General features: G+C 38.4%; 5 protein-coding genes across 6 annotated transcripts; 4 read left to right on the top strand and 1 right to left on the bottom strand.

The window, feature by feature from the left end:
- Positions 1–9351: 9351 nt before the first annotated feature.
- Positions 9352–19241, top strand: LOC134000875 (GTPase IMAP family member 9-like). Its single transcript, XM_062440378.1, has 2 exons — positions 9352–9377; positions 18308–19241. The coding sequence occupies exons 1-2, from the start codon at positions 9352–9354 to the stop codon at positions 19239–19241; spliced, it is 960 nt and encodes a 319-aa protein (XP_062296362.1).
- Positions 19242–21309: 2068 nt separating this feature from the next.
- On the top strand, positions 21310–22119 carry LOC134000473 (GTPase IMAP family member 9-like). The gene has a single exon (XM_062439814.1). It carries the CDS (start codon positions 21310–21312, stop codon positions 22117–22119), a length of 810 nt encoding a protein of 269 aa, XP_062295798.1.
- Positions 22120–24839: 2720 nt separating this feature from the next.
- galcb (galactosylceramidase b) lies at positions 24840–38743 on the top strand. Of its 2 annotated transcripts, none has more exons than XM_062439868.1 (17): positions 24840–24995; positions 25120–25188; positions 25274–25337; positions 26452–26565; positions 27613–27752; positions 28800–28838; positions 30774–30904; positions 32655–32810; positions 33115–33239; positions 34444–34571; positions 34679–34768; positions 34853–34942; positions 35022–35166; positions 35311–35491; positions 37005–37168; positions 37259–37335; positions 38328–38743. In XM_062439868.1, the coding sequence occupies exons 1-17, from the start codon at positions 24855–24857 to the stop codon at positions 38478–38480; spliced, it is 2007 nt and encodes a 668-aa protein (XP_062295852.1). In that variant the 5' UTR covers positions 24840–24854; the 3' UTR covers positions 38481–38743. The 2 variants fall into 2 exon arrangements, with proteins under 2 accessions (XP_062295852.1, XP_062295853.1); XM_062439869.1 differs by lacking the exon at positions 30774–30904 and adding an exon at positions 29029–29156.
- An 8545-nt stretch (positions 38744–47288) lies between these two features.
- Positions 47289–58541, top strand: ak7b (adenylate kinase 7b). The gene is made up of 18 exons (XM_062439813.1): positions 47289–47366; positions 47504–47653; positions 47767–47878; positions 48971–49065; positions 49317–49427; positions 49516–49599; positions 50099–50187; positions 50705–50795; positions 51457–51534; positions 51978–52127; positions 52238–52366; positions 52708–52813; positions 53458–53586; positions 53679–53735; positions 53821–54018; positions 57230–57450; positions 58249–58407; positions 58503–58541. Exons 1-18 carry the CDS (start codon positions 47289–47291, stop codon positions 58539–58541), a joined length of 2076 nt encoding a protein of 691 aa, XP_062295797.1.
- Positions 58542–75708: 17167 nt separating this feature from the next.
- On the bottom strand, positions 75709–141143 carry si:dkey-288a3.2 (protein phosphatase 1 regulatory subunit 37). The gene is made up of 11 exons (XM_062439812.1): positions 140978–141143; positions 138951–139051; positions 124207–124252; positions 119808–119908; positions 119492–119611; positions 115951–116098; positions 112608–112763; positions 111241–111353; positions 107973–108114; positions 107523–107683; positions 75709–75861 (listed from the first exon to the last, which is right to left on the bottom strand). Exons 1-11 carry the CDS (start codon positions 141141–141143, stop codon positions 75709–75711), a joined length of 1407 nt encoding a protein of 468 aa, XP_062295796.1.
- Positions 141144–144179: the final 3036 nt, after the last annotated feature.

Raw genomic sequence — 144179 nt, 5'->3', positions numbered from 1 at the left:
TCCAATATGTATTTTAGTGCAAAAAATGGGAAGAGTGAATAGACATTCATAGAAATATATCAGCGCATGATTTATCAGAGACATGGCCGTAGCTACCAGTGAGGACACCGAGGTCGTGTCCTCGGTATTTTTTTCTTGAAGTTTCGTTTCATTGTGAAAATAGCCGACGAGACAATTATCCTTACATCAACGGACCTTCACGTGACACGTACTTGCAGATACCGCTGCCATGTCAAAAAAGTTTTTCACCGGCCCCGTTTTATGTCCCAACTGGTTTCCAATTTAACTGGTTTCCTTACCGAACAGCTCCAGCTGTGTTGCGCTTCCGTCAGCAGATTTGTCACAAATTCACAAATATACACAGCGTATTACTGGAGATTTTTAAGTAGCAGTTATATAGTGCTCACTTCCAGAAAAAATATTTGCTGCAGTAGATTTTAAAATCGCCAGAAATATGTTGTCTACATTTTTGTGAATTGGACTTGACCCAATTTTGCAAACTGTTCATTCATTGGCCGAGCCCTTTTCTCCCTTTCCCAGCAGGCCGTGCTCCATTCCACATTTTAAGAACAAACAAAGAAAATAATATATTGCAGTTATAATTTTTAAAAGTACAACCATGGAAGTTGTAGAATACTGAAATATGAGTTGATTTAAGTTGCAAAATTGGAAGTGATAAGAAAGAACCGGACCACAAGAGTGACCATGACTGAGAAATACACAGCAAGAAAGTGGTATAAATACATCATGGATTACAGTTAATTAAAATATGTGTTTTGTCTTATTTTTGACCTCGGTACCTGGCTACGGCTTTGGTCAGATACTAAACACTGCTGCAAGACAGGAGAGTAAAAGTTAAAGTGCATATTAATCCAAAGCCTCAAGTTTGATTTTTTTTTTTTTTTTTTAAACCAGCTGTAAACGGAAAAGTCTTGATTTAAAAGAACTGAGAGTTACAGCAGACCTGCAGTTTTATGGGAGTTAGTTCAGATATGTTGAGCATAAAAACACAATGCTGCTTCTTCATGTTTAGTTTTGACTCTGGGGGCTGAAAGCAGACCTGTCCCAGACCACCTGAGAGAGTTGGAAGGTTCTAGAAGCACAGTCGAAGTTCCTGGTAGAACTTCACCTACTTCTACGATGCATAGAGAAGTCACAGCTCCAGCAACACTTGTAGTATTAATAATAACACATTTCAGCTTGCACCCTTCATCAACACATTACAAGCAGTATGACATCACATGATCATATACCCAACCCATTTTGGTAGATCCCCCATTGGCTGATACATGTCTGGATGCACATAATTGGTTATTGTTTGTATATTTTTTTACTTTTTGATACTGTCTTTGAACTATTCTATTTAAATACTGCTTGTAATGTGTTTTATGAAGACCCTGATGAAGGCTGCAAGCTGAAACGTGTTGGTCTATTCATGAAGTTGTTCTATACTACAAGTGTTGCTGGAGCTTTGACTTCTTTAGACTTTCTTCCCTTCTCCATGCCCCTTGGTAGTAGGTGAAGTTGTGCCAGGAACCTCTACTCTGCTTTTAGAACCTTCCAGACTTCCCAGGTTGACCTCAAGTGTTGTTGAAGCTTTGACTTCTTTAGATTTGGAAGGTTCATAACGTAGCAGAAGATCAGAAATGTATAATGGCCCTGAAGCATTCAGTGCTTAATAAACCAACAGCAGTATTTTAAAAGGATTGAAGTGGGGGAAGAATATGATCCACTTTCTTTGCCTGAGAAAAGTGAGGACTCAATCAGCAGCATTCTGAATGAGCTGTCTGATCGATTTCTTAGAGAGATCTGTAAAGTTTTTTCCAAATCCTGCTGAGACAGTCCTTCAATCCTTGATATATTCTTCAGGTGATAGTAGGCTGACTTTGTAATTGTTAATGTTAATGTGTTAATGTGGCTGCAGAGGAAATGAAATTTTTCTGATAGCAATGAGAGACAGACTGTGGAACCAATGTACATTCAAGCTTTTTATTTAAGTGCTGTCAAGTTCATAACCAGAGAACATTGCTTCAGAATCGTATTTCTTACCTATTTTATTCCCTGTTTACTGTGACCTCAGAGTGACAGAGAAGTAACAAACTGTCCTGTCCTGTTTGTCTGTGGTGGACATACACTGATGCTGACTGTACCGGGCTCTTTAACACATCACAGAGGTGACATTTAGTGGCTTTCTCTTTAAATTGCGTATCCATTGAAGTGACGGAGCACTTAGAACATGCAGTCAATGAAGCTGAAAGCCTCTGAAATATTTGCCAATTACAGTAGATAGAGGCACGAGGAGAAATTTAACTGTTTCAGGGAAATGACTGAACTGCTGTTTGAGGTTCTGCCTTTGAAATTACACCGGCAATGAAATGTGTCCCTCTCGTTCTGAATGCTGCTGGCTGCGGTGTCAAACTCTGGCCAAATCCCAGAAGTCAGATATACTTATGCTCCTCATCTGTGCTGCATGTGCATGTGCGGGTGCTGCCGTCTGTTTTTTTTTTTACCAGCACAGCAAAAGAGACATTTGCTTTGCATTTCTAATGAGAGTCCACAAAGTCATTCTCACCTTGTCTTAAAGTTAGCGTTCAACCATTTCATCAAAACTCAGTGTAATTTGGGAGTTTTGTTAAATCACTCAAAGATGCCAGAATGACATTCACACAGTTCGATATCATGCATATTCATGAAACTTGAAGGAAGATTCATATTTCACTTTAATATGAGCTTCAGAGTAACGTCTGCCTGGAGCAGCAACAAAATCTATTCAGTTTACTTTCTTAAACTGACTCCCATGAACATGAATCATCAAGACTGGAGACTTTTAAGCTTAAGCTCTTGTTTTCGTGTTGAGTAGTTCCAAGTAGAAAAGTCGTTTACAGCACTTGTGCTTTGTGATATTTATCATTTTATATATATAAATATATATATATGCATACCACAGTTTACTGATGTTACTTTATATTCAGCACCATGGACAGCTACGGAGGCCCATGTGCAAAATACATCAAGCGCTTAAAATATTATTGCATTTGCATGAGATATAATTAATTCCCACATTTGTATTCATTTTTAGGCAGATAGTACATGATTCCACGTTTTGGTTAATGCATGTGTATGAGATAAGTGTATAGAGAGTGTATACAGAGAACCAGTGCACCTCTCATTCCACAGCTGATTCCTGCTGCTACCTTGGTGACTAATTTAGTCTTGGGAAGTGAGAGAACATTTCACTTCATGATACACATGCGATTACTGTGGTGTTTATAAAAATAGATACTTAATATAATCAGAAACTAATGGAGGGGTTCTAAAATAGGTGGTCTCTTTTACTAGTTTCAATGTATTTATTAAACTTTTATATTTGTCTGTTGAAGTTCATGAGTTCATTAGTTTCCAGATAAGCGCAAAACAATATAAAATGTTTGTGAGTATAGATACTGTGACGTGGTGAAGTTTGGCTCTCTGCCTCTATGTTTGTAGCACTTAGTCATATGGAACACATTTATAAGAGAAAGACAGTAAATGTCCCCTTTGAAAGAAGTGATTTCCTGAATCTAGTCAGTATCACTGCATATTCACTATCACACTGATGTCATAGTGATGTACAGCTCCACGGAGAGCATAATAGAACGCATGAAAAAGTGATTTCCAGGTGATGAAGAAACATTTTACAGAAGGAAATGAGCACTGAGCTATAATAAAAAAAGCTCATTTGAATGTATTGTAGTTCCAGAGCTCTGCCCTTCATCCTGTCCTTTGGCTTTGGGTTTGTGACTCTTTGTAGAACTCACAATGTTTTCCCAATTGGCCAAAGTTACCTGTAAATGTTGTAAATGATGGTTGTGGTACCACATTTGAACTGTCAGTGACAAAAAATTTGCATTGATTAATATTGATCAGATGCCATCTGTCCTGATAATACGGTAGTCATGAATATGAATATCTCCTGGATTTTTAGCACTAACTGGTTGTTCTTGCTTCAAGGCTTATCAGTGCTTACTTTCACCATTTTCATTTAGAGGTAAAGTTTTAGAAGCAGACATTTCTTCATTTTATACAATTTGCCCTGTTATGCCCATGCCCGCTTAGCCCACTTACATCCCTTATGGGGCTCATACAGTCATCCCGCATGGGCTTCACATGTGGGGCCCATGTTACTGAAACCATGTGGGACCTGCAAAATTTGTCCAGATTAAGCCCATGCCCACTCAGTATCTACATAGCCCGCATTTAACCCATGTAGAGCCCACATGGACATGCTGGCTTGGATCTTATCTTATCTTATCTTATCTTATCTTATCTCATCTTATCTTATCTTATCTTATCATGAGGTAAACAGTTGAATACAGCATTCAAATTACACCAGGAATGTGCACTTGCATGTATGTGATTGACCACCGCGGTGTGATGGTAGTTGCATTTTTGGAAAAGTTGAGTCCAGGTCAACCTCTTCTCACTGTGTTTCAGCTTGTCCACAGTCTGCTGATGCTGCTGTGTCAGAACCTCCACCTTCCTCAGTGTCCTTACGAAGCTCTGCCTTTAGCGTGACCTCTCTAGAGATACATTCCATCACCTCTGCCCCCTGCTCTGTAACAGCAGCCACCATGTTCTTCTCACAAACCCTAAAAAGTTCCCCTTGCAGCTGCAGAGCATCTTCTTTCCCATTATAATTTCCTTGTAACCTCCACAGAACCAGCGCACTGTCAGTAGCCACTTGAATATGGAAACTAGTCTTAAGGAGGTTGTTTTCTGCGTCCAGGTCTTAATTGTTATGCTTCATCTGTCCTGACAATTCCCACTCAAAGACAGGGCCAATTGCCTGCTTTCACAGTCGGGCACGATGCAGTAATTATTCAAATGGGGACGATGTAGCACACAATTTCAGGCAGTCTTAACTCATGGTGTTGCACTTGGCTCTACACACAAAAAGTAATGGAGGTAGTTTAGTTTAGTTTAGCTTATTAGGAACTCCATTAGCTGTTACAAATGGTAATAGCTATTCTTCCTGGGGTCCACAACAAGTAGTTGTGTGATGAATAAAAAACAGAGCTTGAGAGAGAAGTCCAAGCTCTGCTTAGTTTCCCAACTCTACACACCTGGATCACTGCTTGAAGAGATTGTCGGTTTGCAAAACATAGAAAAATTGTCAGGTACTAGACCCTGTTCCACAATACAACGAGAAGTCTATTAAGTGGATATCTGACACATTTACAGCCTTTTTAGCGACAATTTTTAATACATTTTTACACAGAAGGAGGACTGTAGATTTAGTCCTCCATCACTTCCATTGTAAGTGCATTATGAAGGGATCTTCTAATGGTCAGTATGAACAGGAGTATTGATTACAGCACGAGAAAATTTCAGTTCATTTGGGCACCGTCCTTTAAACCTTAATAAAATACATATATTTTAGACTTTTTATTAACATTACCCTTAACACAGTATTAAACAAACCCCCTTTAATCAGAGGTACTTTCTTAGAATGATCTAGATGTTTTGCTAGGTTCTCTGATGCTACAGAAGTCACTTATCCTTCTTCTCTTAAATCCATTTAGTGCAACAGATGTTTAATATTAAGGGGGGAATTGTTTCAAATAAATAAAATACAAGCAAATTGAGAAACGTCTTCACTAATTTGACACATAACACTCATGGTCCATACAGCTATAGAATTCTGAAATATCTATGAGAAGAAAAACCTCAACGATATATTGTGCTGCTTCCGTATACTCAGCTGTGGACTTCTTAGTGTATTGAACTTTTTTTTTTTTTTAAAGTACAGTACTTAGCACTTCTCCTCACGCTCACAGTCAACATTTAAAGCGGGAAACTTTCTGGCAGCGTGTTCCCAAAGTCAGATTGATAAACCATGAAGCCTGAGAGCATTTTCCTGCTGAGCTATTAATCTGCTCACCCGCTCCCTCACCCTGATTGGAAAAGCTTTTCCACTGAAAGGCCTTGTGGGTGCTTGTCAAGAATAAAAGGAAAGTCTTTAATGAAATAAATAGTAATTTGCGGGGAAACCAAATGGCAGGCAGGGGGGGCGTTCATTTACTAGAATAAAGCAGAAGAGATGTCAGCAGGATATGATTGCTGAATGAAATGCATCTCAAAGAGAAGGGGGACTGGCTTTCAGAGGGGTTTTATTCAGCTGACCTTATGCAAACAAATATAGAAAGTGCCTCAAGGAATAAATAAAAACATAAATACTTTATTTGAAGTTGTGAAATAGTAGTAATCTGGTAAGTGCACAAAAACTGTTATGTGAATATCTGAATTTATTCACATTGTGCGAAAGGACATACCACTTTGAGACAACTCCGTGGTTCATATGTCTGCTGCTTTGTTGTGCATGGTGTGCAAATCAAGATCATTGAAGTAGTCATGGGGCGACATCCCAACTTTTACACAAACAAAAATGTAAAAACTGTCATTAGTGCTTTAACTATTTCTTGGTGAACAGCCGTGACTTCATGGAGTCTTGTCCTCACAGTGATGTTGCCAGGTCTGTTACAGGACAGATTAATGAACTGTTTGTCAAGATATAGTTTCAGCATGCAGCTCCCTCATTACCCAACCAAGATATATATATATGTAGCGGAGGGTAAGCCACTGCTGTGTAGGTGTATAATTAACCTTTTGTCTACTCTGAACAACTAGAACGATACAAGGATCGAAGTCTACACCCCCCAGTAGGACTAGTCTCACGACTTACATCTGGCTTCATACCCTAATCAGCATGGATATGGTGAATATCTCTAACGATGGCTACCTGAAGTGCTGTGTGTGCCCATTAGGGTTGGGCGATGTCTATGAAATTGGTACATAATAATGTCCACAGTTAAACATCGTGATGGACGTTGATATCCTTGTTTGGGGGCATGGATATCTTATTTAAGCCCATCCTCACCCACTCACCTGGTCTTTCCTTACTTTACCTCTCTATAACCCATTCTTACGCTACCGAATTAAGCAGGTCTTCTGATTTCCAAAACTTTTCCACCAGTTGGTACATCCACTTAACTCTTACATACCGTTCAGGTCAAATTTGACCCGTTTTGACATGTGACAGCTGTAAAAACACCCCAAATGTCTTTGTTATATTTTCATGTCTTAGGTAAAATAGGACATGATATTGTGTGATAGTATATTGTTTTTGGTGTAAAAGCTAAAAAATACACTCTCTCTGCTCTCTGAAACATGAATCAAGGTTTAATCACATTTATTGATCAGTCAGATCCACTATTGATGCTTTCTAAACAAATCTGTGGTCAACATTTGGTATAAACACTTTTTATGAGGAGATTCTTAGACCAGGTCAAAACTGACCCAGAACATACTGCAGGGGTGTAGAATATGAACAGTATGTAAGGGTTAATAGCAGTGGCATGCACAGACATTTTGGGGGGCAGGTGCTCAGTGAAAAAGTATTTAAGGTAAATACAAGATTACTGCAAGTCTTGTAACATAGAAATAACTTATGGTTGGTACAAAATAATATAATTAGCTAATATAGCTTCATGCCTGATTTAGTACCATCAAACCACTTTGTGTAGTTAAAATAAAATGTGGACAGTTTTTAAAATATTTCAATAGAATTAGAGGAAAAGTTCAACTTTAATAGCATTATTATCACACGCTTTTAATCGTCGAGTATTTATGGATGATCATGTCAACATGGGCAAAATACAGTAGGGGGGCTACACTGTAAAAAAAAAAAAAAAAAAAAAAAAAAAGAATGTTCAAAAGGGCACTTGCTTGGTCCAGAGGGCAAAGGGCAGGTGCTATAGCACCACCTAGTGTCTATCTGTGCACGCCACTGGTTAAAAGAGAAGAAGCTTACAGGAGTTAGGTGGAGTTAACAGAAGGTAACAGGAGATGAGGCCACTTTAAGCTATTAAATATCTTCAGGAGCTCACACAAGGACTTAATGAACAAACAAACTAATGACTGGACAGATGTTGACTTAAATGTTCCTCACCATTTTATAACTGGTCTGCTTTTACAGTGCAGATGGTTTCTATAAATCTGCTAGCACTTGACTTCTATTGACTATTGACTTCTATTGTTATTTTTCTTTTTTTTAATTCCTTCATCGTTTTTGTTCCTTATCTTTATGTTGTCCTTTGTCTACACTTCTGTCTTATTATCAGCTTGTTGATGAACTGTGAAGCATTTTGAACTACGTTAATCTGTATGAAAGAGGGTATATAAATAAAGTTTGATATATTGACTGACTGCACTACTGTGTGATGAAAAAAGATTTTTCTATCTCCTTCTTTCCCACAACCTAATTTTAGTTAAGCCCGACTCAGCACATTAACCACAGATCCCGATAGGCCACCCTGATTGCTCAATTCTGACCTCTATAGGGCAATACTCCTATGTTGAAATGACAGAATGGAGATATAATTATGATGACAATAATTTGTAACCCTTACATACTGCATCCTGAATTCCTGTTTAATTTCAGGAGTTATACGGACCATCTTCTTTTCCATGAGCGATACAAAAATGTTCTACAAAAAAAGTAATATTTATTTGTTCACCTGAAAGAAGAACTTTTCACCACCAGGAGGCAGCAGGTGATTTAATAACAAATGACAGACCTTTGATTGTGTTAATCAACAAAACCAGAAGTCAGTAAAAGCATGATGTACAACATATATAGTTCTGTTAAATTAAATCATTAGAGAGTAAAAGAAATAGCACAACATGATCCAGCACAGAAAGAAAGAGCAATTACCTCTCTTGGAGTTTGACACACAGTAACTTTAGCTAGATTTACCTCAGCATGCAGAAGATAAAAGAAAGCTAGAGCGCATTAAAATTCAAAGTGGAGGCAGTAAAGAAACATGAGAGCCAAACAAGAATTAAGGCTCCTCTGACGATTTAAAGAGAGGGAAGATACAAGCCTTGAGCTGTGGCTTAGCAAATGGATTCACAACAACTGAGTTCATTTAGACGGCCCTTTAGCTATGACTCCATCATCCATCTATCCGCTGCTGCATATAGCTTTATATATTCACTCTTCACTCAGTAAATGGAAAAGTGATCGCAGGCTTTATATACATATATATCTATATATCCATTCCTGCTTTACTTTCTTTCAGCCTGTTAAATCCATCTCACAAACCTGCAGTCAAACAAAGGTCAGAAACGTACTTTCATTGAAGCACAGAACATACTGCTCTGATAGCATTGAGAGAACAAAGAATTCCACTTTCCTCTGATGGAAGTCAGCACACTGCTGCGGTTTATATTAATGTTCTGATTTAATGTTCAAACTGTCGTCAAATCTGTAAAAAGTCAGCAACAGTCCCACCTATATAGATATAAACTCTGATGGATAGTACTACTTCTGTTGATCAGTATGTTCAGTATGTACCAAACAACTGTCACTTTGCCAAACCACTACTTTTAGTGTAATACTTTAACATCAAGCTCATAATACTTATGTACTTTTAATGTAATACTTTAACTAAATCAAGCTTATAATACTCAATTATGTACTTTTACTTAAGTAAGATTTTTCATACAGGTCTACTTGTAATGGAGCATTTTTGTATTGCTGTGTTGGTATGTTGTGATGATAGGATTTGCATCAGCATGGTGTAACATATTTTGCAGTGATATAGACTAGACCTCAAACCTTGATTATTTTTTTCCTGATGGAAACCCAACATGGATGTGGACACTTATCTTACAAATCAACATGACAAGCAAGTACTTCTAATAAATGTAATCTGCACTTTGAACGAATAGTGATCTGGGATTGAGCGATACTCGCAATGCAGGCAAAAAAAAAATCAGGACCTTAAATAACAGTGTGCATCAAAACAGCATTGAACAGAGCAATCTTAGTTTCCTACAATGAACATCTGTGTTTGAATGCTTTCCAGACTCTTCTGCACTGCCAAGTCTGATGCATTGAAGCTTTCAGGAAAATCCATATTCCCTGGTTGTATTTACCATTTGGATATAGATGGGAACTGCATTTGCAAGTCAAAAAATTGTAAAGAAGCAACTCCTAAATGAGCCCAAATCACTGTCTTTGCCATCTACCTGTCTTGTCCTTTCATGAGGCCTAATGGTTTTTCGTTTAGCTGAGGCATTCAGGCTATCATTAGGCTGCAGGTTATTTCCTCAGACTTTACAATAGCTGCAGAGAAGTCCCTAAGTGAATCTCATCATGTGCACAACACATCGCAGTGCAGTGGGAAAACTGGTGCACCAAACAGGCTTTTCACTTTCCTTACACCCTCCCAGAGGGAACAAAAGAACAGTCCCCAGCGAACCTGCTCTTCCCCAGGGAGCCCAGGTAGACACAGCCTTCCACAGCTCCCCAGAGGACAGCAGAGCAGCTACTCTGTCATTCCTCTCCACAGGACTTCCCTCTTATTATAGGTTATGCTATTTCAAGAATATAGTCATCACACTGTATATGGGACTCACCTTGCAGGTGAAGTGACATATTCCCACATGGTTGTGTCAGTCACACAATGGCCTTTCATTTATCACTGACATCAGGAATGTACCACCGGACACTTTCCTATCAGCCAGTAATAATGTGCAGCAGAATCATCCGGAACTCTATAAGGTACAGGAGGACTGATGGTATCAGTAAATGAGAAATACAGTATCTATGTGGTGTTCGGAGCTCAGGATGGTTTAAATGAAAAAATGAGAAGTAAATGAAGCGTTTAAATGTTACTTTGACGTAATGACCAGTTTCAACACCACATAATGGGTTTATTGTGTTATATTATTAGTATACATAATGTAACATTTGAATAAAGGCAATTATATCTGACCTGCACAACTTAGAAAGTGTAGCCCTGCACTCAGTTGTTTAGTCCACCAATCTAAACTTATACAACAGCTTTACAGGGAATCATAGCATTATGAAGGTTATCATGTCAACTTCTTATAGGGGTGGATAGGGGCAGATAAAGGTGTTAGTGTTAGTGTGTGTGTGTGTGTCTGTGTCAGGCTCTCCTTGTCTTTACATATGTCCACAGTTTACTTTGACCATTGTGATTTTGTTGTAAAGGAGAGTGTATCCTGTTTGCTCATTGGCTAATAACTCAATATATATTTTTTGAGCCAGTTATCCAAACTGCAAAAGTACTTTTTTTGTATTTTCCAGTTCATTAACTCAATTTTTCTGCCAGAAATGCAGATGTTACAAGGCTCTGTGTTTGCCTTTGTTGGACATTCTTTCTCAGGTCTTTGCCAAGTAAACATGCGGCTGGACAATAAAGAACCTTGATGACAAATAATCAGTTCCTTACTTCCAGAACTTCTTCACATCAGGGCCAAACCACTGCATGTGCATGGTTGGTCTCACCACAGCCATGCCAGCACATTTCTCATGTAGTTTGATCCATTTTTCTTCATCTGCAGGGGTTAAAATAAACTCTATATCAAATCCATCCATCCAATCCTGTGCTGTGGTTAGATGCACACCCATGCCGTGTTCCCGACACATTGTAAGTGAGCTTGTGGGAGTTGAAGGGCTACTATATCATCCAAATGTTGCAGATTTTCCCTCCCTGACACTGCTTATCTCATATTCATGCCTTTGCCAACATGTGTTTTAAGAACAGATTTAGGTTGTAAATATTGTAAAAATGCAGCATTGGTCAATGCATGCTGTTTTTTTAAACTCATCATATATCTTTATTGTGCCCTCATTTACATTCCATTCTACATTTAATCCATAGCTTTTATTAAGTGTCTTACTCCCTGACATTAACAATGAATTGGTCGAAATTGGACACGAGGGAAGTACCAGTCCATGAATTGCCATTTGTTTGTGTACTTGCTCAACTATTTCCCTTAAGGTCTTAGTGAAAGGATTAACTGGGTTGTTTTTTTTTGTTGGTAAAACCATATTGAGGACACTGGAAGATTTATGTTATGTTTAAATACAAATGCTTCAAGTCATTCCAAACTGCCCACATTTTCCTGTGCTGTATAAGCCAAAAACAGTAGATCTTACACTTTGTGATAAGTAGTACTGGAGCATATCTGGAATACCCAAACCACCTTTTTTTTTTTTTTGAAGGTATTAGGAGTTGATAAAATATTAAAAGATTTGTGAGTATAATGCATTACAACACCTCTAAACACATTCATACTGATAATGAACTGGCAAGTAGTTGTGCAGGTAAGGTGTAATTAATGCATTTAGATTTTGTGTTAACTCATTATATAAAAATGTGAACCTGTTGTATGTTGTCAAAGCAAACCACATCAAAGCAGCATTTATCACATTTCATGTCATGTATTTAGAAGGAATATAAAGACATGTTTGCCTTGTTTCATTCATGGTAATTTGACCAGCCTTGTGCTAGTTTTCTGCTTGTGTGCACACATGAAAAAGCCTTTAAAAGTATATTTTTCAGGTCCATGGAGGATTAAGTCCTAACATATTATGTTGTAATGACAACTATGACTTGTTAGTTAGTTAATTAGTTAGCATTTCTCTAATAAGAATGAATTTGCACATTCCTGTGATCTTTTTGTGTTCCTGGAAAATCACTGGAATGATGTTTTTTTCTTGCTGAAGAAAAATGTTTGAACAACCTCTGTGACTTGTAAAGATCCACTCGTTGTACTTCATCAGTATTTTCCAAAACCATTCAAATGTTTTAATTCCCATCATTGGCTGTCACACCAGTATAAGATCTCATTGAAAACTGACAGAAGCAACAAAAGAAATAAACTAAACCCAGGCTGCACAGCTCAGCCCAGTTTGCTCTGTGAATAAAACTTCAGTACTTACCTCATCAAATGTTTGACAGGACAGACTGAATAAGACTTTAAATGTCCCAGTTTTGACAAATAACTGCAGAAAGAACCAGCCGATAACGCCAAAAGTGAAGATGTGGAGACAAAGGCGCAACATTTCTTGACAGGTTGCCATGAAGGCTGCAGCCTCCCTACACAGACTTTGCCAGTGCTTAAATGTCACAGTATGCAAATGCTCCATAATTTAACTGCTTTTACACTTTCATCCAATTTAAATATTCAAACGAGTTTCCAATCTAGCAAGAAAAATATTTCTTATGTGCTATATGTTTTTGAGGGGCCTTCAGATTAAAATCCTCAGCTCTTTGAGTGACAGCTAATGGTCCCAAGTGCTCTCCATATTAAATGTGTTTTAAATTTGAGGCTGCCATTCGTAGTGTGTGCACATATGCACAGTCACAGACTAAATAATTCAGCAATCAATGGGTCTGAAAATTAATTTGGGATGCAGTGAGCATGACTTGTTATAACACAGACCGGCTGGAGAGCCAATCGGCTTCACAGAAACGTAAATAGAGGACATTTGACACTTGAATGGGCACCGTATAAGCGTGTGTGTGTGTGTGTGTGTGTGTGTTTGTGTGTGTGTGTGTGTGTGTGTGTGTGTGTTTGTGTGTGTGTTTGTGTGTGTGTGTGTGTGTGTGTGTGTGTGTGTGTGTGTGTGTGTGTGTGTGTGTGTGTGTGAGTGTGTGTGTGTGTGTGTGTGTGTGTGTGTGTGTGTGTTTATGTGTGAATGAAAAAACAAACCAGTGGCTGATGCCTTTTTTTGCAGACAATACTGACACCAAGTGGCTGCTTGTAGGAATCGCACCATGTCAGAGCTAAACTTCCTTGTGTATTCAGATGAATGGCTCATTAGTCATTGTGGGGCTTTTATAGCGTCCATTATCTTCAGCATGTTATCAATTACAGTAAGTAGACTTGTGAACAACTGTTTGCAGTTGGTATTGTCAGTTCCATGCACAAGAGTAAGAGGTTAACAGAGTGAAAAGTTGCCTCACATACCAGTTCATACCATTCATATCTTTGTTGTGGTTTGTTTCGCTGCCAAACATTCAGTGCAGATATATCAGTTATATTAGGATATTTCCATGGTGACAACAAATGTGTGCCACTCATTGTTAAAACAAGAGAAAATGCTTGTAATGTTAATGTTGACACAATGCTAAAGACTTCACGTAAATTGATTTGAACTTCCAAGAACCAGATCGAGAAGGGGAGAGGAAAGAACAAACATCTGATGCCAATCTCTGTCAAGTCATTGAGACAAGTTGGACAAGTTTTCCTCGCATGGTTTCATAAGCTTTTCCAGACTCTTACCAGTAAGCACTGGCCAGGAGTAACCTTCCCAATGACAGGAAAAGATACATGATACAGACCAACACACTGAAAGATTAGTCACATGGAAAATACTGTAAGTGGACAAATGAACATTTCATCTACGGGTATCAATCAATTCATCAATCAAGTTTATTTGTGACATGTAATCATATAAATAACTGAGGGGGGGGGGGGGGGGGGGGGGGTGCAGTTTTAGGTAGTGACCTCATTTAAGATCCTAGTGGTCTGAGGGTAGAAAGGAACAGCCTCCACTTGTCTGGGAGGGCCCTCTTTAAGATATCGGTGGAACACTAGTGAGGTGGACCTGGCTGGCAATCAGTGTTCATCCCAAAGTTGTAGCACGTGGTTGAGGTCAGGCCAATAAAGTTCTACACCAAACTGGGAACACCATTTCTTCTTCATGTTTAAACAGAAATAAAAACAACACAAACTTTTGACACAGAGCTGGAAGAACATTGTTGTCTAAGATGTCATTAAGGCATTTCATACACCTACATCATCTTACTGAACCAGATGAGTTTGGTTATGTTATTCGATGTCAGATTTCAGATTACGTAAATTCACTCATTGCTAAGATGTGTCAGTTCTTTTTCTGTGTTGATACCTTTCATATGCACTCAGTTTGCTTGTGGTGGCTTCAGCCATCCAAATGAGTCAAATCAAGTAGGCACCTGTCAACGTTACAGTCTTTTTAGTGCCAGCTCAACAGGGAGACACTGTCCGAGGAAACAGAAAGACGGAATTTGATACTAAAAAAAGACTGTGAATGTGTCAGATATCAACTTGTTATGACTAACTCAGAGTGCTGAAGCTGAATAGAAGCTTCACATCTACTTTTAAATGACTGAGTGAACACACTGTGGATTTGGCCCCAATCACTTCCATTGAAAGCTCATTTAAAGGGGATCTTTTTATAGTTAGTATGAACAGGAGGAATGATTACAGTGAAAAAAGATCTGTCAGTGTTATGTGGTCACCTGATGCACATGTTATTTAAAGACGCACTTACAGTAACAACATATCTTAACTTCCTGCATGCTAAAATGCTGCTGGCACAAAAACCTGTCAGACCTGGTCATTTACTGTATGTTGAGCATGCAGGTGTTATCTGCACTATCTAACATGTGAATCATGGTACATGTTACAGTCTCCCAACCATGCAGCCCTGTGACATGAAAGGTTGGGTGAATCAGACTTTTAAGGAACATGAGTGTGATGAGCTCCAGCTTTCTCATAAAGAAGTGAAAAAAAGACCAACTATCTTTTCTCTCAAAATATACGAATATAACGGATATCTGCTTATATTTGGTTTGATTATAGAGCATGAAAGGACACGTATCACTGGGTTTTTCATGTTTTTAGGTGGATATGAGCTGTTTCCCACACATGAAACATACATGTGGCTGTTTAACTTCCTCATGCCTGAAAATTCCAATTATGCAGAGAGCAGAGGGAACGCCCATGCAGAGATAAGGAAGGTGAAGCAATGAGAGGCAGGTAAAGTCACAAGAAGAGGAATTCATACAGGACAAGACACACTACTGTAGGATCCTTTTGGCTTTTCAACATGAGCATGGAATACCATCAATACTACAATGAAGGTAAGAGTCAGGTGTTTTTCTGTGAATAAGACTGTGTACTTATTTATTCTCACCTTGTTATATTCTAGCCACATATCTCACTTCAGTAACACATTCCACTGGATCATCACTACTGTCCTGTCACTCCACAGACATGCCAAATAGAATAAGATAAATTCAAGTTTTCAGTATTTCGTCTTTATATCTATGAAATATTAATATTTAATTGATGGAGCTTAACTATGCTAAATGACACAGAGTTTGCACAGAGAATTTCAGTGATGGAAGTGAAGTTTTGGGGTTAAAAGGAGAAGAAGATTAAGAATATGCAGCCAGCGGGCATTAGAAGCTGTATTGATGCACGGTGGTGCAGTGTTTGAATTAGAGCTAAGATGAGTTTAACTCCTTGAAAGGAGATCTGAGCTCCCCCAAGAGGCAACTAAAGTCTTATTATAACCACTGGTATTTTTAATGGTACAATGAATGATATAACAAAAATACATACAATATAATTCAAATATAATGTCCACTCATCTGTGTGTGCCCTGATCAGTGCAGTTGACTTTATATTCTGTCTATAATTTGTGTTACATGATTGTTGATGGACATGCTCAGGGTGTTTTTATGTGTATCATGTTTGCGCTGGATTTGGGGTCGGATCAGAGATTCTCAATGGCTTGTCCATGTAGTGTTTGTTACTGGAGTACCTCCTGCCAGCTTATACATTTCAGCAGCTTCTTCTTACATCTGCTGTGCTTTAAAGCTGAACATATATGGTATAAATGATGGCATATATGGTGGAAGTATAGTATTTGAATAAAATGTCTCTCTCATTTATGGGGATATCATTAGTTTTGTCATTAGCATTTAGTTATAAACCAAAGTATCTGTCACCTAATGATGGCACATGATGTAAAGATATTACAATTTCATCCCAAGTCAAATGAATGTGTTTACAAAATGTCATCCATCCAATGGTTGTCAAGACATCTCCCTGAAAGGCGCAAATGTAAACTTCATAGAGCCACTAAAGGAAAAGTCCAATATTTGAGATATTTTAGTCTGGTCCATGTGGTGGAGTCTTAACAGCAGTTGCTTATCCTGACATAATGTATATTTATTTTTTAATAACAATAACAATAACAATAATAATAATAATCAAATCAGGTAAGATTGGGCATTAACATGAAAATAATTTTCTTGTTGATTCACAGGACAGACTATATCATAGAATGACTATCACTGAATGACTCATCAATAGCTACGGTTTAATATTGATACTGGTATTGGTGTTTTCAGGAGTATAATTTGGGCATAACAAGACTGTGTTTAAGTCTTATTCAAATTTTGTTTAAAAGTGATTTATTGATTTTCAAAAAAAAACAAACACGAACCATGAAACTGCTTGTAAAGTCTTTTACTTTATCAGAATCTTATCTTTGTTTAGCAAATCATAATTAAGTCATGAATTGTAATTTTTTATAAATAACTCAAAATACTGTTGAATGTTTTCTTTTTAATGTAATAAATGCATTTTTGTAGTCCTGGTAACAACAGGAAGTGACTCAGCAAATGCACATGTTCTAGTGAAACAGGTGATACAAGCAGCTTAGTGATATTATTGTTATTCTCAAATGGCTAGTTGATGAACTGCTGTAGCCTATGAACTATCTGCTGACATGCAAGTTGGTAGCAACATGCTAGTGCGACATGCTTTCCAGACGAGTTGACTAGGTGACATTTGCTCAACAAGGGCAAAAATGTACGTTTATTTAAGACATACTTAAATTTAGGACAAAACATTTAACACTATTTCGTAATAGCTGTGTGATTTAATGTTAATATTGCCTACGACTGAATTTGGACACTGCTTAAACTTTGCATTCCTTGTACGTAATGATATATAATTTTAAGTTATTACTCAAAGCAAGTTTTACAACTTTTAAGCAGTTAAGAAAAACAACTTTAAGGGGATTTTATGACTTAACTAGCTGACTTTAGGGGGATGATAAGTCCCTGCCTGGAACCAAATAAGGAACATTGTGGCTCATAGTTGGTGCCTTAACTCTGAGACTTTTTTTTTTAGCAATCCTAACCCCTAATCTCCTATTTTAATATAATTTAAACTAGAGGCAGCAATTGGCTTCCATACATAAAACCAAAGACAGAGAGGACTAAAGAATAAAGTCAGACAATAAAAGCCAAAACATACTATTAGAGAAAATGATTTTTTTATAGTTTCTAATTGATTTACATGTGCATAATATTCTCAGTTAAGAAACTGCAATTTGTTCTTATAAGAGTTTTTCCAAATTGTTGGATAGCGTCAAAAATGCATTGTGATCAGGATGAATAAGGGCTGTTTGGTCAGGCTTGACAGGTTGGAAAGATGGCTCGAAAGATAGGTGCACACTGATATCATCTCGTGGCATGTGACTCCTTTGTTATCAAAAATGTAGTCATCTAAGATCTGTTTTTCCATCAGGAGTGTGGACATAGCCTGTTTGACGAAAGGTGTATTTCTGTCCAACAGGGTTTGGAAGTTACATAGATCCAAATGAGAGGAGGATTGTTCTAGTCGGGAAGACTGGAGTCGGGAAGAGCGCAGCAGGAAACACCATCCTAGGGAGGGAAGCATTCGAGTCCGAACTGTCTCCATCTTCCCTGACTGCTGAATGCCAGAAAGCCAAGGGAGACATTAATGGTCGAAAGCTCGCAATTATTGACACTCCAGGGCTGTTTGACACAAATTTTACCCAAGAAGAAGTGTTGAAGAGGATCAAGATGTGCATCTCTCTTTCCGCTCCTGGTCCTCACGCCTTCCTGGTGGTTCTTCAGCTGGGCAGGTTCACCAAGGAGGAGCAGGACACCATGAAGATGATTCAGACCACCTTTGGGGAAGATGCTGATAAATACACAATGGTGTTGTTCACACATGGAGACCAACTGAGGAACCAGACCATCCAAGAGTATCTTTCACATAGTCCAGACCTGAGGGCCTTTATTAAGAATTGCAATGATCGATATCATGTTTTCAACAACGAAGTGAAAGACCCCGTCCAAACAAATAAACTCCTGGATAAAATTGAAGAGATGACTGCGGATAATGGCGGAACCTTCTACACCAACGAAATGTTCCTGAAAGCAGAGGCAGCCATAGAAAAGGAGAAGGAGCGACTCCTGAAGGAGATGGAACAACAGAAGCAAAGAGAGCTGGCTGAGATGCGAACCAAGTATGAAGAAACAGTCTACCGTAGAGAGGAGAAAAGGATGCACATCAGATATGAGTATGAAGCCAGAGCTCGAGCTGAAAGATCAAATGAGTTCACTTCCGCACCCATAGCTGTAGCAACGGCCTGTGGTGCTGCCGTCGGAGGTATACTTGGAATTGCAGCGGGCCCAGTCGGTTTGGTAATTGGAGTCGCAGCTGGAGCGGTTGTTGGAGCTGGCATCGGCGCTCTATCGGTCAAAGTCTCAGAGCGATGCCATGTGCAATAAGACCAGTAGAGCACAGAGTTGAATACTGATAATTATATTTGATGTTTTACTAAAATCCAGTTGCTGCAGCTTGAAACTGTTCTTAAAGATCCCTTCCAGATATGTTTTTTAAAAAAGATTTCAACTGTTTTTACCTCATTGAAAAATCCAGAATAAATGAAAACAAGTTAAAATGCTGGAGATAAGATGTCTCCTACCTCACTGAAGACTTTCATTCTCAGTGTTTGTGCACTGAAGACGTTTTCACATGACTGTTCATCAGTTGGCTCCAAACTATTTGTGATGTCACAGATTATGCTCAGGTACATGCCTTCACTGGGAAAGATGAATGTGAAAACAAACTGCACATACATGATTCTGCACAGTGAAGAAAACAACATCCAACTGAAGGAACAAGAAGAAAACATGAATTTGACTGGACAGGGACTTTAAACTTCTACTTTAACTATAATAATTTTCTACCTGACCAAACAAATCAATTTGTATTATGCTGCACCTTTAACAGCATCTTCAATGTATCAACTGTAGTAATAAAATCATGCTTGTGCTTCACATGACAGATTGTGACTGAATGATTACATACAGACATGTAATTATGTCTATGTGAATAGTGTATATTACATTCCTTTAATAAACGAGGTGAAAAAAATATTTAGTTCAGTCTTTTATTTTTTTATATTATAACAGAAAACTGTGTATTAAAGATAAGATAGCCTGAGGGTGGAAAGAGGGGAGTGGTGGAGTCCAGGTATGTAGGTATGTATGCACACTGTATCTACACTATCCATCATATAGAGTTTATATACAGATATGTGTGGAGTGCAATGTGTATGCTTGTGTATATGTAAATGTGTATTGCTCTGTAGGTTTCTGAGTATATTTATACATACTAATTCTCCTTCCATTTTTTTTGTTAAAAAACAACATTCTATGCTGTACTTATCAACTAATCTTATGCAGACACCACAATCACCAATATGTTCACCTGTCTCTCAGCACAAAAGCCTCGGAAGTTTACTCAAACAGCTGGACTTTGTAGTTTACAAACGTCAAATAGAAAAGCAGTACATTTATTGGACTACCTTCGGTGGTGGAGTAATACACATTTGGATAAACTTTTTTTCTTTAATTTTAATGTTGTTACTGGTATTTGTTATCAGTGTTTGAATTATTTGTTGTCACTCAATCAGTCCAAACCTAAAGATATTGAGTTTGAAATGACGAGTCGTCACTTGAGAAACTGGTTTGGGCTTTTCTTTTCCATTGCTGCCAGCCTGTGCTTTAAGGCTAAAGACGAAAGTGGGACGTCACAGCATTCCAACCATTGCAACACAAGGCTGGGATTGACCTATTTTGACCTGTTTCCTGCCTTAATATTGTATTCCTTAGTTTGCTTTTATTGTGTTGATTTTACCTGTATGTTTAGCTATGCTTTTTGTCTTTTTAAGAGTATTCTACACCTCGTACACAAGAGTTGTGCTCAACATTGGTAAACGGACTGTACTTATATAGAGCTTTTTCTAGTCTTTTTGACCACTCAAAGCACTTTTACACTACATGTCCCATTCACACACATTCATACACTGATGACAGGAGCTACCACACAGGGTGCCAACCTGCTCATCAAGAGGAAACTAACCATTCACACACCATCGACACAGCCATCATTGGGGGTTAAGTATCTTGCTCAAGGACACATCGACATGTGGACTGGAGGTTGTCCTGAGCCACAGCCGCCCCAAGATTCTGGGAAGACAAAACCCAAACTGCACCACTCAACCATGACTTACATTATTTTATCTTACTTTTTAATTATTTTAACTATTTATCAAATCACCTTCCCTACTTAGAAAGTTTTAGAGTGTTTAACATACAGTAACTGTATTTTATTTTAGATTTGAATTATAATTTTTCTATCAAATTGCTTTCAGAATGTTTTAATGGCTTTTGTAACTGACTCCAGTTTAAATAAAGGTAGAATGAATAAATGAATGAACACATACAGTACAAAGCTGTATTGTGGCTTTATATTTCATACAGTGTCAGCAGCCCAACACTAAAAACAAATATGTTGCTGTATTTTCTCTCAGCAGGGTCTGAGAAGCAGCAGAAGAAGAAGAAGAAGAAGAAGAAGAGTGACGAAGTACGCATCATACTGGTCGGCAAGACAGGTGCAGGGAAGAGCGCAGCAGGAAACACCATCATAGGAAGAGAGGAGTTTGAGTCAGAACTCTCTTCTGCTTCATGGACATTTCAATGCAAGAAAGCTGAGGTAGAGGTCAGAGGCCGAAACGTTGCCGTCATCGACACTCCAGGTCTGTTTGACACCAATGATACCCAAGAAGAAGTGTTGAAAAAGATAAAGATGTGTATTAATCTGTCTGCTCCTGGTCCTCACATCTTCCTGGTGGTTCTCAAACTGGGTAGGTTCACCAAGGAGGAGGAAGACACTGTGAGAATGATTCAAAGCATTTTTGGCAAAGACGCAGCTAAATACTCGATAGTTTTGTTCACACACGGAGACAAACTTAAGAGACAAACTATCGAGGACTTTATCGAAAAGAGTGACAAACTCAAAGAATTCATTCAGTCTTTCAGCGGGCAATATCACGTCTTCAACAACCAAGTGAGGGATCAGGAACAGACCCATAGGCTCCTGGAGAAAATTGACGAAATTACTCTTGAGAATGGAGGGAAGCATTACACCGTAAAGATGTTCAGAAGAGCAAAGAAGGCCTCAAAGAAGGAGGAACGAAGACTTTCAAAGGAGATGGAGGCAGAAGAGAAGCGAAGGAGGAGAGACCTGAGGGCTGAAGTTGAAAGAGAAATGGGAGGGCCAATGCCATATGACAGAGACAGTAAATGTGTTCTGCAGTAGGAAATGGAGATATTATGGCTATTCAGAAGCTGTTTAACTTGGTGTGTGGCTAGAGGTTGTTATATGAATTTAAGGCGGTTCAATGGAGGTTCAATGAATGAATACATTGATTAGTTGACTGACTGATTAATTCCCAGCTTCTTTAAAGTGAATATTTTCTGGTTTCTTTAGTCCTCTATGACAGTAAACAGAATATCTTTAGGTTGTGGACTGATGGCCAGGACAGAACAAGACATGTGAGGTTGCATCTTGGGATTTAGGAAACATTGTTCAACATTTTGTGACATTTTATGGACCAAACAACTAATTGATTAATCAAGAAAATCAACAGATATGAAGAATTGATCATGAAAATCATCACTATTATTACATTACAAGTGATTGAGGAACCTATGCATTACAAATACTAACTCTTGCCTGTTGTATATTTCTCCTCTTGCTATTTTATTTAGTCTTAAGGAAAAAATAACTGTTGTATGCTCTGTTATGATGAGAATTAGTTACTCTACGAAGCATTATTTGATAACCATTTTTAATGACTTATTCATATGATATAATACAATATATATTGTGTAATTTGACATATTTTACAAGTGTGTCCCTTTGCAGGCCTGCAGTATACTGTATAACCTTCAGGAGATATGTCAACGTGGATGTTGGGAGTGTTTTTGGCTCTTACTGTTATTATATACTGGTGATTATGTTGACTAGGATTTTGATGCATTGTTTATGTGTAAAGAGCGTGTGTTGGCTGATTTGGACAAAGATGGTGTTAGCTTTGTAAAAACATTACATATTCATAATGTGTTGGGCGGTTTTTTGCTCATTTGCTGATGGTCTTTATGAAGTGGTAGCACAGAGTACTCTTCCTCTCACACAGTGCTCACTGAGATACATTCCACCCTCCTGTGGTTCAGAAGGATCAAGAGCAGAAAGCAGAGAATCAGAGTAAACTGCTGGATGGATTGATGCAAAAAGGCAAAATGGTGCAAATCTATCAAATCAGACAACATGCATTTGTAAATACGTATAGGCTATGTACAGAATGCATTTTGTATTTGATGTTTGACATGGAATTATGTTGTTTTAATGACTTACTGTGGGCTCTGGGCACATTAATATACAAAGTTCACAAAAACAAATTGTAGGTTAAATTTAGGTATAACATGATACAATTAATCAAATGTGAATAATGCAAATGTAGCCCCTCAAGTGAAACCTATACCAACACAATAATTCAAGTCATATGACACATTAACTTCTAAAAGTTCTGTTCTGTATTTATTCAAGGTTCAAACTGACATTTGTCTTCAAAGAGATCAGTTAACATAGTACATTAAAAAAACCTATCTAGCTACACATAAATGCTCTGAATGATTGTAATCAGTGTTCTGTGCTCATCATTTCAAAGCAGAGTTTACTGAGATGATCTGTCTGCTGGTCCATCGGCAGCCAAACCTTGTTAAATTGGACAACAGTGACACCCTGTGACAACACAATGTATTGCACCTCTAGGATATTAAATAAATCAAGAGCAACAAGTAAAAATCCTAGTAAAGATACAATGTGTGTGAATATTTATTTGTTGTAAGCAGTGGTGGAAGATGTACTTAGAGCCTATATTTAAGTAAAAGTACCAACACAGCAATATACAAATGCTTCAAGTATTACAAGTGAAAATCATACATAAAAAATTAAATAAATAAAAAAAAATTAAAAATAAAACAGTCTCTCTCTCTCTCTCTCTCTCTCTCTCTCTCTCTCTCTCTCTCTCTCTCTCTCTCTCTCTCTCTCTCTCTCTCTCTCTCTCTCTCTCTCTCTCTCTCTCTCTTTTGGAGAGGACATATGGGATGGTTGTGGGGATTGTTTATTGTTTTTGGTGGTTTGTGGCAACAGACAAATATCAAAGCATGTACAGTATTCAATGATATGTACATTTTGACTTTATTGACTACATTATTTATGTTTGTTGTAAGTGTAATGTCTGGTTGCCTTGTGTTGTAGTCTCCACTTGGAACATTAAGTAATAATACAAAAAATTAAATAAAGAAAATGGTCACAAAGAAAGAAAGAAATAAAATAGTTAGCTAGTTTAGTCCAGTGGTTCCCAACCTAGGGGTGGGGCCCCTCCAAAGGGTCAGCAGATAAATGTGAGGGGTGGTGAGATGATTAATGGGAAAGGAAAGCAGAAAAAACTAAGTTCTGATAAACAAATGGTATGTAAGGTTTTCCCATCTTGTATAGATAGAGATAGATAGATAGATAGATAGATAGATAGATAGATAGATAGATAGATAGATAGATAGATAGATAGATAGATAGATAGATAGATAGATAGATAGATAGATAGATAGATAGATAGATAGCCTTTATTGTCCCATGGGGAAATTCGTTTTCACAATCTGTCAACATCATGCCCAAACACCACCAAACATTGAACAATATACACACACACACACACACACACACTGTACAAACACCACCAAACATTGAGAAACATATGAATACACACACACTGTACACACACCAGATCCTTTATTGTCTAACTGTAGCCTATTTCTTTTTAAAAGTCAGTTTTAAAATGTGTAATATATTTGTGTTATATTGTAAATGTTCAGAGTTTTGTGAAATGTTATTGTCATTGGTTCCTGCTAGAGATCACGTGACCTCTAGCAGCGCTGTCATGTGACATACCATGTGACGTTCAGGGAAAGCGGAGAGAGCAGTCGAGCAGTATGGCGCAAAGAGCGACTGCGGTGTTTGTGCTGTTTTTAAGTTTGTTTTTAGATTTTTCCTCTTCACAGAATTATGTCCTGAACGATAAAGACGGACTGGGGAGAGTTTTTGACGGAATTGGCGGTTTGAGCGGCGGAGGGGTGAGTTTATCTTCAATTAGTCACTTACTTCCTGGTACGATACTTCCCACAGGAGGACGTAAAGTATGAATAATGTACTTATTCATTTACTAATGTATCTTTATTTATGTCCTGGTTTGTTTAGGCGACGTCTCGTTTACTGGTCAACTACGCAGAGCCTTACCGTAGCCAGATATTAGACTATCTATTCAAGGTAGACTATAACGTTGATCATTCATTCACTTTACTGTGGCTGCTACTTTGAAAACTTATTTATGAATTTTTTATGATGTTTTCAGCCAAATTTTGGGGCGTCTCTGCACATACTGAAGGTAGAGATTGGAGGAGATGCCCAAACTACTGGTGAGTGATAGTTAGTAACATTAAAAGTAATGGTTAATGTTTATCCAGGAAGCTCTTGGTGACACCTTCAAAGTATTTTTTATATTCCAACAACAGATATTCAATTTACAATGACCACCAATTTAACATGAGCACAATGTGCTGTGATCATTTCAATCTGTACTGTATATATTGTCATTGGTTTATTTTATTTGCTATATTAAGTAATTGTATCACTGGGTGACACATCTAAATGAGTCAAAAGAAAATGTAGTACCGATATTTTGCTCATGGATTGATTGATTTTTCTAAGTTTTACAGCAAAATAGCAAAACATTTGCTGGTTCCATCTTTCCATTCTTGTCTTACACTATATTATATTGTAAACTTGACATTTTTTGATTTTTGACTGCTGGTTGGACCCAAAAAGCAGTGAGGAGTGTAACAACTTTGTATAGCAGCATTCATAAAAGAAATGTAGTTCCAAGTGCTTTACAACAGAAGAATATACATACACCAAGTACTTTGCATGAAAAGGACCCAAAAGGAGCTTAAAGCAATTTTAAATAGAAAGAGGAAAGAAATGGAAACATTAATGTAATATAAGATGAAGAAAATGATTGGAAATATAGTAAAAAATAGCACATAGTAAAAGTAGCCAAAACATAAGACGATAGATAACAAGATAGAATAAAAATACAGTATATAAAATCAAGTTAAATACAACATATTAAAAGAAGTTCAGTAGTGCTTCAGTGTGAAGATGACTGTCAGAAAAGCTTATAAAAGGCTAAAATGAAGACTTTAATACTATTTATTCATTTTCTGTAGATCACCTAATTTAGATATTTGTAATTGTAATATGTGTCCAAAAATATGTCATATTCTTGAGTGTCAGACTGATAGACGTCCATATTCACACATGTTGTTTCCTCCTGTGCTGACTAATCTGATGACTTGTAGATCAGTGATGTAGGAGTGAAAAGGTCCACAGAACACCACACTTGTGACCGTAGAACAAATGTAGGACAGTATCATGAGGTTGTTTAAATATTCTAGAATGTCAGGGTCACTTCCTTTTGAGTCGTGTTATTTCCTGGTTTTGATGTCTCATTGGACTGTGATATTTGTATAGATGGGACAGAGCCGTCACACATGCACTATGAGAATGATCAGAACTACTTCCGAGGCTACGAGTGGTGGCTTATGAAAGAGGCCAAGAAGAGGAACCCAAACATCACACTCATAGGTAAGAAAGCACTGACATTTCTTGTGCCCCAAACTAACTAATCTTTTACACTAAACCAATTTTTCATTCAGCCCTGAAATATGTCTTCAGTACCTCTGTTAATGAATATGAAATTCCTAATTGGATGTATCAGGTTTTTTTTGGAATGTCTACATATATGCTAGTAACATACACTATAAAATACAGATACAGACAGCTTGCTCACCCTTCCCCCCCAACACTCAGCTGTAATTCAAAAGAACTCGATACAAGAAATAACCCGAAAATCAGATAAGTTTCATCAGTACACAGAGCACTTCAATCAGCTTATCTTCTTATTGCAAAATACACACAAAAGCATGAACAGGCTGTCATAAGATGACAGATTAAAGAAGTCCCGAAGCAGCAGAAAGAGGTGATAGATCCAAAGAAAAAGTTGGCTTGAGCTTTTTATCGAAAAGACCTGCGTCCAACTTCTTTAAACATTCTAGGGACAAGAAAAAAAGGGATACTGGACAAGTCTGATTGATTATGGAGATCTGTATGGAACCAAAAACTGTTTTATTCATATAAAGCTGGTGAAACTACCTTCTAGCTTTAGGCTGCAACCAATTAAATGATTCCTACATTAAGCAGTGATGAGTTCTGTATGGGCATCTCTAAATAAATCCACACAGAGAGTTATATAACCACATTTAGATGTCTGAGATAAGTATAAGATGTTATGATAATCAATTCTAGGTAAAAATAGCTGAGATATATGATTCTTTTTCTGACATCGAATGAAAAACATTTAATTAAGCCATGGATTGAGCTCAGATAACCAGATGTTGGATATTATAATGAAGTCAATGTTGGGCTGAAAGCAGAGTTCAGGGTCAGTCTGAAGTGTAGGACATTTGATGTCTACTGTCTCGAGGGGAGGTGGCATATCAAGCCTCGTGGAACTTCTACCTCTTTGATATATCAAAGATTTGCTAGACTTGAGTTTAAGTTTAATTTATCATTATTACTGTGAACTGGTGGTATAAAGTATCTTCAGCTGTGTTTGTGTGTGTGTTCATGCAGGTTTACCCTGGGCGTTCCCTGGTTGGGTGGGTAATGGTAAGAACTGGCCCTATGACTTTCCAGACATCACTGCAGCATACGTAGTGAACTGGATCCTTGGAGCTAAACAGTACCATGATCTGGACATTGAATATGTTGGGGTGTGTACTCATTTACTCTGATTCTCATTTTTGTTCACGCTCCATGTTATAAATTATAGAATTACCCTTTATAGCAGAACTTTTCCTTCAACAATGGACATAGAACTACGTCTAGAAGGTATACATGCAACTTCTTTCATGGTAGATGTTCATTTCTAAACCTGTCGTTTAGTCATGAAGGAATTAAAGACAAAGTTGCTTTTCATAATATCTTTATGAGTTAAAGTAAGTTAGAGTCACAAGATTATTACCATGCAGTTCAAAAGTACAAATTTACAGAAGAAAAAGTGCTGACGCCTCCCACACTCGACTTCCTGTTGGCAAATCGGTCAGGCTGTTCATCAAATGCAGTTTACTTTACTGTTGCTGTTTCAGCTTCCAGTGATACAGATCGATGAGGGAGCTCCATCAGATCAGATGGTCATTTTTAGGAGGGAATAGTACAATTCTAACTACATTTATTTATGATAAATACATGATAGACATCAGGTGTGATTAGGTTACCTTGTAGCGTAGGGGCCTTCCCATTCCTTCTGGGCTGTACTGCTCTTTTTGCCTCAACCTTCATCCTTTCCAAGTCACCAAGTTCATTTATGTACATGAACTTTGCCCTCCGTACTAACTTTCTGTACCTACCTGCTGCTTCCTCTACAAACTGAATGGTAGCCAGCATGTCTTGTTTGTGAGTTTCTGCCCTTATTTCCAGTTTTTTGGTGATTAAAACAGAAAGTCTCAACTGCAACTATGGTTGTCACAAAGTTTTGGGTAATTGTGAGTAGAGCCCGACTGATAATATAATATGTACAGAACATATTCACCAATACCGATTAGCTGTGATAGGTCAATATCGACCGATAATATTGGCTGACTGATATATCGGTTATAGGTCGGGCTCTAATGGTGAGAGCCGTAACAAAAAGCAACTATAAAATTCAGTTAACCAGGCTGAAAAAGATGCGTGTGTAATGATGGATGTAGGGTTTACTGTTAACTGTCAGCTGATTACAAATGAACCTGTGTAATCGAAACTCACTCTCATCAATTTAGATCTGGAACGAGCGAAGCTACAACAGCAAGTACATCAAGGTAATTCTAACCTTTTGTACGTCATTGATTTGACAGTCGAGTCTTTGTGTATTATGTAGTAGCTCAGCCTTAAGTTTAAGGAGAAAAACAGCCACCGACATTAATGAGAAATCCAGGATTGACTCTCGACGGATGAGATGGTTTTTAAAGTCTAGCTGGGTTCCTCTGAGAGCATGTCTTTGTTGCTAAGGTGCTCCGGAACACGCTGGATAAAGTCGGTCTTACTGACGTTGGCATCATCGCAGCTGATGGTGATTGGAGCATCGCCAATTCTATTGTTGTTGACCCGTACCTTAATGACGCTGTTGACGTGATCGGGTAAGTACAGTCGGCGGTGACTCGAAATGAAATGCTTAAAACTCTTATTGCATAATCACTAAATTGACCAACTGCAGAGGCGTGTGTTTCACCATGTGGTTCAGGCTCAATAAAGGGAAATTTGATCCCTAATAACTGATTGACTAAACTTGTGATGAGCAGATGGTGAAACGTCCACTGCATCTGGGTGTGGCTTTGCTTTCAAAGCGCTTGTTGAGTCGGGCTTGTGTTCCTCATCCGTCGAATCCTTCCTCTCTATAAATGTTTGTGGCTGTTTTTCTATTGCATCTGAGAGTCAGAAGTGACAGTTCAATCATAAACTAACTGCATCATCTGCATATATGCATGTCCATATGCATGGAGTAGTATTTTCCAGTGAAGCGTGACACTTTCACCACTCAACATAACTCACCAATTTCAATGTAGAAAGCTGGACAGTATATTGCTGCCGTCATGTTAAAACATAAATATGTTATTCTAAAGCTGCACTAATCAATATTATCATTATTATGACACACCATATTATTATTATGGTGTGTTTTTTGTGGGTATCTGTACCTGTACTTGTCAGTTTAAAGTACTGTAGTCAATTCAGTGTCTTCTTGCCAGTCTGGTAGCTAGTGCTAACTGCTAGCTGTGCACAGATATCAGGCTAATCTCTTGTAAGGACGACTAGTTAGCTCTGGCTATCAGAGAGGTGGCAGTCAAGTGAACTGTGTGTGTATTCAATTTTGTTCAGAGGCTTCCTTCCTGTGTGGTAGCTTGTGCTAACTGGCTAGCTGCGAGTAGATATCAGGCTAATCTGTTGTGAGGACAGCTAGTTAGCTGTGGCTATCAGAGAGGTGGCAGTCCAGTGAACTGTGTGTGGGTTCTGCTTTTTTAAGCGAGTTCTTGCCAGTCTGGTAGCTAGTGCTAGGTGGCTAGCTGTGTGCAGATATCAGAGTATTTAGCCTATTCTGCAATTCTGTATCCAAAAGTATATAAAAAGGCTTACATGAGGTGGAATAATAATAGGCCTACACAGTGCTAGCTGACATACAGTGTTGCTTTTAATTTGACATAATAGAATCAAATCAGTTGAATTGAAATTAATATAAAAAATCAAATCAGGACATTATTTATTAAAATGTAATAGTGACAGGTGATAAGTGACAATATCCAGTTTTAATAATCACTCAGCGCTGCTCATATAAACTCACTGTTCACTACCTGCTCAGCACTGAACAGCAGGAAGACTGTTAGCAACTAGCTGGTGAACATAGCGTAGCGTTTAGCAGCTAAAGAGCTAGATATATTGTTCAGAAGTTGGTGGAGAACAAACCAGAGCTGAAAGGAGAGTGAATATTGGATTTATTTTCATCTGAATGGCGCAAAAAAAAAAAAAAATATGAATGCAGCTTTAAAGTTGACACAATAATTGATATTAAATTTTGTTACAAGGTTGTCAGTTTGATTCCATATTGGCTTTATTTCCCCAAAAAGCTCTTACAGGTATTTGAGTTTAACACGGTTGCAGCAAATACTGTAAAGCCACACGCAGTCAGAATTGTCACAGCTGTCTGTCCCTCTTCTTCCTCTGCTCTTCCTCCTCACTGTCACTGTGACCGGCTGTACCAGCTGCTGCGGTACACTCTGGATAAGAGCGGCCTGGAGAGGGTCAGGATCATAGCCAGTGACAACCTGTGGGAGCCCATTACCCTGTCTCTGATGTTAGACCCCGAGCTCAACAGAGCCGTAGACGTGATAGGGTAGGACCATCCTCTGTCTCCTGTCAATCAAAGCTTGCATGCTATGGCTTCTTTTTTGCCAGTCTGGACACTTTAACATCAGCCGGCTGATTTGTGAGTCCGTCACTTAACTTGATACTTGTTACTGAAAATTTCTAGTTTGTGCGTGTGCGTGTGCATGTGCATGAGTATCTTCCTGTATTCTGACATGTGCATTGTAGTTTTAAACTCAGGGGGCTGATTCAAATATATTTGATGTGTGTCCACAGTGATGCAGGTATGTGACATACAGTGGGCTTTTTCTGTTGTCTGTCTGTCGAGGCACACACAATTACACAAGAACAATACAATAGAGTAACTTCATAGCACAGGTTGGAGAGAGGAATATCTAAATACATTTTGTCCAGCTGTAAATATAATGAGAAAAACTGGATTTGCCAAACTTCAAATTAAAACTCAAATGTCATATTTTGTGGAAAAAACTTAAAGATATTTTCAAATTAATCTAATAATTAGCAGAACTGCCTGTTTGCTGACTGTTACATTTGAATGTTTTGAAGTACAGTAAATAAAGTTATCTTAAAGTATAGCTCATCACACTGCAGTTTAAAGAAAATGTAGCAATGTGCTGCAAACAAATAAAAACTCCAAGTCATATGCAACAACAGAGCTGAGTTACAACACAGAGTAAGTATCCTGGGGACATCAAAAACGGAACGCTAGCAATTAGTATAAGGCCAGCATTGTTAGTGTGAGGGTGTAGCTGTAGCCAGTGTCAATAGACAATATATGCAGTAATGTGTGAATCATGCAACCTGCATGAAACTATGTAAGTGGTGCAAAACACCACTTACATAGCTTCCCTGTTTTGTTGCTAAATTGGTGATTTTTTTCTTCTTCATTTGCCTGTATTTTGTTAATGTGCATGTTTGTGTGTGCATTTTTTTTTTTAACTAAATGCAGCAGATGTATTCATGTTTTATTGTTGTTGGGCTTTTTTTTCATTTGCTTGTGTTTTGTGTGTTTATATGGGTTTAAAAGGTACCCAGTAGAGTTTGAACATTAGTATCATTTTAATATTTAACATGTTACTAAATACATAATGCCTTTTTAATGCTTTGAAATCAATTTTCTTTAAAACATTTTTTAAATATTTAGTAAATAAATCATGATGTGGGCTTATTTGGAGCACACATGGGCTTAAATGGTGCCACAGTACCAAATAAGCTCATGCCAGACTTTTGACTTTTTTCATCAAATATCCTTATTTTATATTCGTAAATCTACATAAACTAATGAATACATTTTCAAATGAGAGATAAATGTTGCTTTATAAGAAATGATCTCTCTTATAAGTCATGTCAGTATCCATGAAAAACAGCTGAAAACATTGGTTAGAAAATTAGAAAAGTCATCAAAAAGTCATCAAATATAATAAGTTACATTACTTTGATGAAGTTATTGAAAGGTGGTTGCCTTAACACACTCAGTAGCAATAATGTCCTGCTAGAAGAGGAAACATAGATGCATAGGGATGTTACACATTCAAATATCAGTTCAGCAGATGTTTAATGAGGAAGGAAATGTACTCAACATATCTGACTTCTAGAATGCACACAGTGTGTTTGGTGAGACGGAATATACAAAACTCCTCAACCTGACATCCTGTGACTCTGGCCTTTGTCACAACTTAAATGAAAAGTAGATGATTTTTTTATCATGTGACCTTTGACCTTGTGTGACATATGTGTAACCCCCCCCCCCTTCTCAGGGCCCACTACCCAGGCACCAACACAGTGATGGAGGCCCTGAAGACACAGAAGAAGCTGTGGTCCTCAGAGGACTACAGCACCTTCAACGATGAGGTTGGAGGAGGCTGCTGGGCTCGCATCCTCAACCAGAACTACGTCAACGGACTCATGACTGCGTAAGCATACACAACAACAACTCTGTGTTTTTATTTCAGCACAATTTCTACAGTCTCATCAAATGCCTTTTAACGTGATCTACATTCATTCATCACTTTAACTTTGTATAGAAGAAACAAAAACTGACCTTACAAGTTATTTCTAGCATTTGATTCTAATAAAAAACAGATTACATCTTTGAGGTTTAAAAAAAGTAAAATCAGAAACCCCAGTGAAGCTGAAATGAAGTGTGTGAATTGAAGTAGATGACTAAAATATATTTCAAATCAATCAAGTGTAAACAGCCCCTGACTCTTCCTGCAGCACCATCTCCTGGAACCTGGTGGCCAGCTACTACGAGGAGCTGCCGTTCGGCCGAGACGGGCTGATGACAGCCGAGGAGCCCTGGAGCGGCAACTATGTGGTGGAGTCTCCTATCTGGATCACAGGTTCGCATGTGGACACAGATATCATGACATACTGAGGACATGTGACACTAGTTTCTGTTGATATTTAACCGCACATGAGGATGGCAAATAGAAAGAGTTGATCATTCACTACATTGTTCACATGTTGACACAGGGGCTGTATTTCAGTGTTCAGCAGGATAGTTTCACAAGCCAAGCTGATACTGACCACAATGCAACAGGATGTTAAAACAGTTAACATCACACTAACATGGCACTGAGACACATTAGCTTATTACTGAAAGCAGTTATTACACAGAGGTCAAGGTGCATGAGCTCCCGCAGTAATAATATTATACAAAGCACTTCAAAGAATGAACTATATGTATGTAGATCATACATACATATAGTATGTATGATCTACATTATTATACTATTATATTATCATTATATCAGTGGTATAAAATGATCTTCAAATGACAATAATATTGTTAATCGTGATTATTTCTAAGACAATATATCGTCCAATAAAAGTAGTTATCATGACAGGTCTGATATTACATTATTATAATGCACTCTAAAAATGCTCAGTTTCACCAGAAGCCAGTGTAAAGAGGCTCAGAAAGGTTAATTAAGTTATTAGATACTGTAGTTTGATAAGTTAGATTCACTTAAGAACTCTTATCTACCACAAGTCAGTGAGCACATGTTGGTGTTATCTTGTAGTTGATCTTTAAGAGGTTGTTATTGGAGTGGAACATCTAACCTCAACTTTAACAGACCTCTTAATAACAGAAGAGAAGAAGTGGGTGATTGGTGATCACACAGTCAACTGGAGGAAGAGCCTAAATATAGTAACTGCTTTATTGGTTTATTGAATCAAGAAGTGAATCTGAATCCAATCATATTTAGGCATTATACATGATGCAGTGCAGAATTTAAAGGGTCACTCCACCAATTTAATACAAGACGTTCAGTTTACTCTTCACAGAGAGTACTATTCAACTTGTGAAAGTGTCTTCTGTGATTGCAAATGTTATGCATTGTGGGAAATGTAGGATCTGGAAAAAGTACATGACTGCAGTAACCCTTTCATTCTGATATTGAACAGTATTAGCATCAGTAAGAAGAACAGCAGATTACTCCAGTGTGCCCTCTAAATATAATAAATCACACAATGCATTGTTTATTTTTAATGAGCTAATAGGACATGATACAGTTTAGCAGTGACTTGTGTTCCTTGCAGCTCACACCACACAGTTCAGTCAGCCTGGATGGAGCTACCTGCAGACTGTTGGACATCTGGCACAAGGCGGAAGTTACGTAGCCCTGACTGACGGAAAAGGAAACCTCACCGTTGTCATAGAAACCATGGTAAGTTCAGCTTTCAGTTCTGGAGGCTCTTGTGTTGTTGTTACATATACATACAGTGTTACAGTGTGACAAAAACATTACAAGGTATTCCTCTGTTTCCTCTACAGACTCACGATCATTCAGTGTGCATCAGACCTCCACTCCTTCCCTTTAATGTAACGGCACAGAATGCAACATTCCAGCTGAAGGGATCTTTTGTAAGTTCCTCTGGAGTCTTCACCAAACCATTAAAAGATACCGATTGATACTTCTGTCTTACACTAACTTATTTAATATTCCAGGTATCCATCAAGGAGCTCCAAGTATGGCGGTCGCAGTTTAACTTCAAGACTAAAAAGCCCTCCTTCTTCGAGAAACTGACTCCACTGAAGGTAAAGGGACAGTTCCCAAAATAGATTTTAACACATTTTATCTAACTGTCTCTCACAAATACGTTGATGATGATTTCAGCTTTCAGATGGAACGTTCACCTTGAATCTGGCAGAAGACGAGGTTTACACCTTAACCACCGTTAAAACAGGACAGAAAGGCAGCTACCCCGACCCTCCTCCCTCTGCTCGCTTCCCCAAAGCCTACAAGGATGACTTTAATGTCCGTAAGTAACACACACAGAGACCAGGTTATTTACTGGTGTTCTACAGGTCATTCAGTTATTGTCGTAGTTTTTCACACAATTGTGAGATGGTAAAAAAACTGGCCTTCACAGTGCTTCTGCCTGTATTTATGTGCTCTCCTGTAGGAACCCCCCCCTTCTCTGAAGCTCCAGACTTTGCAGACCAAACCGGGGTGTTTGAGTACTACGTCAACCTGACCGACCCCGGACCTCACGTCTTCACCCTGCGCCAAGTTCTGACCCAGAGACCCGTCACCTGGGCGACGGACGCTGACCAGACCATTAGCGTCATAGGAGACTATCAGTGGTGAGATGATGCTTCAGTGAACATGCTCAGTAACTGAAGGTCTTGAAGGTTTCCTCACAAAAAAAGTAAAAAAAGTCCATAGAAGGTTTTTAAATGTCTTAAATCTCATTAAATATATTGAGAGCCTAACCCTAACCCTAACCCATCATAGGCAGTAATGTTAGTAATGTATGGAAAATCTCAGATTTTATTGTTCTCTGACTTTGAATTAATTATTATAATATAAAACTATTATTTCTTTTAAAGATAAAGATTAAATATTACTTTATTGTCATTGTACATAATACAACAAAATTCAGGTGCGCTCAAGACCGGACTCGTTTATCAAATAAATAAATAAATAAAAATATTCTATTATTACTATTCATTTTTAATTGGTTAATCTATGCATGCATTCCTTTTCTGCTGCTTATCCACATCCAGGTCACGATTCATGAGTCATTACTTATATTAGTGAGAATGATTGTTATCTATAGCCAGAAAGTATGTGTGGGAGTTGAATCTCATCAATTGCTTTAATAGCTTGACTTGTGTACATTCACTTGAGCAGGAACAAACTTCCACAGGACTCGGGATCTAAAAAAAGATAAAGCAAAGTATATTTATTCCACAGTTTTGCAGTATCTTCTTACAGGAGTGTTCAAAATTAAGCTTTCCTAATCAGCAAAAAGTATTACGGTAAGAAAACTGTGTGGCTCGGTCCTTAATTGAACCTCAACTGCCTGATATATCTCTGTGTGCTGGAGACCTACTCTCTTAAAGTGACAGTAACATAAATGACTCTCCTAAAAGAAAGCTTAAAATACTGTTTGCCTATACAAAACATCATTCTTATCTAAACATGAATTAAATCAAATGAGTTTAGCTGACCTTTTACATATTTATCATGAACGTATTATTCAGTGAAATTAATTATTTATTTCCATCCACATGAACAAAATACAGACTGCACTCATTTATTGAACTGAAACATATAAGACATCATTTGGTACACAGTATGACATGACAAACATGTTATACATTTAAATACAATGACATTTATTTCATGTTGCACTTCATGCTCGGCCTTATTATTCCTAGTGATTTTTATTGATATATATTTTTCATAGTGTACTGATCTGTTTACACCACTGGGTCTGTCTCTCTCATCTGCTTCGCTCTGCTCTCCGTCTCTGTGTCACGGATGTATAAAGAGCAGCAGGTGTGTGCGGGGCTGAGCTACACACACACACACACACACACACACACACACAGAGCAGAGAGGATAAAGCTCTGCATTCACACTAAATCTGGCAAGGCTGCACCTTCCCGCAGGTTTGTGCAAAAGTGTGGGTGTGTTTATTTGAGTTTTAGAACATAACCACCTTTAATCTCACCAATGCTGTTTGTTCTATTTATTCAGTCTAGCTCGCTCGACCACCACTTCTCTCTCAACTATGAACGATATGTTCACAAACACCAACTAAACCATCATAGTATACCTTTTAATGTGTTTTTTTTTTTTACTTTCCAGGCAGAACGTGACTGTCACATGTGACGTCTTCATGGAGAAAGTGAAGACTGGTGGTGTTTTCATAGCAGCCAGGGTGGATAAAGGAGGGCAGTCAGTCCGCAGCGCTAAAGGAGTCTTCTTCTGGGTGTTTGCAGACGGCACGTACAAAGTCACCAATGATCTCGGTCAGTATTACACATTATATCATAAAGGTAAAAGTGTAGTCAGACTTTAAAGCATGTAAAGGGAATGATGTTCTATTGTTCTGTCCACAGCTGGTCAGACAGTACTGGCTGAGGGACAGTCTGGTACTCGAGCGTATGGTTGGCACACCTTATCGCTCACTGTACAAGTAAGTGTCTTCATTTGTTGAGCTGCTGTCAGGCTTCACTGGGATTAGCTCAGCTGTTTCAGTGTCATAAAACAAGTGATGTGATTGGCTGATTACTCCCCACACCCTGATATTTGTTATTCCTGTCCACACAAATCATTCTCCTTTGCTTTGTTGCATACATGCATCAGTGTATCAGGTGGAGAAGCCTACACACAATTTAGAATAGTAGATTAGTCATTAAAGGAGAAAAAAAGAAGCAAAAAACCCAGATAGTGAATATTTTTTGACTTGGGCTATCGGTTGAACATAGAAAGACATTTGAATATATCAGTTGGTATTCAGTCCCATTAATATTGAAACATAAAACCTGTTTTTGAGCAGTCCATCTTACTTCAATTACTAACATCGGCTCTGCCCTTTGCTCTTATTAGTTTACTTTTTAATAAACGTTATCTCTTTTATTTCATTCTTACTTTTGTTTTGTCTTTTTCTTATCTATTTTAACCTCATTTTTTTCCTCTAATATTTAATTTTCTCTTTATTATTTATGTTTTTTTTTATTTTCTCTTATTTATTTTACTTTATTTAATAATTTTTTTTATTTTAAAAACGCTTTTATCATTCTTATTTTCTCATCGTATGGCAGTGAATTGGTCTCAACTTGTTTCTCTTTTTTAATTCCTTTTCTTTATGTTGTTCTCAGTCTACTACTTTGAAGCACTTTGAACTACATTAACCTGTATGAAAGCTGCTATATACATAAAGTTTGATTGATTGATTTAGTAAATGACTGCAGTGACTGGTTGTTAATGTCAGTCAAAGTGTAATCACATGGTAACTGAACCTCTCAGCCACCATCTGCAGGGTTTATTGTCACATCCATGTGACTGACTGTCTGGAAGCCTGTAAACAGTCATACTGTAACGAGTAAAACAGGTAAATGTGCTGTATGTGGTTAAACTTGTCTCCCCCCCTCTCTCTCTCTCTCTCTCTCTCTCTCTCTGCTGCAGGGTCAGTATGCGTCTGGGAAGCTGAATGGATATCCACTGTGGAAAAAAGCTGTGATACTGACACCAAAGAACGGCTGGGCTGCTATAGGAACACACTCATATGAACTGGCTCAGTTTGATAACTTTGCCGTGGAGGCAGAAAAATTATTCTGAACACTGTGAAATCATGATTCATGTGAATGTTGTGATTAATTTATTGACTTGATCAATGTGATGATTTTAACACTTCAGAGTTCTATCTCTGGCTTCAAGCTATATAGATTTTAAAATAATGATTTCACACAAGCATTGAGGATACATAAGGGCACATGATGAAACATGAAGCACTGCTCCCTTGAAATCTGCTGTCTAAGATTAATGTACATTATTTTGCACTATGTGGTTTTTATGGAATAAAAACATTTTATATTTTATGATTTTGTTATATTTGTTTTAATGATTTGAAACGTTGCCTACCTCGCTGGGATGAAAAGCCTATTCTACAGACCATAATCTTACAACTGAAGACCATCTATCATGTTCGTCATGAATCCTCACAGCACACTTAGTACATAGTCATTCCTATTGGTAACCATGACGCAGGCACTATCATGTTGTAACAGATGCTTTATCTCAGCAGACATTTTCACCTGTTACACACAGGCAGGTTGAGGTGTGATTTTTGCTACTAGTACAGCACACTGAAACACTTAAATGTATTGAAGAAAAAATACTTATAAGGCATGAACTTTATTAATTTCTGTGTATTATTGGCACACACATGTATAACTACCTGTTCTGTTCAGCAATTAAAATAATGAGTACTTATGTCAACAATAAATGAACTATGTTAAACTTTAGGTGAAAAAAAGCCCCATGATTCTTTAAGGAAGCACAGTTCATTCTTTGTGGATTTGGCTCTAAGTGTGATGGGCTTTGTTCTATAATTGTGTGACAGAGATTGAAATCATTCTCCACTTCAATTTACATTTTATTGTCAGACAGTACAATAACTATGTTTGGATCATATGATTTCAAATGATGAGGCAAATGATGTGTTTGATGCACTTTTGCCGACCACAGCAAAGGTTTTACCCAAAAAACACCAATTACTACTTTACGTATCATATAAGGCAGTAAAGTGAATGAGGCACACAACACATCTACTGTTATTTTCTCATTCAATACAATACATTACATTACAATACATTACTTAACATTGTAATATATTATAATACATTATAATATATTGCAAAACATTACAGTAAGTCAACTACAATACATTACATTATGTTGCCATGTGTTACATGAAATTACAGTACATTACATTGCATTAGAATACAATACATTACATTACTTGACAATACAATACAGTGCATTACAATACGTTGCATTGCAATAATTTACAGTACATTACATTACATTACAATACATTATATTACATTACAATACAAGACATTACATTACAGTACATTACTTAACATTACAGCATAAAACATTAGATTACAATACATTATATTATATTGCATTACATTAAAATACAATTCATTACAATACATTACAGTACATTACAATACAATATATTACAGTACATTACATTGCAATACAATATATAACATTACAGTACATTACATTGCAAAACATGACATTACAATATATTACAATACATTACAATAAATAGCATTACATTACATCATAAAACATTAGATTGCAATACATTACAGTACATTACATTGCAAAACATGACATTACATTACAGCATAAAACATTTGATTACAGTACATTACATTACAATACAAGACAGTAAAGTACATTACATTGCAATACATTGGATTATATGACAATACATTACAGTACAATACAAGGCATTGCATGACATTACAATACATTACATTACTACACATTACATTACAATACATTACATTATATTACAATACATTACAGTACATTACATTGCAAAACATGACATTACATTACAGCATAAAACATTTGATTACAGTACATTACATTACAATACAAGACAGTAAATTACATTACATTACAATGCATTACATTATATTACATTACAACACATTACAATACATTACAGAACATTACATTACATTACTGTACATTACACAACATTACAGCACAATACATTACATACATACATTAGATTACTATACATTACAGAACAATATATTACATTACATTAAAATACATTACATTCCAGCACAATACATTACATTACAAAACAAAACATCAAAATACATTACATTACAATACAACATATTACATTACATTACAATAAATTATATTATATTGCATTACATTACATTACAATACCATACATTACATTACATTACAATACCATACATTACAGTACATTACATTACATTACAATACAACATATTACTATACATTACATTACATTACAATACCATACATTACATTACATTACATTACATTACAATACCGTACATTACAGTACATTACATTACAATACAACATATTACATTACATTACAATACATTACATTCCAGCACAAAACATTAAATTACAATACATTACAATATATTACATTACATTACGGAACAATACATTACATTACATTACAGCACATTAAAATACATTATATTAAAGTGCATTACACAACATTACAGCACAATACATTGCATTGCAATATATTACAGTACATCATAAGGGGATTATATTACATATCAATACATTACAGTGCATTACAATACATTACAGAACAATACATTACATTGTATTACAATACAAACATTACATTACAATACAATACATTACAGTACATTACAATACAATATATTACATTACAGTACATTACATTGCAAAACATGACATTACATTATATTACAATACATTACAATAAATAGCATTACATTACATCATAAAACATTAGATTGCAATACATTACAGTACATTACATTGCAAAACATGACATTACATTACAGCATAAAACATTTGATTACAGTACATTACATTACAATACAAGACAGTAAAGTACATTACATTGCAATACATTGGATTATATTACAATACATTACAGTACAATACAAGGCATTGCATTACATTACAATACATTACATTACTACACATTACATTACAATACATGACATTATATTACAATACATTACAGTACATTACATTGCAAAACATGACATTACATTACAGCATAAAACATTTGATTACAGTACATTACATTACAATTCATTACATGATATTACATTACAACACATTACAGAACATTACATTACATTACTGTACATTACACAACATTACAGCACAATACATTACATTACAATATATTATTCTACATTATAATACAATACATTGTAGCACATTACATTACAATAAATTACGTTACAATACATTACAGGACAATACATTCCATTCCAGTACATTACATAACATTACAGCATAAAACATTAGATTACAATACATTACAGAACAATACATTATATTACAATTAAATACGTTACATTCCAGCACAATACATTACATTACTATACAATGCATCAAAATACATTACATTACTATGCAATGCATCAAAATACATTACATTACAATACAATACATTATATTAAATTACATTACAATACATTATATTATAATACAATACATTACATTACATTACATTACAATACCATATGTTACATTACAGTACATTACATTACAACACAATGCATTGGATTACATTACAATACATTACAGTATATTACATAACATTACAATTACATTACATTAAAGTACATTACACAACATTAGAGCAGAATACATTGCATTGCAATATATTACAGTACATTATAAGTAGATTATATTACATTACAATACATTACATTACAATACAGTACATTACATTGCAAAACATAACATTACATTACATTACAGCATAACATTTGAATACAATACATTACAGTGCATTACATTGCAATACATTACAATACAATACATTACAGTACATAACATAACATAACAATACATCACATTACATTACAATACATTACATAATAGTACATTGCATAACATTACATCATAAAACATTAGATTGCAATACATTACAATACACTACATAACAATACAATATATTACATTCCAGCACAATACAATACAATACAATACAATACAATACAATACAATACAATACAATACAAAACAATACAATACATCAAAATACATTATATACAATACATTACAGTATATTACATTAAAATGTATTAAGATACATTATGTTACAATACATTACAGTACATTATAAGTACATTATATTACATTACAATACATTATAGCACATTACAAAACATTACATTACATTACTGTACATTACACAACATTACAATACATTACTTTACATTACAATACAATACATTATGTTACAATACATTACATTACAATACAGAACATTACTTAACATTACAGCATAAAACATTAGATTACTATACATTACAGTACAATATATAACATTACATTACAATACATTACATTCCAGCACAATACATTACATTACAAAACAAAACATCAACATTCATTATTACAATACATTACATTAAATTACATTATAATACATTATTTTATATTGCATTACATTACAATACAATACCGTACATTACAGTATATTACATTACAATACAACATATTACATTACATTACAGCACATTAAAATACATTATATTAAAGTACATTACACAACATTACAGCACAATACATTGCATTACAATATATTACAGTACATCATAAGGGGATTATATTACATATCAATACATTACAGTACATTACAATACATTACAGAACAATACATTACATTGTATTACAATACAAACATTACATTACAATACAATACATTACAGTACATTAAAGCACATTACATAACATTACAAAACAATACATTATATTACTATACAAGACATTACAATAAAATACATTGTATTACAATACAAACATTACATTACATTAAATTACAATGCATTACAAAACATTACATTACAAAACATTACATTACATTACATTACATCACAATACAGTACATTACATAACATTACAGCGCAATACATCTTACAGATTGCAGCTGTCTTGAATATGAGCAATATTATTCATTATTTATTGATCCACACTTCATGTGTGTCCAGAAATTAATTATTTTAAATATTTATTTGTTACTATTTCAATTCATCTTCTGTGATTTTGACAAAGCTTTGCTCTTAATTTTGTTTTGTTTGCATTTTGGATGCTATACTGAATGACAATTAAAATGAATCTGGAATCTTGAATCTTGATCTTGAAATACATTACATTGCATTACATTACAATACATTACATGATAATACAATACATTACAGTACATTACATTACAATATTACATGATAATACAATACATTACAGTACATTACATTACACTACATTACATGATAATACAATACATTACAGTACATTACATTGCAATACATTGCATGGAATTTCATTATATTACAATATCACAGCAGAATACATTACATTACAATACAATACATTACATTCCAGCACAATACATTACATTACTATGCAATGCATCAAAATACATTACATTACAATACAATACATTACATTAAATTACATTACAATACATGATATTATAATACAATACATTACATTACAATACAATACATTAACATTACATTACATTAAAATACAATATATTTCTTTGCATGACATTAAAATACATTACATTGTAATACAATACATTACAGTACATTACATTACAATAGAATACATTGAATTATATGACATTATATTACAATACAATACATTACAACACATTACAGTACAACACATTATGATATAATACAGTAAAATACATTGCAGCACATTATTACATTACAATAAAGTATATTACAGTACAATACAAGGCATTGCATTACATTGCCATACAATACAATAAAAGACAATACATTAGATTACATTACATTACATTTCTGTACATTACACAACATTACATGACAATACATTACATAACATTAGGGCATAAAACATTAGATTACAATACATTCCAGCACAACACATTACATTACAATACAATACGTCAAAATGTATTACATTACAATACAATGCATTACATTCCAGCACAATACACACATTACAATAAAATACGTCAAAATACATTACATTACAATACATTACATTGCATTACAGTACATTATATTATATTGCATTACACTACAAAACATTACATTACAATACAAAACATTACAGTACATTACATTACAACACAATACATTGGATTATATTACAATATACTACAGTATATTGCATAACATTACAGAACAATACATTACATTACAACACATTACAATACATTACATTACAATAAATCACATGACAATGCATTACATTACGATACATTACAATACATTACAGTAGTTCACATTACAATACATTACAATGCACAACATTACATAACATTACAAGACAATACATTACATTACTTTACAGTAAATTACATAACCTTACACCGCAATACATTACATGACAATACATTATATGATAATACATTACAGTACATTACATTACTATACAATACATTACATTACTATACAATTCACTACAATACAAAACATTACAATACATTACATTACATTACAATAAATCACATGACAATGCATTACATTACAATACATTACAATGCATAACATTATATAACATTGCATTACTTTACAGTACATTACATAACCTTACAATGAAATACATTACATGACAATACATTATATGATAATACATTACAGTACATTACATTACTATACAATACATTACATTACATTACAGCACAATACATGGCAGGACATCACATTACTATACATTTCATAGAATTACATTGTATTACAACACAATACATTACATTACAGCATGATACATTACAGCACAATACAATACCTTACAACACAATACATTACAAAACAATAGATAAAATCCATTAAATCTTTCTCCAGGTTGATTTCATTGCTGCAAACCTTAAATAAACTGTTGTCCAAAGAATATACTTTAACATGTACTTTACTTTTTTATCTTAATATCCATGTCATCACATGTTGGTACTGCAAACATTTTTGAGGGGGATAATAACCCAAACTTTTAATTGTAAAATAAACACAGTGAAGTAACAACTTTCCACTACTGTTTATTTCCTCAAACATTATCAGCTTTAGCTTTTCAATTATTTTAAATAAATATTAAAATCACCATTTTATTAAATAGTTTGTTATATTTTGGTACAAATCATTTACTTCTTTTTTTTTCAAAAATAACTTTTTGCTGACAAATTAATCTCATACAAGGTCAATCATATCAAGACAGATAGACAGTAAAAAGCTACCTCTGAATTATTCCAACTGCATTTTTTTAAACTAAAAAAATCACCCATTCATCATTTATATATTTACTTGGCATTGGTATTGATAAAACAATACACAGCTCCTGAAACATTGTTATTGTAACAGTAAAATAACTTTAGTTCAAGTCAAAATGTAAAGTCTCTTGTTTAAACATTTTATCAATATTATTTCACCACATAAATTTGAGCTATTTTCACATATGTACATAACTTAGGATGTTTCTGTGTTTCTTAGTTGTTCAAAGTTTAAGATATATGACTTTTTTTGTTCTCCACTCTCAGCTTACCTGACATATCGCTTGATGCCGTGGACATTTTTGAAGCAAATTGCAATGGAAATGTAGAAATATGAACAAATATAGAAATACTAATGTAAAGAACAAGAAGAAGAAAAGTTTCTCTGAGTAGATTTCTGTGCAGTTTCAGTTGATGTGAACTGAAGTACTGATGCGTTCTATTTCTGTGGACCTGTGGGTTCGAGATCACTGTTGGGTCACATTCCGGAATGGATGATGTCATGGAACAATGACATCACAATTTATAGGGATCATTTAGCAGAGATGTTAAAGGAATATACTTCAAACTGACACATCAAACTAGACCCATTAATCAATAATAAATCAGAATAAAAAAAGAAATATCACAAAAAGTAGCACACAATAGATATAAAAACATAGAAAAATAGGTTTAAAAAACAATAAAATAATTCAATCAAACCAGTTTTAAGGTTGAAATCTGATTAATGACTGTGTGTTAATGGCTGAAAACACTCAATCCTGTGCTAGCAATCTAATCTGGACTATGGTAGAATGGTTATCTTGATTTTGATCAGAATGATTGACTTCATACAGAATAATATCAGTAACACTATAACAGAGTTCAATAATAGGCGGACCCAGACGCTTTCCTATCCAGACCCAGACCTGTAACTGATGAAATATTGAGGATTGTTAAATTTTTTCTGAGCGTTTCTATTTTAAAGGGTGCAGCTTCTCTAGATATTACGGTAAATGTGGAGCGGACCTCAATAACTCACAGACCACTGTACATAGCCAATCTTCACACGTGACGCTAATCAACCAATCAAACACCTGCATTCGGATATACGGAGAGACTCGACTGTCTGTGAGAAAAGAGGAGACAGAGAAGTGACAGATAAACACTTTATTAATTTATTTTTGTAATGCATTTCTGTAAAATTTCATCTTTATTTGATATAAAAAAGTAACTTTTATTTATTTTTAATTTTTGTATTCTTCCAGGACAGATATCTTACCATAGAAAAGATGTGTCATTTAATCCCATGCTCTGTATTTAGTGGGCTCTGCTGCCCCCTTCAGGAATCTAATGGTAACAGCAGGCAAACTGGTTTCTAATGGTTAATAAACATGAATGAACAGCATTGACCTATTAAATAACTGATATAACCACACTGTACTGCACATATTTCAACATACAACATGAATAAATAAGTAATAATATAGGTAAATAATAAAATAACAGACTGCCGGGTCTGTCCGTCATATCTCACCGCGTGAGCTCATCTCCATAGCAACGGCACATCAACAGTAACAGCACCTGCTAACAGCTACATTAGCTTCTACAGGACGGAAAGGAGGATGGATGGAGCCAGACAGACACATAAACGAGTTTTTATCAACAACATAGACTCCTACGCGTCTAAATGTATTGCCAAGGTAAATGCATTTTAATGTGGACTGTCAAAATGAAGTTAGTTGAGCTGCCAAAGCCTGAAGTTAGCAACACGGCTAACTTAGTATACGTTTAGGACAGCTTTACTTAAAGTCAACTACACCTTCATCTCTCTTTGCAGTTTCTATCCGAGAATGTGATAAAAGCACCTGATGGAGAGATGGAGAGTGAGGAAGAGGAGGAGAGAATGATAGAAGGAGGTTTCCACATTGTTGGAACAGTTTGTGACAGATGTGAGGAGGAAAGAGCACATGTGATGGAGGAGTACTATGTAAGTATTTTATTAACAAAAGCTCTCCAATATAATGATATACTGTCAATGAACATTTAAGACCAGGATTTATTCATTTTTTAATATTCTTGATATTCCTTCTTGTATACAAGCAACTGAACAGGGATGATGAGCTCCTTCCAAAACTGATGGAGTGTGACATCATTATTTACAACATTACCCAGCATGCTGATCAAGTAGAAGAGGCTCTGTGGGCTGTTTCAGGTAGGCAGGTGTGCGTCACTGTGTGGTCACTGACAGGCTGATGGGTTGTTTAGTGGGGTCGGGAATCACCAGAGGCTCCACGATACAATATTATCACGATACTTCTGTCACAATACAATATTATTGCGATTTTAAATATATTGCGATATGCTGCGATATATATTGCAATTCATTACCTTTTTTCAACTGCAAACCTCACCAGAAAACAAGCTGGAGCCCTCTAGTGGACTGAGAAAGCAATTGATTTTATTATTCTAGTATCAGAAACTTACATTTTCATTTGCAACTCATATAATAAAATATCTATATTTTTGTGATATTATGCTGTATCGATTTTTTTCCCCACCCCTATTGTTCAGTGTCTTCTGTCCTCAGATTGTTCACACAGGGTTGGAGGAAATGTTTTCGTTTGAGCTACTGTACTTTGCTACTGTTCGTGTAAATGTGCCACTTGCTATAGTACCAGTCAAAAGTCTGGACACACAGATGTTTGACTGATAATGTATATTGGCTTTATCAGAACTGAGCAGCAGCTGTAGCAACTACAGACATCTGTTTTTGCTGCCACATGATTTTTATTTGACATATATGTTCCTCACACACAGATACAGTCTGTGTCAATACTTGTTAATTATCAAACTTTACATTTCTTTTCTGATCTGTGATCCATTTTTTAATTCTGAACATTGTGATGACCTCAGCAGTTAATTACTTTTCACACTGTCATTCTAATTTCAGTCTTTTTGTATTTAGTTAATGGCAACATAGTATAAGCTTATTGGGAGACTATAGACAAAAGAGGGCTAAAACCATACCTCTTCACTTTAGCCTTTTATTAGTGTCCTCTATACACTGATGCACTACTAAACTTCTTTTAAAATGCTGAATTTTACTTGATTTTATATACAGTATTTTATTTACTCTATGTTTTACCTACTTTAACTATGTACCATTTTTACTATTAAAACCCCCCCAAAAAAATCAAGTCACATCTACATGCTTTATTATCAATATAATCAAATGTAGGTTTGTTGAAAATAATAACAGACTCAATGAATTGAAGTTGTGACATCTTTTGTGTTGTATTTTCAGCCCTTCACAATAAAATGGGCAGTTTCGCTGGACAGAAGATGTTCATCCTCGTCTCCACGGTGATGACGTGGGGGTCCAGCAAGCCGGTCAACCTTGTGAGTGTGAACATAGAGGAGCTCTGTGTGTTTGTGTTGCATACACTCACATCACACACACATCACATACTGTAGGGCTGTTGCAACTAAAATCAACAGATTCTATACACAGTTATTAAAGGTCATTGATAAGATATCAGGACCACATTGAGAAACTGTAGCATACCTTTATCTGTTATCTATGTGTATTTGCTCATTCTTGCTTATATTTAAATGTATAATATATATATATATAAACTACATGTACACAGGATGATTTGGAGCTTCCTTTCACTGATGAGGATTTCAGGAGAAGAAGAGCACATCTTAACTTCACACAGCACATTGACCTGGAGAAGAAGGTGGTCAAGATGGGCAAAACTGTGAGTTTCACATTCCAATTCAAACGCTTGCACTGGTCACATTTTACCGACCCATGACCCTGTAACACCCCTCCTCATGTTCTCTCAGGACAGAGCGTTGTTCTCTACATACGTGGTGGCGTCAGGACTTCAGTACGGGATGGGAGAGCAGATCTTCCACTTTTTTTTCAAGGTGAGAATTTCCGACTTGTGTAGATTGTTGATTTTACTCTCTCTCTCTTTTTATATCAGCATATCAGAAGAAACTCCAGGTGTGAATCCCAACTAGCATCCCCTTGAGCCACAACAAAAAATGAGTCTACAAACACACACAAAAAGTCCTGAAGGATCATTTATATGCTCAATACATCTTCATACTTCTGCATTCATGTCTGTGTGTAAAGTGGAAGTCTTGAAAAGCAAACGCAGTGTGTAACTACATGGAGCAGACAATCTGTAAAACAATCAGAGTGAACAAATCAGTGAAAATGCAGTGTATGTACTGGCACATCAATACATGTCTTATGATAAGGTTATGATTATGGTAAGTTGCTCTTTGAAGTTGACTCATATTCACCATCCCATCGTCAATCAGTGCAAAAGTGTGAATTAGTATAATCAGATTATACAGTCAGAGTGTAAGAGTAGAAGTAAGTGTGAGCACCTTATTGAATGATATTGTGTATTGTTAGATGTCATGGCTCGGCGATGAAAATGCAATACCTGTCTTTGGAGAGGGCAACAACATCATCCCTATGATTCACATCAATGACCTGGCAAGGTGGGGGAGGCACGCACACACACACACACACACACACACACACACACACACACACACACACACACGAAATACAAATACAAATGTTTATTCTAAATAGCTTCCTTGAACATTTATTGATAGGAGAATATAGATATTGCCTTAAATTTGTAACACATTTGCTCTTACAGTATGTCTTAAATGTAGTTTTTGATATTTAAGGTCTAAAAATGTGTTAAAATGTGTGGATTTATAGGAGTTAAGACATTACATTTGATTTGAGTGTAATTATATGTGTTCAGTTTATGTTATTTATCATTACTTTCTGATTATTTTACATAACCAACCAATCAACAACATGTGACACTTTTCTGCATTGAATACATGAAAAACTTACAACATGGTAAAGCATACTATTACTGCAGTGACATTAGTATTTTTATGCTGTGGTAGTATTTTTAAGTTAAATGTGTTTAATTTGTACTTAAAAATGTGCAGATACACTGTTATTTAACAACAGTGTGATTTCTTTGTGTTTCAGTGTGATTCATAATGTCATTGAGTATCAGCCCAAGCCGTACTACCTGCTAGCTGTGGACTATTCCAACAACACCATGGAGGAAATTGTGAAGGTGTGTGTGTGTGTGTGTGTGTGTGTGTGTGTGTGTGTGTGTGTGTGTGTGTGTGTGTGTGTGTGTGTGTGTGTGTGTGTGTGTGTGTGTGTGTGTGTGTGTAAAAGGCTTGAAACATGTTCCTGTGAGTGTAAGACATGTCATCAAGCTCTTCTTCTTCATTCTATAATCATGTAGAACGATTTAAATGTATTACATACCGTAAACAAGTAAGTTAATGCAGCTCATGTTCTTTATGTGACCATCCTGGTTCCTTTTTGTAGATAAACTCACTAGGGCTGGACCATATGACAGAATCAAATATCACGTTATCGATATTTTGACAAGATTGTAGGGAAGACGCAATGAGATTATTGATGAATAATCATCAGTAATGTGGATATAATGACTAACTGGATAAAGGCAGATAATAGAACTGTCTGTTAAGCTCATACAATTACATGTTTTATAATGCAGCCTTTAAAAGCAGGAAAAGACACTTATTCCATATCACCATATTACAATATTCAAAATCTAAGACGATATCTATAAAATATCACGATATCGATATAATATCGATGTACTGCCCAGCCGTAATACTCACCTATATTTACAGTATATATACATCTGATATGTTTCCTGAGATATAAAGATGGTGATATTTCACATGTTTCTCCTTCAGACAGTTGCCTCTGCTCTCGGACCAGGGAAGATCCAGAAAATGCCATTTGAGGAAGCTTACCTCACACAGGACCTGAGTGTATGTTACACCTACAGGATTCAAATGATACTGTTCTCTCTTTAGACAAAGCCAGGCTAGCTGTTCCCCTCTACTTCCAGGGCTTCCAGTGTTTTCCAATTTGTTGTTCCCAAAGTAAGAACTGAATTGGGAAAGAAAGCTTTTAGGTTTTCGGCACCTGATGCGTGGAACAATTTACAATCTGAACTTCATCTTCAAAACCTCATACCTTTAACCAAATTTAAAGCACTGGTGAAAACTCTTGAGTCCAGGTTGTCTATGTGTAAGTGTTTTATATGAGTAAGTTTTAATGTAGCTCATTTATGTATTGTCTGATTATTTGACTCTGTGTTGTCTTGGCAGGACTCTCAATGGGACTAACATGGTTAAATAAAGGCTAAATAAAAATATGCTAAGCTAACCACATCCTGAAGATCCCCTGATTTGTCATTTCCTCTCGACAGGTGATGGAAGTTGATTCCATGAGCATTAACCTTCGTATGGAGGCTGTCCACCTAAAAGAACCGCTCTCCATCAACTGGGTGTGTAAGTCTGGTCTGGTGGAGAACATAGAGCTGGTGGTGGAGGAGTACAGACAGACCAGAGGACTGCTGGTGGGTGCTGCACAGAGAGAAGAAACACTACTGCTGTCTTTAACTTCATGATAGTTGTTTTGTTTCTCTCTAAGCTGCATTGAATAATCAGTGTTGTGTGTTCTCTGCAGCCCATCCGTGTGTGTGTGCTGGGTCCTCCAGCTGTGGGGAAGAGCTCAATGTCCAAAAACATCTGTGAACACTACAAGCTCCATCACGTCACACTAAAGGAGACCGTCTCTGACACCATCTCTAAACTGGTCTGCTGCTTTGCTTTTGTTTGTTTGTTTTTTCACCACTAGGGGGCAACAGAAAAATCTGAAAACACAACATGTGACATATTATCAGCTTATAAAGTTGAATATTTTCTCTCCTTTTAGTTGTGACTTCTCTTTATCCACTAAGTTCTTCTCTACATTCACCAGCCACAGTCACTAATCTTCAGTTCATTATGAAATCAACACAAAGAACTAAAAGATGCTTAAAAAATCTCCGTAGAGCTGTAGTGTTCATCTCTACAGACTCCCTCATAGTTCACACAGTCAGTAGATCTAATACTGATAATAATAATGTCACACAGTTCGGTTTCTATCATTTCTAGGAAGATACTCTGAGGAACGTTGATCCAGATGCAGAGAATGAAGAATCTGCAGCTGAGGCTCAGGAGCTGCTGAACAGCATGAGAGAGAGTATGGAGCAGAATACAGGTACGCACACACGCACACACACACACACACACACACACACACACACACACAGCAAAGACACTTACACACATACTTTTGCACACATACAAACCTAAACACACATATTTGCACATATACATGTCCATCAGGGTAAATTTAGTTTTTGATATTCAAGGTCTAAAAATGTGTTAAAAATGTGTGGTCTTAAAAGTCTTCAAATTTGTTCTTAAAAATATGTAGATACCCTGTAAGTTTTAATATTCAGTTTAGAATAAGAGAATTAGAGTTTATTAAAATGAGTCTATATGTTCTATTCAGTTATTGTTGTAGTTTTGTGCTGTTAAGCTGTATCTCTCTTTCTATCATCTATATTTCATAACAAGTTATTGAACAATTATTAAGATAAAATGTACTGTTTTTGAAGTTCTTACAGGTGATGATGGCGTATTTGATCTTGATTATGAATCCAATCTTACATGAATTGTACATATAATGATATCAGCATGATGTAACTCATTTGATCTCTATTTATACCTTATTATTTATCATGTTGACCAATATAAGATCAGGATTACTCAGACTTTGCTGCTTTAAGTTTCACAGCTTCATGATAGTACAGTATTAAATCTGTGGATCAGCAGCTCATCAGCTCATCTGTCCAGCAGGTCAGCTGGATGAGCAGCTGCAGGTGAAGGTGATGAAGGATAAGCTGATGTCTAACCCCTGCAGAAACCAGGGCTTCGTTCTGGACGGCTTCCCCAAAACATACGAACAAGCTAAAGAACTCTTCTATGGTGAGACACAGACACAAAGCTCCTACTGCTCTCTGGATTACATGGATTCATGTAATACATACATATAGATCTGTGTTCTCTTTATTTGTTAGCTGAAGATCAGGAGTCAGAAGATGGAACATCTTCATACAACAACAAGTTGATGCCAGGTCTGAAAGCAGCAGAAACACCTCTTTACTGTACTGTCAGTGGTGTTTGTGACAGTGTTGTTGTGTTGTTGTGTGTGTGGTACAGAGTTCCTCCTGTCTCTGGATGCGTCAGACGTCTTCCTGAAGGATCGGGTGATGAACCTGCCCGAGAAGCTCGTGCAGGACAACAACTACGAGCAGGAAGGCTTCCTGCAGCAGCTGGCAGGATACAGAGAGAGCAGCACAGAAGAAGAAACGGTCGTCAACTACTTCGATGAGCTGGACATCGCTCCTCTGTACCTGGGTAATCACACACAGCATCAACACATCACAGGAGGATCATTTAACAGCACTAGATGTTTCTGTTGTGTCCATCAGTTTGAATTATTTACACTTTGTCCCTGAGAAATCATGTTATAGTACATCAAATACCTTTGAGCCTTGGCTGCTGTTGCTATGGAGAGGAAAGCAGTCAGAGGTGGGAATGTGTGTTTGGTGTTTTTTGTCTTTATTGGAAGGTTGTGAGGTGACAGACAGGAAATGTAGAGAGAGATGAGACGACATGTAACAGGGATCACTGGCTGGAATCAAACAAGAGACGTAGCACTTCTTTGGAGTGTACAGTAACCATTAGGCTACCATGGAACACATTCTTTCTTCTTTTTTGGATTGTTTTTTATTTTTTATCATGCAGAAAAATAAGTGGTTAAAAAGTAAATGAAGAAAAAGTGCAAATTAATAATGACTGTCAAAGCTAATTGAAGACAACAAGAAGCATAAACACAAAGTGTAGACTGATAAGCAGACAGAGGACAAAACCTTTAGTTTAGTTAAATAGTTAAGTTTAGTTTAGTTTAGTTTAGTTTAGTTTAGTTAGTTTAGTTTAATTTGGTTTAGTTTAGTGACTTTAGGTTAGTTTAGTTTAGTTTAGTACGCAACAAGAAGAACAACACAACAACAAGTGTAGACTGATGAGCAGACAGAGGACAATACAGAAAAAACCCTTTAGGGTAGTAAGTTTAGATTAGTTTAGTTTAGGATAGTAAGATTAGTTTAGGTTAGTACATTTAGTTTAGTCTAGTAAGTTTAGTTTAGGTTAGTAAGTTTAGTTTAGGTTAGGTTAGTAAGGTTAGGTTAGGTTAGGTTAGTTTAATTTAGTAAGTTTAGTTTAAGTTAATTTAGGTTAGTAAGTTTACTTTAGTTTGGTTTGTTTAGTTAAGTTTAGTAATAACTTAGTTTTCAATGAAAACCCTGTATTCAAATAAAATACATTTGGGAGTGACCAATAAGTTCACTAACCGTTATAGAATAGATAAGAATAGAATAAAACTTTATTGACCACAATGGTGGAAAATTTAATACAAAATGATGGCGCTTTTCCACTATACAGTTCTAGCACTACTCGGCACCGCTCGACTCTACTCGGTAGAGTAGACTCAGGAACGACCTTTTCCATTACTATTGTACCTACTCAACATGGGCGGGGTTGTCATAGCACGGCTGCGCGAAACTGCCTAGTACAAGGTACTATCTCTAGTGGAAACGCAAAAAAAAAACGAGTCGAGTCGAGCCGAGTCGAGTGCTAGAACTGTATAGTGGAAAAGCGCCATTAGAGGTCTGATGGTCTGCATGAAAAGAGTGGCCTGGAATGGCGTCAAGCTCCCGTCCTGAATTACTGTCCCAGTCCTTCCCCTGATTAAATTGCTTAATGTTTGAATCTGTAGTTTATATTTTCACCACTTTACTTGAAAGCACCCTCACATGATCCTCTGTGAAATCAAACCTCTTTATTGATGTTGTGCTCATCTTTCCACCTTCAGTCTTACGTTCTTTAACCAGCTGACATGTGATCGTACTGGAAACAAACTGGCCTGTGAGACTGAAGAAAGATTCATGAGTTTCAATAATTCTTAGCACCATCATATACTGACAGCCTCTCTTTACTCTAGTGAGTCTCTTTACAGCCATCTGAAGCCATGTACAGTCTCTTTTGGAATGACGCTGCTCACTGTCAAGGGTCGATTGTTTCAGCTTTATGCGAGAAGAGCCAGATTGTTGCAAAATAAAAACCACAGGAACCTCCTTGCTTACATGTGCATCAAACTTGGCGGTGGTAATGAATGATTCCGTACAGTTTCTAATGCGAGTCAGCTGCTGTGTTGAACATTGATACATTGAAAACAGTTGACACAGTCCCGTGAAGAGCCCTAGATCACTTTAAAGCTTCTCTCAATCTGCTCGTAAATCCTTCAAAGACGATCCGTTCAAAGCGGTCCTCTCCTGCTGTGTCTGTCCAAAACACTGGGTAACCGTGGGCAACGAGCACGCGGGTCAGCATTTAAGAGTCGAGTTGTTTTTGCGTGTAAAACTGTCAAATGTAATGGAATTAAACTTTTAAGGTGATTTCAGGTTACTTTGGAAAAGAAGTACAACATGAAAAACAGCTTTTGACCTTTGACTCCATCAGTTTTCCATCTACTGTATGACGTCCAATCCCTTCTTCTTCTTCTTCTTTCACATTGCCTCTAAGGTCTCATGATGGGTGTATGAGCTTGACCATGTTATGTTAATGAAGTGCCCTTTAATCCTAATATCAACAGTTCATGCAATATATCATAATTAGTGCATTTTAGGAACTGTTAAGATCATTAAAAACTGAATATTTCATCCCTTTCCACATTTGAACTATAGTTTCAATTTTGAATAAGGACAAAAAAAACTATTTTATGTAGTTCCATCCTCAGAATATGAATAAGGCTTTACGAGCAGCAAACACTCAGTTTAAGTTTTTTTTATTGTGTGTTGTAATACACGTTTCTGCCTCTAGAGGCTGCTAATGAGACATTTTTCACTAATCATATACTTTTTTATGATATACTGATATTCTTGTTTAATATTATATAACAGTATTTTTTAACAGTATTTAATAGTGTTTGTTTTGTTTTTGTTTTTTATATGTGAGTAAGGGTCTGGGTACAATACATACAACCTTTCAACATAGTCATCATTCCTTCTAGTAATTGAATTACATGAATTGAGTCTGCTTATATTGCCCACTTGTCATCACAGATATTTTATTATCCTCACCCACCCAAGTATATACACACATAAGGCCCATGGACCAAAACTGGCCCGCCAAGGGGTCCAATCTGGCCCACTGGATAACTTGGCAAAGTATGAAAAACTAAAGATAATTAAAGAATTTGCCATCCAGTATCTTGAGGTAACTTTCTTTCTCATTTTGAAAGAGAGAAATCATTTGTGAGAATGAAACTTTGATATTACACTTATGATATATACTCTCAACTGTCATTACTACAGCAGTGTCTTTTTACAACAATACTGAATACAGACACACTGTAAAACTATATGATAACCTGGTTTACATGTGGCTGCATTGCAGTCTTAGATGCTGATGAAGCAAAAAGTCCCTCATGACTATGATTTATGTCAGTCTACCACAGATTCACTACCAGCTGATATATATTTATTACATCACTCTTGGTTCTCTCCAGAGATCACCAGTGACGATGAACCCGACTGCCTGCTGCTGATGCAGAAGATCTTCGACACAGTGGGCCTGCCCCGCAACTACGGCCCCAGCAGCCAGGAGGTGCAGGAGGAGGAGAGGAGGAAGACCGAGCAGAGGATGAGGAGGGAGGCACGTGAGAAAGCAGAGGAGGAGCGGAGGGAGTCGGAGGAGGCTGAGCAGAGGGCCGAACGCTGGGAGGAGTGGGTGAGTGCTGGAGGTTTGGGGAAGGTTACACAGGCTTTGACTATCAATTACCAAGCACCAAATCACAACAAAAGTCATCTCAAGGCACTTTACACATAGAGCAGATCTAGACTGTACTCTTTAATTGAATTTAAAGAGACCCAACATTACCACATGAGCAGCACTTGGTGACAGCAGCAAGTAAAACTCCCTTTAACAGGAAGAAACCTTAAGCAGAACCAGGCTCTAGGTGGGCGACCATCTGCCTTGATGGGTTTGGGGTTGAGAGAGAGGAAAGAGAGAGAGAGAGAGAGTGACAAACAACATTGAAAATAGTAGAAACATAATATCAAACACATCTGGGGTTACCCTGTAAGTCCACTGGAGATAGGAGGTATCTAAATAATGTTTGCGTTTACCCGGAAAACCTCTGAATCAGCATAATTAGTGTATTGAATGTAGTGATCAGCACTGTGGATGAGAAGGACTCAGCTGTACAGACTGTTGATTGTCCACTTGAGGAAGAAACAACTTTTGAATCAGTTTTTTTCAGTCAACATGAACAATGTTAACAACTGCTATCACTACAGCAGCTCCACCTGCAGACAGTTAGATTGTTGATTGATCAGCTGAATACAATCAAAATGAATTACACATTTTTTGAATTACACACTCACATTGTTATGATCGACAAATTTGGGGGTAAAAAAAAAAGACAGAACTGTGTTTGAGTTACTTGTACGCATCTATTGCATGTTTTGTGTGTGTGTGTGTGTGTGTGCGTGTGTGTGTGCGTGTGTGTGTGTGTGTGTCTCTCAGTCTAAGGCTTTAGAGGAGACGAGGCAGCAGGAGGAGGAGCTGCTGGAGGCTAAGTCGGTCCCGATGAGGAACTACCTGATGGAGCACGTCATGCCCACTCTGTCACAAGGTCTGATGGAGTGCTGCACAGCCCAGCCCCAGGACCCCCTGGACTTCCTGGTAATAAATCCACCACTTCATTCTTTATATCAGATGATGAGGACTGCCATCATGAACGTATATCTGATGATCTGTTTTGGTTTGTCTCGTTTCAGGCAGAGTATTTGATAAAGAACAACCCCTCAAACTACTGACAGTGGAGATATTTGACATTATTTACAGGAAGCACAGATGAAAACGAGTGAAATAAAACCCTTTTTTTCTTCTTAATTGTCCTGTGCTCTTTAGGATATTAAACTGTAAAGTCAGTTCCGTGCAGTTTGGGGACTCGTTGTAACATTTCAGCCTCGTGTCCCCCCTCCGTTTCACGCTGAGATTTTGATTAGGTCTGATTTGTAAGTGGCCCATTCTCCACCCCTGTTGTATTTTACACACAGCTTTTGTTTGGGCTCTTGTGTGCCGGCCATCACTTAAAAGCACACCCTCTCTCTCTCCCAAAATATATTTAAAAAAAGCGGATGAAAGTGCGTATGAAGCCGAAAGCTAATTAGGAAGTTAATTTGCATAATGAACTTGGTAAACTCCAAAGTAGACACGCTCGGGTCATAATTGCTTTGATTTGGCTTTCCGATTTCCAGGAAGGATAAATGTTACAAATGGCAGCTAATTTGTGTCTCTATCATGTTGCCACTCTCCAACTCCAAAGTGTACATAATTGGTTGCGACGGAACACCAAATTATTTCATTGTACGTACTTAATCACCACATGGGGAAATTAGTGGAGTTTATTTGGGAAACATTGGGACGCAAGCTGCTGCAAGACAATTTCGAAAGCCACCATCTGTGAGTCCCAGGTACACAAACACAACACAACGCAGAGTTGTCCAGGACGTGAAGCGTAGATTCTGAAGGTAAATGTGGTGAGACAGTGCTCGCGAAGTCTGATCGGAAACATGGGGACAATATTTTGTTTTATAGCTTAGTGAGGAGTGTAACTGCAGCAGAGTGTCTCCTTAAGAAGTGGGCCTTCCTTTACCCCTGCATACTGTATGTGTCATTGCATAAGCAGGTGCACGTACCTTATCAAGTGTTATCATTAGTGGATTTGAAGATTTGAACAATGAATCTCAAGCAACTCCCTTGAAATTTGTTCATGAGTGGTCAAAGTTGATTCAAAAAAGTCTTTTAAAGGATACTTTTGTGTTTTTTCTAAGTCTATTTAATCCAGGTATGTCCAAACTATTCCATAAAGGTTCATGTCCCTGTAGGTTTCTGTTCCGACCAATCAAGAGCACACTTGATTTGACCAATCAACTGTCTGAAGATCAGTTGATTAAATGAGTCAAGCCTGGTGTGCTCTTGCTTGGTTGGAATTAAACCTTTAAGGATTTATTTATGAATAGTTTGGACATGGCTGCTTTAATACATTACTGACATACTGGTAAATAGGTCCTGGTGTCTTTACATTTCCTCCAGGGAGTATCAAGGGCAGGGTTGTAAACATAAACTGTGGGAACTAGCAGCAGATAGAGCTTGTTGTATTGTCATGATATGCTTGCACTCTCTGCAATCAGCCAATAAAAGTTCATTCCTCTGCTGCTTGTATTATTTTCAGTATAAATATGTCTAATCAGTATTACCTGAACCAGGACAGAAAGTGAGCACATCTCACCTTGTTGCACATGTAAATGAATGGGGAGTGAAATCAAGTGATTGCACATGCTTGTAGTAGAATACTGATTTCAAGAGGGAATACTTTAATATGATGTTAAATGCCAAAAATCTTGAGACCTGCATTAAGAATTCATCCTCTTTGTACTCTATGAGACATGAGGTCCCAGTGAGAATCATCCAACATGTGGAATCTCCAACTAATGTATTAATTCATTTTGTTTAGTTGAACTTGATTTCAGTAATATATTTAAACTCCATATTCTTTCAGATGAAGTGTATTTCTTAAGTTTCTTAAGTAAGAAATGTTGATCATGTTAATATACAGTACCAGTCAAAAGTTTGGACACACTTTTCCCATTCACACACAATGAGAAAGTGTGTCCAAACTTCCGACTGGTATTAAAGAGAGATTTCTGAATACAAGAAAACTGTGTTTTTTACATGAAGCTCTTAAAACTATCCATCGAACAGTCCAAAACACTCATCAGAGATAAGCAACAACATGTATTCTTCACTGTTCAGTTTACATGGTTTTATTGAATCATATATGAACATAAGCCAGCATGGACAAAAAGCTAAATCTGCTATCCAACTGATGAAATCCAAACAGCTGCTGATCTCTAATGTGAACAGATCCATCTTTGTGACCACTGACCAAACTCCATCTGTTGATGAATGAAATATAATGGAATTTAAAGTTCAGGAATAAAGTAAGTGCCTTTGACTGTACAACTCATCAAAAGTTATGTGTTCTTATGTTTGTCCAGCAGGGGGAGACTTGATCTCTCCTTTAGTTTGTAATGGGACCCAGTGTACATGATAATATCATGTATTCTGTGTAGTGCTTGATTTTACATATAGACAATGAAAACAGCATATTCAGTGAGTCTTTATTTTTTCTGCAGACTGAACAGTCAATTGATTTGACTTTTCTGGTCAATATGTGGAATTGTAACTGAATCACCAAGCAACCAAAAATCATGTTTTGGACAATCAATTCTGTGAACTGATTTTCATGCTGCAGTAAAATGAACATGTGAAACCTGGAAACACATGGGTGTGTTCCGTTAGATCTTACATTAGAAAATCAGAACAAGTCACACCAATAAAAGGCTGTAAATAAGACAGTGAAGATATGTGTTGCAATGAGTAAGCCTAACATATGTCTAATGTATTAGTCATGGATCCTATCCATAAAATAATGACAGAGGAATAGTCAAACGTGTAGCACAGATGTCTGTCTGAGCTATAAAAGTACAGCAGCAGCTCTCCAGAAACATGCTGCACATTTAACAGTGTAAAGTTTAAATCAGTACACTCCAAGCTCCAGCTCACATTTGATCTTTAGACTAAACTTCAGAGAAAATCTTGAAAGGTTTGCATGACTAGTTCTGGCTTGATATATCAGTTCCAGATCTGAAACAGTCCTGACTTCCCTGTGTACGTCACTACCAGTGTTGAACCACTAGGTGGCAGTCTTAGATCATCTATAGCTGTCGGGAGAGTGAAGGTGAAGATTACATGACTTCTGTGTGTTCTCATCTTCTATAAAGAAAACAACCATCCTCTGAGCTGTAGTCACATGTACAACAACACTGACAGAACATGTGGAGGTTGAATGAAGAACAGTTAAGGGGGAATTTGGGAAATGGATTCAGTTAAGTTTCAGTGTCTGAAGTTTCAGCTCTTTTCTTTTTCAGTCGTGGATTTATGGTCCTATTGGGATTTTTTTTCTTTTTTTTTTTAAGTCCAAATGCCTTCACAAGTTAATACTCTGACTAACTCCAATGACTGAAGTCTAAGAGATGCAGCTGAAAGCTTCAAAACAAGTACATGTAGAGACTTTGTGATGGGATCTTTGTTTGTCAAACTGCTGTTTCCAGGCTCAGAGATGAACCTTCAAGTTCAGCCTGCATGAAGTCACCACACTAATCATCCCTTAATCTGTATGTTTATAATTCAGGATACTGTAAACTAATTGTTGAGGGGAACTATGACTCTATACATACTAGCATGTGGTAATAGTTATGTACTGTCTTCTGTTGCTCTGGAGGAACTTCGTTAGCTGATGCCATCAAAGTTTTCTCAGCTTGATCTTAACAGAAAGCCTGACTTCCAAATTGAAAGTGTGCAGTTTGAATGCAGTGGGTGTTTACCAGGTTACGTCTAAGGAAAGATCGTACTATGGGAATTTAGTGTTTTTTTAGAACTTAACCCAATTTAGAATATCTTGGCCTTTGCAGATTCCATTTTGACGGTTCTTAAAACATGTGTCTCTTGTGTGACCTCCAGCATTATGAAAAAGCAATACTTAACTGTTGGAGTATCTGTTTAAATAGCTGAATTTTACTGTAGGCCCAGTTTATCCTTCCTTTGCAGGGTTAGAAGTCAGAAAGCCCACATCTATAGGCATTCTGCTTACACAGGTATAAGTAGTGTGACTGAGTGAATACATCTCAAATTCAGTTAGACGTTAAAAGATTGATATACATCTTCTCATCACACTCTCAGATAAGTGTATTTCCCAAATATTACTTGATGTTAGAGCAGACTGAGGAACAGCAGAACACTTTAGGGTTGTATAACAGCTCTCTTCAGGATAAAATTCAGCTGTGACTACTTAAAGGACAGGTTCACAATCTCTGTCTTTAAAAACTTAACTGTCTTATTTTTCTTGCTGTAATGATTCCTCCTGTTCATACTGACCATTAGAAGATCCCTTCATAATGCTCTTACAATGGAAGTGATGGAGGACTAAATCCACAGTCCTCCTTCTGTGTAAACATGTATTTAAAAGTTGATCTGAAGCTAATATGAAGCTTCAGCCGTCCATATGAGTCAAATCTTCATCTTCTATGTTTCAACGTTACAGTGTTTTTAGTAGCAAAGTCTTTTTGTTCCTATACTTCCACCACAGCTCAACAGGGAATTTGATGCTAAAAAGACTGAAAATGTATCAGATATCACTTGATATGACTAACTCACTGATGAATCTCAATAGAAGCTTTGCATCTACTTTGAACTCCATCACTTCCATTGAAAGCACATTTGAAGGAGATCTTATAATAGTCAGTATGAACAGGAGGAATGATTACAGAGAGGAACACCTCTCATTGTTCATATGCATTGTTCTTTACTAATAAACTGACTTGTTGCCATAAAGAGAACATAATGCAACAATACTACTATCATACAGCAATAGGAACCTTTAACATTTGTCCTCATGTTATATATGTTCCTCCATCATAACTAATACAAGCCATCAGCTGCAGTAAGCCATGTATGTCTGAGTGTGTGGCAGCATCTGGACTGAATCCACTCTCACTGATGCTGGTCACTGTTCCCTAACACCCCTTAATCCATGGAGGGATCACACACGCACATGCGAGCGCACACACACACACACACACACACACACACACACACACACACACACACACACACACAGATTTTAAACTACAAGCTCATACCCAAATACACAAACACACACTTTTTCCTAGACAGACAGAATGACACACACATCAAACTGCAGGTTTAAGTCGTCAGGGGAACCCCAACAACCCCACACCACCCCAGCCCCCCTACAAACACACACCAACACACACCTCCCCAAAAACCCCACCAGCATCCCTCATTCTCAGCACTCCGAGAAGGAAAAAATGTGTCTTGTTGCTTAGGAACAGTTTGCCTCGCGTCTCGGCAGGGGGTCTCCTTCTGAATATCATTATGTCCCCCTCGATCGGGGAGGACAACACATTTTTCTTTTCTGCCAATATTTATCTTCGGCTACACTCGCTCTCCGGAGGCCCACAAAAACGTTTTCATTGATTAAAGCCGGTGGTGGGCAGACTCCGCCGCCAGACGCCTTCACCTCTTTTAATGTAAATGTATCAAAATGGACGGTGGCAGGTGTCAAGGTTAGGAGTGGCAGCGTTTTGCTTTTCTTTAGGTAGAAGGCTGAGGAGGGGGGGGGGGGGGGGGGGGGGGGGGGATGGTTATTAGGATAAAATGTATGTATGGTTGTTTGACAGCCTCAACCTGAATCAAAATGCCAAAACTGTAAATGATTTCTGGTGTCAACAGTTTTGGTTTTTTGGATGTTTTACACACACACACACACACACACACACACACACACACACACACACACACACACACACACACACACACACACACACACACACACACACACACACACAGAACATGCTAAGGGGGACTGTAGAAATACAGGGACGTGCACTAGTGATCACAATCTAAACTTAAATCATGATGATTAAACCCAGTTTTTGACATGGTGTTTAAAGGTGCATGTTCACAAATTTGCAATGAATTAAATCATCAGGAAACATACACAGCAAATAATGGAGCAAAGTTTGTTTAGTTAAAGCTATTTTTTTTATTTTGATAGACTTTGTCAGTATCTTTTGAATTAGTGAGCATGAAAAACCAAGGCTGTCCTATATCCCTATTGACCACACAGAAATAAAAAATAGAACTTTTACTCTGACTTTATTCTTGTGTTTCTTAAAAGGTGCTAAAAGTTTTTGTAGCTCCTGTGAAACTGTAAGACTATTCTTGTGACAAAGATATGGTATTTGCTCATGCTGATCATTTTTTTACTTTGCATATGTTGTATTCATTTACAAATAATATATGGTTTTACAAGAATAACAGAAAGCTAACTGCCTGTAGGTTTATGTGAATGTATGCAGGGGTCACTGGCTGAAGTGGACATTGGAGAGAAAAAGCAGATACAGTAGATGTTTAGGTTTGACCGAGCAATGAAATTGACAGATTTGTTTTCATTTCTTTATTCATTCATTTTCCATAGCGCTTATCCTCTAGAAGGTCGCGGGGGGCTGGAACCAATCCCAGCTGACATTGGGTTAGGAGCAAGGTACACCTTGGACAGGTCGCCAGTCCATCACAGGGCTAACACAGGGCCTAAGATTTGTTTTCATTTTTTTGGTAATATGACATATGACATATTATTGACATATTGTGTAAAATGTAACATTGCCGTAAACCATGATAAATATTGCTACGTGTTTTGAAAATATGAAGAATACACCATTAATTTAACATTTCACTACTATAACATTGTAGGACTCATGATGGACAGTGTCAAAATCAATGCAGCACAACCAGAGAGTCCATCTTTTTGTGTTCCTCTTCTTTGTCAAAACCTGCCGCCTACACTACACACAGAGCAGCTTAACTGTAATTGTTCACTTTTAAAGGTGTGGATGTGTTATGATAGCAGCTAATGTAGCCTGGAGCTGCTAGACTCTAGCAGGGATGAGGAGCTACAGAGGTCTGCTAACGTCACTTCTTTCTAACTCCACACCCCCAGTCATTTGTACTTTTTAACTTGTAGTCTTCAGCCCCAATTGACACTGACTCAAGTGACATCACTCAAGCTAATTTATCAGATTGTACACAGGTCATATACAGTATTTCTCCCCAACACCTTTAAACACTCACTGATGTGTAAATCAGTGGAGTTCCCTTTAATAGAATGCATGTTTTTAATAAAATAAAGCCATAAATCAGCTGTATCTATTCGTGTAGACACTTTTATAGTGTTGGGATGAAGTCTTGGGGCCTCAACACAAGACCTTTTAACCCTAAAACACTTACACTCACATTAGTTAGTTATATCCTGAAATACAATGAACAAAATTAAAAATGTAATTAAATGTAAAGCACATGTTGACATTTTTTACAATTTTCCAAAACTCTCTTCAAACTTTCTTCCTCCCACTGCGTCACTTCCTGTCAGGACTCGACAAGCTTCTTCATCGTTAAACAAACAGACCAGGAGTCTCAATGAGTGTGCTGACATTTTGCACGCAGCTCCGCATTCAGCAGCAGCTCGACAGCCTTTGTGAACGAGCCAGATTTGGATTTCATCAGGAGTATACGTGGAGCCTTAACTCTGCTTGCTCTTCGCTTCCACTCCCGTCGTCTGTTTCCCAAAAGTTGGCACAGCCACAAGAGCCCTGCAGAAGCGATCCACTCCTCCTCCTCCTCCTCCTCCTCCTCCTCCTCACTCCCTATTTCCCCAGTAATGAATGGGCATGTGTCATTCCAACAAGCAGGCCAACTCAAGAGAGGAAGAGGAGCAGTCTGCTTCCTCTTCTCCACTAATGAGTACCAGCAGTTTCTTGGCTTATATCAAAGGAGAATGTCTGGAGCAACCAGTTAGCACAGGCAGCAATGCATTCATCTTTGTCTGTACAACAACAGAGATAGTAATGCCCAAGGTGGATAGATATTCATTGTTCCCACAGGATGTTTACAAGTGCTTTTGGTGACCCACTGAACTTTTTTACAAGGGACGCTTGAGGTTAGAGTCTTCTATGAATTTTGTTTGAGATATCCACCGTCCCTAGGATGAGTGGTGAACTCCTGACCTTTTGTGTAGCGTCACCATCAAGCCAATATTTTCACATTTTATACATGAAATATCTAAAGTCTTATATGCAGGTTAAGTCTCATGATTGACCTCCTGTTCTGGTAAAACTAGAACACCTTGTCCACATTGGCAGCCCACCACTGTCTACACTGGATGTGGACAGTTCTACTTTGAAATAAGCAGGGTTTTGGCAGCACTCACACCCTAACACACTATCAGTATAATATCTGATTCTTTGACAAAATGTAAGGGACATAAAGAGTAAGGAGAGAAGTTAACTACGGTTTCCATGGTGCATGTATGAAAGAGGGTTTAAGCATAGCCAACTAGTGGGGCATTTCTAAATCCAACTGTGGAACAATTTGCTATACATGGCCAAGTCCTTGATGTAAGCATCTCTAAATAAGAAACAATGGCCATAACATCACGTGTCTCTTCAAGCTCATCAGTTCCTCTTGCAATGCAGTTAATGTTCGACTGCAAACCACAAATCGTACCTGCCTACCTACCTGTTTGATATATTTATCAGTATGCAAGTTCATTGATAAGAGATAATAAAGCAGTTGTGTTGTCACTGAAAACCTGTGTAGGCTAACTTTCTCTCAACCCAAAAAACTGATCAGAAATTGATAAGGTAATTGATAAAGAATCGGACCGATAAGCAGAATTGACAATGGCATTGGTATCAATAAAATGTTATCAATTCCCCTCCCTAATCGTGGTCATGGTTTTAAAAAACAAGTGAACAGAAAGTGATCTCTTGTGTTGAAGTCTGATGTTTCGTCGTCCCCTCAAATTTTGTCACTTGATAATAATGTCACCTGATTTCCTCCTTTGCCCTCAGTGCTTGGGGGCCTTACTCTAACAATGTCACATGGATGCATATATATTGTCTTTACTGCAGAACTTTAGCGCCCACATGCAAACTTTAAAAGCTAACAGACCAGTTTCCTGTTCATCATCAATCCAGAAGTCTGTTATGCTAGAAAAGCTAAACTAATCTGTAAAAACTACTAGCTATAAGATCATAGACTCTCGTTTGGATTACTACAACCTGTAAATTGAGCGTCACATGACTACAGATAGGGCACTTTTGATCACTTTGCTAGTTTGTCTACACAGTGCTCACACAGCCAATAGTCGTCAAAGTGGCAGTAAACAGTGCTAGTAGATTAGCTTGCTAGCGACGGTGTTAGCTTGGCTACACCCATTGGTGTTTAAGGTCACAGCAGTCCATCTCCAATCAGATAATCTGTCTCATTTTACCCATAAATCCTTGCATTCTGGGGTCATTTACTGTAGTTTGTTAGCTTATGTCGTAATTTCATATTAATATTTTCATATTTAATTGTAGCTCACTCCTTCAGGTGTTTTGGTGCTAGTAGCCTGTTCATTTTCCTATTGGAACAGCACTGTTGTCAACTTGACATATAAAAGATGCTTTTAGGGTTAAAATTAAATTCACTATTATGTTTAATAATGTTAACTGAATGAGTAGTAATGGTGGAGTTGCAGAACATTACAGAACTGAGAACCAGGCTGTAGGTTTAGAGGACTCGTGTAATAAATCAAAGGTCCTCGCTGGTGCCCAAAGACAAACGCGTGTGTGTGTGCAGTGGGAGGGGGACCAGAGGAGAAGCAGAGAGCACCCAGAGGACGCTGCGAGGGGCGGATCGGCCCCCGCCGGCCCCGGGCCTCAGGACGGATGGATGGAGGGATTGTGTTGACAAGGGGGAAAGACGAAGAGGAGGAGGAGGAGGAGAGGCAGCCACACATTCAGCGGGGAGGCTGAGAGCATCGGCCAGAAACTCATCAAACCGGTGGAAACACCTCCAACAGCCCAGCAACAGCAGGGCGTGTGTGTGTGTGTGTGTGTGTGTGTGTGTGTGTGTGTGTGTGTGTGTGTGTGTGTGTGTGTGTGTGTGTGTGTGTGTGTGTGTGTGTGTGTGTGTGTGTGTGTGTGTGTGAGCTTGGAAAAGTCGTGGATGTTTGTGTGTGATGGATGGCAGCATTGAGGGAGGCTTCGTTCAACCATTGTTCATTAGTAAAGTACACAACTGTCCTGCCTAATTGCTCAGCCATAATGTCAGCCTGCGATGAATGATTACAACCAGCGCTGACCTATTCTTTACATCAGTGCTGAGGAAAACTTCACCTCATCATCCCCCGAAGGGACAAAGGACGAGACAACATACTGTGTGCATACTTCATCAGCAGAGTCTGTCTTTGAATGTTAAGTTACAGAAAACACTTTATATTTATTTATCTGTTTAGTTTGAACTTAGGGTAATTACAGTTTATAGCAGTGGGGTTTCTTTTCATAGCCATCAATGCTTTGTGATAAAAGTAAATGCTAAGATTTTGGAAACTTTTTTATGTCTTTTTTTTTCCTTTTCTTTTTTTTACAATAAATGTTTTATTGATTTTGAAGTTTACAAACAGAGAAAGAACAGAAACTTTCTCTCCACAAACACTAAGAGACAAACCAATAAATTGTGAAAAGTGTGGGAAAGAGAAAAAAAAAGAAGAGAAAAAAGAAAAAGACAAGAAAAAAAGATACTAAATAAATAAACAAGTGAATATGGAAACATTATATCAAATTCTAATGTTTTCATGGTTACTATGAAGTGGGGAGTAAGGCTAGTTAAAGGAGTACGCCACTGATTTAGCATTGCACTCCTAGCAGAACTACAATTGTCATCTTTTTTTTTATTCCATACATCACAAGCGGTGCTCCGGACTACTTAAGATGTGTACCACATGACTGCAACGGTTCAGTTCCACTGTTCAGCGACTTCTTCTCTTACTGCACTTCCTGCAGTGCTGAGTGCTGGGACCCATAGATTTTATACTTATACTGCTTTTCTAACACATACAGCAGTAACACACTTTGATGTGTAAGTAAGATTAGTGTAGTTCCCCTTTAATATTAATGTTAATTGAAGGTCTGGGACAAGAAGTGAACTCTAGTGTCTTGCATGAAAGTTTGATATGTCCTATCCAGCCTATCCATCCATAAGACCTTCATGCCTTCCATTGGACATAAATCATGAGGCATGAACTGTCATATATGGACCTAGTTTATTGGGATTACTTGTATTGTAACAATGTGGTGATGAGAGAAGTTATAAACAAACCAAACTAACAGTTCATTTGAATTAGCTTTCACTGTATTAGGCAGTCCCTCCAGAAAAACGCGATTACGCGATCGCTTAATTCAACGCATAATCAGCCAAAGTCCGCATATTTATGCGAGGGCCGCATTTTCTCAAAGACGCTGCACTTTCGCCGCATAAATCACAGATTTTCGCGCAAAAAGCGTGAAATATGCTGGGCTTGCATGATTTCATAATCCCCGCATTTTCGTTGCAAAAAAGTCACGTATATCTTAGCAGAAAGTTGAAAATGTTGCGTTTACTTCACACGAGAGCAGCCATTTTCCCCTGTTGCCATGGGAACATTATGAAGTGACGTAATTACGCGACATGAACATCATCGAAAAGCTGCAAACCCTGTGATGAATCAGTCTCATTTGCCAACAAAAATAAGCGCAAAAGACCGCAAAGAAGTTTCCCTGTGTATTACATCATGACAGTGGGGGCAAATTATTTTGCACTCTGTGTTGGACCACAGGTTTTCATTTTCACAGTGGACTGTTGTAGTTTCATTCAGGAGTTAATACAACTTTACAGTTGTAAGATTGCACTTTTTTGTTACCAGTGGGTTCAATCATACTAGTTTTAAAAACCTTCCAGTTGTAAGTATATTAGTAGTATGTACATTTACGTTACAGTAAGAGATTGCACTTTGTGCAATTTGGAAGCACTTATTTTAACAGAAGATGTCTGTTTTGTATACTGTAGCTACCTCTGTAAAACAGGAAGCACAAATTTTATTTTTTTATATTTTAGTTGTAGCATATTCCTTTTGTAAAGCTACAGAACTTGTTTGACTCATCAATGTTTTGTAAGTTTGAGTCATGTGTTTATTAAGGTCTGAAATAAAACAAGATGAGAACTTTCTGTGATGTAGTATGCTTGCTTATCATAGGAAGTAATTAGAAATGACTCTTTACATTAAGGTAGTAGCCTAGTGAGAACAGGGGAATCACTTTTTTTTTACTCTTTTTCATCAAACCGCAGTTTTTGCAATTTCCCGCAAGTTCCTGCAATTTCATCGCATAAAATAGCATAAATATCCTGTATATTCCATCTTTTTTTTTAAGAAAACATGTTGCATAATCAATGGTTTTTGCCCGCAACAATCACAAAAAAACTCCACATTTTTCTGGAAGGACTGATTAGGAGGTCAAACTGAAAGAGAACTCAACCATAATTTCTTGTAGGTTGTATACTGACCCAACAAAAAACAATGACTTTACCTGAAATGCAGTGTTCTGTACTCATTTATGATGATCAGTCTCACAGCAGCTTTTTAAACCACCACCCCCCCCCCACACACACACACACACACACACGCACACACAGCCTTCCTGCACACTGATAGTTAGATGCTTTACCTTCTGAATTCCTTCATTCTTGCTCTTTTGCAACTTACACACAATCAAACAAAATAATAGCAATTTTGCTGTATATCCATTATCATTGACAAATGAGATTCAATTAAAACTTTAAACACTTGTCTATATATATTAGAACATGGATTTCACACTTGAAATGAGCTGCTTTGGCAAAAACTGGCCCGATGTGTAAATTTATCATCTCAGCCGGAGCCGGAATGTAACACAGTCGTGCCCGGTGCTCTGATGTGTCGTTCAGTCAGAAAACTGCTGGAGAAGAGCTCTGAGTTCTGCTGCTGCATCCAAAACTCTTTGTCTGAGTACGTGTTTTACTTTTAACAACAGTGTACAACTTTGCATGGCTTCATTGCACATTTCAGTTGAAAGGTAAAATGACGCTTAATGAGTATTTATAATGTAATATTGCAGCCTTTCATTTGCTGTGATTTCAGCATTCAGTTACTAGTTACTAGGAATTGTACTAACTTTGCACTTTAGACACAGTATTTAACTGTGTGTGTGTGTGCGTGTGTGTCTGCGTGCGTGTGTGTGCGTGCTGATATTCATGCCTTGCCCTCACTCCTTCCTAACTATGATAAAGTAGCCTCGGTCCTGTCATGGCCGCTGCCCTACTCCCACTGCCCAGGCATCTGCCTCCTCTCCCTCTTGCCATCAGGACTGGATCAGGTTCAGATCACCCGGGCTTCTGGGAAGGTTGGATGGGTTGGTGGGATGGTGGTGGGGGTGGAGCGGGCTTTGGGTTTGGGCTTGAAACCAGTCCTGTGGCCACTTTGGCTGGAGGAGAGGGAGGTTTGGGAGGCGGCCATGCCCACATGGGTTATGATGGAGGAGGTCGAGGAGGAGGAGGCTGCGGATGATGAAGGCGAGGAGATGAAACATCAGGTGAAGTTGGGGGGGTGTGGCGGGGTGCGCGGGGGTTGAGCCACGTTGGCGGCGCCACATGCTGCTGTCAGTCTGTTACACACACACACACACACACACACACACACACACACACACACACACACACACACAAAGGGGAAAAAATCACACACCTCCCACTCTGGCTTGGGGGCAGTGGAGTGTCATCTGGGAGTGTGTGTGTGTGTGTGGGGGGAGGGGGGGGGGGGTTATGTACGGGTGCACTGGGTGTGAATTTCAGATCCCACAGAGGGAAGGCAGAGATCTCCCCTGCTAAATCCACTCGTCTGATCTCATCTGTCAATCACTGGATCTTTCACAAGCGATGCCTCGGTGGTGAGGCGGGGGTAATGATGGGGGTGTGAGGGGGTGTTAGTCATGAGAGTGATGAAACTGATATTGTCACATCCAGCACAGCAGATCAAGTCTATTCTGGATGTTCACAACTCAGTTTGATGCCCAGCGGCCTTCAGACCAGAGCAGGAAGTACAGATCACTGCAGGCTGCACAGGTGGATCATCAAGTAGGTTATGAAATACAAATACTACATCTGCCACATTAATGTCTGTGTATTCTACAGAAATTTGAGCTTAACTTGTTACAGTTTAGGGACTGTACATACAGTAACTGATTAGGTGGGAAGGAGGAGTTGAGTATACCATTCTTCTTTTAGTTACAGAAAAGGCTGCTCTGACTTATGTGGAAGACCAAGTGAGGGTCTATTTTTTTTTATTTATGTCAGCTTTCACTTGCAATATTGAGGCAGCTCAGGAGCATGTTCAGCCACACACACGTTCAGCCAAGTGCTTCAAAACTCTTGGGGGGCTCTTTCATACCATCAGCCATCAGACTGTACAACACCACAGCTCCCAGTACCTCCCACTCCCACTAATGTATTGTATATTTAATGTTTATTGAATATAGTATTTGGAGATTGTTTTATTTTATTTTTATTTTTTTGAATTTCTCCCTAGTTTACCCCTTACCCTACCACTAAATAGTAGGGTCCTCTTTGAATCAATAACTGGAACTTTTCAGTTATTAGTAAACATTTTGAAAATTCAATTGAATTACAATTCAGTTGATATATTATGGATTAAAATGCTTCTTTTTAAAATGTTGAGTTGAACCAATTAAACACTGTTTTTCATTATTTTGCCTGAACTTCTAGAATAAAGAAGTAAGTTCACCTGCTCTGCTTTACTTAACTTACTTATCAGTTAGGAAAGACTACCAAAGTGTGTTTTATTTGAATATTTAGAAGCCTGAGGAAGCAAAATGATCTGCTCATTTACATGAATAATGGGAAAAACGAGAGGAAAGGTTAAAGAATAAATATAATATTGTGTAGCAGAAATGAGGCTTATTCTGCTTTGCTCTCTTGCTGTTTACAGTGTCATGACCCTCAGATTGATCTTGCGACACCCCCCCCCCCCAAAGTTGGGAACCAATCATTTACTTGATAGGCCTTAGATGACAAGTTTTTAAGCTCAATAGATATGAGGCATCAACATCACTGATGTTTGATATCAGTTCAGTCATTCAAGTGTTCCGTTTCAGGTTTTTTGGAACTGTTTTGTTCCCATAACATGAATATTCCACCTTCCAGTTGACAGATTTATCTTAGTTACTACTTTCACATCAGACAATTTAAATGTGCACATTTTAAAGTGGATCCAGCAGCATCGGTGCTCATCTACCAGTATGTATGTAGGCCTGTTGGTTAACATATCAATTCATAGCTACACCTCCACCCAGCATCCACCTGTAGACTCTGACTCTTACCTTCCTTTGGTTGACACTTATTTTGTCACTCCTCACTTCCTGCTGTGCTGAGCTCAGTGTTTCATTTAGTGGAGTGAAGATGTCATAGCCTGGAGGCCGTCTGAGGTCTCAAAGCTGATATCTGATATATTTTTTGCTGCCAGATTAGTTGTAGTTTTTTTTAATATTGTTTCCACTTTTTAAAAAAAGTTGTATTATTATTTATTACATATATTTTGTTATCAATCAATCAATCAATCTTTATATATATATACAGTATATATATTATTATTAGTCCAATTTTGGGTATTTTAGTCCTGAGAAAGATCAATAAAGTATCTATCTACATAATAATGATACTAACAATACCACTACTAATAATAATACATTTATTTATATAGCACTTTTCAAAACAATGTTACAAAGTGTTAAAAACATAACATAAAAACAAGTAAAACAGCAAAAAGAGCAAAATTGTAAGTTGATGAATGTACAGGCAGTTAAGATCATATAACAGTAAAACCAACAATAGTCAAAACCATGAAATAAAGATACAATATACAATTAAAAACATAAAAGGGATGAAAAATGCAGTCAGTAAAATTATAAGAGGGCCTTTTTTTTTTTTATAAAAGTGAGTTTTAAGAAGTGATTTAAAAGATGAAAGTGAGATACTCAGACAGCGAGTTCCATAACTGAGGGGCCCAGACAGAGAGGGCCCCCCGGTCCCCCCTATCTGTCCGGAGAGATGGGTAGAAGGAACAACTTAGAAGACTCTTGCTTGAGGATCTCAGGCTCAGGGTTTGAGACACAACAGTTAACCAATGGAGAGAAGGGAGGAGCGGTGAAACATGATCCATGAATACATGTACAGTAAACGCATGAAAACAAACAGAGGCGGTGTAGTGTGTGATATGAGATTTATATTCATTGTAAATACACACAGTGAAAATAAGCGGTGCACAGTGGTGAAGTGTAATGACATAAGTGAGCATAAGTGAAGTGGCTTCAATGATGCAAGTTCAAACTCTGCAGTGAGAAAGATCACTGTGTAGTTCAGTAAACATGAAGGAATAAATCATCGAGAAGAAGTGAAAACAGTGTGAGAGCATCCTGTGCGTGTGTGTGTGTGTGTGTGGGTGTGTGTGTGTGTGGGCCCTCCAGCTTCTTGCTTTTTTTTTTTTTTTTTTTACATGAGCTGATACAACCATAAAGCTCTCCTGACAGACACCTCCACCCCTCTGTTTACTGTAGCTACGCACACGCCGCTGAATTGTTTCACATTGTATTGCTGTTGAACGTCTGCCTGTGTTTTCCAGCTGATTAATGCAGATGGAACTTGGCTGAGTTCATGGCTGCTACCTCTGTCAGAGTAATGACACTACATCTCTACACACACACACACGCACGCACACACACACACACACACACACACACACACACAAGCACACGCACACACACCTCAGAGAAGTGTCCCGCAATGCATCACCGTGAACATTAGTGATGATGGAACACAAGCAAACAGGGATTTGCAACACACACACACACACACACACACACACACACACACACACACACACACACACACACATATACAAACAGGGCTCCAGTGTGAGTGTTATAGGAAGGGAGGGGGGGGGTTGGGGTAATGGTGGGGGAGTTCAGAAGAGGGAGGGGGGTGTGTGTGTGCGGGGGTGAGGGGGGGGGGGCAGTTCTCTTCATTTCTAGGTGATTCACGTTTGAAGTGGGCTTGCAAAATTGCTTTATGGAAAGTGGCGAGCGGCTCGGCAGGAACATTAGGAGGGAAGCAGCGGGGAGGCCGGCGTTTCATTAGGGAGCTCTACTCTGCCTTTATTACCCGGATTTGGAGTTTTATGGTTATCATTATTTGCGATAGAATTATTATTCGCATATATCTGCTAGTCAGCTGTTTGGGACGGGGGGGGGGGGGTGACACGGCGGCGGTGTGAATGAATCTGTGAGTTCTTTCTCAGGTTATCTGTACAAGGTTAGGCAGTTTTTCCTCCTCTGTGTGGTATATGTGTGTGTGTGTGTGTGTGTGAGCTCAATCTGTAGTCACGCTGTCAGCTGGTTCGTCGGCCTCGGCGGGTAACGTCTCAGAGGTGTGCGTGGCGTGGCCGGAGAGTCCGGCGTTGGCGAGGCACCTCCGGGTGATCTCTGAGAGAAGCCTGGTCTGGGTTTCCATCAGGAAGTCGTCCTGTTGATCACACACAACAACACAACCAATAATTGATGATTAAACAAATGACAATAAAACACCTTAATAATTCACCCTCAGAGTTTACATGACTAGCCAATTTCTTAAAAGTGCAGCTGTTGTCAAGAACTATTGAACTATCTCTGTCAGCCTGGATCAATCTACACTACACTCTATGTTTCCACCTTTTCAGATGGTCCAAATCTGAGATCAGTTGATTCTATAGTCATTAATTCTATAGCCAAGAGACCAGTCATCCATCTTTCATGACCTAGCACGACATACACAGCTGATCAGAAAGGAGAGAGTGTCAAAGACAGACTTCAAAGTTCCACCCGCAGCCTCGTTCCTCCCGTCTTTGCTCCGCCGTGTTTACGGCAGTGTGTGACAGAGCGCCCTGAGCTCGTAGAGTCATTGTAACAGAACACGATGTAGAATTTCAAAGTCAACATATTCTGCCTCGCTGGCGTTTTTTCGTCAGAATGTTGCGAGGCGACCGTGCTCTTCCACTGCCACACACACTATACTGGATAAAATGACCAATTGTTGCGCCCCTTGGCTCAATTTCTGTTCCCAGCGTGTCTGTCTGCACGAGACAATATCAGGTTCATATTGTGTGGTCCTCTCAATAATTTGCTTTTAGCACAAATGTAAGTCAATTATTTGAGTATTGGATTCTTGACAAAATGCATGGACAGCTTCTTCAGTTTTATTACAACTGAGGTCTCATTTCCGTAATTTCTACCATTATTGGAGTCATTGGACACATTAAATCTGAAAAGTCAGACCATGGGACAAGTTGTAGAAAATCTAGTCATCCTGATTATGAAAACTAATGTAGTTGGAGGCAAAACTGAAAGTGAGCATCACCCAAAATGTTAGTATCATTCTCTCCTTGTACAGGAGATGAGTATGAATTTGCATAACTACGGTAAGTACAGTGGGTCAAACATACAGTGGATCTTTAACCTGTGATGGATGTTTTAACATTTGCTTTAATTCTGTCTTCCAAGCAAGTTGGACTAACCTGGTGGTTAGTTTAAAGCTAGTGATGCTCTGATCCAATCTGCTGAGTCAGCGCTGATATTTCAATAAGCGATAAGACGCCACCGATCCACAGTAAATACAGACTCTTCAGACTTATGTTACGTTCACTTAGCCACTGCTCAGTTTTGAACACGTCATGTGATGCCATCTTACATCACATGATAATGACTTCCACACATTGTGATACGCGGACTTTAAAACTGGGGAAAAGAGTATCAGGCTGTGAGTTTAAGTATTGGAACTTGTGAAAATAAAACAGCCAATAAATAATGTATGCATTATATTATGTATTATAATGTATTTTATTTGTTCACAGTAATCTATGGGTTGAACATCTTTGTCAGCAGTCCCCTAGAAGCTGCATTATTCATGAAGTGTCGGACAGAATAAACCACATACTGACATTATGATATACAGGACTGTATTGTTAGAGCTTTAGAAAAAGTTCCCCAAAAGTGAGATTAGAGTGAAAAGTTATGAGCTCATTCAGGTCATCCTCTGAGTTCATGGATGTGCTACATTCATTACAACCAGATCACTAGTTTATGAGACATCATTGTTTGCTAAATGAACATTTAGTCCTGATAGTTGTTCAGGAGAAAGCTAATGGACTTTTCTAAAATGGGAAGTGTTAGGGTCACTACAACCATTACAGATCATCCTATGAGGAGTATGAATATCGACTAATGTCAGACTGCTGACAGGGCAGACTGGTGATCTTCTTCTACATCAGATCTCATCAATCTGAGAAGCTCATTTCACTCCTGGACTTCCTTTGAGATTAAGTGTTGTAATTTACCTGCATGGTTCCCACTTTTCCTCAACCTCTTTTATCTGCTTCTCTTTAGTTAGAGGTTGACTACATTTCCCAGGATTCCTTTTGAGAGGCTTTACAGAATGTGCTTTAGTTTGCTGCTATGACTGTGTGGGTTGTATATGGCATTTATTGTCAGTTATCAATGGATGTAAGAAAAAAAGCTGAATTGTGGCACTAAATTTGAATAGTAAGAAAGAAGAAGAGAGGGATGGATAAATGTCTGGGAAAAGAAACAAACAAAAGGTAGGAGAATAAAAAGGACAGAGCACACGACAGGCAGTGTGCTGACTCCTGGCTAGCTGCTGGCCGGCAGAACCACTGATGTGCTTTCCTGCCTCATAAATTATCGCCGTGAAAACGGGTGTGATGCTGTCAGGAAAGCCCAGCATCCCAAAAAAACCAACAGCAGCAGCAGCAGGTCTGGACAGCAGCTCGAGCTGTTTTCTCCTTTGTCAACACTTTCTGATTTGTTCTCTTAAACACATGGAAATAGACGATGATGCAAAACCAGCAAAAACGATCCATTTATAGACGTCAAAATGTTGGCTTAGTGCAGATGGAAGGCCAAAATAAGGCAAAGTGAAAGAAGCCCTAGTGGACCTGAGGTGTGCAGACTCCACTGCTGACAGAGATAGGCTGAAACATCATGTCAATCAAGCAAATACTGATATACTTTCCTTTAAAGCTTCACTAAACAATGTTTTTTGAACTTTCAAAGGATGGAGTAGGACACAAGCAAAGGACACCTCAGTTATGCCTCTTTTTTACTTTTTGATAATTTGCATAAATATACATGTTTCTTATTTATCACTCACTAACTTTGCATTCATGCTAAATCACATCTTTATAATAGAATCAGGTGATTGATCTTTTCATTCACACCACGTATAAGTTAACTTGGAAGCAGCTGTAAGTCTGTGCCAGAGTTTGATTGCCAGCTTTCACAAAGCCTAAACCAGTGGTCTCCAACCCTGCTCCTGGAGAGCTACTGCCCTGCATGTTTTAGGTATCTCCTCACTCTAACTCGTTATCAAGCAGCTGAGGCTCGTCAAAGGGCTTGATAACGAGTTGATTACTAGAATCAGGTGTGTTAGAGTGAGGAGATACCTAAAACATGCAGGGCAGTAGCTCTCCAGGAGCAGGGTTGGAGACCACTGGCCTAAACAAACTGCACTAAGGTCATAGCCAGGTGTGCTTTGCATGCTGGGATGCCAAAGAAAAATCAGCAAGCTCATTGTGCATGCCCATAAAAGGCAGTCAGTTCCATAGCCTTTGTTGTTAAGATTGTTGCTAAGGTTTTTCTGTGTGTTTGTGTTTTCCACCCGCATATTTCAGTTCAGATTCAGCTTAAACACATGATGTATTTGAAAAGTTGACATTTCAAGTAGAGAACAAGAAAAAGTAATAAAATCCTATGACCATAGTTTGTTTCATGGTTTGTTTGATGTAACCTCCTGAGTGGCCAGAATTCTGCCGAGGACCAATCAAAACATAGTGGTGGCCTTAAAGAGACAGGAGCTAAAACAGTCTGTTTCAGATAGAGGCTGAACTGAGGGGTTGTGTAAAGGTCCAGTATAGGATAAATAGGCAGTTTTTAACTGTAAATGATATAAAGATATTCCAATAGAAACCAGCAAACATGCATAATATGTCCCCTTTAAGCCTTAATGTGTATTCTTAATGGAACAATGATGACACACCTAACCTAACTACCTCAATAGTCACGTTTCTTAGAGAGACATCTAGTGGCTGTTAGAGGAACTGCAGATGACAATGTTTCAGCTCTGGCCTTATAAGTTATCTAGTGTTTACCTGTTTAACTTTAGTTAATAGTCGGCCTGCTAGTTTAAGTAAACAAACATTCCATCAACTGTGATCACAAATGCACAATAACAATATTAAGACATTATGGAAAAGTTGAAGACACTGAATATACACAGTTTTTTAGGAGCTTGTTGGAATTACGTATTCATTTGACATCTTTATTTCCAACCTTTTTCCCTTACTATTAAAATGAAGTCATGTCAGTGTGTGACTCTGTATTACAGATGTATTGTCTGTGAACAATGAGCAGTTTGAACCAGTGAGAAATTGTTCCTTCTTAAACTGTTTAATTTAGATATGTTTCATTGCCTGATGCCTGAAAAATGAACAACAAACATAATATTGTTAGTCATCTTATGATTCATCAGATCTGTGTCTCCTTTCCATCATTAATAACAAATCATACTTTACTGCAACACATTATTTTAAACCAGCTTGCTGCCTTTAAAATGAATCTTTTCCTTAATAAAACACAATCTCAACTATCCAAGCTACAGTGTGAGTCCTGCTCTCTCTTTTTCCTCCTCCCTCCCTCTTTTCTCTTCACCTCCCCCTTCTCCTCCCTCCTCCCTTCCATGGTGGCGGTCTGCAGCAGAGCAGTTAATAAAGAGATTGATTATCGGCCTGTCAGGAAGTGACAGTTGGACAGGGCTGCTCTGCGTGAATGACAGAGGGCACGCTCACCACGCAGCAGCCCGCCTGACAAACACACACACACACACACACACACACACCCAGATGCCTTTGCCAACACCGGGGGTAGGTGAGGTGGAGAATGTGGTGGTGGTGGTGGGGGGGTTGGATGGGTGAGAGGTGGGCATGTGGAGAACAGCAATGCAACCTTCTGCTGGTGGAAGAGGCTCGACTGTGTGTGTGTGTGTGTGTGTGTGTGTGTGTGTGTTTATGTGTGTTGTTAGGGGGTCAGAGTCCAGAGTCCACTTATGAGAGGCTGATGAGGGTGAAAACATTAAAATAAAACATTAAAATATGTGCACACACACACAGACACACACACACACACACACACACACACACACACACACACACACACCACCACCTTCACATAGAGGGGTTATATGCTATTTGTGTGTGTGTGTGTGTGTGTGTGTATGGATATTTGTGTGTGTGTGTGTGTGTGTGTGTGTGTGTGTGTGTGTGTGTGTGTGTGTGTGTGTGTGTGTGTGTGTGTGTGTGTACAATAATTTCCACGTAACAGGAAGACAATCTGATGACACACTGATCACAGGCTAAAAGGCCAACTACAATTATCAGTAATAATTGTGTCTTCATCTTTGAAAGGACACACTCAGATACACACACACACACACACACACAAGCAGCCTATATCCTGCTGTGTGTGTGAAGGTTGTGGGGTGTAAAATGTTTCAGTGTATATGTGCACATTTTCAGTGTGTGTGCACGTTTTCAGTGTGTGTGCACATATTTCAATGTTTTCACCCTAATCAGCCTCCCAGAGTCACTGCTGTGTGTAGAGAGAGAAATACACTCACACACACACACACACACACACACACACATACATACACACTGGAGGGGTCAAAGGAGGAACACACTTTCCACCTTTAATGCTGCTGTATATTTGTGAGCGCATGAATCTGTGACACACACACACACACACACACACACACACACACACACACACACACACACACACACACACAGAGTCAATACAAGACAAAGCCAGGATACAGCTGATTTATACACTCGCGTCCTACCGGCTCACGCACAGATACGCTGGTAAATGTCAGTGGGTGACCATCACAACTCAAACACACACACAAAGACACACACACAAGTAAACTAAGCTTGTTGGAATTCTGGATTTGTCTTTGTCCACATTAAACCTCCAGAGACAGCTCAGAGCCGTCAGGTGCATTTAGCTCAGGAAGTGCAGTTGGATTTGCTATTTGCTGGTCATGTGACATGCCTGGACTCAAATGGACTTTTTCCTAGACACACACACACACACACACACACACACACACACACACACACACACACACACACACACACACAATAGTTAGAAAAAAGAAGAATCTGTAAAATTATAAAAACAAGCAGCTATAATAAATATTTGTTGCAGGTCCAGTTATGCAAACCTACACCCTCTCAAACCCACAAGACTCTGAACCAGAACCGACCTGTTATCTCTAAATGAAATCCACCCCACCTGATAACACATGACCCCATCCAAAACCTACGTAAACACACAGGCGACATAACCACTCACTTTACACTGCTTTACTTTAACTTTAAACACAACACTACATTTTGACCTTTATCCTCCAGTTTTGGGGGGTTTGAGAGTTGTGTTATTGGAAAAGTATCTGTCCATTGATGCAGCACCTGTGAAGACGATGTGCTCAGTCAGCAGCTATAAAAAGCTAATACTATCTGGCACTTTTTACAAGAAAATGTTATTCTCATAGTTTTGTGCTTGATAAGATTTATCAAGTTAAACTACTGCTTTATTTTATTTTTTCTTACGCTTGTTCATTTCACTTTCTTCCTAAATTTTGATCATTTTTATCCATTATTTTTGTGTGGGTTAGGGTTAGGGTCAGGGTTAGGGTTAGGGTTAGGGTCAGGGTTAGGGTTAGGGTTAGGGTCAGGGTTAGGGTTAGGGTTAGGGTTAGGGTCAGGGTTAGGGTTAGGGTCAGGGTTAGGGTTAGGGTCAGGGTTAGCATTGGCCCTCACTGCACTGAAATGTAACTGTTAACTTAGTGGGAGCCACTCTTTGTGCACAAGAGAAGGATGAGTGCCCATAATATGCGCCCAGCTTTTGCCCCCCTCACATCATCATTAATACAAGTATAACCCCTCCCTCCTCCTCCCCAAACACAAACACAATTTAATGACACCTGGCTTTTCACGGCATCAGTGGCAGCTGATAACAGGAGCTCCTACCAGCACTCCTGCCTCTATAATGTAGTGCGGCGCAGTGCAGTGGTGAGTGGCCATTTCCCAGCAGAACACAGTGTTAAATGTCAGTATTTCCCCCAGACTGTCTCCACGGTCACATGGGATTACTTTGGCAGTGCTACGGCACAAAACAACCATACAGTCGACATATAGCGAGCAGCTGCCGTAGCAGCGAGGAGCATATGCCGTGTAATGAGGCCGACAAGGTAAACACAAAGGAACAAGCTGCCCTCCCTCCCCAGTGGAAGGATTCAGAGGTGAAGCTGCTTTGTAAAATGACCATCTCCGTGTCAGATTTCATGCTGGTGTTATCATTAATGTAACACTTCAGGGTAAGTCTGGTGATATTCTATAGTTTGACTCAATCACACACACAGTCCTGCTGACAGATATAGTCACTAGAACTGAAAATGTGGATTCATCCGCTGCTGAAAATAGTGCCCAAGTGAAGTCAGAAAGTACAGAGAGACTTATGATTTTTTATGACCTCTTATCACAGCTAACGGCCCTAGAGGTCTGAATTTTAACAAGAAAAAAACATATAAAATAATGTCATAACTTCTTTTTCATATTTTATTTTTCACACCCCTCCAATCAGAGGGTTCTTAAGGCCCACGTTGGCAATGACTGGACAAACACTGATGTTGGTTTACATTCGTACAAATATACATCCATGTGTCAGCTCATTGGTTGAGCTGAGTTGGGTTTGGCTGATGCTTTGAACTTGATTTTGTCAAATTTGGCTGTTTCTGGGGTCTAAAGGCTGATTCCGTGTAAAATGTAGATGTGAGCCAGCAGAATTGTACACTGTAACTGTTGAGGAACCAATCACATCATGAGTTTAATTTAGTACCTGTTCTAGGGCTTTTAATCACATTTATGGTATGATCTCTATGTGCAGATCAAGATTTCCCATTTGTTCTAAACTTGTAGTTTTACATTTCACACTATTGTGTTCTGTCGGGCCTCAACGTTAAAGCCAGTATAGACAAGAAGTCCTTAAAGTGTTCAGGGATCAAGGTAAACTCCATCTGCTGCTGATGATAATTATGAATGAGACACTTGAGACTAAGAGTTTAATCACTTTTATTTTCTCAAGTTCAAGAATGAACTTTGAACCCCAGCATGTAATAACTGACTCCAGGTCCTCTTAGTAGCTTTTTGTGCTCTTTTAAACACATTCCCACTTTGAAAAAAGCTAATAAGTGGACATTGAGTTAAGATCATCTTCCCCAACTGTTCCCAAAATTTAAAAAAAGAAACTCTCACACTCATTTACACACATTTAATAACCGGGCCATGATAGAAGTCATTGGTGAGGGGCTGAATGATTTGGGGGGGGGGGGATATTCCACACAATACAGACTTTTTCATTCTTACGTTGTTTACAGAATCCATTTCACTTTTTTTTTCTCCATTTGCTATTGTCTATTCACTTGCTCTTAATAATACTTTACCATCTGATCCCTGCTTATATTATATTTTCTATGTGTAAACTCACCACGGCCCTCAGGGGAAAGTCATGTCCTAATGTCTTTTATAGAGGTGCTAGACTTTCAGCAAAGCAAAACTAATTTACCGATTCCACAAACACACACTCCTCCCCCCCCAATCCACACTACATATTGTCTCTGCACTTGATCGGCAAGTGGAACAATCAATACCTCTAGATTGAGTAAGCAGACTGCTGAGCCTGGAATCAAGACTTTTTTTTCTCTCTCTCTCTCTCTTTCTTTTTTTTTTTTTTTTCTTTACCGAGAGACAGGAGGAGAACATTTCACACCCGGAGAGGAGGAATAAGAGAGGAGGAGGGGGAGGAGGAGGAGACGCAGATGGACAAGTGCTTTTACGGCTGAGTCTTCCTCTGGCTCGGTGCCACGGCCACAGACTCTCTTTGTTTGCCAGGCTACTAAACTAATAGAGATAAAGGCAGGTTCCTGCTGGCCCTGAATTATAAAGTCATTAAGGAATATAAACACACATGGGAGCGCACACACAAACACACACACACACACACACACATGCACTCGCTCACACACATACACACTAACACATATTTGCATGTACGTGTGTGCATAGGTGTATAAATGCAGAGGTACTCCTGCGTGCATGCATAAAAACACACAATCTCAATGGCTGCTTCTGCAACATCAGCATAGACCTCAAAAGCACACACACACACACACACACACACACACACACACACACACACACACGTTTTGACACCTCCTGTCATTCCAAACAAACTCCAGCTTCCAGATTCAGTGCCAGGGGGAACTCCTCTTTCCTTTTAGTCACAACCCAATTACATCTTTCTTCACGTTCTCCTCCGTTTTCTGCCATGTCAAAAATTCTAATGTGTGTGTTTGCTGTGTATGTGTGTGTGTGTGTGTGTGTGTGTGTGTGTGTGTGTGTGTGTGTGTGTGTGTGTGTGTCTTCTATTATTATATTTTAAACCATTGCTGACAGAAATATTTGAAGGCCAATACTGAAACTGCAGAGAAATGTACAAATCTCACAAACCTCTACCTATTGCACATATATATTGTATTTGTGTCTTATTTATTAATTTCTATATCTTATCTTAAATAATATCATTTAACATGTGACTAGTTTGATTTCAGTATATGATAAGTTAATTAATTTCTCGTGTAGTTTGGACAGTAAGAATAGAACTATGTTGTTGTATTATAGATGCAAACCATCCTTTAAAGCAATGGTTCACCATCTGGGCACTGGGGGCCACACAGGGGGTCACATGATGATTACTGGGGTAGAAAATAAGAAAAAATCTCAATTTCATCTTTCTTGTAAAATACTGAATAGTTTTACCACTTCAAGCTTCTTCAACTGATGTGAAAAGTCAGTTTATGAGACGAGAAAATATGTATATGTATATATGTATATATTTATATATTAGTCAAAAAGCCTGGTTTAAGTCTGGTTTAAGTCTGATTTACTTCTGTTGTCCAGATGTTAAAAATACATGAAAGAAATAGAATAAAATAATCAGTTTTATTAAATGACTATCTCACCATATGATATACATGACAGTACAGTATAAATAATAATATAATAAATATAATAAAGATCAAAAACTACATGACAACATGAATCCTCATGTGTTAGAATATCAATGATGAGGCAACACAGTGACAGAGCAGCTAGTATGGAACCCTTTAAAATCACTTTAAATATACATTAGAGACTTTTTAAGCATTTCAAATGACAGATTTTGCCTTTAAAGTGATATGAAGAATCCAAACTTCAAATCTGGTGTTTTTAAAGTGTTGATCAGTTATTTTCTGCAGTTGTAGTCCATACTGAAGCTTCATTTCTACAATAAGAACACATCTGGAGGGAGGGGGGGGGGGGGGGTTGGAAAGTCTTGTACCCCCCCTTCTCCTCCTCTCCTCCTCCTCTCTGCCTGTTTCCACGGCGGCCTGCGTCTCAGCATTAGTTAAGATGGCTGCACGGTGGCTGCCGGGGAACGAGCGTTTTTTTAAAAAGCTCTCAGAGGTGCAGGTGCTTTAAACTGGCTCATGTGTTAGCAGCACATTCCTGAAGAAAGAAAAACAAATGGAGCCACTATCTAATTATTATTATTCTTATTAGCAGGGAGGTAAAAAGAGAAAGAGGTGCAATCTGTTACCCTGACTCAACACTGACCTGTACACTGAAGGGGGTCAAAGGTCAGGGCTAAAGCACCTCTCATACAGCAGGAAGAGGAAGAGGAGAGGAATATAGAGATAGAGAGATGAGGAGGGGTAGGGGGGGGTGATGTTTTTGTCAAATGCGAACATGTGCAAGTTCAGAGGCGGATCAGTTTTAACATTTACACACTCTCACACACACACACACACACACACACACATATGCAGAAAAGCAGAACAATACCTGTGCCTAAATCAGGGCTCAGAGAGCATTAAAACGTGTTTATTAAAAACTGAAGAAAAAGAAAGAAGAAAACAGCATATGGGAGCCCCAGCAGAGGCATTCTTATTTCTATCTGTGAAAATTCATTACGGGATTCTCACAATGAGTGTGTGCGCGCGCGTGCCCGTGTGAGAGAATTCGCCGTTTGTTCTCGTCTCGGGCTAAACAAAAGGCACATGTGCTGTTTTTTTTTTTTTTTTGGTGTTTTTTTTTCAGAGCGGGGATGCGGAGCGGCCTGATTTCAAAGGCGCAAAGTTGAAAGACGACAGACAGCTATTTACAATATTTATACATTTAGGATGCTGATACTATGCATATTACGTGTCTGTCCTCCAGTCTGTGCATGTGTGTGTGTGTGAGTGTGTGTGTGTGTGTGTGTGTGTGTGTGTGTGTGTGTGTGTGTGTGTGTGTGTGTGTGTGTGTGTGTGTGTGTGTGTGTGTGTGTGTGTGTGTGTGTGTGAGTGTGTGTGAGACAACAACAGTGGGGAAGGGAATCGCTGATGAAAAAAGGTTACTTTGGAAATTCTCTGATAATTGGCGCCTTAAAAGGAGCTCATTTTTAACTATGTCACCACGACTGCTCGATGACAATTAATCTGTTTGCGGCTGCTTCCTTGGCATCTGTGCCAATTACTTTATATGCTAATATATGTAAATGATATCTCAGATGCCAGTTTCAAGTATTATGTGAGTGGCTTATTGTGCTTTTTAAAAGTCACATTGTTGAGGCTGATCAACAATGCGAGTGTTTTTAAAAAATTCGGAGGTGTGAGTGTGTGTAAGTTATGGATTCCAGTCGCGGCTCGGAACGCTGTCACACGCGCACACACACACACACACACACACACACACACTCACACACACACTCATATATGACACATTTAGAATGAATTAGATGATTTGTCTGTCTGTTTTCCCAGAAATCATCTTTTTAATTTACAGAATATTATATATATATATACTTGTTAAATATTGTTGTTTTTTTTACAGTTTATTTTTTAGTTTTCTGTCCTTTAATTCAGAGATATACACTGATGATGCAATGTATTTTTATTTATTTGCACATATCTTCATTTTAAAATCAAATTCTACCAAAAAAAATCAGTTGAACTCATTTCAATTTTTGGGAGGTTAAGTTTTGCATTTTGTTCCTACAGTGACATTAAAAAGCTGGACTGTATGTATGTATGTATATAGTGTGGTGTCCAGTCTCTCTGAGGTAAGCGTCTATAAATGCTGTATACACACTTTATAAACACTGTATTACATTACATACATCAATACATCCAAACAGCATGGTATAAAGCATTTATCAACCTTATTATGCAAATTCATTTACAGCAATTCATTTAAAACTTTTTAAAATATATATCATGTATTATATTATTTTGGGGCTTTTTTACCTTTTTGGACAGTTAGTGGCAGAGAGGCCGACAGGAAACAAGGGGAGAGAGAGACAGGGGTATGACATGCAATAAAGGCCCATTGCTGGACTCAAACCATGGCTGTTTACAGTGTATGTAGCATGCACTGTAAACACTCCAAAACATTTGAATTATAAGTATGATTATAAGTCTATTATGTTATGAAGCAGAAATTGATGAATGGATCATTAATAAAGATATAATGTGTTATGAATGATTTATGAACTGTTTATTTAGTGGTGAATGTGCTTGATAATTATATAGTGTAAAACAGAGTGGATGCACCTACATTTAATCAAATCTAGGATAAGAAGGTCTATGTTGTCTGCAGGATTTTTCAGTCCTGACCTTTGACCTTTGACCCTCCTCTGCACATACTGTACCAAGTTTTACTACACACACCAAAATAACACTCTTCTCAAACCTTACTGTCAGGAATAGTAGTTTAGTAGTTTAGTTTTCTACTAAACCTTTGTTTTTTTCAACATCACGACTTAAAGGAAGAAGAGAAGTAGTCCGACAATATTCCAACTTTCATTCATATGTATGTGAAGGAAAATCTGACTATATGAATATATAACAGCTCTACTTTCATTTTAGACATGATGTGACACAGCTGTAGCCTTCACAGCAGATATAAAGTAGACACTAGATGACCTATTGAAGCCATGAGGTGACACAGTGGTGGAACTTTATGTGCTATTTATATATGTATAATATATAAAATATTAGTATAATATAATATATCTGTATATATGTGATAGTTATTATGGTTCATCTCATTTTTAACTTTCCTTTAAGCATATGTTGATAATGATGTGAATGTGAACTGTGTGTGTGAATGTTTTGATGAGTGTGTGTGTATGATAAATCTTTCTTTTTATGTTTATATTTTGAGTTGCATTTTTCGTTGTGTATTTTTTACAGTATCGGAGTCATAGTATTGGATCATTAAATTTTTCGACTATTTTCCCATAATGCATCTGTCCTGCACCTCTGCTCATCTGCAGTTGGATGTGCTCACCATCCACCTTCTTTTTTTTTTCTCTTTGCAGTTATAATTTAAATCAATAAAAAAATCTGATTAAAGTAGAAAACGAACAACGCTACGAATCTGACACCCAGCTGACAGTTTTGGATAGTTGGCTCAGCACCAGTAAAGTATTGATGTTTATCATCCTGCTCTGTGTGGAAGCTGCACTTACATTTCCCTTACAAGCAGAGAATCCCAGTTTGACCCTGTTAGGTGTGTAAATCTCCCAGTTGGGTGTTTGTTAAATACTTTGAATTAAATCCTCCACCCATTCTGACAGACTGTACATAACAGCGTTAAGTCAATCAGCTGCTCTGCTACGTCAATGAACGGCGCGTGGAGTAGGAGAAACAAAGGGATGGCTCTGTTATTTAGAGGAAGTAGAATAACGCTGAGTAAATGTTAATGAATGCACTTTGAACATATTTAGAGAGTCTGTTTTTCTTTCTATAAATGGCTGTAATTATTGTTCCTTCTCTTCCTCGTCCTCTCCTCTCCTCTCCTCTCTCTCTCTCTCTGCAGCCTTCCATCACTCCGACTGAAGATGTCACTGTTGTATACCGAATATCTGCAACCCCATCATCATCTGCCTGCGTGTGTGTGTGTGTGTGTGTGTGTGAGATGAGAGAATATGTTTTTCATGTTCATCAGTGAGAAACAAAGCTATGTTGTTGTATTTAAGGCGTTTGACTGTGAAGTTTTGACAATGCAGGGGGTACGACAGACAAAAAGAGAAATCACATCCATTAGAATTAATCCAGCTGGGTGATCTTTAAATAAGAGATAAACACATTACTGCACTCTCAATACCACTAAATAGATTTCTTCTTTTTTTTTTTCTTCCTTTTTTAAAAAATTTGATTGTTGTGCAAATAAAGATAAACGGCTTTCAATTTTCTTGATATGAAAACCGACACTTTCGTTATTACCTTCTCGTCGTTTTTTAAGTCACTTTATAACTTTGTTAAAAATGCTAAAAAATGAGTATTCATAAGTATTCATTACAACAATTATGAACATGATGGCTGCTGTTTTAAAAGGGGGGGGGGGGCGGAGGTGCTTTAACGTTAATGTTATCTGGGTTCACTGGTGTCTCTCTTCTTTTTTTATTTTTTATTTTTAAAAGTAATTACAACATCAACATATTTGGGGAGTTATGATTTGATAATTACACACAGAGATGACGACAAAAATACAGTCAAAATACAAGGGATGAAAACAAGAGGCTGAATATGAGACGTCGTTTAATAATAATAATAATAATAAAAAAAAGAAAAAGGCTGTGTGAATAAAACATCAAATATTCTCTGACCCTGTATGCATCACAGCAAATCTACTACTGACAGTGTATTTGAGTAGATCTTATTGGAGGTATCAGTCTTCTTATTACCATATCAGGCTTATTTTTTTTTTATGTGTGTGTGTATGATGTGTGTGTGTATTTTGTCTTTTGGTAAATTGTTCCGTTTTCTACGTTGATGGCTTTATACATAACTTTATCTGTGGATGTTGAGGGAATAGCTTAAAGCAGTCTAGCATTTAAAATGTATCCACAGCGGCTTGATTTGTCGCCTTGTTTGTGAGCGGCGCGCTAACACAGAAAGTGAAAAATTAGGAGCTTCTTATTGAGTAATACAGATATTTATTTTGAATGTGGATCGGTGTATGAATTTGACAGATATTCACTGATCACAGTGGTGCTCCCTGCGGTGACACCAGCTGCTGGATGTTACTCCAACTAATGGCTGGAGGTTGTGGATCAGTGTGCAGACTATAGAGTTCAGGACCAAATGAATCAAGACTCAACCTAAAATATATATAACAGCTATGACTGTAAATGTGACATCAGAGGAAATGCTGAATTATAGATGAATGAAACATACTCTGGTCAGTGAATCTAATTCCATTTAAAGTGATTTAATTCAGCTTATTTTTTAACTCCATGATCATTTCTAAAAAAAAAAGTGGCACAAACTACAAACGTATTCTTCAGTCTCTTTGATGTGACACAGTCAGATTTACAGGTGAGGCTGTGGCTGACTGCTGTGAGGAATATTTATGTTTGAAGAAAGAAGAAAATCAATTTCTATTGTATTTTGCTGTTGAGTTGTCTCTTAATGATAAAAGTCATAAAAGTTCCAGTTGTATTCGTGGCTGGATTCAAATATTTTGGGGGACTATGGGGCGAGAATCACTATAACCCTCTACCACCACCACCACTCAATTTCCATAACTGGCAAAATAATCTCACTTCAACCTCCATTCTAGTAACTGTTCCAGACCTTTCAATTGTATCACGTGATCTTCATCAGCAGATGTAGTTTGCATATAGTTGTTATAGAAGATAAAGATTCAGGATGTGTAAATAGCAATCTAAAATGAATAGGCCTGGATAAAAGTCATGATTTGAGATAGTCATAATTAAAAGGATGTTCATGTTCATAAAGAGTGAGAGTGCCTGTATTATCTATAAAGCACATTCATAAAGAGCATTGTTAGGAGGACATGAAGGGCCTCTTTAAGTGTCCAAAAAAATTGGACGAGAAGTCCTAAATATGATCAGAAAAAATAGAACATATTAGAACATCTACACATTTATGAAAGATAAGCAACTCACTTTGCTGATGAAGTTGAGTTATGATCAAAAGCTCCAGAATAGCAACTAAATGGCCCTTTAAAGTGAGGATACACCTCAGATTTACATAGAATAAAATAGAATAAACTCCATGTGAATGTAATATGTAACTGAAATAATGAAGATATAATAATCATTTTTGGATGATGTTATAATTTAGTGGTGCGTATTCACAAACACATTTGCACTTTATTAAATTACAACAATCCATATAAACAGTGAATCTTAGGCTTTTGGGTACCGTAACTGTCTGGGGTGGAGGTCTTCAAAAGCCCCCCAATTAATAAACTTTTTTTTTTTTTTTTTTTTTTTTAACCAGATCTGACCAGAAAACAGTCCAGATTGGGAAACTGGTCCAAACACTGAATGGAACTCTTATTTAGGACCATGAAGCAGGTGCAGACTTCTCTCAGTTAATCCAGCTTTGTACATCTCACCAAATTGTTGAATAAAATGTGTATAAATGATACCCAATCGTCTGTTAGAATCACAAAATCTATCTCATCTAATGTAATTGTGATCTCTGCATGCACAGGAATGTTCATACTGTGTAACAATGTCTGCTTCTGCAATCAAATCCAATCATTTATACTAACTACAAGTAATATGTGTTATTTTCAGACTCAGGTGCAACACAGTAAAGTTTCTCTAGCAGCTCTCAGCTACTGTCTGACCTCACACTGCCCCACCTACCAGCATACGCACCTCCCTCTGTCTGCCTCTCTATCTTCTCTCCATCCTTCCCTGTATTTATCAGGCTGTGTGACTTTCTAATCCCTCTCTTTAGCGGCGGTGTGTGAAAGCTAACACTCCTCCATATGATTACAGGAGGGCCCAGCGGCTGCTGATTATCTGGAGAGACCACCGCAGAGACCTCCGGCCATGCTCTCCCAAGCCAGCTCCGTCTTAATTCTGCTTAATTGATCTTCACACTTATAACTTTATTCCAACCCCTAAATCAACACAGGTGAAACTACTCTGTTGGGTTGTTCTGGTTACAAGAGATTACACTTCACTCTTTTTTTTCTTTTTTTATTGGATGTTTTTGATGTTCACCTTCTTCTTTTTTTTTGAATTTAGTTAGATTGGAAGAAAGAAACTTGGACTTGACAAATTTCTTTCTTTAAATTTTACTCTTAAAATCTGGAGCTGGAAATTTGCAAAGACAACAAAACCACGCAATAAGAAAACAACATAATTTAACACATTTTATCACATATTAAAAATGAAAAGAGTGCAAAAAAAAAATGTAAGCACACTTGTCATCTGCTTCCTCCCTTCTTTTCGATTTCTGTTTCAAATGTATTAGAGGATGTACGAGGCTCCCCCTATTGGTCACACCTACACCGTCACTTCCCAAACTGTTGGACTTCCATCTCTTTTTCAGGTTTTCTCAACATTCCTTAATGTCACCACGCCAATGGCTGTGTCCGAAATCACTCTATTTACTAGAAAGCGACTACATTTACCCTCAACCATTTTATTTGAGTGTCCAAATGCTGAGTGTGTAAATATCTCCAATATATAAAACCCTAAAATATTCTACAATAGTACGAAAAAAGTCGTGTGTATGGGATGTACGCTACATATGCAACTGAGAGCTCAGTTTAAAAGTCTTGAAGTTGGTGACATTTCCCAAATAGACTCCCCGAGGACAAACTTATGCCAATTGCGTAGCCGTTTCTCTGTATTGTCTACGGAAATGGCAAAATTACAGACAATTTAAAAAGGCGTAGAACAAGAGTGCCGACCTTCTACTGCTGCGTTAATTCTACCCAAAAAATCGGAATATGGAAGATGGTAAGTAAGGGTTGGCTTTCTGCTTTTTGTTAGGACAGAGAGGAGGATCTTCCGTTAGCTTATCTGTTGTATCAGCTAACGGAAGTCGTTGATCGGCATGCATCAATTATCTGAGTCAAGTCATTAGTGAATACATACAAATAACTTGTTGTTTATGTGTGTATGTTACAGTATATAATAAGAGTTTGTATGTATACAGTGTATTTAAAGTTAAATAGGACAGGCAGAGGAGAAAGGAAGGCAGCCCGTGTGAAAGAATCATTCCAGCAGCTTCCGTCTGAAGCTGCCGTCAGCGGCCATATGTACGGATATGCTGAAGGTGACAACCATCACCCCTCTCCGAGGTTACCGTGTCGGCGAGGTGTGTGTAGAGAATGTGGGTCACCTACGCCTTAGTCGTGCCAGGTCATCTGTCAGAAAGCATCTTAATCACTGCTAATAACCAACACGCCACCTGTCTCGATGGGTTTCCTCATGAACTGGTAGAAAGAAAGTTAAAATAGCAGTGTGTATGATTTCATGTAAAGTAGAATTTGAGAAGGGTCTATTTAGTGGACCCCTTCTTTCTGTTTCTATACTTCTTGGGGCTGTAGTCTCACCACAGAGCATCTAATAAACCAGCGATGACATCAAATGGACAGCAGCCTTTCACTGGCTTTATGAAAAGTGAAATCCTATTTATTAATCATATATATTTTCATAGCACAGACAAAAGTAATACTTGCAGCAAATAAAGAAATAATGACAGACACTCTACACTCATTGTTTCCTTAAGGGCACATGCATTGCTTATGCAGCGCTCGTCCGGCTTTCATATTCTGTCGATTTCCTTCATTTCCATTCCCATGTTGGCCATTAGAGTTTTTTTTACTGAATGCTTGAAGTTGTTTTCTTTTGTATTCCTTTTTTTTTTTTTCAGTGGATTGATATTTGGGCTGTTTTGATAGGTGGCACAGACTGCAGAGACAGGTGAAGATGAGGCAAGGAATGTGAATGACTTGCATCACAGCTCACTGCTTGGATGTTGGGAGAACAGGAGCAAGTCCAGCATATTTACTGTAGTGTATTCTTACCCAAGAATGAATCCACTTTGTTAGCCATAAATATCCTATAATGTGATAGATGGTTATTGGCTCATTTTAATGTAAAGAAAGAGTCATAGAACTGTAATATACTGTATATGAACATACAACAGACTTAAGACAAGCTTTATTTATGTCATCCAATAGCACTGTTCATTTTATAGTTCATACTTTAAGTCACCAAAAAAATAAAGATGCTTTTGTTTCTGTCAATGATATTTGAGTCTCATTTACTATGTGCATTTTTAGTTATCATGTGTTTAGCTTTGTGGTGCTACAGCTGTCACCATCTTTGATGTGTACAACATACAGGTTGTTCATGTCTCACAGGTTAACAGAGGCGCTGTTCATACAGTACTAGACTGTGATACTGTAGATTTACATCAGTGTATATATACAGTTGTCATTTTCAAACTCTGGCTGACTGTTTTTCTTGAAATTAAAATAAATAAATGAGGTCCTGGATCTAAACCGGATTGAACACCTATGGGAGATTTTGGAGCCATGTGTTACAGAGCGCCATCCACCATCATCACCATCACTACCATCACCAGAGCAACAAATGAGGGAGTATCTTTTGGATGACCCATCCATTAGAGTTCCACACACACTTGGAGAATCTATGATAAGGAGTAACGAAGCTGTTCTGAACAACCAGAGCGTAACAACACCTCCCTAAATGTTTTTTCCAGTTTTTCCATCTGTGCCTAGTGGTCCTAATCGGAGTCTTAAATGTATTATCTGCTTCTTTTTTTATTTTATACCTTTAATTGATTCTACTTTTCATTGTGACTAACCCTACCCCACACACATATAAGCTGCTGCCTAACTCTATATCTTAGCCAGACTAATTCTCAAAAACTGTACAAGCATATGTAAGAAGATCAACTAGATTTTCATGAATGCATTAATTAGTCTACTGTTTGAAGATTGCATATTTTGCAAGATAGTGAATGAACCCTGATGGGGTGAACCAGGGGACAACTGCAGTGAAGCCTGAACTACAGACCTTGACTTTGGCTAGCCTCCTGTCAGTGCTTTACAGTAATAAGATGCCTAGCGACACAGTGCATCATGGGGAATGCCCGGACACTGGTGTCTGATGCCAGCATTGCCCGGAACCACAGAGGAGTGTTTGTGGAGGCTTTCTGTGACCTCTCCAACAGAGCGAAGGGGGGGGACTGGCATCTGCTTTAATAAGGCTGCCCACTCTTCATTCACTATGTCACTCCCCAAGCTGTGGAATGGGCACTGGCACCGAAAGAGAGGTGGCAGAGGTAACAGCTGGCTGCAGCCATGGCGGCATGGCCGTGGCATGACCACAGCTTTATTAGTGGCGTCCAGGACACCAGCTGATCCTCTCCCAGGGTTCCTGTCATACTGATGTCTTCATCACTAAGCTGAGCAGACAGGCCGGGCCTGCCAGCCAGTGGAGGTGACAACAAATCCAATTACCTCCCCACCATGGTGCCCGGACCAGACTTGTTGGGGGGGGCGATGGGACAGTGGAGGATGGTGCAAGGATAGAGGTTGAGGGACATGCGAGACAGGACCAGAGGATGGGAGGTGGAACACTGACACCAGACTGACATAGAGGCTTTCAGTTTGGCCTCCCAACAATACATCAGGGTTACTATATTTTTCATGCTGTAACACATCAAATTCAGGACAAATAAACATCTTTTTCGACTTGCTGCATCAAAACTGTTCAGATATGTGGTCTGAAGATGACCTAAGGCCTGCAGTTCATAGCAGGGTTTCCACTGTGGTCAGCAATTTATGGCATTTCTAAGCTGGTAACCATATCTTGGCAATTGATCTTGGACCTGTTCCTCTTGCGAGATGAATACATACTTGCAGTTCCAAAAGTATCTTCTTTTCAACTAGTATTAAAAATGCAACACTTTTGTTTGCGCACCAGTCCTTTCCAGACATGCCTGGTGAAGAACAGCCCAGCATTAGCTCTTGCTTAGTGGCATTTTATGCAAATCAGATGAACTTTGACTGGGATTTGTGGTCTTAGTAAATACCCTGCTGAATAAAATTTAAAACGTGGTCCCTGATGGTAATTTGTCTCAAGCTGAGTAAATAACCCCCTGATGTCTCTTTCCCTTCCCTTGGACATTCCATATTTACTTAAAATACATGCTAAGCATGGGTGTTGATGGTTGGAACAGTCAGAGAGAGCAGGATAACTAAATCTATCTTTCTGATCAAATCTGATCAAATACATTTTAATAAAATCCACCCTGAACCCGAGTTTTATGCGACAAAAAGGGGCTCAAACCTGAAAACTTGTGCTTTTTGGGGAACCAAAAGGTTCAAGTCATGGAGCAGAACTTAAGTGTGGACAGATAGTGTGAACTGTCTGCATATGATGAATTTAAAAATGTCTGCCTATTGTTTTATACGCAGGCCCACACATTGTGCTGTAGGACTGTCTTATTGCCCAGCATCAACTCTGCAGAAAAGCAACAATTCTATCACATTCTATAAATTCTGTCTAACCTAACTTGACTACTTTTTACTGTTTGATCTCTCTGTTGTGTGCTATAGGCATTAATGGCAAAATATAGGGAAGAAGAAAGAAAGAAAAAGTCTATTTCTGAAATAGAACTAACACTGATTCTTCCTCTGTTGAACAAAGCTTAGTCTAAAATCTGATTAAGCTGGACTGCATGCTGCAGCCCTTTAATGTAATGACTATCAAACAAATGCATTACTGTTTAAGTATCCTGGAAGTCCCTGTCATATAATAAAAGCTTTCCCCTCTTTAAGGATCCATCAGGTGAGGACTGCTGGCCCCGAGTACAGACAGCATGCTTTGACCGTGGCCTCGAACGTGCCCGAACCCATTTCACTCTATTTAGGCTCTTCTTTTATTTCCATACCAAGCAGGGGGGGTTGGGGTGTAGAGGTTGACAGCAGCATAAGCCAAATGAGCTGATACGGGGCCAGTTTCCAAAGCAGGCGAGTGCCCTGCTTTTAAACATTAACTCAATTAAATCTCCATAAACAAATTGGTTCCTGCTGATGTATCCAGGATGGAACATGTTAAGTGCCGATCATCACAGGGTCAGTATTGATCTCCAATTGGCACCGATGTCCCTGTATGTGGATGAAGGTGAAGGAGAGGGGGGGAATGTTGTTTGGCAGCGTGGATGGAGGGAGGCTCTTGAACGAAGAGGAGAGGCAAAGCAGGCAAACCGCCAAAGCAGAACTCCTCAGCCGTTCTGTTTTCCTCCATCACTCTGTCAGACTCCTCTTTCCACCAAAAACTCCTGCGCTGTGTTGTCTCACCTTATCATCCGCAGAGCTTTAGTGTCGGAAGTTTCTCCTGACATCCCTCCATACAGGGATGGGATGATCGATTCATGAGCGCCAAAAGAAAAAAAAACAAAAAAAGAGGGGATACTGGGAGGGTATGACGAGAGAGTTGGTGGGGCTCTCACTTTTTCGAAGGTGGTTGAAGTCTTGCCAAGATATTTCATATTCATAGTTAAATATTCAGCGCGCATGGTGGACAGGGGCAATTTCTGCAGTCAGCCCGCCATTCAAAAGTGAAAGGGATGTGGCTTGTGGATGAAGGGAGCGAGAGAGATAGACACGCATGGGGCTTCATGGTAGTCAGATGAGAGGCTGCCAGCTGCTGATGGGTGACTGTTTGAGCGTGGAGCCTCAGGACATGCCCGTTGAAAAGGCGATGCGATCCGATACCCCACTTATGCGGGGGTTTATATACATATGCCCCCTCTTATGCAGAGGAGGCCCATATCAATTGCAGAACTTCCAGTGTTTTGGTCATTATGCAAAGTTTGTTTGAGCGAGCATCGTGCGTGTCTGAATGAGGAATGTGGACTTACTGGGCTATGACCACTGAGAAAAGCCTCCCTCTGCATAAAACGACCTCGTGGCTCCTCAAACATTTTTTGAATCTTGCTGGCTTGTGTGTGTCAACAAAGCTGCGGAGTGAATAAAGTTTCGATAAAGCAACTTTCACCGATGAAAGAGTATGTTTGGAATATTATAGGCCTGTGTGTGCTGGGTTCACTCTATGTATGGAGCAGAGAAAAAACTGTATTATTCAAACATATTCATTGTGAAGACGACGACTATTTCTTATTTTATCTTAACATACAGACATTTTTGATTTTATTTGTCCAGGTTTTACATCTGTGGGATTTCTGGAACTCCCTATAGAGACTGAAATTTAAAGAAAATTGTTCACACTGAAATCTGTATCTCATCTTGCCAGGACAATATGTTTTGTTTTTTTAGTTCCTGTTTTATTTGGAAATTCTCACCTGTGTCTTGTTTCAACTCACCTGTGTCTCATTTGTAATTATCCCTCATGTATTTAAGTTCAGTTTTCTGTTCAATCTCTGTTGAGTTGTCTTGTCCTTTGTGGTTTGGACATGTCTGTCTTGCGTTGACCCTGTATATATTTGTTTTTTTGTCTGCTCATCGTGAAATTCACCTCTATTGTACTATGCTAAAAGACAGAATCTCCAAACTATCAGAATAGCTAAACCACAAGACATTTTCCTCGTTGTAATCATTCCTCCTGTTAATACTGACTACTAAAAGATCTCCTTCAAATGTGCTTTCAATGGAAGTGATGGAGGATAAAATCCATAGTGTGTCCACACAGTCATTTAAAAGTAGATGTGAAGCTTATATGAGGCTTCAGCAGTGTGAGTTAGTCATATCAAGTGATATCTGACACATTTACAGTCTTTTTAGCATTAAATTCCCTCTTACTGTAGTGTTTCCCTGTTAAGCTGTGGTGGAAGTATAGTAACAAAAAGAGGGACTTTGGCACTAAAAAGACTAACGCTGAAACATATCTACTTGATTTGACTCATATGGACGGCTGAAGCTTCATATTAGCTTCAGATCAATATTTAAATACATTTTTTGCACAGTAGGAGGACTGTGGATTTAGTCCTCCATCACTTTCATTGTAAGTGCATTAAGAAGGGATCTTCTAATGGTCAGTATGAACAGGAAGAAAGATTACAGCAAAAAAATGTGGTTTTATTTTTCATTTGACTGTTGTCTGGAGACAACAAGAAAATTGTCAACCTGTCCTTTAATTAAAACATGAGTGCCAAACCAGTGTGTCAGTCTACACCTAGCACAGCTCATTAACACTTTGGATATGTAGCTCTAAAGAGCTTCCCTAGAGGCACACAGGGGTTGGACAAAATAACAGGAACAACAGTAGAATCTAATTTAATATATAAAACAATAGAAGAATGAATACTAAAAGTTTTTTGTTGCATTGGATTGCTTTATATTTTACAACCTCCTCTGCCCAGCAAAAGCCAGCAGAAAATGGTAAATATAAAATGTAAAGCACTATATCATTTGTTTCATATTCACTCATTCACATACCCTGATAATAGCCAAATTCCATGCAGGTAACTGGTTTAACTATCTGGTACCTTAGTCAAGTACACTCCAACATTTGGACACAGCTCCGTTTTGTAGAAGTAGTTCAACATTTTGAAAATTAAAAAAGAGGTGTTGGTAGTCATATTTAAGTGAGTTAGGATGTGGTTAGCCTAGCTTAGCATACAAACCTGAAACATTGTGGAGCCAGCTAGCCTGGCTCTGTCTAAAGTTTAAATATATAGAGGTAGGATTAAACTAATGAGATACAGCATGTTATATTATTAAGCTTTAGAGGTGAGTAGCTTTATGTTTCACTTTGGACAACGCTAGCCTAGCTGTCTTCACCTGCTTCCAGTCTTTATGCCAAGCTAGGCTAACCGTATCCCGACTTTATTAGGTGTTAAAACTCATAGAACATTATTTTAAATTTTATTTGAAAAAAAAGTATATTACAGGTAAATAAAGTGATGTGGAAAACATCTAGAATTTCTTATTTTATGTCATTGTGTTAAAAAAAAAGTGCTTTAATTTAACTTGCTGCTTGCCACAGAATTATGTATATTTTTTCACAAGTTAGTCTACTTAAAGGGAAAAGTGAGGGACACTATGTTGTAAGTTGTAGACATGCAAAAGTTCCAGTTCCACTGTAACAATGTAAACACTTTTACAAAAAGTTTGAGTAGTGTTTCTTTATTCCCACCTTCAGTCTTCCATCACCTCCACTCTCTGTGAACATTTAAAAAAAAACAGACATCCCTTCTTCCTGTGATAGTGCAGGTCACACCTCCTGGTTTGGAAGAGTGAGAGTGATTAAAAATGACAAGTAGACGTGTCGAGTGTTATTCATCAAAGAAGCTGCATCTCGTTTCCCTACCAGAACCAGCCGGTCCACAGGGGGAACCGGGGCGGCTCCGTTCCCCTCCGGCCCCAATCCAGACCCCGAAATGCTGATCCCACCCCCCTTTTCTTCCCCTGACTACACGTCCAAGTGATTACACTACACCCCCCACCCCCCCCCCCACCCCACCTCGCTCACACACAAACACACACACACACACACACGCTCAAAGGGGCTAATTAAGGCTTTAATATGCAAATGAGAGCCGCAGTAAATTACACAGCTGGCAAATATGCCTGTTTTTGCCTGAAAATACATCAGGAGTGCAGCGAGGAGTGTGTTGCTGCTGTTGTTGTTGTGTTTGTGGAGAGACAGGGGATTGCCCCCCCCCCACCCCCACTCCACTCCCCCACCAGCAACCCCAGCCTCCCCCCCTCCCCTCTCCTCGTCTGCTGGAAAGATTCATCCAGCTTTGTCCCTTTCAGAGGTATCAGGAGGAAAAAGTCGACCCTCCGCACAAGTAATGCTGCATTTCAGTGAAGAGGGACATGAGGAGAATTTAGTGGCTTTGCATATGAATGTGCTGCAGACTGATATATGAAGCTGATATCTACTAGTGTGTCAGGTCCAGCTGTGATTTGATGTGAGTGACAACAGTCTGGAATGCTTAACATGACACTTAATTTTACCGGGACATTTTATTTACTCATTAAACTGGTCCACTTTGGTTTCTAAAAGTTATTTTAGGAGACTAAAACAGTTTCCCTCCACCTAAATATAATGGAGATGAATGGAATTTCACTTATTAGGTTCAGAGCATTCAATAATTACACTGCAGTGTGTCTTTACAGAATCCTGGTTTTCATGGATAAATATAAGAGTACAGACTTCTGTATTAAGCATTCATGGCCACAGCTACCACTAAGGACAATGAAGACATGTCCTCTGGATTTGGTTTTATTTAGAGTTTTACAAACCTGGGTCAAGGCTGGAGTACAAAAACAGCAAAGTGGACAATTTACAGTAAGGTCACAGTAATGTAAGATAAGATGAGACGAGATAAGATGAGATAAGATCCTTTATTCGTCCCATTGATGGGGACATTTACAGGGTTACTGCAGCAGAATGGATAGCAAAAATAGAAAGAGTGTCAATAAAAATATGAACAATAGACAATGATACAATTGGAAATAACCCTTTTCAATCCTTTGAATACATTCTCACATTCCATTCACCTTCATTTTATTGAGTTGGAGACAGACATCTCAAAATGAATTTTTGGTGAACTGCTCCTTTAAAATTTAAATATTGGATTTTATTTGTTATAATACAATTAATGCAATTGAAAATATAGATGTTCTAGAAATAGAGCACCCATGGTCATGCAAGTATGGTACCATCCAGCTGTTGTGCTTCACATTACTTCAGTGTGGATGCTATTGATTGTTGTATGCTGTACTGTATGTCAGGCTGCAATATGCTTCAACTATAATACATATAGATTTTGACCAGGTGTTTGTACTGTATGCAAGCATTGCTAATGAGCAAAAAGATACACCTCATCACAAAATGAGCCTATTTTGAGTGTCTATAAATATACTGTAGTGTTAATTCAATAGAAAGTCCCCTCAAAGGTGAATTTGTTCATGTCAAATGATCATAAACCAGATGTTCTTTGGGGATTCACTTGGTTAAAAACAGTCTCTAAACTATGTGAGCTGTACTCTGTGGTCTGGTTCCAGTAGGTGACTGGCTGAGCTGGTAGCAGTGTGAACCTTGGTCTCCCAACACCCGCCCCCACCCTCGGCTGCTCCGAGCCGTTCCCCCCGCTGCCCTCTGAGGCATGCTGTGGAGGTTTGTTCTGCCTGGTTGCTGTTGTCTGCCTTATGTACTCTATTCCCCAGAGTGGCGGTGTCATCATGATGCGAGCTGAAACCTGAGTGCCGACTACATGCATGGTCAGGCCGTCCTGTCACCTACCCACCCTGCTGGGACTGACCGTGACAGGAAGGGTGCCTGAGAACATACCCAGAGACCTCTTTGTTTCACGCTGTTCCTAAAATAAGAATCCACGAACCTTCAAACGGCGCCCTTTGCGCTGTACGTTCCCACAGCGATCTCTCCACAGACCCGTACCAGCACATGTATCTTCCCTCAGATGTCACTCTCCGAAAAACCAGGAAACTCAACCGAGGTGTTGACACTGTTGGGTAAAATAAAGGCCGACCACAGCCGAGCAGATTTCCATGTTTCGTTACAGCCATTCAAAACTCTACAATCTTTATGTGAGCATTACATCACCGAAACAATGCTTGGAAGGGCTGATAGTAACCTCTGAAGTTCTGCTCAGCACAGCAGGGAGTGACGAAGTGACAATACTAACTTCCCCCCTCTTGGGAAGGTAGATGCGGAGCCTACGAGTGGAAGGCTGGGAGCGTGCGGCGTAGCTCGTAAGCTTTGCTACATATGTTGAGACATTTCATCACCAGAACCCAAAATGTCAACCTGCTGGTGGCACGAAGCGAACAGTCAGACATTCTGGGAAAACCATGAATGTGTGTATACAAAGTTTTGTGCCAATCCTTCTCGTAGATGCCAAGATAAATCCTGGAATAATTGAAAAACGCTGATTGGTGGCACTAAAGGAGAGGTCAGAACACCAATGTCTGTGAATTCAGCCTCTGGAGACCTTCAACATCTGGACCAAATTTGATTCCATTGCCAACCAGTTACTACAATATTTTAGTCTGGACTGATGTGGTGGAGTGATGGACCTTGCCAAGAGTGCAAAAGGTTTTCCAGATACAGTATGTTCATTAAGAGCACTTTGAGTTTATAGAAGATTGTTTGCAGATATGTTGAATATATATAACTTCATATTGAATGAAATCAAGTCATAAAACCTGTAGCAGAGTTCAAACTAAACAACACTAGTCTCATCTTACAACATGAAACTAAAACCTGGGTTGAAAAACAGTGTATTAGCCCTTTAATACAGTGTAATTAGTGCAAAATCAAATAATGTTTGTTGAATCATTAACATACAGTGTTTTAGACAGGAGGCAAGTCAATGACTTTAGATGTCTGAAAATCCCAAAACACAACAAATACAATACAAAGTCATAAAAAGGTTTACTGTATATATCCATCTCTTATGTTTCTTTGTAATAGCCCTTCATGAATAAATAAATGAATAACGTCACATTGACACTAAAGCGGACAATCACTCCAGGGCTTCACTGTGTGGTAATTAGCTTGTAGTAATTTGATGAACTGCAAAATTATCTGAGAATATGCACCATGAATGAACACTGAAATGATGTGGGCTTTAGGGCAGATGTTTGGGCCTGACTTGTAGAAGAGCTTGTAGTTTTGAATTATTCCAATTGATGTTCTTGTATGGTGCATATTCCTAAATAAATGCATATTTTATCCAATAAGCACAAACTGATGAACAGGAAAGCTCGGAATGGATTTCTGGGAACTACTTCCAAGGTGCATGGAGGAAGAAAGAAGTGTGAAGAGGTCAAAACTCCAGTAACACTTAACATAGGGATATATACATATATAATATAAAAAACAACTTTACTATGAGAGCAGAGCTGCAGTGGATTACTGATTGGTACATGTGTAATACACTTGATGGTTACTTACAGGTAACAGGAACAGGGGGTTCAATAGGGGCCTACATCTCTAGATTTGCCCCATGGCCCCCGATTGGGTTAATCCAGCTCTGCAGCAACTGATTGTGTTATATAATAAATAGGCCTACTGATTGTGTTATATAGTAGATACTGATTGTGATCCAAGGTGACCATTGGTTGTTTGAAAATTGAAAGGTTCAGTAGAGTATTTTAAGATGACGATTGGTTGTGTGTACATGCGTTTGTTATACTTGTAACACATGGTTTAACAAACTCTAAATAAAGTTGTCTTTAACCTTTAAACATTCAAATACTTTGCTGTCCTTTTGCTTTTCTCTCAAAGAACCACAACTTCTCCTCTTGTCCCCCTCCACAGGACCACCAAAACAAGCTGAATCTCCTTCCTGTTGTCTCTCACACACACGCATACACACACCATGCTGCTGTAATTATCACTCAGCGAGACAACCCGCTCTCTAACAGCTACACCTTGCTGACACGTGACATTCAGGAGAGGACACTCTGCGGTGTTATCACTGAACTCCTCTGTTGGAGAACAGCTGACGGGACTCCTGCGCCGGCCAAATCCAAAGCCAAATATTGGAGCATCAAACAGGTAAACAGAACGCAGAAGCTCTCTCGTCCGACCCCGCGATTAAGAGAGTGTCGGGCAGAGAGGCGGGGGGGGGGGGGGGGTTTAGTTCATTAGCTGGGTTGACAGAGTCCCCTGATAAGGATGTATAAACAGCTCCACCTTGCAATGGCTACAGAGAGAACTTGCCCCTTGGAAAAAGGCTGCTTTCCACTAGGGCCAGGGGTGCATGAATATTTCAGATGGGTAAATAATTAATAATTAACAGCAAACAGGCCAGTGATCAAATGGAGCAGCGTGGCAACAGACATGAAAAATCAGACTCTTGTAAACAAAGACGAGAGGACCCAGATTTCCTCCCCTCTCGCCACCTTCTTTTTCTCGCCTTTTAAATATGCGCATCCTCAATCACCCCCCGCGTTGTGGTGTAAAAAAAACACACACACACACACACATACAAAAGACACATGTATGAACACACAAACTCCATATCGGCGACTCTGTCAAACACGTTCCAAAGTGCTCGCCGTTAACCCCCTTCGTCACTCGCTCACATTCATACCCACACTTATTTTCCCTTCACAAGAATGAAATTTTCACGTATTCCTTAGGCGACCCGGGGAATGTGACTGAGCGAGAACACTTGATCTGGCCACCCGCTGTTTTCTGATGGAAAGATTTGCTTTTTAATACAATCGTCACTCCTCCCACCTGGATGTGCCACGCCAAGACAAATCCCAGCTGTGTGACTCCAAAACCTGACAGAGCTTAAAAATTCCCTTATTACCATTCCCTTAAAAAATACCGAGCCACACTAACTCCCAACAATGGTGGAAATGCTAATCATGTCTCTCGGTGGCTTAGAGGAGCATGAAGAAACAGAGCCGCCAATATGGAGGCTTCGGTGCGTGTGTGCAAAGTGAGGAGGAAGAAGAAGAAAGAAAAGCAGAAAGAGAAGAAGAAGAAGTAGTCTTGGCTTTAATGACACACATTCACAGAGGCGTCATGGCTCTTAAAAAACTGCTTCTTCAAAAAATCTGGCACATCTTGCCGCTTGACTTTAGCCAGAGGAGACATTTCATTAAAAAAAAAAGAGGAAAAAAATCAGACTTAATCGTGTAAACAACACAGAGACAAACAGAGAAACCACTGCAAACAAAAATAAAACAACTTTGGAGGCTGTGCACGGATCGCCTTCAGAGTTAATTTTAAAGTAAGCATTCGGTTCCTTGGAGATTTTAATTAATGCTTTAATATGCAAATAAGTTAGCAGAGATAAAATCATGACAAACAGATGGCAAGTGTGGGTAATTATTTTGTGAATCCAGCAGGGGCATGTATTAAAGTTATGGCATCGTTTTCCTCGGGCCTCTGCAGCCATGCAAGGTAGAGAGAGGGAAAAAGGAAGAAAAAAAAACAACAAGTATCACTGATGAACTGAGACAGGAATGACTTACTAGTGTTTCCAAGTGACAAATCTGTGACCACATGTATCACCAAAGACAAGATGCTGAGGATACATAATCTTCAAGTCAACCAACATCCCTTCATTCTTAATCAGAGGGAACATTTTAATAGAAGCACTGGGAGCAGCTAAAACACTACTATGACAGCACCATCAGTAGCCTGTACTGTTAACACCAGGCAACATGGAAGTCAATATCCTGCTGTTATACAACATAAGTCAATATGACAGGGGAAATGTTTTCACACACTAAAGTAATCCAGTTGATGGTAAGAACATGTGTAAGAACAAGCATAATTAGCATATTTAGGAGTTGTGAGCCATGTCGTGTACTAAAGGCTCACTCAGTCAGCTAAGAAGAGGATAACTACCATTCTGTTGACTATTGAACTACAGGAACTACTGAAACAAACCATTAGTTAAACAGCACATGCTGATGGGACTCAAAGAGTATTAAAAAAATTGAGCATTGCATCCTACAACGCTGTCCGACTCTCAATGGGACACAAAAAGTTAGTCAAAAAATCTAAATAAGTGCAGCAACCTTGTCTAAACCTGGCACCTACATTACCCACAACTCAACAGTTTGGTTCAGAGATTCTGCTGTGTCATGCTAGTAGCAGCTAATTTAACCTGAAGCTGCTAGCCTTCAGCTACAGGTTATATTAATTTTCAAACTTGTTGTCCTCAGACCCAACTGACACTGTCTCCAGTGACATCACTTAAGGCAATTTAACAGATATCACACAGCTCCCTTTAGAGACACAAAATGTTTTATACTACTACTTCACTGGTTTGATTCTTGGCTCCTCCAGTCCACATGTCGATGTGACATTGGGCAAGATACTTAACCCCAAATTGCTCCCATTGGCTGCACCAACTGTGTTTGAATGTTCGTATGAATGTTAGTTTCCTCTTGATGAGCAGGTTGGCACCCTGTGTGGTAGCTCCTGTCATCAGTGTATGAATGTGTGTGAATGGGTGAATGTGACATGTAGTGTAAAAGCGCTTTGAGTGGTTGAAAGACTAGAAAAGTGCTTTATAAGTACAGTCCATTTACTTTTAAACATATGCTTCCAGAAACACCTAGAAACACATGCTCGTGTTTGTAAAATCATCTGGAGTTCTATTTGAGACCATCAAGATCTGTAACTATATAGCCTAATTACAGCTGTGCCTCCTACCTGCTCCTGTATGTGGTCCAAATCCAGGTTAGCAAGAGACTGGTTTATCCTCAGTGCCAGACACAAGGCCATCAGACCTCCAACCTTCACTTCGTTCTGACGGACATCCAGTTGCTGAATCTGCCGACTCTCAGCGAGGAACTCGGCCAATGCCACGGCACCTTCACCAAATACAACATTTAACATTAGACGGTCAGCAGGCTAGCTTAGTATGTTACATGACTAGCTAGTGTCTGCTATAAGTGAGTGAAGTGAGTGTTTGCTATAAGGTTTCCCTCACTTTATAAGGTAATGATACTGTGGGTTATTGTTGTATTTACAGGTTGTTGCACTGACCCCCAGTGGCCAAAATATAGATGAATGCAAGATTAAATACATATTAAACACAGCAATTAAAATAAAATATTAAATCTCAATTATAAATCACCATAACTCCTGTTTATGGCGTACCTTCACAGGTGATGTTGGCTTGGGCCAGGCCTAGCTGCAGCACTGAGCAGTTCAGCATCAGAGGCTCCCTGATTACCTGGATCCCCTCGTTCCCCAGGAGGTTTTCTCCCAAATCCAGGACCTGCAGGACCTTCAGCACTGGCTGTAACACAGAGATCCTGAGGTCACATTGATTCAATCGTTTCATCTCAGTTCTTATGTGAGTCCAAACACTATTCAAACTGGATCCAAGAACTTTTGTTAGCCAAAAAACTGAAGAATGTGGGGTACCCTGATGGCTCCCTGTGTTTCCTGTCTCTCTCAACAGACAGTCAAATAAAGGCAAAAAAACCCACTAAAAATTAATCTTTAAAAACTGAAGAATTTTAATCACTTTCTGAATCTTTACTCGACAATGAATCTTTTGAATCTTTAGTCTCCTCTGTCTTCTGTGCCGTGTGCTACATTCACTGTGCGAGTGAGTGTGGAAAGGCTGAGAAGTTTTAATTATCATTATTATTATGCGGTGATTATTATTCCTTCTCAAAAATGTTTCCTCTCATGTTAAACGCTCAGAACTTTTGTTTCCACTCTCCAGAGCCACATTAGCATTGAAGGTTGATTAGCTGGCGCATAAAGCTGGGGGTGTCTGGGGCACGAGGGGCCCCCGTGTTGCCCAACAGCTTGAAGAGGAACGCGCCACCCACTCCTCGGTTGCCCCCTCGCCTCGCCACCCTTGTTAAACTCCTCTGGTCACTGCTCTGAAGAGAGAGGGAGCGCGGGGGCGGAAAAGGAAGCCAGGAAGGCAACCGACAGACCTGCAGAGTGTCTTCTTCTGAGTTAATTTGCACCGCGGTGACAACAAACACACTCGAGAGGGCCCCCCCCTCCTTGCTGAGTCGCGGCACACAGAGGCACCGCCACATCCAACGCGTGGCGAGAAGCTTCTCCGGTGAAGAGGGGAGGAGGAGAGGGAGGAAGAGCATCTCGAATGGATATGCACGAGGGATAATACCAGACAATTAAAGAGGCGACTGCGTGGTTGAGAGTGTGTGAGAGTCAAGCATGGTTGAAGCCTGTCAAACGTAAACCACGGGAGGGTTGGAGTGAGAAGTTTGATGGGGGGTAGGAGTGTGAAAGCACCAAAAAACACAGTATGCTTTCACACATGACATGCTGGCTTTAAACAAAAAAAAGAAAGAAAAGAGAAAGCAGTGGCGGCAAGTAAAATAGGAAAGAATGAGAGGCCCCGCATGACATATTCACCTCATTTTGTAAGTGGTTTGAACAAAGAAAGGTGACTCTAAAACTCAAAATTCAAGTGGATTTTGGCCCACATCTGTCCCCCTTGTCTTAGCCCTTCAACAAGACAACAAGCCAGGAGGGCAGAGAGAAGAAAAGCAGATACACCAAGCAGAAAGGTTAATAACAGCTCTCCTCCTCATCATATTCGACACGACCAGCTACGGGTCTAATTATCATCATTATGGCCTGCAAGGACATCTACTTATCCCTGTGACTGGCAGGCCGCATGAGCACCCCTCCTTAACACACATCTATTATTTAATCAAACTGTTCCTTCTTTTGGTAGCACTGGAGGAGACAGGGGAAGTGTGTGTATGTGTGTGTGCGCAAAGACAGGCCTTTAATTTCTAGCCTTTTGACTTCCACAATCGCCACTCACATGACAGGAAGGTGCAGTTTATGCTGCCAATCAGGCGGAAGGAATGCATGTTATTAAGGACCGTGCAATGAAACGTGTGGAGGCGGGACCTTTTCTGAAGGGGAATTCTCTCTCTTCATTTCCGAAATAGTAGAGTAGTAGAGGAAAGCAGGTATCAGTTGGACAAAAGCATCAGATGAAGTTTGGGTTGTTTTTCACTTGGTCAGAGAGAAAATAAGATAAATTCTCCACAGTGAAAGATTGGAAATGGAGAATCTGCAGGTGACAATGTATTATCATTGAGCGTTCACCATGATTCCCCTTTTATGATTCAACATGTCATGACTACAAAAACTGACAAAAGACAGAGTGTTTGGATAGACTAAACACACGTCACCTTCAAGTGCGGCCATTCAGAACAGGAACAAACAATTCCACCTTTGGATGTGTTCAAATGACACAGTGTACGACAAGTCAGTTTGAAGCATAGTATTTAGTGTTTACAGTTTCTTCTGAACCTTTTAGAGTGCTAGAAGAAGAAGAAGAAAAACAGGCTCCAGCACTTTGTGCATGGATCCAAACTACTAATCGAAGAACCCTAATATACTCCAAATGGACTCTGTACATACTACATTCAGTGTCTGACTATGTGGACGATCCATGAGTGAACTCTTTTTTGAAATAAGTATCAATTTTGGGAAATACTGTTCATCAAAAAAGTGAAAAAACCTGTAAAAATATGGAGTGAACAACATGACATACTGTTGAGAAAGGCTGGATTTTTAGTTATTTATGTTTCTACACATAGGATCCAGTTCCAGTTTACTTCAGCTCTCTAATAGAGCACGTACCTTCAGTACACCATGTAAAGGGTGACTACCTCCAATCTTAAGAGTAAAGAATCATTTAATGGTTAATTTATCCTGGATTTACAAGTAAGTGAATATCCCAATGAGAATGACTGCAGACATACAGCACTACAAACATCATGACACTATGTTCAGTTTGCAGCTATATGTTGAAGGCATCTCTGCTTGAAGAGGACATATCATGCACATTTTCAGGTCTATCAGTTTAGTCAGGGCTTCTACTGGAATATCTTTGCATGATTTACAGTTTTAAAAACTCCTTATTTATCTCATACTGACTCTTCTGCCCCTCACTTCTGCTTCTGTTTGAAACAAGCCTGAAACAGCTCCTCTCTCCTTTATACCCCACTTCCAAGGAAAGTACTTGGTCCTGATGGCCTGCCCCTCGGAAGACCTCCGCTGGCTCTGGAGGCAATGTTAACAAACCATTGAACTAACTTTTTCTTGTTATTTGGTCTAAATATCTACTTCTCAGATATGTCCGTACATGTTTGAGGATTCCAATCTGAAATACGAGAGTGGACAATGCAAACAACACATGGAAGAACTTTAGCGACAACTTTAGCAACCAAGGTTACAGAACAGACAACCATTTATGGGTTGTGTGATGAACTGACATCAGCTCGTTGGCAAGGTAGAAAAAAACTTGTAAATGAAGCCCTTGACTTGCTTTAAAGAAAATATCTCTCCTTTAGCAATAGAATATGTTTATATGCTGACTGTTGGTATTATTAGGATTTGATGTTATGATCCTCACCAGAGCCTTGGCCAGATGGACCATGCCTTTTGCAGTGATCTGGTTGTTCCTCAGTAATAAGACCCTCAGACCTGCCGTCTGCCACCTCAGACCATCACACAGCTCCTCCAAACCTGCATAATAATAATGAAAAAAACCCAACAACATTAATTTATGGTAATTAGCAGAACATGTTCAACTTTATTGCTTGGCCGTGTTTGTTTTTTGTAAGCTAAATGGCACTGACAGATGTTTAGTGGGAGTGTTGCTGCGGTGCCACTTTGGACTTGAGCTCCAGTAACTACAGAAGGTTGCTATGTGCTTATAAGTATCATCACTAATCATTAGCAAGATTATGTGTCACACTTTTACTCTCTGCACACATTAGCTGCACCTCCTGTTAACACAATGTGACTGAAGTTCAGGAATGCTTCTCTGTTACTTCAAGCGAAAAGAACAGTGCGTCTTTGTGGAAATACACACCTCTGCTTTCTTTCAGTGACTGAGATGAGAACATTTTTTATACCATTTAACTATATTGGTGTTTTTATCTTTATGTGTGTGTACATCACACAACAAACCAACAATGTGTTGATTAATGAGCTTTAAAGGGGTAGGTAAACAGAGTGGTGAACTTTGAAAACTTTGTTCACTTTGTTTCCAAAAAGAAAGTTTATTTCAAAAACATTAACTCATCCAAACATATTTCCTCAATATTTTTCCCAAAAATTTCCCAACAAAGGAGTGCTTCTATTGGCTGAATGTAGACAATTATGAATTATTTCTGAGTGAGATTAGATTGACGATCAATTTCATAGCTGTGTGTTAAGTAAGTAGCTGGAGTCATGTTGGGGTTACCCTTGCTTAGCATTAAGACTTAGCATAAAGAAACAGCTTAAAGGTGCAGTGTGTAGAATTTAGGGGCATCTAGTGGTTAAGTTGTAGATTGGAACAAATTGAATAGCCCTCCCCTTCTAAGCGTGTTGGAGAATCTATGGTGTCTGTAAAACAAACGAAAAACAAAAGACGCTCTCTAGAGTCAGTATTTGGTTTGTCCACTCTGGACTACTGTAGAAATATGGTGGGGTCCATATGTAGATATAAAGGGCTCATTGTGAGGTAACGAAAACACAATGATTCTTATTGTCATGGGATTTTACACTAATTTAAACATACTTAGGAATTTTATACTCTGTGTCTTCCAAGTCAGTTCCACTAGATGCCGCTAATTTCTACACACTGCACCTTTAAGTACAAAAATACAGCTATAACCTCATAACCTTTCTTTTTTTCCCTGCATCATTCAGCACTCATCACTGCATACATTTGCACCGCACAGCTTTGAATAAGTAAGCATGTTTGTTCTATAACAAAGATTAGCATTTTACCAGCATCTGCTACAGCATTGTTGCTAAGCTCCAGCATCCGTAAAGTGGTGTTGTAACGTAGCATGTCACCTAGCTGCAGGGCATCCTGGTAACTGTTCAGCAGGTTGTTGGTAAGGTGGAGCTCTTGTAGAGCCCGGTTTGACTTCAGTGCACCGACTAAAAGCAACATCAGTAACAACAAAAGAGAATGTTCAATTCAGAATATCAGGAACAAGGCCTAAAGTTATTAGAAGATAGCGCTATTAGCTACCGCTATTAGTACAGGAGGCTAATTTTTTTTTTTTTTAGTTGGACTCAGGGACAAACCTTTGACATAATTTAGGTAAAACTACTTTGAAAGGTTTGCAAGTCTCACTTTACTTGCCCTGATATACTCCACACTGGTTAGCATGACCCACAGTTTCGAATGACCAAACATATGACAATAAGAACACTGTTAAAATCACAGAATTATAACATCTGAACAGTGAATTTTGGAACTTATTCTGAATTCTAAACTTTTTCCACAGATCTTAATAATGCAGTATTTGTTCGTGGGAAGCCAGTTGGGCACCATGCCCTTGTCTAGTGCCTCCTACTGGTTGGCACAGGCACCTGCATGTAGGATGGTGGAACTAGAGAGAATAATGGAAGGTGATACAATCAGAGAAGGCACATGGCTGTCTACAACCTCCTCAGTAGGAGTAGGACTAAGGAAATGTGCTATTTCAACTTTGGATGCAAACCTTTTTTTTTACCCCAATTGAGACACATAGATGTTCTCAAACTGACATTAGATATATGGTCCATTGTGCTTGTACGTCCTCAGAACAACATCGATCCTCCGGGTTGTAACTGTGATAGACTGATTGATGGTGAGTGAATCTGAGCATGAAAATGAGAGCGCAGCAGGAATTGCCGCCTCCTGCAATTACTCCAGTAAAGATCAAGTGACACTCCTTTGCCTTTCTAACACGAACAAGCCATTGTTGGAGACAGAGTTGTGACTCCTCAGCACAGGAGACCTTACGAAACACTTGCCAAATTTGAAGACCCTCTTTAAAAAAACGTCAGAGTATACGCTGTTGTTAGGATCTTTTCATTACAGAGCTTTATCATAGATTTCTTATTGCTTGTATTTATGTGTAATGGTAAAGTGTGTGGTGTGGGCATCCCTTGTGTGTTTGTGTAATATGTACTGTACTATGTGTTGGTGTTGCCTGGGCCCTCACTGCCCTTGCATCCAGATCGATGCTGCAGATTTGATCAAGCCTGTTGGGCTGCATGTGGAATGCCAACATTGTCATCAGGCACAGTGGGAACCAAATGGTGGAATCGGTAGGATTGATCCGGTCGACTCCACCGCGAGCGCCCAATCCTGCAATCAGAGGCCCCTCCGATCGAAGGCAATGATCCTCAGCTGGGAACCCCTACAGGGAACCCCCCGCCGGGACGGAAAGGGAGGTGGTGGCAGGCTCTGGAAAGGCAGAGAGCTCGGGGTGGGGTGGGGTGAGGCATGAGCGTGGGAGGAGGAGGGGTTGTGAGACCCTAAAATATCAAAGAGATCCAGGAAGCGAGTGAAGATGTTGGAGGAGCAAGTTGCTGTCGGGAAGAGTGGGCAGCATACTGCGTCCATTTGGGTCTTTCTCTGTTCCCAGCTGAGAGGGGATGCGAGGCTCGTGTTCACTGCTTTCTTTTTGTCCCAGAGAAAAGTCAGAAGCAGACAAAGATTGTTTCACTAGTACATTTGATCATGTAGAGGAATTAGAAAAAGCCTTTATTAGGATCCTCACTAGGTTATGTAATAAGAAAGTAAAAGGAAATGATTATTTTCTGAAGTAATTGTCGTATTGAATGTATTTTTTTAGCTAAATCACCATCTAGCTCAAGCCTAATGTGAACTAACCCTGTTGCACATGCCTATGTGTGTGTGTGTGTGTGTAAGTCCAGCCATGAACACCACTCAACCCCCCTCTGAGTGTTGTGTTCTCCAGTGGTGAATACATTTATATGTGTGTGTACTCATCCAGTACTGTAATGGTACATCTCCATCACCACAGATACTGCTGAGAAATACAACAGCAGCCAATCAATGAAGTTCAGAGAGGATGGACATTGCGGCATTTTCTTATTTTGAACATTTCAAATGACACTTGAATACTTTGTGGGTAAAAAAACAAGCTCAGGAGAAAGGCAAAATCCGTCTCAGGGGGGCGCCGGAGAGTTGAACGTGAGTCAAAGATTCTGTGTGAGGTGAAGAAGAGTCATAACTCTCAAATCTGAACACACAGATATGAAATACATATTTATATCATTCAGTGTGACTTAAGCTTCCAGAGGATATCATCATATCTAATGTCTATTGCCAATAAACCTAAAATAGAAGCTTCTGAACTTGAGTCTGAGAATCATCACATTTTCTTCATTATGAAACTAATCCAGTGACATCTGGATAGATAATTCTATAGATAATTTGTAATAATTTGTATAATTTATATTTTTAATGGAGCCAATTTGCTAAAATGTAAACATACATCGGCAGAGCAAAACAGAGCAGTATCTGTGGCTTACATTACAACTGTGCACTTTAAGAGTTTTTATAGGGTCTCCAGCTGTCCTGGTGGGGTTTTTTCTGTCATCATATTGGTTCCCAAAAAGGCTTGTACGTTGGTGTTAATGTGTTCCACCTATCAGACTAGACAAGGCAGGGCAAGCAGCTCTTCCAGCAAAAAGATCCACTTTATAAGACATCAGTCTGGGTGGTGATTACAGGAGGACCAGTGAGTTCACTGAAAAATAGTAGGTTATTACAGCTGTAATTATTACTAGATTAGGGCTGAACAATTACCCACATACATGCTCCAGACTGGATTAATCTCAGTGACCAGGGCAGATGATGTTAAAATCACTCCAACTCCCCTAAAAAAATAGATCCTGTCCAAATTGGGCTCAATGTGCACATTTCTAGAAGTATATACAAGTCAGTTTAACAAGTGTGTGATTGTGTAGAGATCATAAGTGTGCATATCTCAGGTGATATCTTTGTTCAAGAGACAATACGTTCCTCCAAAATGTGTGTGTATGTGTGTGTGTGTGTCCTGGCTGCCAGAGCCTTTATAGATGTGTGCAGCGGTGTGTAAAGTGACAGGTAAGAGATTAGGCCTCTAATCCTGGTCCAGGCCTGCAGAGAAGGTCACAGGTCAAAATCTGGTCCTGCTGGCCACAGGACACACACACACATTAACACACCCCAAACACAATGTAGTGTGAGTACTGAGTGTGTGTGTGTGTGTGTGTGTGTGTGTGTGTGTGTGTGTTTGTGTGTGTGTGTGTGTGTGTGTGTGTGTGTGTGTGTACGTCATACTCAGTGTGTATAGTGGCATGCCACTGAGCTGGGCATTGTGAAGGTGCAGCACTGTGAGCCGGCTGGTCAGCAGAGCTTTAGCTAGAGACTGGGCCGGATAGTCCACCACGGGCACATTACACACATCCAGGCTTGATAGACGCACACTCTGAAACAAACAGAAAAATGTACAAAGAGGACAAAGACAGGTCAGAATGTCTGATCTGCCCAAAAATAGAGAAAGAACAAGAGAAGAATGCAGGATGATATGGAGGGGTGGTAGAGATAGGAGCATATATAGGTCATCTTGGATAGGGGTTTAGGATAGCGTTAGTGGGAGATGTGGGGGTTTGATTAGTGTAAAATGGCACTGGTCATGGTTTGGTGGAATTAGAGGAGTAGACTTAAGTAATAAAGATCAATTAAATAACTTATGTGACAGCTTTTAACCTAGATGATCTCAAATGCTGCAGGTCAATCCAGAAATCCAGTGTGATATCCTGATACTACACATTTGGAGGAAGTTGGCGTGGAACTTTGGGCATAAAAAGCACAGGACACCAGAAACCTTGTAAGGTTTAGGCCAATGGTTCCCAACTGGTGGCCTGCACTCTCTAAGTGAGCCACTGGTTCATTCTGAGTGTGCTGTGAGCATGCTTCCCATTTTCTTTAAACATTATTCTCTGTTTTACTAAAAGAGGAACTATTGTGCTCATTTCCAGCTTTTTGGACTCCACTACAGTAGCTTTGCATGATTGACAGTTAAAAAAACTCTATTTATTTCATACAGGCCCTTTATGGGAACCTCAGGATACACTGTGTCTCTTTAAAGTCCATTTGACCTACTGTCTCTTCAAGGCCACACTCCTGATGTGCTCAATATGTTCTGATTGGCCGGGTTTATAAATCAGAGTTGTGTAAAGTTACCGCAGATGCAAACCCCACATTACCTGCTTTATTGCTTCAAAAAAAGCTTTTAAATTACTAAAAAAGTAGGTTTTTAATGAAAAGAATCTATAAAAAGTGAAACGTGTTCCTCATTGATATAGTGGTGTTCCGTTAGCAGCACTAAAAAACAGTTGAGACAACAACTTGGAGATATTTGTTCAACAGATCGGTTAGAAATAATGCAGGGAGGAATAGCACAAGAAGAAACAGTCACAATGATGACGATGTTTGATGAAGAGCTGCAGACGACCAGCCTCCATCAGATGAACAACTTATTTAACTTTGCTCTGCTTCCTCGACAACCCCCATAACAATGGAAATACACCATAATGTTAGCGGAGCAGTGAACTTGTGAGCTGTGCATGGAGCAGATGTTCATATGAAGAAATCCACCACGAGCTGATGTCAGCTTGGGCTGAAAGAAGAAAAAGCTGTTGGAAACTGAGTGTTCAGAGAGGTCTGAAGCCAGTGCTTTTTCCTCACAGCGATTACTTCTACATAAGTTTATGTCCTTTTATGACAAGTCGACCACTTTAAACATCAACATCCAACAATGTGACATTATATGTATGTCTGAAAACAAGGAAAAGCATAATAGGTCGCCTTTAACACATAAATATGGGACTGTCCTGTAGGTTTGACATCGTATAGGTTTGTGTGGACATCAGTTTGATGGTAGTCAGTGTTGCTATGTAGAAGAAGTCAGTCAGTGGTGTGAATTAGAGTGGTAGCTAATTAAAAAATGTTGCCTTGTTTCATTTGGGAACTACAAATAGTTACATAGTTGCTTAATTAATCCAAAATTAACCCAGAATCTGAAAATAAACTGATTTAAAATATTGTAAATTTGTTGGATAACCTTGGGAGTCATACCCCAAAGCTTATACCATTGACTTTTAACTTTGACTTTTCTTTTGTACTGTGCTGCTGATGCAAGCCATGGGCTCCAAATGCAAATCACATTGTCTTTGGGTAGGTGAATGTGATTTTTGCAACTCTGTAGAACTAACCATACAAGTAGTCGATTGATGCCAGCTCATGGAATGTAACCCCTTGCTATGTATGTCTTTTGCTTTAGCGGTCGTTCCAGAGTCTCAATGCATATGGCAAAGCTAGCTGCTAGAGACCAGAGTATATTCAATTTAATTATACTGGCACTGAACACAAAAAAAAAAGAGTGAAAACAAAAACAAACAAAACATGTTATATGCAGTCAAGTACTGGCCTGGCATGGTAGCAGCACAGCAGCTGTTGTATTACCCTGCTATTTTTATCCGGACCATTTTATGCTCTAATAATAGTAGTAGCCTCAATAAGTCAGAATAAATTTCAACAGCTAATAAGCTTTTAACATATTTTTAAATGGTGGTTTGACGCCCTAATTGCACTCGGCTGCAATGCTTCTTGTTTTATTGCATTTTAAGCCCCAGTTCCAGTATTAATATTTATTTTCATTTGGTGAAATAATTAAAGGGCAACACAGTGGCCAACATTAAGAAAGTCCTGGATTTGGAGGCGCGCAGGTGGTCGAGTGGTGAGAGCGCATGCCACGTACGCAGCCGACCCCGGTTCGAATCCCGGCCGGAGGTCCTTTGCCGCATGTCACACCCCCCTCTCTCTCCCATGTTTCCTGTCTGTCAACTTCTGAATAAAGGTGTCTATGCTGAAAAAAAAAAAAAAAAAAAAAAAGAAAGTCCTGGATTTTGGAAATGTGATACGGTTCAAACATTTGATATATGGCTGAAGGAATTAGTAAATATATAATACCTAGTTAATTGAACTTACAACATGTAGATCTGAATGTCAGTTTTGCCTGTTAGCATCAAATTACAATGCCTGACTTAATATAAAAAGAGAACAAAGTGAGAAACTTTAAAGGTTAGTTCAGACAGAATACAAAGCAAATATTCCCCTTGTCCAACTTGTGTTTTTGACTGTTGGACAATTTGTGCTTAACAGTCAAATCACCAACTTTAAGTTTAAGCCTAAAACTAGCTACCGACTGACGTACCAACCGTGTGCTTGTGTTCAATTCAGCCTCTGACTGAACTCAGAGCTCACCAGGAAAACTGGTTCTTTCTGTTACTTCCCTCAAGTCTTTCTCCTTTTTACTCTCGTCTACGTTTATAAAGCACATTTATATAGCGCAAATTTTAATATTTTATCTCCCACCCTCCCGTATCCCATTCCTGTCCCTGGCCCCGTTGAATTTGCATCGCCTTTGTATGATATCGCTCCTACAATTTGCTTCGCGTTCTGTCTGAACACAGTAAAAGTTGTTTATTTCATTATTTGCCCTGCTCCTGTCCCCCTCTCATCACACAGACGCTAAAGTCAGTCAGCTGTAACATTTGAAACTAGACCAATTGTTTCTCACCTCATAGCTAATCAGTTATTCCTGCTAATGCTATCCATGTTCCTGCAGTAATGCAATATGTGTGTGTTATGATGTGTTTTTATGCTATGTACGCAGCAGGGAGTACTCCCTCATCCTGTTTGCTCTGCCCCACATCTTCAATCCATGTAATGTGCAACAAACTCACTTTCTACAATGTCCATTATCCCCTGGAGAAAGCCTACAAGTAAAGATTACTATTCCACTGCGTCAGCCCACCTGCTTTATCAAATGAGCGAGGGCCCTCCAACCCGATGTTCCCATACTGCTGTTGTCAGAAATGTCAAGATGGGTTGTAGATTCATAGTACAAAATCATATCCAGCAACGACGAAGCTCCCTGGAAGAGAAAAAAAAAAGTAGAGGAGGGAAAAATGAAGAAAGCAAGGCCCCAAATTTGACACGGTATGTTATGAAGTTCTTTTGGAAAGAAAAAAATAGCCTCTAATCTGATACAGAGGGAGGCCTGAATATGAAACTGTATTGGAATTGGAAGACGAAGATGAGGAAAATAAGTTTTTGCTCATAAAACTCACATTTTCTTCCAGTTGGGCTGCCTGCAGATTGATTAAATCAAAGTGCAGCGATTTCAGGACGACTTCCAGAGCTTCACAGGAGCGGTGGTCTAATCGCTCACCTTGATAGAGGCAAGTAATCAAACAGAAGATAATTGGGAGACTGTCTGCTAACAGGCAAAATTGCACGGCTGTAAATGTGCTTTATCCTTTTTTCTGAAATGAGTGTTTCGGCAAAAATCACGACACAACAAATTCCTTTATAGGCAAAGTCTATTTGTGTGCGTGCGTGTATGTTTTCTTTTAATAAAGTTCTGGGACTTAATCAGAAACAGAGAAAGAAAAAATAATGATAACAGCACCAGTTAGGAGCAACAGGACATAGTTTTTTTTCATGATTGGACTCCCAAGATGTGAATGCTCGAGCGTCCATTGATTACCGACTGCCTGCAGAACATTGTCATCAATAAACTAACATACTTGTATACACCAACTGAACTTCCAAAACCTCTGAACGTTTGATTACTTTCAGACACTTTACCTCCGAAATCTTACAGAATATGGAACTATATGAATGACTTCTATTATTTACATAACATTTACACTTTGTTGACTGTTAAAATTATGACTTACTTTGCAGATTTCAATCACAAAATCTTTAAATTAAAATATGTCGTATATATGATGTTGCAGATGAAACTAATATGGAATCGGTTAAAATTGACTCTACCCAGGCCAGCTACAACATTCAAATGCTACTTACACATTAATACATCAGTTATAATAATGCATTATATAATAATATAAGACTCTCTTCTCGTTTTTTATTACATTTTTTATCTTCATGTTTTATAGTGTTTTCTTTTTTCCGTATTCCATTCATACTTTATATTTCTATTCATTTTTGAAACAGTAACACAAATGTACTTTTCTGTAGAGTTTAACATAGTGACATATTTGCACCATTGTTCCTTCATTTTTACACTTTTCTTATATTCTGTTTTAACATTTGTCCTTTTATTTAATTCATTGATTTTCTATATCTTATTTGTATTTTCCATATCTTATTTTTTATATTCTACTATAAGGGGTGTTTAGCGTAGAGTTTTAGCATCAGGATTATCTGTTAGCTAAACTATGCTAGTTGTTTTAGCCCCTAGATGTATACTGCAGCTCATGTAGACAGTAGGGGAGACTGGGGTTAGATGAGCCATTTTTCATATTTAGGATCACTACATCAAGGCAATCATAGTTGTGTCGCTAACTAATATATCTGCATATATTTCAGGATGTTGTGCATCCCTTCAAACAAACAGAATGAGTGTAAACATAAGTGTTTCGATAATATAGCATGTCCAAAAAAACTCAACTTTAGGGGGCAACTTACCCCAGAGTTACCATTTTGACTTTATTAGTCCCAACAGCTAAAATGTAACACTTTTATGCTAGGTTTATGACCTCATGTTGTAGCTCATAGATACCACGATTGATTTATAAAACAAATTTAAAATGATCTATTTTGGTCTAAACACAATTCTCATGAAACTTATGATAGACTAAATTCACTTTCAAGAGTGAAAAATGTTTTTTTTGGAAATAAATGTCTAGCCACTTTACTCATGTGGTTCTTACCTTCACAGACTCCATGAAAAGATGCCTTCCTCCTAAATATTTGGTCACATGATCAATGTTTTTTTACCGTTTACTAGCAGCAATGGGTAGCTCAACTTACCCTTTGGCTCAACTTACCCTTTGGCTCAACTTACCCCAGTCTCCCCTACAGAGTGACACTAGACAAAAAGCAGTGGAATTTATGGAAACTGTGTGCCTTTTAAAAAACCAAGTGTGACAACATCACCTGAATGTGTCCCTTACAGTGTTTGAAACCTGCTAAAGTTCCCATTAGCACGACACCAGAAAGCTAATTAACTGTAAAATTGAACAAGACACTGGTCTTCACTGAGAACTGTTGGACTACATGTGTACAGCTGTGCTCTAATGGTTGATATAAGTTCATTATAAATATGCTATACCTGCCTTAAAGGTCAAAATGATTGTTGATGTATTGACATTGGTGTTTTTTGACTTACTGACCCTAACTTTCAGCATTTGTACAGTAATAATTACAGCCAATCGAATATATAGAACATATATAAGTATCGATTTTTTTGTACCACCTCTGATACATGTAGTATATTTATACCATGTATATTGATTTTACTCTGTATGCTGAGAATCTTGGGGACAAACATGTCCTTTGGGGATGAATAAAGTTCCATTTGAACTTCTACATTACTTCAGTAAAAGAAGAGAGGGAACAGTTCACCACTTAAATTGAATCCACCATCTATATAAATGTGTGAAATGAAGCTTCCCCTTGTTTAAAGCCTTTTTGCGTATCTACATTCTCTTTCACATTTTTTATTTTAGTTTTTGTAATCCAATTTTTAATCCCATTGTTTCTGAGTGATGATTATGTTTTCAGTAGTGATTATCAGGGATCACTGTTACCCATTTTTTGAAATCTGATTACTCTTTTCATTTTTCTCATTTAATTTTACTCATCCGACAAGTAGCGTTATGTTTGATGTGTCTTTGTTGATGAATTTACAGAATTACAGTTACCATGCAGTAATGTGGTTACTGTTGCTCCCCGGCTCAGATCAGGAGTCACACTCCAAATCAAACTGTGACTGATCAAACACTTTTAAGACTCAATCTTTCTCTCTCTCTCTTTTTTCTCTCTCCTGGGTTAATTCTTATCTCCCCGGCCAAGAAGGGGGAAATGATAATTACTATCATAATTATTTCCAAAATGATTTTTTTCCCCCCTCTGTTTTAACAATAATCACTTAACTGAGCGATGGCAGAGGGCGTGTGAGGTGGAAGGGAGAGCCATCTGAAATCCCATTTTTCTAATCCGCCCTGCGTCGGGAAGATAATAAGGCAGCGACACCCGCAGTCAGATGTCATCAGTGCGTGACGACAGTGACGCCCATCGTGGCATCTCGCACAACTTTACACTGCTGCTTGTACGCTGATGTGTCTGCTGCTGTGATTCTATACTTGTGAGAACTGCCCTGTTTTAAAAGTTCGAAGACATTCAGAGTGAAGACCAGTGTTTGTCCAGTGTTTACAGATTAGAGTTTGGATTTAGATCAGGTTTAGTTTAATCCAAGTGTAATAATAAGGATTAAGGTTTAGTTTACTACACTATAAGAACACGAGACATATTTGTTTTAGGTTTAAGAACTATAAATATGTTACGTTTATTATAACGATCAAATTCAATTCAGGATTTAGGATTGGGTTTAAAATATTTGGATATAATTTAAAATGAAAAAAACAGCTAATGTTTGTTTAAGCTTTTAAGTAGGATTAGATTTACTTTCATCATTAGGCGCCCAATCAAATTTAGGATAGGATTTTGAGATTAGTGTTAAGATTTGAACTAAAATTAAGTTTAGTTATATTAAAGGTTATAATCCATTGTTGTTTAGTATTAGGATTTTGATTTAATATTTGAACTAGTATTGTGTTTAGTTAATGCAAAAATCACATTTAGTTTAAGATTCTGATTTAACTGGATTAGGTTCAGCTTAACGTAAGAGCAAACATCAAATTTAGTTTAGGAACTAGTTCAGGATTAGTATCTAAAATGATATTAGGTTTGACTCAGTTTAATAGTTACATTCAGATTAGAGACCGACCGATATATCGTCAACTGATAATATCGGCAGATATTGGCCTATCACTGATATATCAGTACTGGGGTATATGTTGTCTTATGTGTGACAATTTTTTTAATTAATCTGGCATTTTATGTATGTTTGATGCTTTTTTATTAATTTAAGTTTAGGTTTTTTTTCTGTTTACTTATTTATAGTTATTTATAATGATTCAATTCCCAGTGAAGTCTACTGATGCCATTTAATACAATACAGTTTATTGTTAAACAGTAAAATATCATGTCTCCATTACATACAATTGTCACAAGTGTTTGAAAACCACATTTGAGGAATCATTGCATGTTATATCTGTATGTATATGATTATCGACCAATATAACCATATTGGAATTGTTTTAATCCCTAATATTGGTATCGACCCTGGCCTCAAAATTCAGTATCGGTCAGGCCCTAATTCAGATTATGGTTTGATTTAGGGTCTACAGGATGAATTATAGCTATGGAGTAAGGATTGGCTCAAAATTGAGCAGTTTTATCATAGAGGAGGCTTTGTTCAATACAAAAAGAATCTCAGATATAGTGATATTATCTGAGATATTAATGGTTTATTATTACATTTTTTATGATTACACATTGCATACATTATATTACAAAAATCATTCAGTGCATCATGAATGTCACATGAAGCCCTCAATCATATTTAATAATGATGGAGTGAAGCGTTCAGCTTACCTTTGAGATCCAGACATTTCACACTGCCACCTACACACACACCCTGCTGAGAGAGAGACAGAGAGAGGGGTAGAAGCAGGAGGTGTGAGGGAAAGGCGTGAACACACACACACATACACACACACACATACACACACAAACACACATATATTTGGCAACAGCAGTGCACCATCCACCCCCCCTTAGTCTCTTTCTGCACGGCCTCTCCATCCATGCCACACTGTACCGGTTTGATCAGGGAGGCTTATTGGACGCCAGAGCATGAATTATGAATTTCACACAGTTTACCGCCGCCGTTGATGGTGACACGGTGTCCTAATTAACCAGTGTATAATAATTAGAAACAGCTGGTCATCAGTTGATGTGTTCATTTGCCAGAGCCAGTGTTCCACATACATCTAATTTGACTGCATCAATCACCGGAGGTGGCAGATTTGTGCGGATGGTGGAAAACACTGATTTATTTTTTTTTTTCAACTGACAAGCTAAACAAGGAACGAGACCAAGTTTTTTTTTAAAGCTTCCTTTTATAGATGGTGTTCTGATCATAATCTGAAACAGGCTTGGGCTAATATATGGATCTGATTTGGCCATTTTATTAAATATGCTTCACCTCTGATAGCAAAAAGTTGGTTATACTGATATTTAATGACGGTAATACATCTCACTTTTTGCTTATCTTTGATTTTTGATTAGGACGGTCTGAGGTCAAAAGCTGCTAACCCCGAAATCATTTAATGAGTCTGCCTTCAAATGAGGGCTTTTTGCCTCATGATTTAAATGCTGTTTCAGAGGCTTTTTACACCCCACATGAACACAGCTGTGGGAGATATCGGAGTGTTTAGCAGGAAACTGTCAAAATTTAGGAGCATTAAATATTAGTATAAAACAGAAAAGGAAATAAAATATTAGTTAAAGCTTCATTGGCCACTAGGGGGCTCCAATGTGAGGAAATTAAATCAAATGTGAAGCTGTTTTGGGTTCTACTATCCATTTGTACTTTAGATTTATACGGACAAATACATTGTTTACTTGCTTTAAAGGCCCTTAAAACCAATTTTTAGGGTTAGCTTCTCACTTTGAGTGATGGGATTTGACATGAATGCACAATTGTCTATCAAAATGAGTTATTGTTATTATTTTTGATGCCATCATCTTAAAAGATTGAATTATTTGTTGTTTTCACTCGTCTGAAGTGGGAAGGGCTCAAGTGGAAAAGAAGCTGATGCAATGCTATTTCCGTGAACCAATCAGGATTGAACAACGTTGCAATAGAACTGTGATTGACAGTTGCCAAGCCGCTGTCAATCAAATCCGATGAACTCTTAATATAAGAAGTAAGAATATTTTCTCCCAACTTTAACTTTGGTATTTGCATATTTAGTCATGATGACGCAAACTGAGAACTAACTAAGAATGATTTTTGGGGTTTTAGTCATTAATATTTAATGTAATAGATAAATACTTTGCATTTAAAATCATGTTTCTAGGGGTTATCTTCTAGTGTCACTTTTTTTAAGGACAAAAAAGAACTGGGATAGAGGGTGTCCAATATCTGCCCGGGGGCCCCCAAAAATTCTTGTGCCGGCCCTGTCCTCCCCTCTCCACTCACACATCAGTCAAACCTCGGCTTTCTAACTGCTTCCTCTACACCGACTCATCTTGGCTGGCTGACTGGATTGCCGCCTTCTTATTTGCGAGCGGCTCCTTGTTTCCTCTCTTGTTGCTAAATATGATTCATTGTTCAAAGGGACACGGGGAGTACAAAAGGACTTGGAAGGCTCTCCTCGCTCGGCTCTCGTGCCGCCGAGAGGAGAGCAAGGCGGGAGACAAAAGGACCGCGGCCATAATGTGCTCCTGTTGAAAGAATTAGACGGATCAATGGGACATAAATTGCACTGTTTATGTATACAAGAGGCTGTTGTGTAATTGGTAGAGGTGGTTGAATTTCCCCCCGTAATCATCTTAACTGAGACACACACACATGCACAAATGTGTCTACGTGCACTTTAACACACATTCTCACACATTCTGAGTATATGTGTGTGTGTGTGAGTGTGTGAGTGTAGTGTAATATGTGCTTTAACATTGCTTCATGTATGAATACAGAGGGCTTTCTTCACTGTAACCCCCATAGGAAGGAGAGAAGCTTCACATTTTCATCTCATTTCAGTTCGATTTGATATTTTGTGTTAATTTTGATCCCAAAGAAACAACAAACCTCGAGGATTAGCGGCTCCCGTCGTCATTTTATGATATATTTTTCTGTGTTAATTGCATTTATTACTGCCTCGGGACAACAATGTGACATATGGGCAAAAAACACTACCAAAATCTTAAAGATCAGATGGTGAAAACAAGAAATATATATATATATATGCATTAGAGAGTTGTTCTGTGACATACATATGGTCCCTTGTTTCGTATGTATTTTTGCAAACATATTTCATGAACCTCAATCTTCATTTAATGCTTAATTATTCTGTGTGAGTCAGGAAGTGATTGTTTTTGTTCATGAAGCAGACATTTGCATATAAGAAAAATACAATATATTTGTAACACTAAATTCTCTCCTACTCTTTACTTCCACCCTATTGCAGCCTACACTTATATGCACATAAACTGGTTTAATAATTAATTCTATAAGAACAGAGATTGTGTGTCTACTGTGTGTTTGCTTTAAAGTGATGAAACCTATAGAACGGGTGGATCCATCCTCCTTTACTGTCACTGTCTCCTTTATTCCATCAGGTTCCTCTCAACACTTTAGGCCATTAAATGTCCATTATTGCCGGTTAGTATTATAGCAAAAAGCACCTGACCAAGGGCATCATTTTATATCCTAATACGTCTCTATTATTGAGCATGTTTAATATCCTAATAAGGAGCATAACTGCACAACAAATAGAGATGACAGTTTCGGAATATATGTAATATATTAACTTATTTAACGATTCATGCAGGTGATTGTATTTGGATTTAAAGGTGTTAAAGTCATCAAATTGAACTTAGCTCTGATTTCTGAAAGAGTTCACACCCCAAACTGCACCATTATACTCACTTTAGCTCCATCAGATGTTACAGTGTGTACAGTTATTTTTCAATGAGAGGATGTGAGGATCTAAAAGACTGTATTTTTATGCACAAAGTTTCATTGTGTTTCAAGTTTTGTTGTGTTTATATATACGAAGTTTTGTTGTATTTTTATGTGCCGAGTTTCAGTGTATTTTCATGTACGAAGTTTTGTCATATTTAAATGTAAGAAGTTTCATCGTATTTTTATGTACGAAGTTTTGTCATGTTTTCATGAGTTTTGTTGAGTTTTTATTTACAACATTTCGTAGAATTTTTTATGCACAGTTTCATTGTATTTTTATGTACGAAGTCTTGTCATGTTTTTATGTACAAAGTTTCAATGTATTTTTATGTACGAAGTTTTGTCGTATTTAAATGTAAGAAGTTTCATCGTATTTTTATGTACGAAGTTTTGTCATATTTTTATGTACGAAGTTTTGTCGTATTTAAATGTACAAAGTTTCATCGTATGTTTATGTACGAAGTTTCAATGTATTTTTATGTACGAAGTTTTTTGTATTTAAATGTACAAAGTTTCATTGTATGTTTATGTACGAAGTTTCAATGTATTTTATTTACGAAGTTTTGTTGTATTTATATGTACAAAGTATCTATCTATCTATCTATCTATCTATCTATCTATCTATCTATCTATCTATCTATCTATCTATCTATCTATCTATCTATCTATCTATCTATCTATTTATCTAGCTATGTTTGTTTCCCGTGGTAATGTTACATGTTATGCAGACTTGTCATTGGTCAGTACTGTTGTGGGCTGATGGGTAAAGTAAAACCAGCGTGGGATACATCCAGTCAGAGTTGCTTCAAGCTGATTATCACAAAAAACCCAAAAGTCTGGAGTAAAGTTAGATTCTGGAGGAGTTATTTCCAGCCTGCTCCATTTATCTCTTCCTCTAACTTTGCATGTATTTATGTCACCTCTGATTTTTTGTTATTTTTTTAAGTCTGTCACAACAACAGCAGCAAAAAAAAAAAAAAATCAAAAAGCATCACTCTGTGTGCACGCGTCCGGCTGGCAAAGTGCTCGTGAAACTGGTGTGTTTGCGGCACCGAGCCAATGAACGAAGCTCAAGTAAGAACCGAGCACCCGGCTGGCTACACCCGTATCACACTCCCAAACACACACATGTACAGAGAGAGAGAGAGAGAGAGAGAGAGAGAGAGAGTGCTAGAGAAAAAAGAAAGAAACACACACACGCAGCACTTCTTCCTCCTCCTCCTCCTCGCAAGAAATACAGTGGCGGCTGTTTTTCATCTTAATGAATTTCTGAACTTGTTCGTTCCCTCTCCACTCGCCGCTGCCTCGTGGTGAAAGACGGAAACCGAAGGCGCCGGCTGCCAAATCAATTGATGTGTCAGGAGGGAGAGAGGACAAAATGGAGTGATAAAAAAGAAAAGCGTTCCCCTCCCTCACACACACACACACACACACTTTGTCACACACACAGGCAGCAGGAAAAGAGAGAGAGGAGGAATAGGGGGGGGGGGGGGGGGTCTGGTTTCCAAACTTGACTTCCACAGAAGTCATCTCTGGTGCATTCACTATTCTTCACTCAACCGTCCGCTGCTCTGCCTCTCCCGGTGGCTTTGTATTAAAAACTGTTTGAGTGCACCATTTTTCTTCTTAGCCCATTTAATTAACTGACAAAAAAAAAAAGAGACAAAACAAAACCTTAATATATAAATATATATATATTCATGTATTTTTAACGTGCATTTTTCAGAGCTCTTAGGGGTTAAAAAATCACCCCCACGTTTTCCTTTCAGCATCTTTTCCTGCAATAAAGGATAAATTATTTAAAATAACACGACCTTTTATCTCACACCCTTTGAAGGCGGCAAATTAAAAATGTAAATTGGGAGCTAATTAATATGCAAATGTATTCGTTCGCTGTTAACAATTAGCAATTAAAGCTGCAGTGTCTAGAAAGAGCACAGACAAAATTAGTAACTTCATTTATCATTTAAAAAAAAAAAAAGGAAAAAAAAAAGAAGAAGAAGAGAAAGATCTAAAAACGTACATAAAATTCTAATTGACTTTCAGAATATTTCCCGCTGTCGTTACCTCTGCTGGTTCGGTGTTGCTTTATTTTGAAATACATGATAGCGTGCGTTTAGCAACTTAATTAATGCCACTTTGTGTAAAATATACTGTCTCCCCCCCTTCCTCCTTCTTAAATGGCTGATGTCAAAAATAATGTACACATTCAAGCCTGAGTGGTGACTGGTAGTGTGTGTGTGTGTGTGTGTGTGTGTGTGTGTGTGTGTGTGTGTGTGTGTGTGTGTGTGTGTGTGTGTGTGTGTGTGTGTGTGTCTGAACAAGCATGTTGTACAGAATCAGTGCTTCAGCAGTCTGATCTGATGTGTGTGTATTTTTGTGTGTGTGTGTGTGTGTGTGTGTGTGTGTGTGTGTGTGTGTGTGTGTGTGTGTGTGTGTGTGTGTGTGTGTGTGTGTGTGTGTTCTAAATTTAACTTTTTACTATCCAGACAGAGTTTTTTTTTAATTTGATACAAATCTGTTAAATCATCATTAAAAAATAAAAGTCTATTAAATAACAAACTGGTTCATAGACTAAATTGACACTTCCCCCCCCCCCTAACGTTCCTGAATCTGCATGCTAAATTAGGCCATGGTTTCGTTCCCTGACTGCAATGTTTACCACCAACAGTGTGAGTGAGGAAGACTGTGCTTCCTCACTCAGGGGGATGTGGGACTGTTGCATCACCGGCGTCTGCTCGTCGGGCACAGACGCTTCATTTGATTTGAATGAATTCCATCTACTGTATTTCCTTTGTTTTTTAAGTGAATAATAATAAAGTGAAAGCAGGAATATGTGCACGTTCTCACACGACTGCAAAATAACGAATCAGTGTAAAAGAGAGATTAGAGCAGGTGTAAGCTGAATCTCTCACAATGTTAAATGTACATTATGTATGAACAAGCTCTACTATATAATAAAAGTTACACACACATACAGGTTTATATACACACATAGGTCGTAGGTAGCAACCATTGAGGGCAACGAGGTCACGTCTTCTAGTAAAAGCCGATATATTGATATTAGTTTGTAGACTTATAACAGTATCTTTAATTGTTCTATATGTAGTCTTACGTTTACAGCATTTATTCATTTATCATGTGATGATGTGTGATACTTTCAGGTATTTCATATTTCCAATCAGCACATCTGTACGACAATTCACCTTGCAGGCACACAGTGGTTTATACATGTGAGGCAGCATTTCACACACACACACACACACACACACACACACACACACACACACACACACACACACACACACACACACACACACACTTGCAAATGAAACTCAATCATCATTGGTTAAAACAGCAAAATTGTTATTTATATGAATATTATATTAGTATTTTTATATTGAATAAAATCCTGGCTACAGCTGGGAAATATACACTTATATATAATACATGCCTGTTCATATATATATATGTGTACTGTATGCATATATGCATGCATGTGCATTTACACACATACAGACACATGTTCATATGCATGCATGCATATAGTTTAAACACATGTGCATTGCTTCTGATATGTTGTATCACTACATTGCCTCAACAGAATAAACAAAGTAAAACTGATTGATCCTGTTCAGAAAGCATGATGGCATATCTAAGCATCATTTTACATGTGTTTAGTGCATTCTCTATTTTAGGGTTAAAGCTGGAGTTAGTCTGTATTATTCTACAAAGCCAGAAATGTGTCAGTTCATCTCTCAGTACTGTGTGACTTCCCCATCCTGTGTGTGGCTCTGAGCCTCCAGCACACTGCATCCTACTGAAGGTACAATCCTTTAAAAACAAATATGTCACCTGGTGTCATCATATGACTGATGTGACATAAATAAGGTTAAAAGAATGCACTGTCAGGCTCAGATTATAATAGGATGGAGGCAAAAAATACCTAAAAACCTGAACTAAAAAACACCAAAATGATCCTCATAGCTCCACATGAGGTGATAAAGAAATATGTTTTCTGTAATTTGGGTGAACTGACCCTTTAAATGAATTAAATACATTGAATGTGCTTCCGCATGCAGTCATTTGGGGGAGTTATGAAGAGAAGGGGGGGGGGGGTGGGGGGGGGGGGGGGGGGGGGGGGGGGGGGGGGGGGGGGTGGGGGGGGGGGGGTTCATCTGCAAACAATTTAAAAAATCACACAATTAGCATCTCATTTACATATGCATGAGCGCGACAGCTGTAAAGATTCTTTACGTGTTGACTGGTAGAGTGAAGGCCTTTTTTTTTCCTTTTTTTTTTAAATGTGGTGATTTTGGTGACAGAAGGAACCCTCAGTGAGTCCAGGCCTGTAATATTATCCCACTTACAAAAAAAAAGCACTCATATTACTTGTGCGAGCGCCCGACCGTGCAAATTCAATTCACCCTAATAGTGCACCACCAATAGTGCGTCACACATGCCATTCAGCTTAACTGCAACAGCTCCCAATTCAATTAGAGGCAGAGAATGTAAAATAGACTCTTTTTACACGTAGGCTCATGTTTTATCCCCTTTTTTTTCTCTCTCTCTCTTTTTTTCAGTTATGCACGCTGTGTCCCGAACGCCATTCAAGTCAAATCATGTAAGAACTACAATGGAAAGACTATGTTTTAAATAAAGCATGTTAGTGGCAGACAGTGTGTGTGTGTGTGTGTGTGTGTGTGTGTGAGTGACAGAGTGAAGTGTGTTATAGCAGCAGGTCCCGTGGTGATCCTCATCCCGACCCGTACTCCTCTTTTTTTTCTCTTCCTTCCTCGTGTGATCGCCGAGGCCTCCGCCGCTAGACGCCATTTCAAATGCGCCACTAACCGCCCCGTTATCGCCCGTCTCGGCCTGTAATGAGGGGAGCGACATATGTCCGGTCCCCCTGCTGTTCCCTGATAAGCCCTCGCATTCAGACGCACGTAGGAACATCCTCCTCCTCCTCCCTCCTCCTCCATTCCTTCTCCTCCACACTTTTATTTTGCATGCAAAAGCCGCTAACAACCACCGAGGAAAATAGTGTGGCACTTAGTGACATTTACCTCGCTGCTGACTATTCCACACACACACACACACACACACGAGGAGGAGAAAGGGGGGGGGGGGGGGGGGCGCCGCAATAACAATCAGCATGCATTTAATTTAAAAGAAAGGGAGAAAAAAAACGGTTCCCTTTAGAATTACGCAGGCAGGGAGAGATATAGCTTTCTGTGTGTGTACGTGTATGTGTGTGTACAAGTGTGTGTGTGTGTGTGTGTGTGTAAGGAGCTATAACAGTTGTGCCGACAGACTTCCGCAGTGCAACATTAATGCTAATCAAAAGAGCTGAGAAAGCAGCGGTGGTCTGTAAAAACAGATTTTCTCTTGTCTTTTCATTTCTGGAGGGATTCTCTCTTTTCTCCCCCTCCCCTCCTTTCTCCTTTTCCCTCCTTTCCACCTCCACCGCCTCTACCTCCTCCTCCTCAGAGGGATTTATCCCAGGCAAAATAACATTTCTGGGAATTGAATCTGACCCTATGAATTTAAGAGAAGCACATTGTCATACAGGGCCTTTTTTCCCTCCCTCCTTCCTTAGCAGTGGGATAAATAGTGAAAGTTAAGTTGTGGTAATTGATTTCTCTTCAGTCCACTCAACTGAATAATCTGCAAGGGAAACAAGCGCTAAGCTATTCATTAGAAGATTTGCCAACATGCAACTCATTCCGAGCTTATTCTCCAAACATCACAGGAAGAATACAAAACTCAACAGTTTGAGCTCGCTTGATTTGGGAATCCTTTCTGTTTGTCTGGAGGCTCGGAAAATACTTCAAACCTAGAAACAACAGTTGTATTTTTCCCTGTAAACCGAAATAAATCTATCAATAAATAACTGCGTGCGTATTAAGAGGGGGGGGGGGGGGAGGAGGAGGGGGGGGGGGGGGGATATGGAGCTGATCTGTTTATCTATTCAACAAGCCGATGCGCGAGATCTAAATTCTGGGAGGATAATTAATTTTCAATCATTTGTGAAGGAGGAGAGCAAGCTGTGATAAGCAAGAGTGCTGCTGAAGTTGTGCCAGAGTCACGCTGAAATATACGTTCTGTAAGATCGTTGTTGTGATTTCATGAAATGTAAAAAAAAAAAAAAAAAAAAAACTTGCTTGATCGTGTCATCAAATGAGACTCCTGCTACGTGATTTAACCCTTACGGTACCACTTTAAAGGCTTTGTGAATGGTTTATGGATACACACATGTACACATATAGACTAAATGTATACAATATATGCTATACACTAATCTTACAGTTTTTTGCATTTAGTTCACGAGAAATCAACACACAACTTGGTTTTATATTCGCAGGAAGTGATGTAATACATCTGCTGTGCAAAGACTCAAATCAAACTATGACTTAAGAGCGCTGTATGAGTGTGGATCACACGTGCCCCCCTCACCTCTCCCCGGGGGGGGGTAAACTTGAACCGAGAGACCGACCTCTGCAGCCCCACCTGTATTAGCCCATCATGCGCCTCACACTTATTCCTCTATGTGAATAGAAATCACCGCAGTTAAGCTTTTCCCTCGTGCCAAAACAGTCGTGTAGAGATAGAAGCTTGATCATCTCAATTACCTTTCTAATCACACGGCGAGCCAAACAGAAGAGCAGAGCGCAGAGAGAGAGAGGGAGAGAGAGAGAGAGAGAGAGAGAGAGAGAGAGAGAGAGAGAGAAAGAGAGAGAGAGAGAGATGCACAGACTTCACAGAGGAATCAGATAGTTTTTTACAGCGTTGGCGGCCTCGTGGACCCCGCTGGCTCCAACCTATTATTGTTTACCACTCCTATGAAGATGTCACCAACAGCAATGCTGTTTTATCCACTTACAACATTTCAAAGGAGTGCAAAGGGGCCCAAGGGTGCAATGAAAAAAAAAAAAAAAAAAAAGCTTTAAATAGTCTTCAATGCCTGTCCTCGGGGGAATCGCCCCTCGCCTGAAAAGACCTAATTTAATAAATTTGCTCTTTAGGCGTTCGTCTCTTCGTTTTGCATCGTCTTATTATGGATTCATTCGCACGCAGCCCTTTTGGTCTAAATATTGCCCCTCTTAGCTAATGCTTAACCATACATATTTTACTCTTTCAGGAGGACCACCTACATTCATTTTGAATGCAACTGGGTTCATTAGCACCTCGGAGATAATACGGTGGCTGTATGCTTAATGTAAGCACTGCTAAGTCTCTAATTTTCCACAAATAATTCCCCTTGATCTTAAGTGAAATTTATGCGGGGGGGTTAGTAGGGGATAGGAGGGGGGGGGGGGGGGGCTTTAACATGGCTGGTCCAAGTAAAGTAAGTATGTACATAAAATGAATTATGAATTGCAGACTTTGTGTTTCAAGTGTGGCTACGAGAGAGTAAGTGAGTTTATTTTATCGGAGAGGGAGAGAGAGGGAGAGAGAGGGAGAGAGGGAGAGGGAGAGAGAGAGAGAGAGAGAGAGGGAGGGTTACAGAGAAAGAGAAAAGGGTTGCACTTGAGTTTATGTATGTGTTTAAACGTATAGACTGATATACAAGCACCACTTATGCTTAATAAAAAAGTTCTGATACATCTGCCCATATAGATATGTCATGTATTTTTCATTACAAAGACAAAATTCAAACAATCAGATTCTTATAGGCCTGCAGATTTTGCACATGTTTATGTTAAGCATGTCATTTACATACTCAGCTCTGATTGGGAGGGTGTCTTTTTTAAGTTGCCACTGCATTAGCACATTATGAAACAGTCTGTCTTATTCCAGTCTAGTCTAGTCAAGTTCTATCATAGGAGACCATTAATTAATTCATTCATTCATTAATTAATTCATTCAATAATTTAATCAGCTGATGATGAAAACTGACTGTGAGTCTGTGTTTAACATGGAATAGCAGGTTAAAGGATATATATTCACATTACAGGCCTTAATGCTCAATTTAGATTTTTAAATAATAATAATAATAATAATTATAATAAACTACAAGAGATGTAAAGCAAAATAAAAAATATAATACAATAAAACAACAGCAAATAAACAAATCAAATAATAAAATTAGACAATTTGTAAAAATGTGGCATTTAATAAAATTAAGTTAAAATGACACAAAGCCAGATTAAATAAATATGTTTTCAGCTGTTGTTAAGAAATGTTCACATATCATATAGCTTTAGGTAGAGTATTCTATCATAATGAAAGAAAGCTAAACTTCCTATGGTCTTGTGCACATAATTGTGTGTATTTTAGTGTGTGTCAGATCTGATGTCTATGTGTTGATGGGTCACATTCATGTTTGTATTCAGCTCCAGTGTGAACAGTCCTGAAGTCCCAAACTGCCACACAATGCATAGATTTAATAGAAATGTGACCCACATGTCATAACAATAAACCACAGAATAATAATAATGTCATTGGCACAACATTCAAATCATAACCATGGATGATAAGGCTGAGCTAGTATTCAGTTTAACCCCAGTTTAGCTTGAATAGAAACTTCTCTGTAAACGTCCAACAAATTTGACCTTTGACCCCTACTGTTGCTCTCTTCTATTGATAAATTGATTGATTGGTTTTATTTATGGATTATCGGAAAGAGACAATATAATCCAAATGGATAACGTGAAAAAGTGAAACATTTATTTCCAACATGGTCCCAACATGTTAGAATTTGAATTTGGATGTGATGTAGACTTTGAGTTACACTGGACAGCATGAGCATGAATCCTTTCACAATCCTCTGTGTTTGAGTAGTAACAGTGACCTTGCTGGCCATTCAGACCTTAAACAGCACTGCATTCAAATATAACAAGAGTTCAGGTGAGATGAAGGTTAACTTGAGTATGAAGGATTATAAGATGCCAAAACACTGCACTGGGGTTTATAATAGGATTTTAAAACTTTGGAAAATTGCCACAATTCTGTATTAAGTGATCTACTTGCATGTGTTTGATTGGGTAACACAGCACCTTTCCAGATGAGGTCACAGTATGCTGCAAGTTCAACATACTGGATGGGACACTCACATTCTTTAGTTTGTGTGTGATTATTATATACATAACAATACACTACAATTAGCTATACTTCAAGGGGATACACCAAGTAGTATTACAGAGCTAACAGATACTATATGACCCAAAGGAAAATCATTTTAAAAGATACTTTAAACCTTAGCATGTGCTTTTACACCAACATAAACATGGTTAAACATCCTCAACTAGACCTTTGTTACATCTCCATCTACCTCATTTTCTGTCATTTCTCTACTGTTGTTGTCTAAAAAAAGGCATAAAATGTGCCGGAAAATGATTTAATTAATAAAAAAAACTAGGCTGACTTAGTGTTAAATTATTCAACAATAATAATTATATATTGATAGTTTGTATAAAAATTGAAGAAAGTCACTAACTGAACCAAACTTAATGAACGCAGCTTTAATCTTTACAATAATGACATCATATTTTACCCAAAATTACTCTAATAGCTAATAATTAGTAATAATTATGATATTTTTCCGAAATAAAAGTGAGTATTTTCAATCAGAACGAGCACTTTTCTGTGTTACATAATACACACAATGTGGAAAAATGGATGACAGAGAAAAAAAGAAAAAGAAGATTGAATCACAGAAAGAAAGAAAACTGTAAATCGTTCCTGCACGGTAAATATTTGTAATTTAATAATCGCCTATCCCTGTTCAATATCAACAAAGTGTCGCGAGCCATTATGCGTGTGTGTGTGTGTGTGTGTGCTGATGTTTACAGCTGTGCGATTATTTGCATTCACACTAACTTCAGGCCTGCACAGCAGTTAACCTGCTCTTAGCCTCTTGTTTGGAGAGGAGATGCTGTTAGCGCTTTGCAGCAATAAGCTTGATTGAGGCTGATGGAACGAAATGATTCAAATTATCCAAGGGATTTTAGTGTGTGCATACTTGCTCGGCGTGTCAGAGCGAGCATGTGTGTGTGTGTGTGTGTGTATGTACATACAGTAGTAGGCTGTATATGTCTGAGCTCCAAAGCGAGCCTTTATATGTGTGTGTGTGTGTGTAAGCTCGTACTGGTACATGAAAAGCTGTCAGATCTGCTCTGACAGTGTGCAGGGGTTGAGTGTCTCATTTCTTTTGGTCCTGCAGCAGGTTATAGTGTATATATTGATCCATTTTGGGAGCGCTGTAATAGCATTGCAGGGCAGTTATTGTGCAGAGCGAAGCTGCTGATGCTGCATATAATAACAGGGTGACACACACTTGTTTTAAAGCCATATTTCATTTTTGATATAGAGCAGGTTTACTGTACCTCCTCCACCTCCAGCAGAAGGATCTATTGTCAGTGCTGGAATGAAACTTATTTTCAATGGTAATAATAAAAGATTGCAAACTGTAAGATACTTCACATAAAATGCATGGATGCAGTGGTGAGAATACCTACATACTTCTGTTTACTGAAGAAGATTATGTGAGATGATTGAAAGCTTCTGAGTGGACCTTTTGTGGCCTTTCTTCAGATGCCTTATCATGAACAGATATCACATTTGTTAGGTATTGTTTTCTGACAATAACTACTATCCAATGAGAGGACAACAAAAGACTGAAGACAGGCCAAAATGTTGACAAGTTTCAAAAATGTCCTCAGTCTCCTGGTTTAAAACTGAAAATAGACTTACCCTAACCCCTTAACCCTAAACCATGTCTTCACCATAAATGTAGTGATTGATGTTAAGGGTACTATGTCCCCAAAAGAAAGGCAAGTCCCCACAATGTGACTGTGTAAACACATTTATGTCCTCACAATATGAGTAATATCTTCTCCTGTTTTGGGTCCCACTATAGCCGGATTTTGACTGCAGAAACTAAGAACCTTTTGCCATCAGACGGACCAGGGTCTATTTAAGTTTGTTTTACTGCCCCTAAAGTCCCAGCTGGGGGGTGGGGTGGGGGGGTGGTACTGTACCGAAACTTTGGGGGCAGGGTTTGCAGAAATGATTGTCACTGATTGGTCAAACACAGTGCAGCTGCTTCATCTTGTGTACTGCCTAATTCACAAAATGAAAAAGTATATCCTTCTATCGATTTGCGACCAGTTCAGGACTAGAACAGGGCATTTCCGTTAGTTTGAGCATTAAAAGTAAAGTTAGACTTTGTTTTCAGCTTCCTGACGAGGAGAGGGAGCGGCAGTAGAGAGAACAAAGTAGTGATTGTAATGTTCTAAAGCAGAAATAAATAACCATTAAACACTTAACAGATTACTATGGAAACATGTTATTAATTTCCTTTTCCTCCTCTGTATGTCTCATTTTCATTCATTCATGACATTCAACTAACACTGCAGTCAAAAACACTGATAACAGTGTGAGATGTTAAACCTCTGATGATGTGAGACTTCTGCCATTTAGAGACTCTTGTATTCTGTGCTGTCTTTAAACTTTTATAATGATTACTTCCTCAGGGACACACTGTTTGCACAATGTTGGATGATGGATGAGCTATGATAGTCCGTGCAGCTAAACAAACAAAGCAGCACCTACAGAAACTCAAACTTCAGCAGAAGTCTTGCCTCCAGCTGTTTGATTGACACGTACAAAGATTAGTGTTGATATGCGAGGCAGGGTACAGTACCTGGAGCTGGTGTAGGATGTGTTCTCTAGGTTGGACCTGGTGTTTGCTGCAGCTCTGCTGGTAGGCCACCGCTACCTCCGTCAAGGTGAGGCAGCTGTCAGCTAAAATAGAAGAACACACTCACTTACTGCTTTAATGTCTCTGCATTCCAGTGAACCACCAGCAACCATTCACAAGTGCTTCAGGGGTTTGCAAATGCCATACGGTAAACTGTGCTGTACTGTGAGTGTGTGTGTGTGTGTGTGTGTGTGTGTGTGTGTGTGTGTGTGTGTCCACAGGGAAGACCGTACTCAATGAGAAGTGAGAAGGACATGAATATCTGTCTGAACAATAAATCAGCCGACCAGGCATCTCCATTTATCAACCACAGCCTGACGAAATGGGGAAATCCCAGATATGAGAGACTGTGGAGGATTTTAAACACATTTTGATCTTTGTGTCACCTTCAAAAGCTGGATTACATTTCATACATTCCAATAGTCCAATATTGTTTTAAGCATGGTAACACAAAGATGACCTGGATAGTCTTTTAGTGTCAGGTTTTAACTGCTGCTGCATTCTATTTACCTCAGAAGTTGAAAGTTGGGGCTGTGAATGACGTCACACCTAAGTTTGAAGTGTTCCAGTTCAAAAAGTCAGAAAACCAGTTCTAGCTAGGTTAGCCACTGATAGCAATACCAGTTGATGAAAACACATTTCGCTGTATTTTGCTCATACAAATAGCATAGCAACACATCCACAGATAGAAGTTGGACAGTGCTGTGTATGTGTACAACTGATTTAATGAGACACAAATAAGACAGATGTGCTAATAAACAGGATATTACTACAACTTCTAAAATGTTGAAGTGCGGGGCAGCCGTCCTGGATTTTTGAGGTCGGGCTGGTGAGGTTCTTCCAAACTTCCGAGTCATAAAATTCAACTTCAGGGAGCATTCTATTTGACATTTCTGTAGAAAATCCAGAAATTCCGACTTTCGAGCACAAATGGAACGCACCATGTAACTTTAAGCCATAAGTACCAGTTAAAAGGATTAAATTAACATAAGATGACACAATTTTTAATTGAGTATCCAGTCTTGTTACCTCTCTCTGTAATGTGTCTTGTTTTTTTATTGTAATGCTTTTGCTTGCCTTGTCTGTCAAAGCACTTTGTGAACTTTGTTTCTGAAAGGTGCTATATAAATAAAGTTATTATCATTATTATTATTATTTAACAATGCAAGAATAACATCTAAAAAGAAAGGCTCTATTGAGTTTTAAGGAGGATCTTTTTTTCTACTTTGTAGTTTTATTTTCTCTACTGTTGAACTGGAGTTATTTCAGGAGGCGATTAGCCTAGCTTAGCATAAAGACTGAAAGCCAGGGAAAACAGCTAGCCAAAGACAGACAGGCTGGATATAACAAACTCCGTTATACTAGCTACATGCTAACTGCCTAGCACCAAACAGCAGATAAACAGTGTTTGTGTGCTCTGAAAGATGTCACAGAGTGGATATAAAGTGACTGCTAACCTAGCATGCTAATCCTATCTTAACATATGTATAAGACCATATGTTTACAGATAGAAACAGATGCAAGCAGGGGGAGTTAACATAATTAGAATAGTTATCATTAAAATGAAAGTCCACTTTCAACTCAAACATCCCAAGATATGAATGGAAAGTTTTGTTCTTTTTTTTGGACTCAAACTATGTAATGTGATACGCTACGTCAGTACACTTCAACAACAAATATTACTGGATATTATTTATATATCCAAGGAGTCACATAATAGACACTATCACTGACTATCCATGTAAAAAACTGGCCACAATTTTGCATATTGACCATACACAGTCCAGCCATATAGGTTTTGACTTATTTAGTCTTATTTATGTATGATATGATATTGATAATTAACTCAAACAAAGTGAAGTGAAAAACTTTAATTTGAACGTCCAAAAGTCACCAAAATAGCATCATGGTATAAAATCGCACACTTATATTGAACTAGAGCAGGTAGGCACAATTAAACAACAGCTTACCCTTTCTGTCACTGCTCCTGTGCTCAGCAAAGCCGGACACTATCTGTTCATCAGGGGGGAAAGACACATGCTTTCCTCCTTTACTTTTCTTCTTCTGGTTCTTGTTGGGTTTTTCTTCTCCATCATCACTCTGCTCATCACTTTCTTTGTCACTACAGTGAGTCATCCCTCAGTGTAGGATTTTTGCTGTCGATTTAAAAGCAGAGGTTCAGTTTGCTTCTAGGGTGAAACTCGACATTTCAACAACCTCCGCAGCCTATCTCGTCTGTGGAGCCATGGGAACAGTTTTGGAAGTAACGCTAATTCAAAGAGAGAGAAGAAATGTGTGCAACAGTCATTCAGTTGGCTCTATTGGATGTGAAGTGCTGTTACGTCCTATCTGTGGCCCTTGGAAAGACAAGACACAAAATAAACAATAACTTATTCATGAGTTGTGCACGGGGTTGCGAGTGAAACCCAATATGTTTGGATCAAATGACACATTCAAAATAGGTAAGGCTCTGAACATTTACATACATTCAGGGGTAGATGAGCCACGAGATCAGCATTTACTGTATGGTATTGAAGTACATCTTCCACCAGGGTTTTTCCTGGTTTAAAATAAGGCTTTATATCTCTGAAAAATATAACATGTAGAGGTGTAAGGACCACAGATGTATAAAGCTCAATAGATGAAAAGGAGTGGTGTGTGGCATGAATAGTGTTGTCACACATAAACTCTTTTCTTTTAAGTTATGATATCTTGTTGGAAAACCTCACTGTAACCAGTCCAACTTTTTGGGATATATGTTTAATCACTAATTATACTATAATTAGTTTTCTTCCTAAAAAATAAAATGAAAGTACCCAGAGTACACATGTCAGAATCAGAATACTTTATGAGTCCTAAAAGGGCAATTCATTTCTACATCTGTGCATTTATTTGACATGTACTAATTAATTAATGCACCTTTTTCTCAACTCTGAACTGCTGCTAAACAGTTGTGTTTTTAATACGTGTTGTTAACATGACTGCTAATTGTGTGTCTGAAATGTTTTTTTATTTTATTTTAGGTATGATCATTTTTACTACCTATTTATTACTATCTTTTAAATGCACCCAAACCCTCACCATCTCACTCCTCTTTTCTAAACCTATCCAACCTAACCAACCAGGTAGCCAATCAGAGGCATTATGTGGGTGAGAAAATAATAGGGGTTGTGCAACCAGAGCCAGCCGCCAGTTAACTTAGCTTAACTTAGCATTAAACACTGGAAACAACTGGAAACGACTAGCCTAGCTTTGTCCAAAAAACAGAAGAGACAAAAGCTCCTTTTATACAGAGATCCTACAATAAAGAAGACCTGTCAGTATGCTGGCTTTGCTTTTTTATACTGAACCAAACAAAACCAGCATAATGCCCTCCATGTGTAATATGCTGGAGATACACAATCAATGTGACGTGTAACATAACGGTGTTGGTGACAAGTATGCGTATTCCTGCCATGCTGGCTATCCCTTTTACACAGGTGTCGATCCAGCAATGTGACTATCTCTGATTCTGTGTTCATACCTTTTATACAGAACAGTACGGTGGAATAACGGTGCCTTGTAAAGGTTGTGTGTTAGACAGGTTGGATAAAATCCTGATATACCCACTAAATGCTACCTGCTCAGCACCAAACAGCAGATAGACAAGTGATCGGCTAATGAACACTGTGATGCATATAGTCAGTGAAGACCAAAACAGAGCCAAAAGTAGATTTAGTATTGGACTTACTTTGGCCACATGACTCTGAATGAATGCTAACGTTGCTCCATATCTGCTAGATGTGTAAGTAAGTAACAGTTTGATACCACAAACCAGCCATAAGGTGACGATATGTGTTTACAGCTTCTTGAACTGCCTCCAAGTGGCCAAAAGAAATGAATGCTGGATTCCATTGACCTCAGAAGTTGGGAGTCAGAGCTGGGAATGACATTACATCTGATTTTAAAAATCGTTCCAGTTCAAGAAAACCAGTTCTAGCCAGGTTAGCCATTGATAGCAATATCAGTGGATAAGAACACATTTCACTGTGTTTTCAGTATACAAACACTGTGGCAACATGTCCACAGATAGAGGATGGACAGCGCTGTGGGTACGACTGATTTTGAGTTCAGGGTTAGTGAGGATCTTCTGGTGTTCAAAGTTGGAAATCTGACTTCAGACGTCATTCCAGTTGAAAATTCTGACTGGGAACTTCTGGGAAAGCCCAACTTCTTTTTTTAAAGATTTATTTTGGGCTTTTTTGCCTTTATTCATATAATAACTGGCAGAGAGGTCGACAGGAAACAGGAAGAGGGGGGGGGATGACCTGCAGCATAGGTCCCTGGAAGACCAACACCTGAGTACAACTGGAATGCAACGTAAAACCAATTATAACAGCTATAAAAAATATGTTGTGTTCATATTTGTATGTGTTAAATGTTTATCAGCATTTACATATTACTCCATAAAATGTTTGTGTAATGAAATAAATGTTTAACGGGGCCAAATCGAAGTAAACAATTGAAAATGCACTTTTTGGGATGTCATTTTATCTATTTGGTAGATATGCACCTTAATTTACATTTGAACAATTTGGTAGAGGATCTATATGTCATGGTGTTGTTGTTATTGCCCCAAGTACCTCAGAAATACAAAAATATTTTTTTACTGGGTGACACCATTAAAGGGTGTAAACATTGGGAAATTGGGAAATAGTTTGTATTTTGTATGCAGACATCTGTGAGATCACAAATACCTTAAAAGATGTTTTCTGCTGGCTGACAGAGAAGAAAAAAAATAAAAATTTGCAAGTTTGATAGTTCCCCTAAGGTTTGCATTGGGGACAGTGTGTGACAGAATCACACAATACTGTATGGAGTTCTGAGGTCACAGAACAGCGTTATAGCTGCATCCTGAGCGTTAATTTATTCTACATTTTTGCTCCTTTTATATCAATTTTTGACACACCAAAGAAAAGAACCTGAGGCTACAATCACTTTTATGAAAAAAAAAAAAAAAATGCATAAAGTATAAAGCATAAGTCAACAACAAGAGATGTGAGCGATGCAAAATCTACACAAAGTGGACTCTTGAATGTTAAAAAGCATCGAGCACCAAGACCCAGGTGATAACAAACAAATTAGATTGCATTAGTGTGGCGTTATCAGTTTTACAGTGAAGATGTTGGTTTG

Source organism: Scomber scombrus, chromosome 19 (genome assembly GCF_963691925.1).
Source record: "Scomber scombrus chromosome 19, fScoSco1.1, whole genome shotgun sequence".
Taxonomy (NCBI): domain Eukaryota; kingdom Metazoa; phylum Chordata; class Actinopteri; order Scombriformes; family Scombridae; genus Scomber; species Scomber scombrus.
Note: the sequence above shows the minus strand (reverse complement) of the source record. Positions and strands in the feature narration are given on the sequence as shown.

What these genes read in the sequence shown, in the direction of transcription:
- LOC134000875 (XM_062440378.1), top strand. Translation starts at nt 9,352, where the DNA reads ATGGATAGTACTACTTCTGTTGATCA. An exon ending in AGTACTACTTCTGTTGATCA is followed by an intron (nt 9,378 to 18,307) that starts GTATGTTCAGTA and finishes TCCAAATGAGAG; the next exon opens with GAGGATTGTTCTAGTCGGGA.
- LOC134000473 (XM_062439814.1), top strand. Translation starts at nt 21,310, where the DNA reads ATGTTGCTGTATTTTCTCTCAGCAGGGTCTGAGAAGCAGCAGAAGAAG.
- galcb (XM_062439868.1), top strand. Translation starts at nt 24,855, where the DNA reads ATGGCGCAAAGAGCGACTGCGGTGTTTGTGCTGTTTTTAAGTTTGTTT. An exon ending in GTCATAGGAGACTATCAGTG is followed by an intron (nt 35,492 to 37,004) that starts GTGAGATGATGC and finishes TTTACTTTCCAG; the next exon opens with GCAGAACGTGACTGTCACAT. An exon ending in CCTTATCGCTCACTGTACAA is followed by an intron (nt 37,336 to 38,327) that starts GTAAGTGTCTTC and finishes TCTCTGCTGCAG; the next exon opens with GGTCAGTATGCGTCTGGGAA.
- ak7b (XM_062439813.1), top strand. Translation starts at nt 47,289, where the DNA reads ATGGATGGAGCCAGACAGACACATAAACGAGTTTTTATCAACAACATA. An exon ending in TCTTCCACTTTTTTTTCAAG is followed by an intron (nt 49,600 to 50,098) that starts GTGAGAATTTCC and finishes GTGTATTGTTAG; the next exon opens with ATGTCATGGCTCGGCGATGA. An exon ending in CATCGCTCCTCTGTACCTGG is followed by an intron (nt 54,019 to 57,229) that starts GTAATCACACAC and finishes GGTTCTCTCCAG; the next exon opens with AGATCACCAGTGACGATGAA.
- si:dkey-288a3.2 (XM_062439812.1), bottom strand. Translation starts at nt 141,143, where the DNA reads ATGACTCACTGTAGTGACAAAGAAAGTGATGAGCAGAGTGATGATGGA. An exon ending in CAGGAGCAGTGACAGAAAGG is followed by an intron (nt 139,052 to 140,977) that starts GTAAGCTGTTGT and finishes CTTCTATTTTAG; the next exon opens with CTGACAGCTGCCTCACCTTG. An exon ending in CATGCCACTATACACACTGA is followed by an intron (nt 112,764 to 115,950) that starts GTATGACGTACA and finishes TGTTGCTTTTAG; the next exon opens with TCGGTGCACTGAAGTCAAAC.